Genomic DNA, 144179 nt, shown 5'->3' on the forward strand with positions numbered 1-144179 from the left:
GTCAATTGTTTTAAATCTTCAGAAAACTTGGAAAAATTACAGGTGTGTTTGTCTCGAGTTTTAAAAACTTCAATTCTATCATAATCTAACACATGAAGGGGCGGTCCTTTATCACAAAAACTAAAACAAAAAACATTGACATTTAGTTTGTTATGACAAAATGATTTTTAAAGTTTTACTTAGACTGAGAATTATCGCCGTAATACAAACCATTTGTGAAATTTTAAACCAGACAACAGTTCACAAATATATATTTCATTAAAATAGCTAAAGTTTAGCACCGCTGATATAATAAATTTATCAAAAGAAGATATTCAAACTTTATGTAAACTATCATTCAGAATTTATTAATTCAAGCTGAAGTAAAAATTATCTAAAAATAGTATAAGATATTTTATAGTATTATTAAAATTGTGCATACTTTTTTTAAAACTACAAACAACCTCAGTTGATTGTTCAAGATATGAGTTAAATTAAATGCTTCATCAAATTTTAGTATTTTAAGTGAAGTCTCGCTTAAATTTACAAAGTTTTCGTTGAGATATTTCATGAGATTATTGATTTCTTTCTGTTGGTCCTCAATTAAACTTTTAAAGTTTCCCATTAATTTGTTGAGATTTGGTAAAAAATCCGATGTATCTGAGTCTTATAATTTTAAAAATTACTTATATGACTTTTGTTAAAAATATAATGTTACAAATATCAACTGCATTAAAACCTTTTGTTTGGTATTAAAGGCAGGCAAAATCGTTAATATTCAAATATAAAGTTTTAATAGTTCTTTAAAAATTTAGTAAAGCATTTAAACTTTGTGCTTATCGAGTTAAAAGAATTTTTATATACAGTGGTTTAGTTCATTCAAACAACGCTTAATTAATAGATCTACCTGGATTAACTGTATATTGATTGGTTATTTTAGACTCTACATTTTCAACTACATTTTTAATATTCGCTGTGTAGTTTTTAATAAACTTTTCAAGTTCAATTGCATTGTCCAACTCTGGTAAAACAAAGACTCAAAGTTATGAAACATAAACGGTAAGTTCCGTAAATATTGATAAAGTGAAAAAAATTTAGTGTTAGACAATAAACTAACAGCTCAAACTTTTCAATTGGTAAGCACAAGTATTGATCATTAGAAAAAAAACTTTGAATTGAAATAAAACTTGAGCTTATATTAATTTATTTTTTAATGTTAGGAAAATAGCTATTACACAAACAAATGACTTTGAATTGAAGCTTAATGTAACTTTATCAAAAAATTTTTATTCTTTGTTTATAGTTTAAAAATCTCTAAATTAAGAAAGAATACAATTGTTTTTTTTAGTTTTATTTTAGTTAATATTAGTTTATTAAAAATTTTCTCACGATATATAATTTTTTTTAATATTTTTGGGTAAGAAATAAACTAACGTGCATTAAACAATAAATCTTTTTTGATTCTTTTCGGCCGCTCAGTCATTACTGCACTTTGAGCTTTACTTTCTGAAAAAAAAAAAACAAATAACGGTTTTCTAGAACTAGTATTTTATTTTTGGCTACAAGTTATAAGTTACTTGTATAAGTTTGTAGCTGTTTTTCTTAAGTTAAATTACATTTAGTCTATTTAAATATAATATTTTAAGCAAAAAGTATAAAATAATGAAGCTAACAAAAGTTTGTTTAATAAACCTGAATAAGTTAAAGTTATATAATAAAAAATCAAAAAACGGTTACTTTTGCTCATTCTCAAATTATCACTTTTGTTCTTTCTTTCCATACCTTTAGTTTAATACAAACCTGAAACAAATAATTGTAACTTTGTTGTAAACTTTCACTAAATAGTATAGAAAGGCTAACTCATACAACAACTTAAACTTTCTAGTAAAGAATTTTTATTATAGTCTACTATTAGTTTTCAAAACTACAATTATACTAGTTTTTAACCTAAATTTAAACTTCTGAACAAGTGATTTGTCTAAATAATTATACATATATGGTATACTTACAAATAGTGAAAATATTATAAGTGATGTGAACCTGATAGTGTTGTATCAATGTTAATTATTCAAAATGATAGTTTACACTTGAACACTTTTAAAAGTTCGTATAGTATACAGTGAATGATACAACTATCCATTTTGAAATAAAAAACTAAATTATTATTCAATGTTAACTATTTAAAACTACTATTACAAAAAACTTGATTACATTAAAGTAGATTATTATTAATTTTACAGCATGATGTTCGACACTTACATACAGCTTCTGTTATTTGTAAACTTTCAGTTAAATATATAGTTTCTAAATTTTAGATGGAAATTGATCATGTCACTTTAATTGTTAATATTTCATAAAAGTGCGTTGAAGTCCTTATTGTTTGAAATACAATATAAACTAAAAACTTACGTCGTTAAATGAATCAAAACATTATAAATGCTACTTTGGCTAAAGTCAAAAAGTTTTGTCAATATAACATTTCACTATAGAATTTAACAAAAATAGTTTAAATAACCTTTGGAGAATCTAAAAATCCGTTATAAAGTGTTAGAGTTAATAATAGAGTCAGTTTTTAGTAGTTTTATAAATTTTTAACTGTACTAATGCTATGGTCAAAAAAGTATTTATACATTTAACATGTTATTAAATACTATTTATCAGTTCACATGTAGAGTTAGAGATTTAAAATATTAAAAGTAAAAAATTATGAATTTTTCAAACTGTTTAAGGTGACTTAAAATTAATTTAATTCCATCTTAAAAACTGTTTATCCAAAACTAATTATATTTTGCTATTTAAACAAAAGAAAAAAAACTAAAGCTAAATTATTTATTTACAATTTTCATTTAACAGATTAACACAATAATAAAACGATATTTTTCGAATGTGAAGCATATATTGTACAAAAACTAAACATTAAAAGCTATTTAATATTTCATTAGCTGCAGCAATTTATAATAAAAAAAAGGACTTTAAGAGATAAAAATTATAAAATTTTAGAAATTTTTTAGAGCTTTTTTTTCGTAAGGTTAAATAACTAAAAATTATTTGATTCTGTTAAAGTTTATCATGTTTTATACGTATATACTAACGAAGAGACAGGAAGTATGTGAGCACATAGGTATCAAAGATCTAGAGGGCTATAAACAATAGCAGATTGACAATAGGAAGTATGCAGAAATCCTGAATTGTTACAACCAAAAAAGTCGTCCAGATGGACTGTCAACAAGTATCATTTATTTTTGTTGATAGGGAAATAAATAAGCTCGTATACTATAATATTTGACTTTTTTTGATGATTTTCCGGTAAAATAGTAATTAAAATATTTTTGTCAATTAGATTCGATTAGTGGTTTATTCTTGTCGCGCATGATAAATTTTGACTTTAATTTGCTATAATTATAAACGAAAATTATTTTGGCTTTTGTTAAGTTTAGTACCATTTAAAAGTATACTGAAATTGAATTGTATTTTTTAACACACTTAAGAAAATATGAATTCTATGTTTTACTTATTGTTAACCTACTAATGAAATAAGAAACTAAAAAATAATTTAAATAACTTACATAAACACCAAAACTGCTTCAAAAGTAAACTAGCTAAAAAAACGTGAATATTAACAAACACATACAATTTGCATTTAAATTTTCTCGTTTTCGTCGTTTAAAAGCTGGTTGATCTTAAAATTCGACTGTTTGTATTTCAAATGCTTATTATATTTATAGGGTCTCGAAGATCTACATTTCCCTTTTCGTATCTTTTAAGACTTTCTCGTAATACTTATTAACGAAAGCTTAGTCTTTTAACTTTTAAATAGGATAAAACATTTGTCAAATATGGTTGTAAAGTTTTAAATTCAGAACCTTTTTAATAAGTTATTCTTCATTTTATATTTTTTCAATATTTATTTTGATAAGTTTTAATAAAGTTATTATCACATGTTAGGGTAATTTTATGTAATTTAAGTCATTATCATGAAAAGTTTGTATAAAACATAAGATTTAAAAATGCAAAACTTTTATAATAAATCAACATATTTACATTTTACATATTACATTTGGTGTTCTTTGTTATAAACTTAGAAAACCTATTTAATATAACAATAAGTAGCCATACTTTAGTAAGCATAGTTAAAATGTTTTCGCTGTTACCAAGTTTTAATAACAAGTATTCATTCTACACTATTTTATTATTGACAATAATACTGTTTAAAGAACACTATTATTGTTTTAATAAGTTTTGCGAACTAAATTTACCATGCTTAAATGCAGAAAGTATGACATGAGAAATTTTCTCAACATACTTTTTAATATCCAGTATTAAGAGTTAGAATCATAAAAAGGCATTAAAGAAATTTGTTTCAATAGAAATGCTGACACTTATACTTGAAAAACTAAAACAAAACAGCATAACAAAAATTAATAATTGCTGAAATAAAAAAATAAAGCTAATACTCTAAAAGATGTTTTAAGACTACCTAACCATTTTGATATGCTATAGACCAGAGGTCGGCAAACTGCGGCCCGCAAAGAGTTAATCTGCGGCCCGCGAGCAAGTTATTTTTTCGAATGGCATGCGGCCAACGGATGAAAATTTTGCGGCCCGCGAGCATGGAATTGTGGCTCGCTAAGCAAAAATATATTTTATTTTAAATAAATTTGATAAATTTATTTTTGAGTTCCTGTATTAAATTTTAAAACAATTAAAAGACTTTAACAAAAAACATCGGCGAAAGTCAGTAGAGCAGAAGCCTGGACCTTCGTTTGCCGTGAGACAAGCTCATGTTTAACAAAAGGGTTGATCACGCTAATTCGATCATCAGATCACAAGTCTCGGTAGACTGAGACCGGTTACAGTCTACCGAGACTTGTGGTATGATGATCGAATTGGCTTGATCAACCCTTTTGTTAAAAGACTTTACTGATTTGGCTTTAAAATGTAAAAAAAGACCGGTCAGCATTCTACCAGTTTTTTTTTTCTCAATTTAATAATAACTTTCTTCTTACAAAAGCAAATTATCTTTTGAAAAGAAAGTGTAAAAATTTCATTGAATTAGTAAAAGTGTTTTATAATACATAGTTGGTGAACACTAAATGCAAATGTTTTCCGTTTTGTAGAAAAGTAATGCACAGTAAGTAACTAAAATATCATTTCTTTTAGTTTAGTTATTTCAACACATTTTTGTTACCTAAATTTCTATTACAGATGTTTTAATTCTAATTGTTACATTTTAGATTACATAAAAACATTTAAAATAACATATTAATAATAAAATAATAATAATAATAATAATAATAATAATAATAATAATAATAATAATAATAATAATAATAATAATAATAATAATAATAATAATAATAATAATAATAATAATAATAATAATAATAATAATAATAATAATAATAATAATAATAATAATAATAATAATAATAATAATAATAATAATAATAATAATAATAATAATAATAATAATAATAATAATAATAATAATAATAATAATAATAATTATTATTATAACAATAATAATAATAATAATAATAATAATAATAATAATAATAATAATAATAATAATAATAATAATAATAATAATAATAATAATAATAATAATAATAATAATAATAATAATAATAGTAATAATAATAATAGTAATAATAATAATAATAATAATAATAATAATAATAATAATAATAATAATAATAATAATAATAATAATAATAATAATAATAATAATAATAATAATAATAATAATAATAATAATAATAATAATAATAATAATAATAATAATAATAATAATAATAATAATAATAATAATAATAATAATAATAATAATAATAATAATAATAATAATAATAATAATAATAATAATAATAATAATAATAATAATAATAATAATAATAATAATAATAATAATAATAATAATAATAATAATAATAATAATAATAATAATAATAATAATAATAATAATAATAATAATAATAATAATAATAATAATAATAATAATAATAATAATAATAATAATAATAATAATAATAATAATAATAATAATAATAATAATAATAAAAATAATAATAATAATAATAATAATAATAATAATAATAATAATAATAATAATAATAATAATAATAATAATAATAATAACAACAATAATAATAATGATAAAAATAATAATAATAATAATAATAATAATAATAATAATAATAATAATAATAATAATAATAATAATAATAATAATAATAATAATAATAATAATAATAATAATAATAATAATAATAATAATAATAATAATAATAATAATAATTATAATAATAATGATAATAATAATGATAATGATAATGATAATTATAACGATAATGATAATGTTAATAATAATAATAATAATAATAATAATAATAATAATAATAATAATAATAATAATAATAATAATAATAATAATAATAATAATAATAATAATAATAATAATAATTACAATAATGATAATATTTATAATAACAAAAATAAAAACAATAATAATAATAATAATAATAATAATAAGATAAAGAAGAAATACGGTTAATTCTATTTTTCTTCGAATTAAAAATTAATTCCTATGCCCACAAATGAACAAAGATATTCATATTTTAAACCTCTTTTTATTTGATACTTAACGAGATATAAATTAGTTTATGCATATTTTTTTTAAAATTATTGTTTCTACATGTAATATCTAAGTATGTACAGACACATTTAGAACATGTATATGACATAAATTAAAAAAAAATTTGCTAGGTATACTTTTTGATTTTTCAAACTATTTTTTTGCCAAATGAAGTTAATTATTATGCGTTGCATACTAATTCAAACAGTTGCTGATTTTTGAAATTACCTATTTTTTATAATCTAGATTGAGAAATGGTATTTTATTAATTCTTACATTTTTAATCAAAATAGTTCAAATTCGATCAAATAAACAAATAAAAATTGCCACACAATCAGACTATGACTATTTGAAGACTTCAAATCTCAGGCCAATTTAGTCACTTTTCAGTTTTTGGCTTGAATTGTTTTTTGTATGCTAAAATATCAGACTAGTTTTGGTCACTCGGACTGACTTTTTTGTTTTAAAGAATGGAAAATTAAATTTATGATGTATATTTTGTTCAATGCACAGTGTTGGTTCAAATTTGAATGTGTTTTAAATGTTAAGTCTTTCAGCTGATATAATTTGAAATATTATTTATACTAGTTGTATACAAATAAGTGTGAACAATTAGTTTTGCCAAAAAATCCCGGAAAAACTTGGAATTTGAGAATTATCGAAAAGACCTGGAAATTTAAACAATTTTTACATGTAAAGTAATGAAATTTTGATTCGACACAAAAATCTACAATACAAATATTTTTTTATTAAAAACCTCATTTTTAGTATCTCAACAGTATCTTTTAAATTTTTCTATATTATTTAAAACAGTTATTCTTTACCTTTAACTTAACTATATACTAAAAATAAAAGTAAAAAGTTGTACTTTTCAAGACTTTATATTAGTTTATTGCACCTTTGCTTTAAAATGTCTTATTTTATTGTGCTTTGTATTGGAACTTAACCTAGAAATTCTTCTAAAATGTTAAAATTAGTAAAACCACCTGTATCAAAAATTCTAAAATTAGCAAAATCTGTTGTATAAGTTCTCGTATTTTAACAGATTGATTTAAGTCCTAATTTGGTTTATACAGTTTTATAATCTTCAGAAATTTCCTAAACACGGCTTCTTTTTGATACTGAAGAGATAAACAAAAATATTTAACTAACGCAAACACAAATTTTTTAAATAAGTTTTAAATTCTCAACGGTATCTTTTTTTAATTAATTACTTTACCTACTTTATAAATTGTCAAAACAGTTTTTTCTGATCAGTCTTCTTAAGCGATTTTTTTTTGTTTCTCGTAATAACTCCAAACTAACGTATTATAATTCAAATAGCTTGTTTTTTAACTCACATTTGCTCTTTTTAAATGCAATACTTTCATTGCGGATAAATAATTGCTATAAAATTAAATAAAAAATATCTTTTTCTAATTCATTAATAGTTAATAATTTTTTATACATTTCTTAAAAATGTTTAAAAAACTTTATTGTCTATTCAAGCTAAATCACAATAGTTTATTTAGTTACATAATTAATTCAGTGTTTATAAACTTTGGTATTTCTTTATTTTGTAAACTTTATTTTAAACAGGGTTGCCTAACAAACAGGCTAGTTTAAATTTTAATTAAATAAAGAATAGGTTATCGCTGTTTTTAAATTTTTTATGAAACTCAGGTTTATCTGAAACCTTATTTCAAACATTTTGAATAAATCTTCGAATTCTCAGAATAGTTTTTATGACTGTACTGTAGTTTATTAATTTTAATTCTTTGTCTATTTAACTATTGTCCTTTTTTATAATAATGATATTTTATATTTTTTTAAGCTTGATTAAAAGAAAGTTTTTAGCTATTTTAACTTTTAGTAAACTTTTAATATAATTTAGACATTTTTACTTTTAAAAAGGTAACCGTGTAAAAGACTAATTAAATACTAATAAGTTATTTTATTAAAGTGTTCCAGCATTAACTATGCTTAAAAATTTGATTTAGCTTATCCACAGTATAAAAAGGTATTAATTCAATTTATCTAACTAATTATTGATTTTTCTAAAAAGTGCAAATTATTTAAGACGCAAAAACTGTTTTTTTAAAGTTAACATTTTTTAAAATATGAAAAAGTGGTTCATAATAAAAATTTTTAAAAGTGACCAATAAATATTTTTCAACCTTAGTTTTTTAAGAGAGTTAGGTTGTAAGTAAAATAATAAAAGAATTTTATTAAGTTTAAGTTATTAAATATTTTAAAAGTACATATTTTATTAAGACTTAAGAAAATTAAACAATTTGAATTTTATTACAATGTATATTGTGTATATAGATTATGTTTTTATAGGCATTATATGGGTAGCTAAAATTATTTAAAGTAACTAAGTGAATAAAAGTAAAACTATCTTTGGTGTGACGAAAACTTAAGCCAAAAAATTATTTAAAAATCACTAAAACTTAAACTATGGCCCGCGAAGATTTTGAAAACTTGAAATTTGGCCCACGAGCACCAGCTGCCAGCCGACCCCTGCTATAGACATTGTTTTACCTATTATTTTATGAGAATAATAGATAAATCAATAAAAAAGAGAAATCTTAGATATAACATGGAAAACCAATTGAGTTTTGAAAAAAATTAAGTTTTTAAGTTTGTAATACATTGCTTATCAGTTGCAACAAGTTTGGCTATAATTTTTACGACATAATTACCAAATTTATATGAAAAAATTGCCTCACAGCCACTTTAGCATGATGTTTTAAGTTAAAAACATGAAAATAATTTTTTTGTTTAGTATTCTGGACTTTTTGCTTCTTGAACTCTACCAACCCTGTTTCATGAGTTTAAGCTAACGAGAAATAAGTTTTAATTTTTTGTATTGTAGCAAAATAATTTTTCTGTTTAAAAAAAAAAATTACCATTTAAATTACTTATATCTAAACCAGACTTGTCAAATGAATTGTTTACAATTCATTTTTTACAGTATATGAATATCTCTCGTAGGGGAATACCCTATTTTTAAAAATATATTGAATGAAATTCACTTGGATATTAAATCAAACAATAATTAAAATAAAAAGGAGATAATGAATCAAAACAACCATGTAAGTTTTTTATTATTGAGGATTTTGAAGATAAATAAAAAATGGTTAAGTTATCTTTACTAAAGAATTGAACAAAACATTTAAATTTTAGAAAGTACTTAAAAAAATGGTGTGTTGTAGTTTAAGTCTAATGTAAAGTTATGGTATAATTTTGCAAATTAAATTATGTTCAGAACTTGTTTTGCTATTTTGTCTTTTAATTAAAAATTTGATTGTATTTTGCTTGAAATCATATATATTTTTTATAATTAGTATTGAAATGTAAAATGTTGTTATAGTAACTCAAATTCTACTTCTATACTCAACTCAAAAATTATGATTATTTTCAAATATGCTTATAACTACAAGTATTTTTTAAATATTTTGTTATTTTTTAGTTAGTTAAACTATGTAATTGTCATTTTGGTTTTAAAGTTTAAAAAAAGGATAAGGGTTTTAGTCTATTTATAATAAACATAGTATGATAAATTTAGTTTATTAGGTAAGTTGTTAAGTCATATCTTTTCATAGTATTTTGAAATTACCACATACCTAAGGTGATAAAAAAAAATTGTAGTTAGATTATTATGTAAAATATGTAAAAAAATAAAAAAGAGTGAAGGATGGTTGAGTTAAACATATTTTATTGATGCTGGTAAAAGTAGTTGTTTACTGAAAATAGATCTATTTTAATTAAAGAGACTTTGGCTGTTAAAGTCAATAAGTACTGTAAAATCATGTAGAAAGGGCACCCTAAAATGTCAAATAAAGTTATCACTAAAAACCTATCTTCAATCAATTTTTATAGCTTATGACCTAAATTTTTTTTAAACTGAACCTTGTACGAATAAAAATAAGTCTAAATATTTTTTTTTCATATAATTAAAAATAATTGTTTTATTGAAATTTCAAATATATGTATTTTTAATTCTTTAACATTTGTTTTATCAGGCAAAGATTGCTTAAAAATTAAGGAAAAGTATAGGTCTAAGTGAAACACTATATTTATAGTCTTCTTCTTTTATAAGCAACCTATTATACTCAAATTCATCAACCAAATCTCAAAATTGTTTTTATTTTGTAAAAAAAGTTAAAACTAAATCAATTTTACAAACTTAAAATTATACAAACTTAGATCAAAGTTGTTAATAAAAACCTGACCCCTTCACACTCCCCTATGGCTCAAATAGTTCATTGAATGTTCTAATAGTTTTAAAAAAAATTTATTTATATCATATTTTTTTGGAATGTAAATTTATAATTGCAAACTATAAAAACTATGCAAACTTTTGATAAAAAAAAACTATATTTTTAGCTTATTTTCTATGGTTATAAGATGACAATACTTACCACAGTTTATATTTGGCTTAGTTCATGTACTAAATATTAAATGTGATATAAGCAAAATTTGTTTTGAAATAATATAATTTAGACTTGTTAATGATGTTGACTCAAATGATGTTGACTAGCAAGTTTAGGCAGAATTTAAAAACTTATTTTGTGCTTTGGACTTAATTGTTTTTAAAAAAGTTGTAATGGTTATACTTTGTATATATAACATATTAAAATAGTAATTTGGTCTTTTATAGATATCTTTAGTTGAAATTATTTAGTTAATTATAAATCTAAAAAGCTAGTGTTTAAAAACTGTATGAAATATTTTGAACCTGTGTTTGAGTTTGAAAGTTTTTTTTTTTTGTTAAATTAGTGTATTTAAATTTAATTTTTATATATTTTAGCAATATTTAAAATAATGTAAAAAAGTATAACTTTTTTAATGTTGTTATGTTAATAATTTGTAGAAGTTATATTGTCAAAATATTAATACCTAACTATCTACATGATATGTTTCATTCAAATTTTTTTGCTGTTCTACATTTTTAATTTTAATTTGACTTGTAATAATCAGTGAATCTGTAAAACAGATTTTAATAAGTTGTAAATGCTTTGAGAACTTATCTACTGCAATATGTTTAAAAAATTTCAAGTCATTTTAGTGCACCACTGCTTGATCAGCAGCTTGATCTTGTAGATTTTTAGAATAAAACCAACAATACAAAACGTTGAATACTTTCAATTTAAGAAACTTGTTTATAAAACTAGAATTGTATAGTCTATATATAAAAACTGGAGAGTTATTTTTCCTATTAACAACCCAGTTGAAGTGTGTTGATTCGTTGACACACAGAAACATATGTTGGTAGAATAAAGGAAGATTACTGTATAATTTGTTTTTACTTATATTCCAGTGAAGTTACTTTACTAGGATCTTTTGTTAGCAAACAATTAAAACTATATTTTGAACAGTTATAGTCTAAATATAAATTTAAACAAACATTTTAAACATGTATTTTTACACATTTAAACTACAGTTGCCAATATACTTTCTATTTTCAAACAATATGAATTAAAACTGTTATACAAATTTAAATGAAATATTCCAAAATTTAACATTAGTATTTTCAGATCAACTTGCAAAGCAATGGAATTTTGTTTCTGAAACTATCCTTACAATTAAATTATGATGAAAGAGGATGGAAAGACTAGCCTCTCAAAGACTGAAAGCATAATGTTTAAGAAAAATTGTCAGTGGCAGACTTCAAGCTTTTTCAACCAACAAAACAAAAGCTGTTATAAGTGCAAATCAATATTAATAAATTTAACACATTATTATGTAGATCAGTGTTGCTACAATACACTTAAACAAGCTATATACTTAGTATATTAATAATATTTATTAAATTTTCATCTGTTTTTTTTTTGTCAAAGCTGTTTTAAGTGTAAACGTTTTAGATACTGTTTAAGAATGATTTTTAGTTTTACCTTAACAAAGTTAAGAATTAACACTTCAAATTAAAAATATTAACAAAAAGTAAGTATGTTTTAGATTTTTTTTAATCAATATCATACAGAACAATTTTTTAATCAAAAGTCATAGATTAATTATGTTAAAATTTTTGTTTTTACTATATGTTGTTTCTTTGAAAAGTTTTCAATGCTTTTGTTTTATTTATTAAAAACTTAATTTTTTGTAAGTTTAAATGTGAATATTACAGTTTTATTTTATTTAAAACATTTTTACTTTGTACAGTGTTTATTAAGCTACAATAAAAAAGATAAAAAAAAATACATGGTTTTAAGTTCATAGATATGAATGTATTTTAATTGTAAACATTAACCCTATATATGTTAGTTTGTAAAATTATAGTTTTAATTTGTTTAAAAAAATTTCTATTACATATAACATAAAATAGTTACATTATAATGTCACTTATTTATTCTTGTTTAAAACAAACTGTTTTGTAGAAATATATCAATATAAGCACCTTTTAAATTTGTCTTACATAATAATAATAAATTTTAGTTTGAGGTTGGTCAAAAAATATTAACAATTGCGCTTAGTAGAAGCAAATTAATTTAGAAATTTTAAATAAAATCAAATAAGTTATTATTCAATTTAAGCAAGCATATTAAAATGAAAATACTAACTTTACTGACAAAATATATATTTTTCAATCCATAAAAATATAGCATTTCCAATGTTTCAATTATTGTTAAGTACATTTTATTATTGAAATCAACGAATTTTAATCTAATAAAAGCAATCACAAATAACATTAGAGAAATGTTTAATACACAAAAAGTTATTTAAACATTTTAAAGTCATAAAAAAAGGAAAAATATAGTTGAGAAATGCATTAAAGTGCATTATAAACTTTTTCTTTAGCTTATTCTCTCACTTTTTAAACTTTTTTTTCTTTTGTTTACTACAGCGCGTGCTTAGCGACACTCTCGTTTAAACAGCTTCAATTAAGTTAAAAACAAATTATGACAAGTCTGATCTAAACTATATTTACCATAATAGTAGAGATGTGTAGGTGATAAACAATAGTCAAGTTATAAAAAAAAACTAAACGTTAAACAGCTCGACATGTCTTTTAGAAAACAATGTTCTATCATAAACACACCTAGATTAAACTACAAGATGAATGTTTCAATATAAGTAATATTAATTCTTAGCAAACAAGATAGAAGTGCTTTACAAGACTATCTAATTATAGTTCCCTTTTAAAAGATAGTTTTAAAAGAAAATAAAGAAATTATGTAACTATTTGAGAAACTTAGATTTTCTCAAGTCTATAGTTTAACTTATTTAAGTTTTTGAATTATCATGTTTTGTTTATAGACTTTATTTACGATAATTTATGCAGTAAAAAAGTTTATATCAAATAGATGAAATTTTATAATCAAAATTCATTTTATGGTTACTCTTAAAATGTATTATTTGTGTACTTTTTAAAACTTGTATTCTTATTATCGACACAAATACCAAACTAAATATAAACTTCTTTTAACTTTTAGAGTACTTTAGAGAAACATTAACTCTTTTTTAAAATGTTATGTTTAGAATGTTTAAGTGCTCGTGAAAAAGTTTTATTTTACATTCAGAAAGAATTTAGTAAAACATCAGACTTTTATTAATAACATTTATATGTATTTTACCTTTAAAGGTTAGCAGACGAAAATTTTAGCATATAAAAAACACTTGTTAGCTTTATGTTTAAATAGTTGTAAAATATGTAAGTTTTAGAAGTTTAAAGAGTTATGATATTTGTATTTTGTTTTTGTTTTAAAGAAGTAAATAACAGTACTTATAATTTTTTATTAAGATAAAAGTTTGTTGAAGTTTGTTTAGACTTTTCTTTAAGTTGGCATTTAATTTTTGATAGTTTTTTTATAGCCGAATAACAGTTTTTTATTTGGCTATGAAAACTATCTAGATTTAACAGTTCAGTATGCTTCTTGACGTAAGGGAAGTGTTTTGAGTTTTTTTGTTTCTTAATCGACCCAGATAAAATAGTGGATTAAAAGTAGAAAAAAGGAATTTAATATGGTTTTGTTTTTAAATATTACACTAAAATTCAGACCAATATGTTATTTTTTAGATGTCAGATAAAGTTTAGTTCATATTTTTGAAATAAGTACGTCAAAAATAAAGAAGTTTTATAAGATTTTTATAAGAAAATTTTATATACTATAAAAAAAATATAGTTATTAAAGGTTTAAATATGGAAAATGAAACTTTTAATTAAAAACTTGCCAATTATTTTATTATTATAATATTCAATCCATGAACAAATTACTTATTGATTTTACAACAATAGAAAGACTGTAGTTATATTTTTTTTAGTCAAATTGTAAAATAGCTGTTTACGTCTGCTATAAGTTTGTTTTTCAAAATAAAATTTGTTTATGATTTTAAGTTGATTTTTTAGCTAAGTGATTTGAACTGGAACTGTTTGAATAAGTAACTTATTTACAAACCGTTGAAAGTGTATTATTAAGAAACTTAATTTAAAACTTTGTTAGTTCTTTGTTTTTAATTCTTTGTTATAAAATATTTCGTTATTTATTTTAGCTTTTAATGCAGATAAATTGTTTACATTGTCTATAAAAACAGGACTTACTTTCATATTTAAATCACATTGATAAAAATTAAGGACTGGATAACTTATGGTTCTTTGCGGACTTTGCGTTCTGTTTTACTCGTACTTTCAAATTGCTTAAAGTTTAAACAATTATATCTACAAAAAAAATTTAGACAGATACGTAGTAGACAGTTATAAAATAGTTATTAAAAGCTTCTACTTACTACACAAAAAACTCCCACTGAAAAAACTCCCACTGAAACGTCCCTGTTAAAGTTTAGTCTAGTTACTTTTCTTTTTAAGTTCAATTTATTTTTAAATTTTTAGTTTAGATTTTGTTTTGTTAGAATATTAAAAGATAAAAAGTTGCATAGTTGTAGAACATTCAATTGTTTATTTGTTTATTAAGATTTTAAACAGTATAACTATATCTTTTTAATTGTCAAATGCTTTTTTTCTTGTTTTTTTGTACATGTTATTTCTCAGCCAACAAATGACGTATATTAAAGCATCAAGTTTTTGTACAAGTTTTGTCTGAAAACTTTTCAGGACACTAAAATTTGCAAAAGTTTCTACGTATTAAGTTAGAAAAAAAAATCTTATATACAACACAACTAAATATCTATTTTATCTGTAATGTATTTTGAAAAATAAAATACATATTAAACTTGTGTTATTTTTGTAGATAAGTTATTTAAATAGCTTAATTTGATGGTATTTCTCAAGTATTTTTAAAACTAAAGATAGCATCTAAGCTTTAAGGTTTTAGTTGGGCGTATTTTGCTGAACTTTTCTTAAAGTTGAAAAAAAATAAAAGACAATTTTTACATTTACTTTAAAATGTAAAATATTTTTTACAAACTTTTATTGTAGTTTATCTTTTAATTAAATGTGTTTTGCAATTAAAACAAAACTAGTCAAAAAACAATTTATTACATAAGTTCACAAAAATAATGTACTATTTATAACTTATTAGGTTCCTGAAAATAGAATTATATAAAAAGGTATCTGTTATTTAACGCAGTCTGTAGGTTTAAACATAAATGGTTATAAGTAAAACACAAGATGATAAGAGAAAAATTATATAAAATAAAATTAAAAATTTTAGAGTCATTTTTGTAAAATGTAAGCGTATTAGCACTAAATCTAAAACAATGTAAACTATTATACTTTTGTAAAACACTAAAACAATTTTAGAAAAATAATTACTTAGAAAACTACTTTCTGTGAACATTTTAAACAGCACAGTAGGCTCGCAACTAAACTTAGCAAGAGCGTACGTTTTTAACTTTTCTTAGAAACTAATAGCTAAAAACCAAGTTAACAGCGCATTAAAAGCTTTAAACCATTTAAAGTCACATCAGAAGTTATGCCAGTTAGCGCAAGCGGTTTAAAGGGTTTTCGCAAAAAGCAAATTTAGATGTCTTAAAAGTAGAAAAACAATTTTCGCAAAAAAAAAGCTTTAAAGTACAATCTGCTTTCATATATTTAGTCTTAAAGTAACAATTAAGTTATTTTATGCTTTTTAACATAAATTCTTCAATTTCTAATGAGTTTAATAAGCTGCTTTATATTTTTTAGTTTAAAAGAAGTTATTAAGTTACTGTTTACTTTTAAACACAAAAATCTTCCATCATTAAATTATTTGAAACTAATCAATGTCCCTTCTTATAAAAATATTTTTATTTTTTTTCCACTCGATCAGAGTCCCACTTTTTACTCTAAACCTATCGCTTGGAAAATAAATTAAATCAAGTTTTTATTATCAGAATTATTTTGTTACATTATAGATTAGCGATAACCCTTTTTAAAGTTGTTTTTTTATTACCAAAAAATACTAAAAAGCTTGAAGTATACATACTACTGATTATTAAACAAGAAGCTTTTCTTAAATAATTTTAAAGTAATGTTTGAATACACATTAAACTGCTTTCTATTAATAAGCATTGACTTTTTTGCTTTAGAAAAATTCTTGTAGAACAAAAGTTTCATTTAAAAGGCAAAACGAATATTGTAAATATTTATTTAGTTTAAATCAAGTAAATTTTAATAACAATTGCTGTTAGCTTAATATTGCTAGAAATAAATAATAAACTTAAATTATGAAAACTGAATAATTTTTTTTTAGTTTTTCAATTATAAATTAAAACTGTTTCTTTTGCAATGTCATTTTTAATTAATAAGTTATCTCATCAGTATTCTGATAATAATCAAAAAATAAAATTTGTAACATAATTAACTTTTTTTAAATATGTTCAAGCTTTGTATAAGATTTGTGCTTTAACGTTTTTTCCGTTTGTTTTTACAAAAGTTTGTTACTAGTCTGTTACGACGCGTCGAACTGTCAACGTTCTTTCAGCATGAAAGCAGCAAGTTTTGTAATATTTACGAAAATAAGTTATTTTTAATCACCTATTGCCAATTTCGCTAATAAGTATTCAAGTAAACAAAAATGCTCACTTGCTGCTATTAAAATTTTTAAATAATTTTTTTAATTTTTTACTATAGCTAGTAACTATCATGGCCTAAACACTTTTTTTTTTCGAAAAAAAAACGAAAATAGTTATCTGTGTGTACTATGATGCTGACGACGCCCATCTTATAATGATAATAAGTTAAAAAAAAATTATTAAAATTAACTTAAAATTTGAAGATATATTTTAACTAACTTTACATAACTAATAAAAGCAGTTATGATTTTGAAACTAAGTTATTATTCCAAGCTTATTTCGAAAAATTGATGGAATTAATAGCTTTCTTAGAATCTGAATTCATTATCATAAATTTTCTTTAAGTAAATGCCTAAACAGTAAAAATATTGAAAACATTTCGTCAATCAACTTTAAAAACAAAACAAAATCAGAATCTAACCACTGTGACATCAAACTATCCGTGTAACAGTGATTTGACTCTTGCCATCTTATACTACAAACCTCGGTTATATACGCGTCGGTTCTTTTAAAGTAAGAGTTCGTTGGCAAATTTTAGTGACGTAAAAAAAGTGAGGTTTATCTATTACAGAGGCTTAGCTGTCAATGGCATTTACTGTTAGGAAAATTTTTGTTTAAATTTAGGTGTAAAAATTATTAACTTTGTTATTATATTGTGCTTATTTTAAATTAATTCATAGTTTTATTTAAAAACAATCTCAATTGGTTGTTGCATAAAAATTTATTTTTAATTCAAAATTAGGTTAATAGGGTAAGTTCCAGTCGGCGTTTTTTAGTTACTAATGTCACAGAGTTTTTTTTAGAACTAGTAAAACTTAAAACTTTAAAACTTAAAGTGCTGAAACTAATTTTTTATTTCTTCTCTGAATCTTTTTGATATTCTAGTTAAACTGTACGTCGTTTTTTAAATGCAAATCTTATAAAACTCATTAGCAGCTGTCTTCGGCGGCGGACAGTCAATTTTTTTTACTCTTTTTAAACTTTTACGCTTACCATAAAAAGTTTATATCGAATTTTTGTAAAGTTAATTTGTTGATTTGTAAATTTACGATAGAAAAACAAAACACTATAGTATTTCAGATCTTATAATCAGAGTTTATAAGGACTAAAACTCTTGTTTAAAAAAGAGTTAGTTCTAAGTTTAATAAATTAATAACAGCTCGATTTTTTCGTAACTGTCGACTATTATTAAAGTTATAATTATCTGAAATCTATTGGTTTATTAAAAAACGCACTTTTTAGATGTATAAAAGATACTATAAAGCGAACTACTGATAAAACTATCACTATATTTAACAAAAAAAAAAGACTAAACATTTAATTCTATTCAAAACTAAAAACAAAATTAGTTAGTTATCGTATTTTAGCGTTATTAACAACTTGATTTATTTTTTGCAAAAATACAAAACAAGCCATTGAAGCTTAAATTGTATTTGAACTTTATATACCGTTGTTTTAGCAATTTAAATCTTTATTTAATAAAAAAGTAACACCTTTTAATCAAAATAACAGCTTTGTTTTAATTTTTTCATGACATAAAAATTTAATGACAATTCGATGTACTTTTTTAATTCGTCAATTAAGTTTTAATATAGAAATGAATAAATAAAAAAAATCTATTCAATCTGTTTAACCTAATGACTTAAGCTTCCAATTTGCTATTGCTTACTTAAAAATTCTGAACATTTTAGATATTGCTATCTATCAACTTTGGTTAAATTAAGTTATAAAACAAAAAATATTTGTTGTAAAGCTTATGTTTTAGCTTAAAAGTTTAAAAAATAAAAATGCTGTAAAAGTTATCTAATGAAAACAAGTATTTGAGTTTTATTTATTCAACAAGTTTTTGTTCTAGAAGAATTGTGTAAATAATAGCTAACTGATAATAGCATAAAATACTTTTTTCTGTTGTTCAAAACTTATTGAAAAATTTTTGTATAAAACAATTTATGAAGATTGTTTTAAAAGCTAGTTAAAAAATTTTAAGTATATATTTAAGCTGAAAAATAATTTTATTAAATTATAAATATTTTCTTTGAAGCTTAGGATTCGGCTTTTTTACAAGATTATAAAGTGAATTGTTATAATCGAGAAAAACAAAAACTAGCCTTTTATTTTCTAAGTCAAAAGTTCAAGTTTAACACTAAAAAAAATTTATAAAACAATATATTTAGCTATTTGAAATCAACGTTTTTATTTACTCTTTGATAAAAAAAAAGTTATTACTAATAAAGAAAACATAATTTTTTTATTTTTAAATGCTAAACTTAGTTATAAGCTTTAAAAGTATAAGTTAAACATCAATCATTTTTTATAATTAGTTTAATTAGTGTTTTACATTTTAAGGTGGTCAAAAAAATAATATTTTTTGTTAACTTTTAGTTGTTAGAAATTTTATGATTACTCGTAGAATTTTATCGCATTTAAAAATTCTAAAAAAATATAGAATTACGTACACTTAGACTTACATTAATAAGTAACTAGCATTTCACATTATCGATTTTGATACTTTTACTACAATGGCCAGTTACCATCAAATTTTAAACAAACTTGTTCAAAAATGGACATGTATGTTTTAGTCAAAAAGCTTCATTTTTGCATATTGTTTAATTACTTTAAGTTATGTTTTTAATATTACTTTTAAAAAAATTAAGAGTTTTTATGTAAGTTGTCGCAAATAAAATAAAGACTGTCGATACTTTAGATTAGTTGTTTAAGTAAGTCTAACATTTTAAAAAGTAATCTGTTTATATTGTAAAGCATTGTGTAACAACAAAGTGCTTCTTTTTAAAGCCTTTTAAGTTATACTTTTTTGTTTAATTTGAGTAAGAAAAAATTTTTGTACTTGTTAACAAAAGCTTTTAATTACGACAATGATTGATATCGGCCTAAATATTTTGTTGCATTTGTAAAACTAAAGTTTAATAAGCACTTGACATAACAAATGTTTTAAATCTACTAAATTTGATTTTAACTGTTTTGATAAAGCTTAAAATAGCATGAAAAATTGTTAACGTTCTTAAAAAGTTTTTTGTAATCCATCAGTACATCAAGCTTTTTTGTTAATCTTGTACAGAATGTCGTAAAGATTCAGAGAACTAATTAAGTATATGTTAAGAAAATTTAATAGTACTTAAAAAATTCTATTGAATAACTTATGTTAATCGTTCTCTATTAAAAGTCTTGCTAGTAAATGTCAATTTATACAACGGCTGTTTGTTTAAAATATAATTACTAATTTATTTTTACTGTTTTCGGTCAGCTTACGCTAATAAAGTTATATATCTTTATCAAGCATAATTATTTCAATTATTCAATAATTGATTGTAATTGAAAATATGATACTGATACAATACATATAAAAATAATTAAAATTTAAAAAAAGTGAAAGTCTTTCAAAAAAGCCAGAAAAACCAACATACTTCTTACATAATATTTATTAAAATAATTGTTTACACTTATGTTTATTACTCAAGCGTAAATATATATATATATGTTTATTGTCTTATTTTATTATATAAAAAGCAATAATGTTAAAAGACCGTTTCGTATATGAGATTTATTATCTCATATACTCATCACTAAAGCTAAAGTTTATTAACAATGTTTAACAGAAATTTAAAATTTTAAAAGTTTATAAATATTATGACGTAGTAATAATGAAGGTTTTTTGAGCAGTAAGTTAAATTAAAAAAAATCGTTGATTTTGTTAGTTTTAGACTTATTTTTTCAACTTTGGAAAGGTTGTATTAGATAACGTTTCGATTTGTATTAGAAAGTTGTTTTAAACATTCGTGTCCCCTTCTTAACGTTACTTTGATTTAATATTAAATCATAACAATATTAAGTCGGGAACACGAATGGTTAAGTTTTAATATTAATTTTGTAAAGCTGTTTTATATAATTATCGAACATCCTTAACAAAAACTTAAAATAACTACGACATTGGTTGACTTAATTTTAAGTACTTGTTATAGTTGATGTAAAATTTTAATTCGTAAAACACTTAACAATATTGTTCAAATTACTATATCAAGGTTTTTACTTTTTGAAAGAGTTAAAATAGCAAGTCAAAATTTCAAAGTACTTATACAAATCTTCCTTGATTTACTACTTTTTGTCAAACTTTTATGTCTATCACCTTAAAGAATGTTGTACCGTGTTACTTTTGTTTACGTTAAACATTTTTTTTGTAAACGTACGAAAACCGTACCATATAAAGAGCTAGAAAAACTTATAAAATTATAAAAATATTACAACAATGATGGTAGGCATAAGAATTATTCTTACTTAAATTATAGTTTTGCTATAATTTAAACATGTCGCTCTATTTTTTGTGTCTATTTATAATAGAATTAAAGTTTTGCTATTTTTCACTCCTTTGTATAAGTGTTTTATATGAAATAATAAAAATAGCAGAACTATTATAATCTACATTTCTGCAAAATATAACCTAAGTATTTTTTTTACATTTGTAAACTAAGATGCAATTTATTATTCTTTGTCTTTGCTTTCACAGAATTTTTTTCTATAGGTAGTTATTTTTTTCTAACTTATATAATATTTATCATAAGATGTAACGTTAAAAGGCGTTAAGTCCTGGAGGTCCTGATAAGCTAAGCTTATCGTAAATATACCACAGATGTTTTGTGTAAAAACTTTATTCCGACTAACGGCGTTTCACTGCTCTCAAATAAATATAAGAACAGATCTACAAAGTATATAAAATATTAATACACATTAAAAAAAAGCATGTATAGTTATATATAATGTTTATGTGAGTAGTATCTATAAGTGAACTTTATGGTTTAAAAACAAAGTTTAGAAAAAAGTATAAAAATATAAAATTTTCTACAGTAATTACAAATTTAATATAGCTGGATTTTTCAAATATCTTTAACGTTCATAACATTTCTTAGACAACAAATGTTGTAGTTTAAATCAGAATAATTTGGTATAAATTTTGTTTGAAAACATTACATGCCACTGAAATTTTCAAAAAGTTGTACTTATAAAATATAAAGTAAAACTTTTATATAAAACACATTTAATTGCAAACCTTACTTCTAATACTTAAATGTATTCTAAAATATACATTAAATTTGCGTTTTTTATGTAGATTAGTTTTTTAAAAGCTTAAGTTAAAAGTTTTTCTTAAACTTTTTCAAGTTTAAAATTGCTCCTTAGCCTCTAGACTTTTTTTACCGTACTTTGCCGAGCTTTTCTTGAATATCAAAATAAACTTGTTATTTTTGCATTTACTTAGAAAGGTATATAATCCCTCTCAAACTTTTTATTAAAGTTTACTTCTACTACGTTTTTGTTTCGATTCAGTTTAAAAGAGTTCTAATCTAATTTTATTCATTATTTTAACTCAGATAAAACATTTTATTCAATCGATAAAACTATGTTTAAAACAAAAATCTATACAATTCTTAGAAGTTGTGTAAAACAATTTATTTATAAATAATTTAAAAATTAAAAAAATAGTTAAGTATCATATTTAAGTTTGATTCGAATAACACTTTTATAGCTTCAGTTTTATTTAATAGTAATTTATAGTTTTTCTAGTTTTAATATGCTAAATGACTTTGATAATAAATCATAACATTTACCAGTTTTGAAAAAATATAATATAGTTCAATCTAACTTGTTTTATTTTAAATACTAAATAGTTGATTCTTTAGACCTTTTAAGAAAATTCAAGCTAGATTTATTTTTATTTTTAGGTGCTTTTATTATGACATAAATAGGAAACATTATATAAAAATTAAGAACTGTAGAATTTTTTATTGTAAAAAAACACTATGAGTTTATTAATTAAGAACTCCACAGTACTTTCATATTCAACTTAAGCAACTTTAAAGTATTATTCATAATGACATTAAAATATTTTTTAAACATGTAAAAAAGTTGATAAAACTTTTATATAAATAAAACCGTCTTTAAACTTTTATTACATTTTAGGCATTTAAAAACCTAAACAAAAATAAATTAAAAATATTACATAAATCTATAAACATAATACATTACATAAAACTTATAATCTTTCTATTCGATTTCCGACACAAAAGTAGTTTTAAAAGGGATCTGTTATGTAACGTAGTTAGTAGGTTTTAACATGGTTATGATAAGTACAACACTCCAAAGCAATTAAAACCTATCCTACTTCCAGGTCACTATTTAGAAAAATAATTTCGTCTGTGGTGGTTTCAAAATGTTCAAACTACTTAACAACCGTTAAATCAATTTAAATTATAATTTACCAAACATTTAACCTTTATATCTTTCTCTAATTAAAGTTTAAATTTGAAAAAGTGTAAGACCTGTTAGTGTTGCAATCTCACAATTTTTTTCTGCTTAATGTAACTAATTATCTTTTGAAAACTTTATTTTTCAAAAAATTATAAACTGAGCATAAGTTTGTACAACCGCTAGATTTATTATAGCTTTTTTTATAGCACCCTTACCTTAAAAACACTTAATGCTTATCAGCGAATAGGGTTAAATAAAAATTCTATTATGTTATTTAGTTGGTTAAAAAAGGCCATTTTTGACAGTTTTTTAGGCTCCCAAAGGTTTTTTAACAAGTCAGTTACAATAAAATTAAGTCATTTGGTTGTCTTTTTGATTTGAAAAGCCTTTTTATGAATGATGTTTTTTTAAACTATGTTTTTCTTGAAATGACTTTGTTTTTATATGTAAATAATTTAAAATAAATATTCACTTTGTTTTGTAAAACTTGTACTGTTCTAAAAGATTTTTCAAGTTTTATTTTTATGATTCTTTCCCATTACAATATTCTGAGAAGGCCAATGTGTACATAAAGCATATATACAGCCTTGTATAATAAAAAGCAGTTATATAAAACATTTGTAATTCATCTTCAAATAATATTTTGAAAAATCAACAAAATTATATTTCAACTTTGTTTTTGTTTAACTCTAGTTATTTTATTATATTTAAAAGAATATTTTTTAGTTCCAAAGCTAATATTTTATTTAAAATTTTAATCAGGACTGCACTAATTCAGATTTACTCAGGTTTATTTCTTATTTTTGTAAACCTCATACTTACTTAGGTTAAACCAACTCAGGGTTGTTAGTTAAAATTCACTTTAGATTTTAGTTATGGAGTTGATTTAGTTTTTAACAGTTTGTAACTAGCCCATGTTTTATGGTATACCTATTAATTTTGGCAACCAGGACTTAGATTAACTTAGGCTAGTTGAAGTTTTTAATGTGGATCAAGTTAAGCAAGCAATAAACTATGAACTTCAGAGATTTTTTACTTAGAGAACCCAGCGAAGTTGTCACTTAACCTGGAAACTTAGAAAAACTTAGAATTTGACAATTTAGGCAAAAAACCTGGAAAATCCTGGAATTTGAGAAAAAAAAAAAAAAAACTGAATTGTTATACAATGGAATTTTGAACAAAAAAACCTGGAATTTTAAACAATTTTAGTAGTAAAATTTTGATTTGACAGAAAAAATCTATTAACTCGGGGTTGTTAGAAATTTTGACTAGAAAAGTTCACTTTGGTTTTTAATTTTGGAGTTGATTTAGTTATTAATAAGTATTCTTTTGTAATAAATAAATAAAAAAATATTTTTTTTTCATCATCAAAAACTTATTTTATTAAAAACACATTTAAAGTAACTTTACAGTATTTAATGACTTTTTACTATTTTAAACAGTTTTTTACATATTAACCTAATTTAAAACAAAAAATGGACCCACAAATGTGTACAAAAAAAAACTTTAAAATCCTGGAAGAGATTTAGAAAATATTAAAACAGTTTTTAAAAAACACGTTGCATCCCTGACTCAAAATAGTATTTTTCTATATATTAATAGTTAAAATATCTTTAAAATTTTATAGTTGAATAATGTTGTAATATTTCTATTTTTAGCTAACATAGCAGTACCCAGATTTGTCATACAAATAAGTTATCTCAAGTTATACTCAGATTTTTCAAGTATTTTAACACATTATTATTTTTTGAATTTAGTTTTAGTTTTAATCAAGTATTTCTTTCTTAAATAAATTTGTTTAAATAACTGTATCAAATTTAAAAGAAGATCAGGCTACATTATACTTAAAAAAAATTGTAAAGACATTTATGACATTTTCCTTAGTATTAGGCTAGATCTGTTAAATTTGAAAAATTTTTAATTAAAAAGGATGCTTTTTTTTTACAGTCTTTTTGTTAACATCTGTTTTGAACCCCTGGTTAAAAGTAAGTTGTAACAATGTTTCAAGCTTTTTTTATAAAACAGTAGATCACTAATATAATATATTCATATGTTATATACACATACTCTTTATGGTATTAAACAATTAATAATGAATAACCCACGGACACATTTAGTTGTATAGAAAAACTAATTTTTTGTATATGTTTGGTATTTTAAATAAATATAATATTTATAAATAACTTGTTCAAGGTGGAAGTTTTACAAAGTTTTATTTACAAAAGTATACAAAAAAATATAGTGAATGGTAAAAATACCGGGTACAAAGGAAATTTTATAACACTTTATTAGAAAAAAACTTAAGTCATTACAGGGTTGTCATTTAAGGATAACTCAGGATGTTATAAAACTTTTGAAATATCAGATGACTCAAGACAGCTCAGCAGGGTTGCCACAAAATCTGAAATTCTAGAAACACCTTGAATTTGGTAATTTAGGGTAAAATACCTTGAGTCTAAGAAATTTTGAAAAAAAATCTGGAAAATTTTAGAACATTGAACAAAAATAATTAAAAACCTGGAGTTTTAAAATCTTTTCCATATTAAATTACGTAGTAAAGCTTTGATTTGACTAAAAAGATATATCACGTGGATAATTTTTTTGTCATTAACAAATTTCTTTATTAAAAAAACACAATTAAGTAGCTAACAATATCTTTTCTATATTGCCTTTTGATAAGTTTTTAACCTTAATATTTACTTTAAACTTAGAATAGACCCAAAATCACGTACTTTCAAAAACCTAAAAGTAAGTAAGAAAACTTTAAAGAATTTCTCTGAATAGTAGTAACCCTGGCTCAGAATAACTCGGGAAAATTATAATTTTTTTCTAAAAAAGTAGGGATAGTCCAAAGGTTCTGTAATTATCTTAAAACAGACTATTTTCTAGATTTTAAATGAGATTTAGTAGTTAAATTAAAATAAATATTAATTTTTAACAATTTTTTTTAAAAACTAGATTTTATTTTAGCTTTGAAAAAAACACTCGAAAAACTTAGGATGATTCAAGACAGTTTAAGGTCACTCAGGAAAGCTTTTGATCACTGACAGTTTTTTTGAATCAAAGAGTTGCCACCCTGTCATTAATTATTTTTTTTTTGTTTTACTCAAGTTGTACTCTCTAAAAAATGTTCTTTCTAGTCAAAAAATTTTAGTTCTGTAAACTTCTATTGTTAGATAAAATAATTTCCTCGCTTCTAGTTCTGAATCAATACTTCTTATATACAAAATAAATATTGATACATGGCAACGTTCATATGAAGAACCTATTCTAAGCAACTTTCTATCTTTATAAAAAACAGAAAATTTGACCTAGTATCTTTTTCTTTTTAAAAAAGTAGCATCGACTAGCTTTGTTTCCAATTAAGAAAAAATAGTTTTTTGTTTGTAACACTAGTTTTGTATATTCCCTAAATAAAAACATGGGCATAATTTAAGTTAAGGTTGTACAAAGTTAAAGTTATAATTTAAAATTTAGAGATTTTACTCATGTTTTTTTAATAATATCTGAATTAAAGTTTTTCTATATTAACAAAAATAGCTCTACCAATTAGTTTAGTGTAGTTTATTGTTTGCAGGTACTCTTATACATATTTTTAATGATTATTGGTATAAGCTTAGCATCCTACTAGTATTTTAAATTGTGAGTTAGAAGTGGTGTCAATAGTGGTCGCAGTAGTTTAAAGTGCACTTAATTAAGTGAAATCGTGTAGATGGTATCACGTAGCTTTAATCATACGTAGATTTAGTACAAATAAACATACTTTTTTATATATTTAACATGTAAACTAACTGTTTCGACTTTGCTTAATTAAAATATTTTTAAATATATTTAGCTTATTAATATTTATATAGAAAAGTCAAGTTTTCTAATATTTATTTTTTTATTTAAAACAGTGAAAATTTAATAACTATTTTTAGCTTTTAATCAACAACTAATGTAGAGTTTTAAAAACTTGCTATAATATAACTTTAGAAGTTGATACTTTGATCTAGAATTTCCAAAATTGCTTTCATTGTGTTTATACATTTTATGTACTCGTCTATGTGGTTACAAATTAGTTATCATTAGTGTTTAATATTGCGATCAAAGAATGCATATGTAAATAAATCTAGTTCTTGTTTGTACCACTTTTGGTTTTATATTGTTAAAGTGATCTTTTAGATTATTAGGATGGTAGTTATTAAAAAATGTTTCTTTTGTTTTCTATCATTTCTAAACTATGAGGATAAACACTTTTCTAACATTTGCTTGTGTTTTATTAACCTTTTTTTTAAGAAAAGGGTTTAATGAACTATGTTTTAAGACTTATATGTAAAAGTAGGACGTATGTTTAACTATTTTTACCAAAAAAGTGTATCTAATATTTTAAATTTTAGTTATAATTATCTAGCCATATCATGCCATTTATTATAAAAGTTAAATAAATCATTTAAAACTAACATTACAATCTAAAATATCATTATGATAAAATAAAATATTTTTAAAAATTTACGTTCTCACGAAGAAAATTGTATTTTTATATACCTACTTAAAATTTTCATTAGTTAATTGCTTAAATCCAGACAAAAGTGATTACCATACGTAAAATGCGTACCTTACAATTTTTGAATCAAAAAAAATAAGAACAAATGTTGTCTAATATCTATTTGATTTAAGTATTACACAACTTATTCTAGTTTTTACTTATAAACTACAAAAAATCAAACAAAGTATAATTTTATATATTTTTGAAATAACTATTTTTTTTCAGCGCATTTGTAATACAATTATTTCAAATAAGTTGCTATGTAAAAAATGTAAAAAGTGCATAGGAAAAATCGTGATAATTGATATTTATATTAAAATTGTGTGTCAGTTTGTTGAACAATGCGAAAATAAATATTTATTTTTCATTTTTAATATCTACTAGAAATTACGAAAAAATTTTTTATTGATAATATAAGAAAATCCTGTACTTTTTTCTCGTAGTTTAATGTTTAAAACAAGACATGTTTTTAGTTTGAGACATTCAACTGTTGACTGAAATTGTTCCTATCTCATTAAACATACTCATCAAATAACTTAAATATACATTTACAGATTTATAAAGTATAAAAATGTCAAACGCAATATTTGTAAGAAGAAAAGAAAAAGTGAAAAAGTGTCTTCTTTTTGACGACACTGTTATATATACTACTGTTTACGAGATCCAGCTGCTAGTCAACGACTTGCTTATATACGACACTGAGGAGTCGACATACGGATATGGAAGCGAGGCTGAAGCGGTACAGTACTTGATTTACAGCGTTAAAAACATCTGCGACAATGTGCCGAACCTAAAAGAAAATCTCTTGAAAATGTTTGAAAGACTTCGTGAGAATAAAGTAGATGAAAACGAGTTTTACACAGACGGCACAGTAGATGTGCAGCTGCTGACTCCGGAGCAGATTGAGCTGCTGACCCACGTTTCGTGCCGTTTCATTCACTACACCCAAAAAGAGTTCAAGAGGCCGGCTACCAGGTACTGGATATCGTGGGAGGGGTTCGATCAGCGCGACCTGAAGTACAGGGTGCAAGGCTTGGACAAAAGCAGCGAAGCGTACAAGTTTTTCACGGGTCACAACTGCTCGATTTGCCTGAGAGACTACAAAACTATTTTGAACGACGGGCACCATCTTGTTGTGGCGACTTGCGGCCACGTCTACTGCTGCTCCTGCTTGGACGTAATGATAAAGTCGGAAAATAACCAAAAGTGCGCGGAGTGTAGAAAGATGCTTTGGCCTCAGGACTTTAGTGAACTGTTGTTGAATATTGATTACAAGCCGAACCTTGATATCCACGGAAAAGTGTTTTTCTCATAGTGATTAGATCCCATACTAAAGTGAACAAAAAACAAAATGTATGAACTATAGGAAATTTTACATCGTAAAATTTGTTTACTAGACTTTGTGATTTTGATATAAATATATTTATCTGCTTTAAAGTTTTAAGAGAAAACTTTTTACTTTTGTCTTTCTTACAATTCTAACTTTGTGCTTTTTATACAAAACTGTTGTTGAACGATTCTTTTGGTAAAAGTTTAGAGATAAAAAAGTTTTTATTTGAATTAAATAAACGTTGACAAATGCTTTGCCTTTAATTATTTGCTTTTAATAGTACAGTATATTATAGCCTTTTTTGCAGATAATAATTAATACAAGTCTCAAAATAACATATTAGCAGTTACATTTTGGATTTGAAATACTCCCGTTGAAAACCATCGGTGAATGATTTAAAAAATTTCTGAAGCGTTGCTAAAAAACTGTTTTCGTAGGGTACCAGTGTTTAATATTAGATTGTTTTTACAGTAAACATCCTGACAATTAAAACACTTACAATTAAACCATAATTGAAACTAAGGACTGCTAAAGCTGGCAATAAAGGCAACATCTCAGTTGTGATTTTTATTGCATTCTTATATAAACAATAACAGAAATTAACTTGATTTTTTTTTCAAATAATTTTAGTTGTGCGTTTAACTAGAAATTTACTAGTAAACGCACTTATGTAATAAAAGGTAATATAAACTACAAAATCTCGAATGACGTTTATTTGGAGATAATTCATTGTTGAAAAGTCACGAGTACTATGACATCTATAGTGTTCTAAAGTCACCGGTACTGTGACATAACTAGTGTTACAAACTTACCAGTATTATTACGTCACTATTGTTGTAAGTCACCAGTAACATGAAGTTGTTGTTACCCAGACTAGGAGCCTCACTGATTTATTTCGAAACTGCCTCGGTCTCAGGCTCGACAATAACATCATATTCTAGGTTAGCAGTAGTCTCGGAACAACTCATTTCGGTTCGCGAACGTGTGCGTGGCGTTTTCAAGATTAATGCCTTTTTTTAGGGGTTTTAAGGACATAACTATATAATTTATATAACTAAATACAATAAAACTAAGTAATGTTGTTTTATTATGTACAAAAAAACGCAATGACAACTCATAATAAGTCTTAACACTTAAAGTTAATAATTAGAAGGGAAACGTGCTCTGGATTCCCTCCTTGACGTGTCACTGGTCTCCGGTCGCTAAGTTTCTGGCACTGGACGTTGGGCCGTCTCGTGTATAGAATCTTGATGAACGTTTGCCTGGTCTTCTTTCGGTTCATTTCCGTAATCGGAGCGTGGCAATAAAATACAATATTAAATAGGCACGATGATATAAATATGTATAAATATTACAATACAAGTACAATATTAAGTAGATATGATAATATAAATATGTATAAATATTACGACGGAATTTAATAAATGTACGAAAACAACTTGTTCGTAGAACTGTAGCTAAGGTTGACGCCACAGTCTATGTGGGCTTACTCGATAAGATGAATGTTCAAGTTTGATCCTTGAACGCTGTGGACTCAATCGTGGAATTCAGTATAGAGTTATTAAAAGAAAGAGTACGTGCAGTACTTAGATTCTCGATGCCACAGAATGCGTTGGCTTCTTCGATTAGGTGGTTGTTTAAATCTTCTTGCTTGAAGATTGGCGGTAAATATATTCTATCAAAGGTGGCGGCGGCTGTTATTTCTTTTGTTTAGCAGAATGTCGCTTCTTGCTTGTTTCGAGGTAGAATGCCCGCTTCACGCTCTGATCGGGCGTATTTATAGCTTATCGATTCTTTTTCTAGAATTCCTGATGGACTTTGGACTGTAGATCACTTGATCTCTCATTTGATTCTCCCATTTTCCTTTAACCAACACCCACAAACAAGCTATTTCCAGTTCAATCAAGAAATCAAAACAAAAATTATTTTAACTAGCACTTATTTTGATTGTGAAAAATAGTGTTTTTGGGAATTAGTTTTACTATATTTATTTGTTGTTTTTTTAAAGGAAAATATAATATCAAGGGAAAAACCTTAATTTCTTTAAATTATCAAAATTTGGACACAAAGCAAAATAAAATTTTGCATAAGTGTCCAACAAAGTCACTAGTATTATGACTAAGCTACTGTTATAAAGTCAAAGGTATTACACATCAAGCATTATAAAAGTGTAAGCTTTTATATGTTGTTTTAAGTTAGTTTTGCACTTTCAAAACGTTTTAAATGGGATATTTATGTTCCTTATGAAAAAAAATAATACTAATTGAGAACAGCCCTCTAAGCTAAAGTAATTTAGTTTTTAAAGTTGTAATCTATAAATTCATAAATTAGTTATTAAAATTTTATAGTTTTTTTGTTGTTTTTTACTTATAACTGAATTTTAAAATTGGTTTAAATACACTATCTACGTTATAATTGTGCCAAGTAATTAACTAAAGTGATAAAACAGTATATAGAAGTAATTAAAACGATATATACATAAACTAAAGTTTTATCTATAATGTTTTCCTTTACATAAAGTTAAATACCTAACTGTGTTATTTTAAGTATTTTTTCTACGATTAAAAGAAGAGCCATTCATCAACAGCTATAAATTTTAATTCGTTATTAAATAAAGTAAACCATTATTATTTAATCTGGACTGCTCGTTTGATCTTATAGACTTTTTTTATGAAAAAATAACGTAGTAGGTTGTAAGTAAGAGTATAAGCTTTGAAGTAAGAGTAAAAATTTTATTTACTATTATTGTGATCTAGGAAATACTATTGTGATCTGAAAACCAAATTGAAAGCGTGTTTCAAAGTAGTAACTAGTATTCATTAGGCTTTAAGCAAACCAGTTGTAGAATAAATAACTAAATAAAATTGTTATTATAAAAAATAAAAAGACTACTTTTATACATACAAACCAGGCTAAATAACAAGTACTATAAAAAATAGAACAAAATAAAAAAAACTTACAGAAAATAATGTCTGCTACTAAAGTCTAATCTAATGTGAAGGATGACTGCTTGCAAGTCTTTCTATATCTAATTCTAAGTCAGTCAAATAAAGCCTTGAGTCAACTTCTTCACAAACATATAGATTATATTTATTGCTCAAGATGTTGATAATTGAACTTAAAGCTTTCTCAACAACACAGCTAGAAGGAAAAGCTATAAACAACAGTTTAACTTCCTCCCAACAATCCAGTCATACACATAGTTCTTTTGAAAATCGTTTCATATCGTTCTTTCGAAAAATTTAGTATAAGTTCAAGGTCAGTTTGTAAGTCTGAGAAAGTTTCCTGTAAGTCAACGTTTACTTCAAAAAGATCTACTTCTAAGGGATCCATAGTCCTGTTCGGGACGTTTGATTGAAAAAAGTCAGTAAACCGTTTATGAATTTCACATTTAAGCAGTTCCAGATGAGATGAAAACATTTTTACTAGACTTTTTTTATATTTGAAGTTTTAAGTTTTTTAAACTTGCGAACTGTGAAACTGATTATATTTGAATTTATTTCCATACAGTTCAAGTTGGTTTGTGAAACTGGTTTTCTTACATTTGACTTTTACAAGATTTAAGTTTTTATTTTGTAAAGTTTTGTTCATATTGTCGATCTTAGCATATAAGTCTGACATGTAAGCAATGTCTATTTTTCTTTTAACAAGGTTGTCTGCCAATACTTTATCCTTTTCAGAAAAAAAATCAATAACTGAATTAAAAACAGCCAAAAAAATTCTGAACTGTTTCCTTTTGATAACCATTTCACTTCTGTATACATTATCAACTAATCAAAACCTCATCATTGTCATTGCTTTAAATAGACGACTTTGTAAAGCATGCCTTTTCATTTTTTTACATCTTTTATCATAAAGTTTAATGAATCAATTAAAGGGACGCTCAAATTTTTTGCAACTAAATGTTGGTGATGTAAATCGCAATGAATAGTAAATTTATCATGGTTTAACTTTTTGTAGTATGTGATTAATTCACGATACTTTCCTATCATAGACAGAGCACCATCTGTTGCAATTTCTATAAGATGTTTTAAAGGTATTTTATTTATTTCAAAATAAACTACAACTTTTTAAACACAAACCTTCCTGTGATATGCGTTTCAGTTAGCTGGGAAACGCTAGTTTTTCGTATGTTGTATCATCAACTATTAAACGCACGCAAACAAGAAAAGACATTTATCTTCCGGCAAAATGGACTCGTCAACCTGCATTGAAAAAAAATTATTGCACTGCATTTGAACTAAATTTTGTTTAACACATTCTGACATTTCATCTATACGTCTTTTAACAGTGTTTTTGCTTAAAAGTATAGAACGTAAAACATTTTTAGTGTTTTTATAATAAATGACTTTTTCCAGAACTGTTTTTAGAACAGGAATAAACGTTTTTTCCCCAAATGTGTGAGGAATTATAAAAGATAGATAATAAGAAGCTAATCGTCCATCTTCAATACTTTTTTGTAGATTTCATGAACATGTTTGTGATATTACAATATTTTGATTTCTCATCTCCACGTTTTCTGAAAAATCTACATTCTTATCTAAATGTTCGGCATGAAATCTATACTTTACCCAAACAAAATGAACTTTGTTTTGTTAAAGTTTTACCTCAGGGTCAAATATTCAATGGCAAGCTCAAATTAGTAAAATAAAAAATTAGAAAGTAAAATTTTTATGACTGCCCAAACTATAAAATCGCCCCCCCCCCCCCATTCGCCCCCTTACTAGTTATCGCCCCCCCCTCCCTTTTCGCCCCTTCACTAAAATTCGCCCCCAACTTACTTAAATCGCCCACTTTGGGAAACCCTGCTTTAAGAAGTCATAGCTTCTAATTTTAAGTTTTGGTTTTAGGTTATAGATTGTTTTAAAATAATATTTTAAATATTTTAATCATTTGGCTTTTATACAACCCTTAAATACCATACTTTTTTGTTGACTTATTGTTTGATTCTTTTTTGCATTTTAGTAAGTTGCTATTGTAAAATGGGAATAAAAATATTTTAAAATTTTACTGTTTGTCAAAATATTTGGTTTTTTTTTTAAAGGTAGTATTTAATATTGAAAAAAATTATTTGTAATTTGTATCTTGCTTTTTATCGATTTTCTATGCCTAAAATTATAAACATTCTTAAAAAATACTATATTTGAAATATATCAAAGTACACATAAACTGAAAGATTTTTGTTGTAGTTAGATTGTGAACCGGTAAGAGTCAGTTATAAAAGAAGCTGTACTTTTGGATGGAGCTTCATTTCAATTTAAAAGAGTGTTACTTTATGATGAAGTCTCACTTTTGCAGTTAGCGGTACTTTAGCACGGCTTGATTTAGCACAATAATTTTTCATGCTTGTACAACATTTTTACAAATATTTTCAAAAATATAAAAACAAACTATAGAAAATTTTAAAATAAAAGTAAACAAACTCTTAATACATTATAACATTGAGCTTAATGAACATTTTTGTGAATGAATTGTGCTACAACTAATTTTTTAAACATACCGAAACCTTTTATTAAAAAGATAGAAGTAGAAAAAATAATTAATTTTTTTACTCTAAAAGTTTATGGAAAGTTTATTGATATTTTTACTTTTTTAACATTTAACTGGTTAACAGTTATACACGTCCTTGTCAAAAGCTTTTTAAAATATAAAAAAACTTAAAACTTAATTTAGTCGGATAAATCATTAGAGTTGTTTTATTGTTTGAAAATACTATTTACTTTATTTCTTTGTTTATTATGACTCAATATAATATAAAACTTTAAGTTTCTTGTTACAACTTAAAAGTGCTGCTGTTTCAAAATATGTTTTTTGTTAAACAACTTCGAAACAAACATTTTTAAATACAAATCCGTTGAAAAGCATGTACTTTAGTATCAAGTGTTAATAATTGTAGTAGAAAAGCACTGGTTGCAGCCGCACCAGCCAACCCCATCGCCTTAACCAGCCAACTCCATCACCTTAACCAGCCAACCCCATCACCTTAACCAGCCAATCGCATCGCCTTAGCCAGCCAACCCCATCGCCTTAACCAGCAAACCCCATCGCTTTAACCAGCCAACCCCATCGCCTTAACCAGCTAACCCCATCGCCTTAATCAGCCAACCCCATCGCCTTAACCAGCCAACCCCATCGCCTTAACAAGCCAACCCCATCGCCTTAACCAGCCAACCCCATCGCTTTAACCAGCCAACCCCATCGCCTTAACCAGCTAACCCCATCGCCTTAATCAGCCAACCCCATCGCCTTAACCAGCCAACCCCATCGCCTTAACAAGCCAACCCCATCACCTTAACCAGCCAACCCTATCGCTTTGACCTAACAAGCCCATCGCCCATTTTCTTCCGCAAACTCTGCTTCTCTTTTCTTCATTTTTTCGTCCATCGACGCACAGAACTTACGAATGTCCATGCTAATGCCCGGAGAAGCTGGCGTGCATTAATCCGACCAGTCTCTGCAGTCTGACTGATGGATTCCAACAACAATTTCAAGTTCGTCTTTAAAAAGAACCGCCGGCGAGCCGGATCGCCCTTTGCGGCCACCGAGCATCTCCCTTCGGGGCATCCGTAGCGCACGTGGTGGTTTTTATCAAATACAAAAGAACGCATCAACCCTTCGTTCGTATTCAAGCTCAGCTTTCCTTTGCGAGCAAGATCCGGTTCAACTTCTTTTCTGTATTTTCTTTCACATCCACGACCCCCCATCCAACAATTGTGAATTCGGTGTTAACTGCAATTTCGAGATGCGATTCTACAAAAACTGCTTGCTCCACTTGACTCTTTGTAAAATCGAAAGTATTTTTCCCAAGAAAGATAAGAGCAATGTCGTAAGGACATTCAGTAGCGTCCTCTCGGTATTTTTGATGATCACAGCTGACATGATAATCGTTTTTGATTGAGTATGATCTCAAAAGGGTTTTATTTTTTTATGATTATTTCGTCAGGCGGGTAACTTAATTCATCAGCAACATCGCTATCAAAATTATGGGCAACAGTCAGTACCTATTTATTGTTGACAATAACGCCGCTTCCATAAAACGGCGAAGGTGAAAATTTGTTCCGGGGAACATGAAATTGACTGAGATGTAAAATAAATAGTTAATTTCTCGATCTTCAGCCATTTCAGCTTCGACCACTTGAGATGTTGCAGTTGAAGCAAGTACGCACAAGATAAATACGACTTATAAGTTTTCAAACCTCATTCTCATAATTTTACACAAAACATTAAACTGTGTGTAGTTTCTGTAACTATTTCAATCAAATTTTGCAATAAGTTTTATGCTAATCATGAGGTAGTGCTTTAAAAACTTTTTCCTGATTATTTAAAAAAAAATTGACCAAGCAAACATACAAAATGTGTTTTGTTGTTATTTGTTCCACCGAGGTCTAAAGCTTTGATTTAAATTCTCAAATTTTTCAGGTTGTCTTTTTTACTGTGGATACTTGTCAGAAAGAGCGATTTTGCAGCACAAATTTCTTAAACTTAAATATTGTTATATTTTTCCAAAACATTTGAATGAAACCTTAAAATTATCTATAAATTGTGGGTAAGGTAATAGGGCAAGACAGTAAGCACTCTATAATAAGGTCATGGGAGGTGAGAGTAGTTTTAAAACCGTTGATGATATTGTGTCCTATACTTAAATTATTATTAAAAAGATAAAAACGAATCTCATAAGTATGCGAGAAAACTGTGTTTAGAATAATTTATATTTATTTTTATTTAGTGTCGGAAGTAGTGATCTACCGAGTCCAAAAATTTTGGATTTGGCCGAATCCGAATCCGAGTCTTGTTTTTAAACTAGGATTTGGTCAAGTCCGAATCCTAATCTTATTTTAAAATAATGATTCGATCGAGTCCGAATCCGAATCTCAATTTTGAAATTTGGATTCGGCCGAATTCGAATCCGAGTCCGAGTCTATATGTTTTAATAATTTTGTATAAACTTTAATTGCTTTGACTTGATGCCCCAGAGTTTTTAAGACTTATAATTATCTCGGCTAGTTTGCCTGATAGCTTCAATTTTTTTTTTATTGGAGGTTTGGGTGCAGTACAACTTCAATCTTTGTCTAAAGATTCACTTTGAGACTTTTTGTAACTATCGTTGTGTTGAGTTTTCAAATGCTCGTGCATTGAATGGGTAGTATAGGACTTAGACTTGCTACTCCCCCCTTTATCTTAGTTCCGCAGATATTGCTGACTGCAATGGAGTTCTCTTCCTAACTCATAGTAAAATATTGCCGGACTATTAGCGACATTATTAACACTTTAAAACAAAAATAACTATAGAATAATTAAGTGATAGTATTATAAAATTGAAATGCACTAGATCTTAATTCTAAGTAGAAATTTAATTTCTGTGTTGTGTAAACTAAACTGTAATAAAGCAGTTAATATAGCTCGTAATAGCTTTGTTCTTAAATTATGTTTTTATTTAAATAAAACATTTTATAGGTACAAAAATACTGTATTATAAACTTCTATGCAAAAATAATACTATAAAATACATACCAACATATTTTCAAATAATTATTAAGCTTATGCTATAAAAGAGGTAAAGCTTAATTTATACTGACCCAGTGAGTCAAACTTATTTCCTGAAATTAACAATTTAAATGCATTGTATTTTAGCATTTCTATGTATTTACGTTCTTTACAGAATAAAAATAGAAATAGTTAAATATAAACATAAGAATTTAAAGCTAAAACTTTGCAAAAATCTGTTTAAATATAATTTACTTTTTTATTATTTTAACGATTAAATCTATTTATCTTGGCATGTTTGACATTTACTATAATCATTTGAATATAAACAAAACATTTTTTAAATCCTACTAACAGAATCTCCAAAATAGAAAAAATTAACAAAACAAGCTTTATAAAATTGTGAGAATATATAAAAAATATATTTATCACCACCAACAACATTTACATTATTCAGGTTTGTCACTCATGAAGTCAAAAAATCTGCCCTGAATGATTTTAAACTGTCCTGAATCACCTCGAGATTTTTCAAATCCTTTGAAAAAAATTAGCATCTTTTCGACATCAATAAAAATCAATTTTTTAACAAAATTGGTTATAAAACAAAGTACTGTAACTAATTTAACTAAATCTTATTCGATGAATATGAATACTAGCCTATAATCTTTAAAGCCTTAAAACTACCCTGATGTATTTATTAAAAATTAAAACTACTCTGTGTTTCCCAGAGCCTCCAAGAGATTTTCTAAACTTTTAGAATACCTTATAATTCCCTGAGAACCCTAAGTGTTTGGCAACCCTTGATTGCTTTAATTAATTAAAGAGAACAAACAAATTAATTAAAAATATATAGGTTTCGTAAACTATACTTCTGCACTAAAAACAGTAAAAAGTTAGCTATATCATTTATTTAAAGCTGTTGTCTTTAAATATGTATAACAAATAAAGGTCTCCACTTATTGCTAAGATAGGGTTGCTAAATGTTTTTGGCAAATTTTCTCCAGGTTTTCAAAAACTCCTCCAGGTTTTCGAAAGTACTTACTTTTCGGTCTATTTTAAGTTTAAAGTATATTTTGAGGTTAAAAACTGTGTTAAATTGTTTGCAAACATTCAAAAGATACTGTAAAGCTCTATTAAAACTGTTTTTTATAAAAAAGTTGTGATGATGCTAAATATATCTATATGGTAGATTTCATTGTGTCAAATTGAAATTTTAAATCTTAACAGCTAAAAGTTGTTAAACTTCCAGGTTTCTTAGTGATTGTTGTTCAAAATTCCAGGTTTTTTTTTTGTTTTCACAAATTCAAGATCTCCAGGTTTTTTTTGACTAAATTAACAAATTCCAAGGTTTCAGATTTCTTAGCAATCCTGTAAAGAGAATGATATAACTTTAATTATTTTGAGATTTTGTTTTCATAACAATCTTTTACTCCGAAAAATTGAACATCAAAAAAAAAAAAATTATTTGTGAGTTATGGATGTTTTACAACATCCAAAGTCTCAGTTGGGTCTGGTTGACTGTCTGTGGGAAGATTGTCATTTTGACCTTATTGTCCGCATGTTTTCTGCACACGGGATGACTTCATAGCACGTTAATGCTTAGGACCCTCTGCGGGCAGTTTTGTATTTGTATTAATTAAATTAGACTTAATAAAAATAAAATGCTTTTATACTTGTTATAATGTATCAGTGAATTTTATCTATCTATACTAATAACTATTCTAGACTAATTTATATAAATTAGGCAAAATAGTTTGGGTGATGTATTTATTATACAAAACAACAACGCCAGGATTTTTTAAAACTCCTTACATAAAAAATATAAGCTGCTTTCAAAACTTTTATAAATCACTAGGCAAATGTTTTTTTAATGAAACGCTGCATCATTGATTTCAAGCCTTATTTCTTATAACTGCAATATTCTCTTAATATTTAGAGTTCAACAAAGAATAATGAAGTAGTTGCAGCTGTTCATTGCAAATTAATTAAGATTTTATTGTTAACAGATTTTTTTACTTTTAGAACATTGTTTTTAAAATAAATTTTAAAATGTTTGAAGTTACAACTGTATATCATGAATTAAAGTATCAATTGAATAAATAATAAAACTTTAACAAAACAATTATAGATAAAAGTATTCAAGCATCTGCCTTAATGTTGCATATTTAAAATGCTTTTTTTCCCTTGTTTAAGTAATGCAGCAGTTCATCACAACGAGCAAACATAGAAAAACTAAACATATAATAAAAAAATAAGAGCGGTTATCCAAAAACCTGAGGTTAAACGCCTTAACTATTTACTTAGTTTTTTTTTGAGAATCTAACAAAAATATTATACCATAGTTTTTATACTGTGCGTAAAACTCTAAATCAAAAGTGATAATGCTTTTATTAGTGAGAAAGCCCTTTTTTATCCCCCTAAGCGTGAAATAATTAATTAGTTTTACATTTTATTTAACTTTTGACCAGCAGTTAAGTAAAATTCAAAAAGCTTAAAGTGGTCTATCGAGTCGAAGTTTTCGAATTTTATTTAGAAATTAGGATTCGGCCGAATCCGAATTATGAATTTTTTTTTTTTTAATTTAAGAAAAATCTTATTTTGAAATTTATGATTGGGCAAATCCGAATCCGAGTTATATTTTGAAATTAGGATTCGGCTATATCCGAAACCGAGTCCAACAAGGCCGTATTCGTCCGAATCGAAGTCCGAACGTTGGATTTGGTAGATCACTAGTCGGAAGTCATTGGTAAAGTTATTTTTACTATAAAAAAAGTAAAAACTTTGAAGCATAAACATTACTAATCATTACATAAGAAGTTTTAATAAACTATGTTTACAGTAAAAATAATATTTTAGTACACGTAAAACTAAATAACTGTTTTTTACTAGTAAACTTGACTTTCTAGGCATAAAAAATGCTTGTAGAATAAAAACTTAATTTAAAAACCAAATAGGGTATTGTAAATATTTTTTCGTTTAAAACAAGTAAATTTAAATAATATATGCTGTTAGCTTAATATTGCTAGAAACAAATGATAAAATTAAAATATGTATAATATGTAAATTTACCTTAATTTTATAATAATACAATAAATTTACCTATTTCTTTTGTAACATCATTGTTAATTAATAAGTAATCTCATCAGAACACTGATAAAAAATCAACAAACAACATCTTTAGCATATTTAATTTTTTAGATTTGTTCAAATTTTGTATAAGATGTGTGCTAAAACCTTATTTCCATCTTATTTTACAAAAATTTGTTACAAAGGAGTTGCACTGTCAAGGTTCTTTTAAATGAAAGAAGCAATTTTTGTAAAATTTACAAAGTTAAGTTATTTTTAATCATTTATTTACAAGCTCGCTAATAAGTTTTTGAGTTAACGAAAATGTTCATTTTTATTTAATTATGACAAAACTTTATGTAGAGAACTTTTTCAGGATTTATTATGTTCGATTATTATAATGGCCTTAACACTTTTTATTGCAACACAAGATCGTAAAACATTATCCGTAAACAAAAGCTGACGACGCCTATCTATAAAGATAGTACCTGTAAAGATAGTAATTTAATAAACATTCAAATTTATAGTCAGGAGATGCAGTTTTGCTTACTTTACATAAAAAATAGTTTTCAATTTAAAACTTAATTGTTGTTCTAACCTTATTTGTAGAACTTATTCAACTAATTGCATTTTTATAATATGAACTCGTTATCATATAATTGTAAACTTAAGCAACTAAAAAACGGGTAGCTGTCATATTTGCACGAGCGAGCAAAATTGCACGATGGGACGAAATTCCACGAAAATACTGTTGCACGAAGACACTTTTTCACGAGCGGACAATTTTTCACGGAGAAATTTTTGCACGAGTAAGATTTAATTTTTGTTTATTTCTAAATATTTTTATTAAATACATTATTATTGTTTTTTTATTTAGTTTTTTTTTTACTATCACTGTTATTCCTAAGCCTTACCCTCGGTCGTTAAGCATTTTTTTGTTTTATTATTATTACTTTTTTTTTTTCACTATCACTGTTACTTTTAACCCTTACCCTCGGTCAGTAACTTTCTTTTTTTTGTTATTTTTTAGTTTTTGTTTTTAATTTTTTCTGTATTTTTACTTTCGTGCAAAAATTTAATTTGTGCAAAATTAAACTTTGTTTCAAAATCGTCAAAAATGCAAAATTTTGTTTACTCGTGCAAATTTGGCCTCGTGTAATATTGTGCACTCGTGCAATTTAGTAACCTCGTGGAATTTTGTCTTCGTGCAATTTAGACCTGTTTTCACTAAAATAGTATGAAGAGAACAAAGTTTGTTAATTTACTTTAACATTAATGATAACGGAAGTGTTAAGTCACTGATTTTAATTCTGACGTTATTTTTACTAATATCTAAAACTACAAAGAACACTATATATTTATATTAAAGCTTAATTTTTCTAAGACATTAAACAAAATTAAAGTTCTAGTCAAACCTATTACTGCATTTAAAGACTTGTTGTAGTTTAATTTAAGTATTAAAAAATACCGTAAATTTTTGAATACTTTAAACTTCACACAATTAATAGTAGTATGGTGTCGTCAAGTCTTTATACGTGATATATCAGAATTTTTTTTTTAATTTTGGCTTTAGTGTTTACATTCTTTACAAACATCTAAAAATGAATAAAAAAAATTTATATTTTTACGAAAAAGTACTTGAATTTTTTATCTTCTGCATATCTTCATACTTCCGCAACGATTAAATCATTTCGTAATATACCAGACTAATACTGATTTCGTTATACACAACATTACTTTTCCTTATTTAGTAGTAAAGTTTGAATTATCATATGACATATAAATAACTTTGGTTTAGCCGAGTATTCAGAAGGTTTTGAGGCTGTAGGCATGATAACTTGTTACACTATATTATTTATAATTTTTACGAAAAAAATATCTTTGTTGAAATAAAATTAAAACAGAAACTAAAGTTAAGTGTCCTTTTATAGCTCACCAAGTTTGTTTATATTATGATATATATGAGGGTTAGTTTCAATGCTTTACAACTTTTAGATTTTTCTTGATTTATCGAAGAAAACTTGTACATTAATAGTAATAGTAGCAGAAGTGTGTTATTTTGATGAAAATATGGAAATGTTAGTTTGTCTGCTTTAGTTAATTTTGAACTAAAGTAATAATTGTTTTATTATGATTTACAATACTAGTGGTATTGTGGAACTATTGATAAATAAAACATATATTTATAAAAATGATTAATCAAATAATATAATTTCATAAGTAGAGAGTTTTTTTAGTCGGCAAAATATTTTTTTAAGACGTTCTTAGTTAAAAAAAAGTTTTAAATTTGTATCTAACTTCTTTATGTTTTTCTAATAACTTCAATTGAAGTTAGATTTGTTGAATACATAAAAAAATTATTCAGCTCATTGTTTTACTTTACTGACTTAAAAAAAAACTTATAGGTTTCACATGTGAACTTAAATATAAAAAGTGCAATATATTATTTTAAAAAGTTTTAAAAAACAAAAATTAATACTAAATTTTATAAAATAATTCAGTTAAAAAAATTAGGGTAGATTATTTTTAAATGTATTTTTAAAACTATAATTCGAATTACTGATAAAGTTTTTAAATTTTTAACACATAAAACTACTCAAATACTAATAATTATACTAAGTATTAAAAAAAGAAACTAATTTTTACTACTTCAGCATCATGAACAGAATATTTTATTTTTTGCTATGATTCAAAATGAACTTTTAATTCTTGTTTATAATTTATTGCTGTTTTAGACAGTTAAAGTCTACTTTTTTTCAAACAAATAATAAAACAATAAAATTTTTGTTCTAAAATAAACTTTGATTTTAAAATGATATGAACGTTGGGTACAGTTTTTTTTATAGTTTATTTTTTTGTTTTGATTCGAAAATGATTTTAAACTCTCTACTGTCAATTTAACCTAATGACTTGAATTACCAAATTGCTTTGGCTTATTATAAGAACTCAAGTATTGCTGCCTATTGACTTTTATTCAGTTAATTAAAAAAAAAAAAACAGAAAATTTGTTGTAGTGCTTACGTCTTAGATAAAAAGTTCAATAGCTTAATTGCAGTATAAGTTACACATTGCTTATAAATAAGTAATTGAGTTATACCTTTGTTAATAATTTATTTCTTATAAAAAATTTTATAAATAACAGAAAGTAGTGATTGCGTAAAATACGCCTTGTTACTTTGTTAGTTTTACAAAACATTTTTAGCAAGGTTAATTAAAAAGCTGTTGAAAAATAAACATTTTTTTTTATTTTAGTCTAATAAGTAGTTTTTTAAACAATAAACGATTTTCATGAAGTCTAGGTTTTGTCTTTTAATACAAAGTATGTTTTTAATCGAGTAAAGAAAGACTGGACCTTTATTTTCTATACTCCTTCAAAGTTTTTATTTAAAAGCTTATGATAAAAAACATTTATGAAGTGATTTGTTATTTTTTAGTAACTCAAAATGTATTTAATTTTAATACATTGTTTAAAATTTATTTTTCATATTAAAGAAGTCATTGAATAAAGAACTTTTTTGAATATTAAACTTAGGACATAGATTAAAATTTGAGTAATATAAAGCTGAACTATACACCAATTAAAAAAAAAACTTACTTAATTTTATTTTAAATTTTGACAAGGTTATTATATTACGCCTTTTGAGTAAGTTAAACTAAAAATATAACAAACTAATTAACTAATTAACCTAAAACAATAACTTATTGAAACTTATCAGGTTAAAAATTATTAAATAAATACAAAAGTACGTACAACTACGTACTTTTAGTCAAATAGCTTAAATTATACACAAAAATTACTTTAGGTCATAATTTCATGTAGAAGTAAAGAATTTTCAGTAAGTTGCAGCCGAAAAATATAAACTTTTTTTTTAAGTAAGTTTAACAATTTTTTAAACATAGTATTCATATTACAAAAATATTTAAACACTGAAGTACTTGTTTTTCAAGCAGTTTAAATTATACTACTTTATTTAATTTCGATAAGTATCAATAGCTGATAAAGGTTTAAATTTTTTCGCCGTTGCAAAACTAAAATATATTAACCACTCGACTAAATAATTTACTCTAATACGCTGCTTCTAGTATTTTTTATGAAGGTAAAATAGCATGAGAAACTGTTATCATGCTTAAGAAAGTTTTTTTCTTAACAATTTATGTTCAACACTTCTTTATTAATCTCGTAAAGAGTGTCATAAAATACTAGACAACTAATTAAGTATATGATGATAAAATTTTATGATAATTATAAAAATTCTGTGCATTAAATAATGTTAATCTATTTTTAATAAAACTCTTATTAAAAATAGTCATATTATACAACTACTGTTTACGTTAAGTAATACACGTTTTTTTTTTTACTTGTTGTAAATGTTCAAAAACCGTAGCTTCAAACAAAGCTTGACTGTGGTTTTTAGATATAAGTTTGGTATCATAATAATGGTAAGCATAAATATGATTTTATTATTTAAAATATTAAAGCAGTTGCGTGTTCTATTGGGTCTACAAATAATAAAGTAAAAGCTTTGCTGTTTTACACAACTTTGTATAAATATTTTGTATGAATTTTAAAAATAGCTGAGCTTTTATGTTCTACCTGTTTGCAAATAGAAACTAAGTATTGTTGTTTAGACTTGAAAATAAGATACACTCTGTTTACTCTTTGTTATAGCTTTCAATAAGATGTTTTTATGTGTAATTAGTTTTATAATGTGCCCGAAAATAAAAAAAAAAGTTTAAGCGTTAAAATACTTAACTTATTTAGTAGTAAATCGAATTTTTTTCACTTAAAATACACCTGCTTAAAGCTCACATAAAAAATAGAGTCATAGAGAACTAGTTTTAGAAGTTAAGTTTAGTCATATTAAGTTTAAGTAATTGAAAATTTATTTCAACTGACTCATAAAAAACTTGTTCAATATACAAGTATGAATACAATTTACCAATACTTAGCAAAAGAATAATTATTGCAGAAGCAGCACTTTTTCACCGATGTTACTTAACTAGTAGTACAACAAATTTACTAAACAAATCGTTTTCGGACTGAAAGTTTTTTGTAAAAACAACTAAAACCTGTTTAAAGTGGTTTATTAGTTTATTTTATTCTTGCTAACAGTTATTTAAATACAAAATATACTTGACCAAATATTAAATTTGTGTAAACTTATATTAGAAACCTATTAGAAGATATTAATATTTAAAAAAATAATAATGTGTATTAAATTGAAGCAAATTAATGATTATCAAGTATTAAAGTGAATATTCATACTTTTTGCTAATATGTTTAGGAATTAACTTTTGCTTATATGTTATAAAATAACTGTTTTGAATAAATTAGTTGTCAAATTTTATTTTATGGATACTCTTAAGGGGTATTATTTGTGTATTTTAAAAAATTAGTGTACACGATTAACATACTTTTCTTATTTCATTTTTATTTTTTTGAGTACTGGAAAGTTACATAAATCTTTTACTAAATAATACCTTTAACAATGTTTAAGCGCTCGTGAAAAAAATTTATTTTACGTTCAGAAAGAATTTTGTAAAACATCAGACTTATCTTAAATATTTATATGTATTTTACCTTTGAAGGTTAGCAGACAAAAATGTTAGCAAGTATAAAGCTCTTGAGAGCTTTATGTTTAAATAGGCGTAAAATATGTTAGTTTTAGAAGTTTAATGAATTTTGATATTTGTATTTTTTATTTTGTTTTTGTTAAAATGAATTTAGTAACATTGATTATTATTTTTTATTTAAGTTTGTTTATACATACTTGTTTCTAATTTGGCATTTAATTTTTGATAGTTTTTTTAGCCAAATAACAGTATTTTTTTTGGCTATAAAAACTATCTAGATTTAAATGTTCAATATGCTTCTTGACTTAAAGGGCGTGTTTTGATTAATTTTCGGTTTCTTAAGCGACCCTTATAAAAAAGGGGGTTTAAAGTAGAAAAAAGTGGTTGAATATGGTATATTTTAAAAATATTACACTAACACTCAGATCAACATGTCAATTTTTAAGATGTTAAGTAAAGTTTAGTTTATATTTCTGAAAGAACTACGTCAAAAATGAAGTAGTTTTAAACGATTTTTGTTGAAAAAATTTATAGTTATGATAGTTTCACACATGGAGAATGAAACTTTTCATTCAAAATTAGCACATCAGTTTATTATTATACTTTACTTTAGAAACTTTTGACTAAATGACTAATTTTTTTTACTTCTACAATTATAGAAAGACCGTAATTTTACAAATTTTTATTCAAATCAAATTATAAAATAACTACTTTTGCCATCAGTTTGTTTTTTAAAATATTTATTGTTTATGATTTCAATTTAATTTTTTAGTTCATACTAGAACTGTTTGAATAAGACACTTATTTACAAACCTTTAAAAGTGTATTATTAAGAATTTTAATTTTTTATTTTGGATACTTCTATGTTTTGAGTTCTTTGTTATTAGTCATTTAGTTATTCATTTCATTTTACAATGCAGACAAAAAGTTTGTATTGTCTATAACAGTAGGACTTAATTTCATATTTAAATTACATTACTAAAAATTAAGGACTTGATAACTTATTTAGACTTTGCATTCTGTTTTACTAGTATTTTCAAAATGCTTAAAGTTTAACAATTTATATCTACCTAAAATATTTTAGACAGATACGTAGTAGGCAGTTATAAAAATTTCTAACAACATTACTAAAAGCCTTTGATTCAAAAAACCCCCATTAAAATGTCTGGAAACGTCCCCGTTAGAGTTAAGTCTGAAGATTTCTATTTAAGTTCAATGTATTTATAAATTTTTAGGTTTGATTTAGTATTGTTAAAAAACTGAAAGATAAAATACTGCTTGTTATAGAACATTCAAACGTCTTTTTATGTGCTTGTTAAGGTTTAAACAGTAAAACTATATTTTTTTAACTGTTAACTGCCTTTTTTATTTTTTGCACATATTATTTCTCAGCCTCCAAATGACGTAGCTAAAAGTTCAAAAATCTTACAGAAAACTAAAACTTGCAAAAGTTTGTATATACAAAGTTTGAAAAACAATTTTTATAGCAATACAACTAAATATCTACCTTACCCGTAATGTATTTTAAAAAGTAAAAACATATAAAATTTGTGTTATTTTGTAGATGAATTATTTAAATAGCTTTATTTTGATACTTTTCAAGTATTTTTCAAACTAAAGATTGCATCTTAGCTTCAATACTTTTCTTTGGCTGAGTTTGCCAAACTTGTCTTAAAATTGAAAAATAAAAAACAATTTTGCATTTACTTCAAAGTGAAAAATATCTTTTACAAACTTTTATTGTAGGTTACTGCTACTAAATTTTTATTCAATTTTGTATAGTCTAAGCTTTTTTGAAATTTTTATAAATTAACAATAACATTTTTTTTCAATAGATAAAATATGTTTAAAAAATATTAAAATTATACCAAAGGTAACTTAAATGTAAACTATATCCTTTTTTCAAAAACATGTCCATAGTAAAAAAAAATTACATCTTTGGTTTTGATCAGAAAAACACATTTTTATAGTTTTAGTTTAATTTATCACCGCTTTATAGTATTTAAATTCAATAAACTACACGACTTTCATAAATAACATAATTTTAACAAGGTTTTAAAGCAAAAAGTACTGTAATCTAACTTGTGTAATTTGGTTTACTTAACATCTTTAAGCATTGTTATTAAATTTAAACAAATTGATTTTTTTATTTTTAGTTGCTTTTTTGTAAATAATTCTGTAAATAACAGAAATAAGTTATAAGTTAAAATACGTTTGGTTAGGTTGTTAGTTTTACAAAAATGTTATCATCAAAAATGATCAAAAACCCTATAAAATATTTCTTTTACTTAAAGCTAATTAATATTCTTTTTAAACGACAAACAATTATTATGAAGTTTAGGTTTCGTCTTTTGTTACACCATTATAAAATAAATTTATAATTGAGTAAAAAAAGATTAGACATTTTTTTCTATACTCCTTTTAAAACTTTTGATTTAATAGCTAACGCTAAAATACAATTATAAGGTGATATAATAGTTTTTTTTGACCCATATTTAATAATTTTAAACTTATTGTATTAAACTCATTTATCATAATAATTAAGTCAATAGTAAAAAAAAACTAAATGTTCAACTTAAACTTAATTTGAAATTATAGAAAGAAACAATAAACTATGTTTTTCATTACTGTTTTAATTTTATTTTACACTTTGATATAGTTATAAATTTACACCTTTTGAGTAAATTTGGGCACCTAAAACTACAACTTATTGAATTATATCATGTTTAAAAGTTCAATACAAATATAAAGTTATGTACACTTAAACTTTCATTTATAAGTGACTAGCTGTTCACAATTATACAATTTTGTTATTTTCTTACTATGGTCAATAATAATAAAATTCAAAACAAAATCGTTTAAAAAAAGTATATGTCTTAGTCAAGTAGCTTAATTTTTACAGATTCTTAATTAATTTAACTTTTACTATTCTTTATAGAAATAAATACTTGCTAGTAGTTTAAGCACGAAAAGGAATTTTTTGTTACTCTAACTTAATATTTTAAGTAACTGAAACAACTTGTTGAATATAATATTTATATTGAAAAAACACCATAGTGCTTACATTATTAAGCTGTTTAAGTTATATTAGTTTCTTCGAATTATAAAACAAAATATTTTTGTGCTGGTAAACAAAAGCTTTGTATTACGACAATGATAGAAATAGGTTTAATTTTGTTTTTGATTTCGTGAAACGCTGCTTATAGTATTTTTGATGAAGCTAAATATAGGATGAGCAAATGTTAAGGTGCTTGAAGAAAGTTTTTTTGTAAAGCGTCTGTTTATCAATCTTCATTGTTTTTCTCGTAAAGAACTAGAAAAGTAATTAAGTACATGTTTAAAAAAAATAATGTTCCGTGTAGAAACTTTATTGATTAAATGATGTTAATCATCCTCCATTGAAATTCTTGTTAACAAATGTCAGTTTATACATTTGCTGTTTACTTTAAATATTAAAGATTTTTATACTGTTATTAATTAGCTGAAGTATCTGTATCAAGCATCACATTTCAGTTATTCAATAATGAATGTAATTGAAATAAATATACTGATATAATACATAAAGAAGATGCATAAACTTAAAAAATAAAGTAAAAAATTTCCAAAAAGAAACAACATACTTATTCACAAACAAATAAACTTATAATATTTCATTGAAGTTATAGTTTAAACTTATGATTGTTACTTATATTTACTACGTTTAGACTTTTTATAATGTAATTAGATAAAGGCTTGTATACAAAATATATTTTACACTTTAATTTAGTTAACAAAAAGTAAAATAACTTCGTAAAACTGTTTTATGGATTTTTGAAAATTTTCTTAATGAAAATTTAAAATAATTAAAAAACTGGTTGATTTATGTTTAAAAAGTTTGTTTAGTTGATGTGATATTTTAGTTCGTAAAACAATTCGCAAGCGGTTCGAAGGATTTTTTCATTAAGAAAACTTTGATGTCTTAAAAGTAGAAAAACAACTTTCGCAAAGAAAACTTTATAAATTATAAGCTGCTTTACATTTTTTGTCAAAATGAATTGCTATTAAGTTATTTTTTGTAATTAGATACAAACATCTTTTATCTTTAATTTTGTTTAAAATTAGTTAATATCTTTACTTATACGTTTATTTTATTTTCAACGTTATCGTCGTCCCACTTTTTACTTTTAAGTTATCGCCTAAGGAATACCTCAAATCCAATTTTTATTGTCAGAATTATTTTTTAGAGTTATATATTATTGAAAATCATTTTAAAGTTGTTTTTTCTACTACCGAAAAAACTTAAAAAATTTAAATTATAAAAACTACTGTTTATTAAACAAGAAACTTCTTTCTATTAGTAAACATTGATTTTTTATGCATTAGAAATATTCTTGTAGAATAAAAGTTAAATTTAAAAGGCAAATAGAACATTGTAAATCTTTATTTCGTTTTAAACCAGTAAATTTGAATAATCTGTGCAGTTAGCTTGAAGTTGCAAGAAATAGTTAAAAAATTAAAATACTATGTAAATTTATCTTGATTTTCTAATAACACATTAAAATAACCTATTTCTTTTGCAATACCATTGTTAATAGTTAAATTATTTCATCAGTGTACTGATAATAATACAAAAAATAACGTTTGTGGCATATTTATTTATTTTTTTTAATGTTAAAGTTTTGTATAATATGTTTGCATAAACCTTATTATATTTATTTTTTACAAAAATTTGTTACATAGGCATCGAACTGTCAACTTATTTTTAGCATGAAAGCAGCAACGCTTGTGAAACTTTCAAAATTAAACTATTTTCAATCAATTATTTGTAATTTCGCTACTAAGTATTTAAGTAAACAATAATGATCACTTACTTTTAATTTTATAATAACTTTATTTAAAATAATTTTTATATTTTTAATATAGCTAGTTATTATATTTGCCCAAATACTTTTTTTTTTCAAAAAATGAAACCGAAAAAAGTTATCCGTGTTTACTGTGAAGCTGACGACGCCCATCTTATAATGATAGTAAGTGTAAAGATATTTATTGAAAGTGACTTGAAATTATTAGATACATTTTACTTACTTTACAACTTACATAATTAAAAAATTCGTTATGAATTTAAAACTAAGTTGTCATTCAAGGCTTATTTCTAAAATTGATAGAATTAATTGCACTCTTCTGAATTCATTATCATAAAATATAAGTAAACTTAACAGCTTAAACAGTATGAAAAATAAAAACAGTTTGTCAATCAACTTTAAAAACAAAATTAAAGCAGAATCCAACCACTGTGACATCAAACTAGTCTTGTAACAGTGATTTGACTCTTGCCATCTTATACTACAAACCTCGGTTATATACGCGTCGGTTCTTTTAGAATAAGAGTTCGTTGGCAAATTTTAGTGACGTAACTAAAAGTGAGGTTTATCTATTACAGAGGCTTAGCTTTCAATGGCATTTACTAGTCGGAGTGTTTTTGTTCAAGTTCATGTGTAACAAATATTAACTTTGTGATTAAATTATGATTATTTAAAACAAAATACAAGTTTTAATTAAAAAAATTTCTTTGTTGCAAACAAAACATTTTCTAATTCAAAGTCGAAACTTTTATTACTTTTAATTTTGAAAAAGTATTTTAATTTAAAATTTAGTCAATAGGGTAAGTTCCAGTCGACGTTTTTCAATTGCTAATGTTAAAAATGTTATAAGTTTCATTAGCTTCGATAAGTCTTCGGCGGCGGACAATTCTTTTTCACTCATTTTTTAATCATTTACGATAACTATAAAAAATTTATATCGAATTTTTGTAAAGTTGTTTTGTTATAGAGCAGTGTAGATATTGTATAGTAAATTTTTGTTAGAAAAACAAAACACTATAGTCTTTCAGATTTGATGATCAGAGCTAATAAGGACGAAAACTGTTTGTGTTTTGGATGCTGTTATTGTTGGTCGTGCAAGTGAAATGCATTTCTTATTTTTCATGGCACGAAAATTTTTAACGACCTTGATTTTCTATACTTCTTTAAAGCAAATATTACAATTTGAATCTAAAATATATTTTTAAAACATTACATTATTTATTTATTTTTATTATTATTTATTTTAGAACAATACGTTCTTTAAATACTCTATAATAAAAACAATGCTCTATTTTATTAATATTTAGGTAAACATTTTTTTTAATCCTTATCTAAGTTATATGGTTAAAAATTATAAGTTAAACATAAATTATGTTTCATACCTAGTTTAATTTGTGGTTTACATTTTGAGATGGTCAAAAATATTTTATTTTTGAGTAATTTTTAGCTGCTAACACAATTACTTGTGGTTTTCTATCGCATTTGCAAAGTCTAAAACAAATATAAAATTACGTACATTTAGATTCAAATTTATAAAGAACTAGCTATTCCCATTTATCGATGTTGTTACTTTTACTATAATGGTCAGTTACTATAAAATTTTAAACATACTTGTTCAAAAGCGGACATGTATGTTTTAGTCAAATAGCTTTTTTTACCTTTATAAAAAATAAGAGCTTTTATGTAAGTTGCCGCAAAAAAAATAAAGACTGTCGATACTTTAGATTAGTTGTTTAAGTAAGTCTAACATTTTAATAAATAATCTGTTCATATTGTGAAGCATAGTGTAACAATAAAGTGCTTCTTTTTAATGCCTTTTAAGTTATACTTTTTTGTTTAGTATGAGTAATATAACATTTTTGTACTTGTTAACAAAAGCTTTGAATTACGACAATGATTGATATCGGTCTGAATATTTTGTTGCATTTGTGAAACTGAAGTTTATTAAGCACTTGACATAACAAATATTTTATATCTACTACGTTAATTTTAAAATTTTTGACAAAGCTAAAAATAGCATAAGAAAATGTTAACGTGCTTAAAGAAGTTTTTTGTAAACCATCTGTACATCAAGCTTTTTTGTTAGTTTTGTACAGAATGTCGTAAATAACCAGACAACTAATTACGTACATGTTAAGTTAATTCAATAGTCCTTATAGAAATTCTTTTGAACAAATTGTGTTAATCGTTTTTTATTAAAAGTCTTGCAAATGAAGGTAATTTTTTACAAAGGCTGTTTGTTTAAAATATAATTTATTTTAACTGTTTTTGGTCAGCTTACGCTAGTTAAGTTATATATCTATATCAAGCATAGTTATTTCAAGTATTCAATGAATGGTTGTAATTGAAAATATGATACTGATACAATACGTAGAAAAAAAAAACTTTCAAGTAAAACATTTTCAAAGAAGCAAGAAAAACCAACATAGTTTCTACACAATATTTATTAAAGTAATAGTTTAAACTTATGGTTATTACTCAAGCGCATATATATATATATATATATGATTTGTTTATTTTATCTTATAAAAAGCAATAATGTTAAACGACATACAATCTCATATACTCATCAGTAAAGCTAAAGTTTATTAACAGTGTTTAACAGAAATTAAAAATTTGAAAATTTTATAAATGTTATGACGTAGGAATAATGAAGGTTTTTTGTGCAGTAATTTTAATTTAAAAAAAATACGCTGATCTTGTTAGTTTAAAAGTTTATTTTTTTGAAAAGTTTAGAAAGGTTGTATTATAAAATACGTTTTAAACCATTCGTGTCCCCTTCTTAACTTTACTTTAATTTAATATTAAATCATAATAATATTAAGCCGTGAACAAGAATGATTAAATTTTAATATTAATTTTGTAAAGCTACTTTATATAATTATCGAACATCCTTAACAAAAACTTAAAATAAGTACGACATTGGTTGACTTAATTTTGAATACTTGGTTTAGTTGATGTAAAATTTTAATTTGTAAAACACATAACAATACTGTTTAAATTACTCTATCAGTTTATTTTTTACTTTTTGAAAGAGTTAAATTAAAAGGTGAAAATTTTAAAGTACATAGAAATTTTCTCGATTTATTACTTTTTGTCAAACTTCAATGTCCATCACCTCAAAGAACGTCGAACCATGTTACTTTTGTTTACATTAAACATTATTAACATTTTATTTTGTAAACGTACGAAAACCGTACCATATAAAAGTAAAATAGTAAAAGCTTGAAAAACTTATAACATTATAAAAATGATGGTAGACATTGAGATTTATTTTTACTTGAAATATAGTTTTGCCACAATTTAAACGTGTTGCTCTATTTTTTGGGTCTATTTATATTAAAATTAAAACTTTGCTATTTTTCAGTCTTTTATATAAGTGTTTTATATGAAGTAGTAAAAAAAAGCAGAACTTTTATAATCTACATTTCTGCAGAATATAACCTAAGTATTTTGTTAGATTTGAAAACTAAGATACTCTTTATTATTATTATTTGTCTTTGCTATCACAAAAACTTCTTTTTTATAAATATCTTTTTTTTTCTAAGGTATATTATAATTATCATATTATTTTATTATAAATATAACGTTAAATAATGTTCAAGTGGTAGTGTATGATTACTTTACTACTGTTCAGAAATAATTTCGAACGTCAGAGTTATTTTAACGAAATTTAATTGGTTTTACCATTAAAGATAAACAGATTACCTATTATTAGCACATAAAAAGCATTTCTTTGCCTTTATGTTTAAATAAGAGTACACTTGTAAGTTTTAAAATATAACTAAATCTAAATTGACTACTAATTTTTGCTAATTCTTATAGCCAAGTAACGGTACTTTATTTGACTACAAAAAATAGTTAGATTTAATACTTTTGAATTTAAGAAATTCAAGGTAAAGAACAATTTGAAGTATGATTTTGATAAGTATTTATGTTTAATATATCTTAATCCTACTGCATCTTTACTAATAAAAAACAAAACTAAACTCTATTATGCTGCTAATCAACAATGTATATATCAGATTTAGCAGTTTTCAAAGTATAAACTAAAAAAGTTTTATTTCATTTAAGTTAAGTGTTACTTTTATAATTGAGTTACGTTTAAAATAATTTTATTATAAGTTAAAAGCATTTACAGGTATTAGTTTTTGTATTTTTTTATTGAATAAATCTAAAATTAAAACATTGCACAAATATAAAACATTCAAACGTTTGTTCATGTGCTTTTAAAGTTTAAAAAAGTAAAACTAAGTTTTATTGATAGTGAACCTGAACTTTCTAATATTTTTAACATTTAAATCAGAATAATTTTGTGTAAATTTTATTTGAAAACTTTAGATGCCACTGAAATTTTCAAAAAGTTGTACTTATAAAGTATAAAGTAAAACTTATGTATAAAACACAATTAATTGACTACTTAACTTTGAACAGTCATATGTATTCTAAAAAGTAAAACATACATTAGATTAGCGTTTTATATGTAGATTAGTTTTTTGTAAAACTAAAGTTTTAAGTTTTTCTCGAGTTTTTTCAAGTTTAAGATTGCATCTTAGCCTCAAGACTTTTTTTGCCGTATTTTGCCGAGCTTGTCTTGAATATCAAAAAAACTTGTTATTTTTGCATTTATTTAGAAAGGTATAAAATCCTTCTCAAACTACCTACTAAAATTTACTTCTGCTACATTTTTGTATTCATTTAGTTTAAAAGAATTCTAAGCTAATTCTATTTGTTTTAATAACTCAGATAAAACTATGTTCAAAAAAAAAATTTATACAATACTTAGAAGTAAACTAAACCATTTATTTATAAATCATTTCAAAAGTAAAAAAAATTTAGTTTAGTATCATATCTAAGTTTGATTACAAAAAACCATTTTTATAGCTTTAGTTATAATTAATAATAATTTTTATTTTTCTAGTTGTAGTATGCTAAACGACGTTGATAATAAATCATACCATTTACCAGTTTTGAAAAAAAAACTGTATAGTATAATCTTACTTGTTTTATTTCAATTACTAAAAAGTTGATTCTTAGGCCTTTTTTTTAAATTCAAGTTAGATTTATTTTTTAGAAACTTTCATTATGACATAAACAGGAAATATTAAATAATAATTAAGAACTGTAGAAAATTTTAATGTGTAAAAACACTATAAGTTTAATAATTAAGAATTGCACAGTATTTTTATCTTTAACTTAAGCAACGTTAGAGCATTATTCATAATCACTTTAAAATAATTTTTAAATATTTTAAAAAGTTGATAAAACTTTTATATAAATTAAACCGCCTTTAAACTTTTGTCATATTTTAGGTATTTAAAAACATAAACAAGAAATAGGTTATATGTATTACATAAATTTTTAAACATACTACACTACATAAAACTTATAATCTTCCTTTTCGATTTCCGACACAAAAGTACTTTTAAAAGGGATCTGTTATGTAACGTAGTTAGTAGGTTTAAACATAGTTATAATAAGTACAACACTTCTAGGCAAAAAAAAACCTATCCAACTTTCAGGTCAACATTAAGAAAATGATTTTTGTCTGTTTAGTTTAAAAATATGCATGCTACTTAACAACCGTTAAATCAATTTAAATTATAATTTACCCAACATATAACATTATACCTTTTTCTAATTAAAGTTTAAACTTGAAAAAGTGTAAGGAAGTTAGTGTTGCAATATCTAGAATCTATTTCTGCTTAATGTAACTAATTTTCTTTTGTACACTTTATTTTTCAAAAAATAACAAACTGAGCATAAGTTTGTACAACCGCTAGATTTATTATAGCTTTTTTGATAGCATCCTTACCTAAAAACACTTAACTGCTTATTAGCCAAAAGGGTAAAGTAAAGATTCTATTATGTTATTTAGTTGGTTTAAAAAGGCCATTTTGGATAGCTTTTTAGGCTCCCAAAGGTTTTTAACAGGTCAGTCATAGTAAAATTAAGTCATGTAGTTGTCTTTTTGATTTGAAAAGCCTTATCACTGAATGATTTTTATTTTCAGACTAAGTGTTTCTTGAGGTGAATTTGTTTTTATATGTAAATAACTTAAAATAACTATTCACTATGTTTTGTTAAACTTGTACTGTACTAAATGTTTTTCCGAATTTAATTTTTATGGTTCTTTTCCATTACAATATTCTGAGATGGTCAATATGTACAATTATAAAGCATATATACAGCCTTTTATGTATGTAAAAGAATATTTTAGAGTTCTTAAGCTAATATTTTATCTCAAATTTCAATCAGGGCTGCACACAATAAAACTTATTCATGCTTATTTCCTATTTTTGTAAACATAACACTTACTTAGATTAAACCAACTCATGGTTGTTGGATACTTAACTAAAAACTCACTTTAGATTTTAGTTTTGGAATTGTTTTAGTTTTCATCAGTTTGTAATTAACCCATGTTTTATATTATACCTTACCTACTTATGTTGGGCAACCATGACGTAGATACCTTAGGCTAGTCAAAGTTTTAATGTTGATCAGGTTAACCACGAACAAACTATAAATTTCAGAAATTTTTTTTATGTTTTTCTTTGGAGAACCCACAAGGTTGTCAATTAACCTAGAAACTTGGAAAAACTTGGAGTCTGTTAACTGAGACAAAAAAATCTGGAAAAACCTGGAATTTGAGAAATTAAAAAAGAAAAACTGGTAGAACTGGAATTTTGAACAAAAAACCTGGAATTTTTAACAATTTTAGTAGTAAAATTTTGAATTGACACAAAGGGTTGTTAAAAATTCTGACTAGAAAATTTCACTTTAGAATTTAACTTTGGAGTAGATTTAGTTATAAATAAATATTCTTTTGCTATAAAGAAGTTAAAAAAGATATTTTTAAATCATCAAAAAGTTATTTTATTAAAAAACACATCTAAAGTAACTTTACAGTATCTTTTCAATGTTTTTATACTATTTAACACAGTAGCTTACATTAAACTTAATTTAAAAATAAAAATAGACCCAAAAATGGGTACTTTAAAAAACCTGGAAGATATTTAAAAAACATTAAAACAATTTTGAAAAAAACGCGTGGCAACCCTGACCCAGGATAATATTTTTCTATATATAAATAGTTAAAATATCTTAAAAATTTTTTAGTTGAATAATATTGTAATATTTCTATATCAGTTAAGATAGCAGTACCCAGATTTGTCATACAATAAGTTAATTCAAGTTATATTTAGATTTTTCAGAATTTTAACATTTAATATTTTGTTTTGAATTTACTTTTAGTTTTAATCAAATGTTTCTTTCTAAAATAAATTTGTTTAAATAACTGTCTCAAAATTTAAAAAGTTTATCTATACTTAAATCTGTACAAACTACCTGCAAACTAATCATCCTTTTTATTTCTTATTTAAAATAGAGATGCTACCTATTTAGGCAACTAAAGGTAGTTAATCTTTTTTAAAAAAGGTCATATTAAAACAGACCAGGCTAGTTTATACTTAATGAAAATATTTAATATAGTCTTGACATTTTCCATAGTATCAGGTTAGATCTATTAAATTTGAAAAATGTTTATAAAAAAGGATGCTTTATTATTCACAGTCTTTTGTTAACATTTGTTTTAAAACCCTGGTTAAAAGTATAAATAAAGCTGTTGTAACACTGTTTTGAAGCTTTTTTTAAAAGACCGTAGATCACTAATATAGTATATTCATATGTTGTATACACATACTGTTTATGGTACTAAAAAGTTAATAATGAATAACCTACTGACTCATTTTAGTCGTATGAAAAACTAAATTTTTGTAAATGTTTGTGATTTTAAATAAACATAATATTTATAAATCACTTGTTCAAGGTGGAAGATACAAAGTTTTATATACAAAAATATATAGAAAAATTGTAGTGAGTGGTAAAAATACCAGGTACAATTGAAATTTTATAAGATTTTATTAGAAATAAACTTAAGTCATTACAGGGCTGTTTTTTTAGGATAGCTCAGGATATTATAAAACTTTTGAAATATTAGATGACTCAAGACAGCTCAGCAGAATTGCTTCAAAACCTGAAATTCTAGAAACACCTGGATTTGGTAATTTAGGCTCAAAAACCTGGAGTCTAATAAATTTTGAAAAAATAAACTGGAAAAACTTAGAACATTGAACAAAAATAATTAAAAAACCAGGAGTTATAAACATCTTTTCTATATTAAATTAGGTAGTAAAAATTTGATTTGACCTAAAAGATATATCATTTGGATAAAAATTTTTTGTCATCAACAAATTTTTTTATTAAAAAAACACAATTAAGTAACTGAAAATATCTTTTCTATATTGCACTTTGCAAAGTTTTTAATCTTAATCTTTACTTTAAACTTCAAATAGACCAAAAAACACGTGCTTTCAAAAACCTAAAAGTAATTTAGAAAACCAGGAAGAAATTTTTCTAAAACAGTGGTAACCCTGGCTCAGAATATTTCAGAAAAATTATGATTTTTTTTTATAAAACAAGAAGGGATAGTTTAAAATTTCTGTAATTATCTTAAAACAGACTATTTTCTAGACTTTAAATGAGATTTAGTCTATTAAATTTAAATAAATAGTAATTTTTAACAATTTTTTTGAAAAACTTGATTTTTTATAGCTTTGAAAAAATAATAATACTTGAAAAACTTAAGACAATTCAAGACAGTTTAAGGTCACTCAGGAAAGCTTTTGGTCACTCACAGTTTTTTTTGAATCAAAGAGTATCCACCCTGTCATTATTTAAACTTATTTTGATTCACTTAAATTGTGCTCTTTAATTAAAGTGTTCTTTCTAGTCAAAAGAATTTTAGTTCTGTTAACTTCTATTGTTAGAGAAAATAATTTCCTCGCTTTTAGTTTTGCTATAATACATCTTATATTAACCTTAAATAAGTTAGTCTTGATACTTATGACCAGTATTTAGAAAGACTCAAAAGAATTAAAACGCTTTTGTGAGTAGTATCTGGTGATTTTATTTTAGCTTATTATCGAATACACTTTGGTTAACTAAGTCTTACTTTAAATTCTTTGAAAAACTTCAGCTGATTCAGATGAGCTTAGGTTAGTTTTTTCTTCTGGTTATTTAAGATGCTTTGACTTTTTTTCTAGGTACTTTTACAAAACTTATGCTATATGTGATCATTCCTAAATATCAGGCTAAGTTTAAAAAATGATGTTTTCTACAATAAACTCAAGCGAGTTAATATATTTTAAACTTTTTTTGCTTAAAAGAGTGACAACCCTGTGTTTGCTACAAGCTCTATTTTATATTCTTAATTAAATGGTCAGCTTTTATTTCTTTTAAAAGGTTAAAACATCTAAAACTTTAATGTAAAATCACTTACTATCAACTTTTTATAAACTTTTCAGCATTTGTTTTTTTTTAATTTTCACTTTAAAATATTACCCTATAATCACGTATCAATAATATGTGCAAATACATTTAGACGCCATGTTCAAAGGATGTTAAAAATTAAATATTAAAAATTTATGGATAAAAAAGTTAGCTTCTCTCTTCTGTCACTAATTATTTTCAACTTGTACATTTTACTAATCATTTATCATGGAATATGTATTGCACAAACTAACAGTGCAAAAAGGATAAACTATTTCAGAATTTTAGCTATGAATCAGAGTTTTTTTTATTAATTATACTATATTAAGATTTGATAAAGGTTAATTTTATTATTTATACATAACTTACTTATATTTCTATAAAAATAAGTTTAAAGATATGTATTTCATAATAGTTTGTAAAATTTAAAAGTCACATGTTTAACATGTTTTCTTTACATTATGAGGCATTTAAGCTTTATTATCAGTTTTTTTAACCCTGTTTTGTTAGTAAACTGAGGCTAGTTTTTCGTCATTCAGTCTTAATATCCGCCTGAAAAATTGGTTAACCAAGTGTTTACAAATGAAAACACAGAATGTGTAAACTTAGTCTTTTTATTTTATAACCACTCGGAATTGAATAGTTGAAAAAAAATTGTATATCAAGTTTATAAAAAGTTAAAAGAAGTTTATACTTGTAAAATCAAACAAGTTTGGAAATTTGCTTCTGAAAAGAACTTATTTTACAAAAAAAAAGCCTACGAAAACATTTCTAACACTTATATGTTAATATATGGTACCTGGTCATATATTGTACTAGGTATGCCAAATTTTCAGTACACATAGGATAACTTAGGACAGTTTATAAGTTTTGAAAATATCAGTGTGACTCAGGATAGCTCAATACACCACTGGCTAGTTTGAACTTTGAAAAATAAAACTCAGGATGTCTTTAGTCAGTTTCGTTATTTTATTAAAAACTCAAAATAGTTTTAGAAATTTAGAAACCCTTAGGCCTGCTTTATCTATTTTTAGATGAGGGTTTAGTTTCATTATTTTAACATTTTTTGTACAATTTTGTTGAAGAAACTAGATTGCATTGATTTTGAAAATATTTAAACAGTTTTTAAGGGTTCAAAAAAAATCAGGGTTGTGTCATTTCTACTCAAAAAGTTCAACTGTGTTATATTTTAAACTGTGTGTACGAAGTATTTTGTATTGTGTAATAAAACTTTATTAAGTGTCTGACTAATCTCACAAGTAATTTAATTGAAATAAAGTTTTTTTTTCTTATTAGTTTACAATAGAAAGCATACTGAAAGGTCAGACCTTAAAGAAAAAAAGCTTAGTAAGCAAATTCTTATAAAGAATTTTTTCTACCCTATCCCTAATTAATTTTTTTGAAAAAAAAAGTTTAAATATTTTAAATTTGTATAACAACTCAAGTTATAGCAAGTGTCACGAGGCTTTAATGATCTTTTAAAGTTTAAACATGACTTAAATTTAAAAATCAAACTTTAAAGGAATAGCTATAATTATGTTCATTGATTTCTTTCTCTCGATACTCAAATTTTATTGTATCAATAAGAAAAATTTTTGTACCAAAAGTTTATTTTATTTTCATTGAAAAAAATTGTATTTGCCTTTTTCAACTAAACATGATGAAAACACAATATTTAACTTTTGATAAAATCTAGTCATTGAAAATTAAACATTTTAAAAAGTTTGTATACTCCTTTTTGTCATTGTTAAAAATATTTCTTATATAAACATTCTGGCTCATTATTTTTAATATATTTGTTGTTTTCTGTTTTATTTTTTTTGCAAAATGGTAAGATCTTTTAAAATTAAGCCTTTAAGTATTTGTTAGAATAAATTGTTTTATTTTATTAAAACTTTGAATTGTTTTTACAGTGTTTCTATTTTTTTTACAAAAATTTATATGAAACACAAAACAATTTTATATAAAATAACATTTTAAAACACTGAACTAATCAGAGCGTTCTTTTATTTTGCACATTGACGAATGTATTTTAATGATGTACATTACTGATTATAATAACGTTTTAATGGATTAGATAAATTAATAGAGTTTGTTTTTAAACTTTGGTGATTAAACCAAAAAATTCTCATCATTCAACTTCTATTGTTTTATTTAATTTGTTTTTTCTGTCCAAATATATTTTAAAACACAACAAGTTACTTAAATATACCAACAGATATTCTGTTTTTATAATTTCACTAGAAGATCTCATCTACGCCAATATTTGTTAAATAATTTTAAGTAATATATCTTAACACAACAAAAATTACTGTAAGCAAATAAAGCTTTTCTCTTAGCTTTGGTCGTATGTTTGTCAAAAGAAACTTTTAGCAAAATTGTCAAAAACATATGTCAGAATAGTTGTGGTGGTCAATGATTTTAACAGTGGTTCAGATTATATTAAATTTAGTATAGGGAGGGTCAGAATATTTCAAATTCATAATACTAGTCATTTTTTGAACTCATGGCAAAAAAAATATAAATTATTTTAAAGATTTCAATTATTTATTGAACGAAAAAATAAAGTGCAAAAAAAGTTTGGTCTAAGGACAAGATTTACGAAAAACCTTTTGGTAGTTGAGTATACACCAAGGTTACAGTTTAATGTCTTGTGTAGAAAACTATATTTAACACTAAATTTAGTCTACATTTCAAACATCCCCAAAATTTTGCTTATTTTTGTGTTTTGGTTATTTTTTAAATTATAGAAAATTCAGTATAAGTTTTTAAAATCTAGTTTGGGCCAGATTGGCCAGAAGAAAGCAGCAACTTTACTTGTCGTAAACTAGGTTCAAATAAATTTTGAAATAACGGGTGACCGGTTATTTTCATTACGCAGGCAGTGCGTTGTCTATCGTTGATAGCTTATTTTGCCATTTTAAAAAGGTGATGTCTAGCTCAACTTTATGTTATTACCTTTCTGTTGAGACATAATAAATTAAGTCTCTTTAATTAATTTATTTATTAAAACTAGTTAGTAATAACCTAATATACATTTAAACAGAAATAATTCTAAGTTATCATGTATCTGCAATACTACATTGATGAGAAGGGCAACCGCGTTTACACCATGAAGAAAGAAACACCTGACGGTCAACCCACAACCTCAGCCCACCCTGCAAGGTTCTCCCCAGACGACAAGAACAGCAGGGAACGAGTTCTTCTAAAGAAAAGGTTTGGAGTTCTATTGACTGATACAGCCCTACCACAGATGTAAAGAAAGACCTAAACGTGCTAAAGAACTGTTTTTGGGCAAATAATTTTCTTGTTCTTTACTTAAATGGTTATGAAATAAAATATATGAATAGGATAATGCCAATTTTGTTTAAATATATTTAAAGTATTAAATGGATGTGATATTTTTACAATTACGAATTAAAGTTTTCTTTTAAAAAAGTTTTAATGTGTTTATTACAAATACTTGAGCATATTAATAACAGCTTATTGTTTCTTAGTCTGATATACTACTAATTATATTCAACAGTATTTGATGTAACATAAATTTAGGTAATACTTAGCTGATTAGTTTTGCTTGAAGGTTTGTATATAAGCTTTTGTAAAATTTTGAATTTTACTGAATTACATTTACATTCATCAAAACTCTTAAGTAAAATTTAAGTTAGGCATCTAAATGCAAGTAAATATTGTTAGTTGTTAGTCATGTTTTAGCATTACTACAAAGTTTAATTAGTAGAATTTAATTAATATGACTTAAAATTTTGACGCTTTCTCTGGTATGAATTCTGAAATTAAACCTATAATCTAGGTCCCCAAGCTGTAGCAGGCAAAAAATAGATTTTAGCTTGTAAAATATTTTTTTAATATTCAATGTTTTTGAATTAAAACTTTCACCGACAAAAGTTTAAATCAACCTGTTTTATAGACATATTTACTTATTGTTAGTGTAAAATATTACCAAACTCACTGACGAAAACCGCATTAACGTTTGACTAAATTTTTTTTTGAGAGTTAGTTGCTAAACGTCTTTAGATAAATTACCATAAAAATAAATAAAATTAATATTTTCTTTAGTTAAAATGACATTTAAACTTTTTAGATTATATTAATAAATTTAATTTTAATAAAGAAAACCCAGTTAACTTTAAGTATATGAGCCTTAAAGGATTGGATGTCAAGTAAACATTAAATACATATTGTTCATTGAATTTTAGAACTATGTAAAATAGGGTTTTTGTGTCAATTAACTGACTGATTTTTTATGGTGTCATAAAGTTATCACTATCATTATATAGCTTTTCTGATATTAAATAATATCTTTAAATTTTGTTATATTGAATCTTAGCGTTCGGTGTTTGTTTTAGATATTGTCATGAAGATGTAAGTCATTACTATTTTATGATTTTCTATAATATAATTTAAACAAAAAATTAAAGAGGGCAATATCTTTCTTAACTGGGTGGTTACAATAGATCAGGTTACAATAATAATAGTAAAAATCAGAAGAAAACTGTGAAGTTCAAGGCATTCAGCAATTGTTTTAATAATTTAAAAACTTTTACAAATAATACTGGGTAAAATTAAACCAGGCTTTTCCAAAATAGACAAGAGAAAATATATAGCTATGAAAAATTAGTGATTTTATATATCTAATATTGCGGTATTGAAAATTATTAACCTATACGAAAAGTTCCTTAACTCAATGCTTAATGAAAAGTTTTTATAAAATAATTGAATGTTGAAATACTTTTTATACACTATTTCTTGGATACCTGACTACAAATATCTATACTAGCACCGATTTGTACCAAAATTGACATATCTTAATTTTTTTTATATAAAAGTTGTTTGTGCTTCAGTTTTTAGTCTTGACGAACAACTGGATTTAGAGAAGGCAACGTAAAGCCTAAAATCTTAAAGCTTAGATACCTGATTACAAAAAGTCATATTAACATTAACTTTTACCATTGTTGACATCTCAATTTTTATACATATAACGGTTGTTTGTGCCTTGGTGTCCATTCTTGACAAACGTTTTGCTTTATAACAAAGTAAAGCCGACTCGAGCCAACCAAGTAGCAACTTTGTCGGGCAAAAAACATTTAAGCTTGAAAATGGTTTTTAACAGTGCAAATAAAGTTTGTTTTTTTGTAACAATTATTTCTCATTGTGTTCTTTACTTTGGTCAAAGCTAAAATTAAGATTGCTGTTTGTCTTTGCTTTTGAGAGATTTTCCGACGTCATTTGTAACATGCCTCCCATAAAAAAAAATATTCTTTAAATTTTTCCAGCATTCAACTTATTTGAAAAGAATTGTAAAATTCAAAAAGCCTTCATTGCAACTTCACTGCTTTAAAAACATTACTCAACAGCAAATATCCAGCTATTAGCAACTATGTTCTTTTTCATTAACTAATCTTATTCTCAACCATTAAAATTTCAGTTTATCAAATTTCGTACACTTTAGTATAATAAAAGTATATAGCTGTCTCGCAAATAAAAAAGCTAAAATATTCTGTGTAATTTTATTACCTCGGACATTTAGAATATTTTTATTCAACTTGATCTTTTCTAACTTTGTACGATTATTTAGCAATACAAATCAAGCGTGGTTTATTTAAACTAAGTCTTCAAATTAATAAACTTAAACTTTTATGCTTGCACATTCAGTGCGAGAATTTATAAAGTGTATATAATCACAATATTCCCGATTTGTCTTTAAAGAACTACATGTCTACTTTAAGTGCAAAAAATTACTTAACTTAAAACCTGTAGTTGTTTAATTTGACCAATATTTTTATTGAATGATAAAAAAGCGCTTTAAAGGTTAGATCTTAGCAATTGATGTACTAAAACCCTTTCGGTCATTGATTTGTACACTAAGGAGACAGTTTAATGTCTTGTCCAGGACAAGTGTATTACTTTGGAGCAAAACTAACATTAAAAATAAAGTTATTATTTAACTTTCTTTTAACTCTAATTTACTAATTTATATACTAATACTTTCACTTCCATATAATATGATGCTGTATTATTTAACTATTTAATATATCTTTAATTTATGTTTACCGTATATAATTTATGAAGAACAATTTTTTTTTGATTGCTTTATCACGGTTTGTCTCTAACTGTGCTCTACATAACTTATTACTAATATTTTTATGTTTATTGTTAAATATGTCTTTAAAAGGTCGCACAAAATCGGTCAGTTATAAACTTTTTTTTTATTTTTAAAACTTTAATTCAAAATTTAGAGGACGACACCCATTTAAAAGTACCGATGTTGATCACTGCTATCACAGCTAATACTTTTAAAGCTGCTGCTGTAATTTTTCATAACTATGTACAGAAGTATATTCGATTTCATGCGTAGTAAAACATTTAAGTAGAAGACTTATTTATATAAAAAAGTTCAATTTTTAGCAATTTGATTTTATTTTTTGCAACATCAAAATTGATCAAACATTGTTTTGCTTTGTTTTAAATTGTAATAGTGCAGAAAGTAGCTCATTTAAGTTCCCCATCTCTAAGAAAAAAATTCTTGCTCATTTTCAACTTTTTTCTATCGACGTATCGGAACACCATCTCGTCGGTCCTTACTCCTACGGTTTTTAAACCAGGTCTAAAATATAAACAAGTTAATAATATTCAGATAACTGCTTTTATTTCAGACTCATGTATGTTTGATTACAGTTGTTATTTAAGCACACGTTTAACAGAAGCAGTAAATTGTTAGTCTGACTTTATACTAGTAGTTATACTAACAATTTACTACTTCTGTTAAACATGTGATTTAATTTGATTTTTACACTCATTGACTTATTTAATTTTTCGACTAGTCTGATATTATAGTAATCATTATACTAAGTCGAAAAATTAATGAAGTCAGTAAGTGTAAAAATCAAATTTATTTAAAAAATTGGTAGGATTAAAGCTTAATCATTACGTATGACATTTTCAAATCTAATGATAAAATTCCAAAATTGTAACGTAAATAAATTACTAGATCAACTGTTTAAATTTTTTAAGTTATGATATGCTATCAGGTATCATTTTTTTACAATGCTGTTAAACTTCCTTAATTCTAAATAACGAAATCATATTTTAAAAGCAATTTTAAGAAAGTTTAATAAATAGTAATTTAAGAATATTATGTTCAAAACTTTATTAGAAAGCAAATTTAAGCAGACTTTCAGTAACTTATTTTAATTTAAGTATTTTAATTTCAAATGAAACTCACCTTGAGCTCTTTAAACGACAACCTCGTGTTATAGCTCAAACTTTCAACCTGATCGGACAAAGGGTACTTGCAATGGAAGTAGAATTGCTCAAGGTAAGACCTTTGCTGGTCCGTGAGCGTTATGCGCTGCCTGAAAGTATAATCAGTTTTGTCTTATGATCTAACATTGCTGTAATGCCTAACTTGGCTTAAATTAGTTAAGGTATGTAAATACGTATTTATTTCTACCTCATTAAAACTTAAAAACAAACTAACTTCCGTTTTTTACTTGTACTCGCCTCCTCTTTTACTGAATTTTGTTCTGCAGCCTGTAAAGTATTTGCAAAATAAAAAACAAAATTCTTTAATATGTTAAACCGTTTGGAATATTTTTTAATTGAACAGATTAATTTGATATGTCTAAACGTTTATAAATTTTATACAAAAAACAAAACTTACACGAAAAAAAGTACATAACTATTTTAACTTACTCTGTTTGCAGCTGCAGCTCTTCTTCTCTCCTGCGCTTCCGCCTCCCTCCGCCTTTGTTCTGTAAATAAAATCATTTTAAGTAAAGAGGATAAACCACTAAAAAACAATTTTGTAAACAAAACGACTAAAAAACTTGATTATATACAACAAAATTGTTGTTACCTTGCGCATACGCCTCACGAGCGTAATTGCTGGCGTATCGAAAGGACGAGGCAGGGTCTTGATACTGGTTGTAGTCACGTTGCTGGTGCCTGGTCTGGTGCAGCTGGTTACCGCCGTGACCAACCGGCTGCTGTTGGGCGTTCTGCTGATTACCCGTTAAATGGTGGTACTGTGGCTGCTGTGGACCTTCATGACCAACATAACGACCTCCTCTGGTAGCCTGGTCGTGTTGAGGCGGTACTTGTGGTTGACCGCGATTGTTGTAAGCGTATGGAAGATTTGGCTGCATCAAACTATTTCCTTGTCCAAACTGACCAGGCAAGCTAGGGTAGGGAAGGCTCGGGTTTATACCGTTCTGGTAGCCTAGCTGAGCATTATATGGTCTGTTGTCTCTCGAAATTGCACTTTGAGGTAGAATATTTTGGTGAACAGGTCTTCCATTACCAGATTGGAATTGGCTCCTGTTGTCAGCTGCGGCTTGTTGAACAGCTGGATCACCAGGAGCTACGGGTGCTACTACATGAGAACCGTTCTGCTGTGGGTACCCTTGCATTTTTTGCTGTTTAGGAGGCTGCGTTTGATGGTAGTTAGGCTGAAATTCGTTGCAAATTGTTTTTTATAAAAGAACTTTGAAAGAAAAGTATAATTTTCGTTTTTTAACCTATTTTTTTTGTTTATTTAAAAGTTTAATTAGCAGTAAAAGAACATGCATACTATATTGCTAAAACTAAAAAAATGCATCTGTTTTTGTATTTTTTATAATAAGTAAAATATAACTACTTCCATATCTCTTCAGTAGGAAAACTGTTTATGATTAAAAGTCTGCTCAACTACTAAGTTAAAAAAGTTTTTGTAATCATCAAAAATATTAGAGTCTTACCTGGTTGCCATTAACATTTGGGGCCGTTGCCTTACTAGCCACTTCACTGCTTTTTGTTATACCGGTTACACCTACATTGGCTTTTTGATGTTGTGCAGGTTGCATCGGTTGGTAGTTTAGCTAGAAATTATTCTAAATTTTATATTTATTTGATTTTTAGCTGTTAGCTTACTTTTTATTTTTTTCAAATTATTAACAATAGTGAATGCACAAACTAACTTTATGTGTGTTGTTTTTTAAAGACCTTTAATTTATGTAAATGTTTTATAAATAAAAAATACTTTACTAGTATCTACTGTTTTTTTTTGCAATCTTTTGCCAACTAAAATCATCTTAATTAACTTTATTTGAAATAGTTTTGTAAACGTCCAAATCACTAAATTCTTACCTGATTGTAAGGATTAGGCTTGTTTGGATCGAAAGCAGGATTGCTAGCCAACACACCATTGTCACTTGCAGCACCAGTTCTAGCAACAGCAGCTTTGGACTCTCGTACTTGTTTTCCTGTATCCATGTCCAAAAAAACTCGGGGTTCAGACACGGCGCTGGAACGTTTACGACTCTGGTCGTTTTGCGCCTCGTTGTCAACTGGCACAGGACCTTGAGCGTTTGACTGCATGGACGCCATTGGGTCGCAAGGTTTGTACGCGGGCACGGCAGTGAGAGCCTGGTGACATGAATACTGCTGTTGATTTCTACCTTGGTCTTGGCTTGCTACGAACTCTTGCGCGGTCGGTGCTGTGGTGATGACGTCGATTGTGCTGGTTCGAGCCTTGTAATTATAACTTCCGGTATAGACTAAACCAGAATTCTGGCGATAAACCGCTTTATGAGCGCTCTGCTGATCTTGGCTTGCACGCTTGAAATCCATTTTAATTTTAAAGCGAGTTGAAAATACTGTTATTTCGTTTTCGTTAAATAAATAAATGCTAACAAACAAACTTTGAAATGTTTAAGTATCTTTGACAGTTTTAAATTAACCTTAGTTGTTATATTTAGTAGATAAAAACTGTTTACGAAAAAACACCAGTATGAACAACCAGCACAGGCACATAAAGCTCATACAAATTTTGTTGCTTGCAAAAAACCATAAACTTTGAGAAAATTTTAAACTTTGAAAAATGTGCTACTTTATATTTCTTATAGGTTACAACGAAATACTCAAACATTAATCTGCTAACTTCGTTAATAAATTTCAAAAATACTTATTTTATATATAATTTAATTATAAACGTAGAAACTTTCAAAAATTTTAAAATGTTTTCTTTAAGTAAATTATAGTTATTTAATTTTAGCGGACTATATAGTTATGAATAAAATTATACTAAATTTAGCAAAAGTAAAAGTAGCTGTAATGAGTCTCGAACTAACATGTTAAAAAGCACTGTATTGTTCACTCGAGCGTGAAATTACTTACTACAAACAAACCAAAATTTATACGCTTCATTGCTTAATAACCATAGTAACTCTTAGCATTTTATCATGTCCTCGAACTATGCGTTGAAATGCATAGCATGACATGAACTTATAAAAATTTACAATTTTTTAATTTCGTAATAGCAAACTTTTTTAAAGCATAAATTCATGGACTGCGACGTATCTCATTACGAATATTTAAATTTAATAATGAAATAAACATTAAGGTCACGATCAAAGTTTATGCTATTCTTTAAGTAAAACCTATCAAATAAGCTCTTATCAAAATATGAGTAACAATTAGTGCTAGCTTAGATTTTTTTCTTATAAAACTATAAACAATAACCTTTATTTTTCAATAGTTTTTATTTTCTAAAAGGTCTGTAAACGACGTCTTTTAGCAATCCCGGTCAAAAATGTGTTTAATCTGTAGTTCGCTGACTTAATGCTTTCTTAATTCTATATATTAGTATATAAAACTAAAACTTCACAAACAAAAAATTATTTAGAAAGCTGAAAAAAACATAATACCTTAAAGTTTTAACAAGTTAAAAACAAACTGTCAATTTTAGCTTAATGGAAAAAGATACTCTCATAAGCTCTAGCAATCATACCAACTGTAAACTTTTTTTTAATTATAATTTATATAGTAGTACGGAGACTACAGAACAAACAACCTTATTATAAGAAATTATAAAAATTAACTACACACTAACTTATTTTATTTTTTATCTTTGTATGATAGTAAAAATTATAAAAAAAGATTAAAACATAAAGTTTCAGCTTTATATAATCTCATTTCTCATCACAAGCTTTTGGTTGTTGGTGTTTGTTTTATTCTGAACATTGTTAAAACTATAAACTTAATTACACAGATAAAGTTTTGTTCTGTGCTTAAGCTACACAATATAAACATTAGTAACAAATGTTTGAAACAAAAATGCAAAATATAGTAAACACATTTGTGGCTATGCATTTACAAATGAACACTAAAGTTTTGTGTCTTTTTATTTTTTAAGTTATACATTATGAACTAAAAATTATGTTTTTTTTTCATCATGAAAAAAGTACTACTAAAATTAACAAAATGCAGTCGTTATAAAACCGATAAATTAAACATAAAACTATAGTAATTTAAAAGTATAAACTTTTTGTAGTCTTTAAGTGTCTTATTATCTAGAAAAAAATTAAACAGCTTTATTTGAAACTTATTTACACATGTTTATCGTTAAGCCATAATTTTATCAAAATAAAGAAATTTCTTTATCTTTTTAAATAAGAATATTTTTAATTTGTTTTTTATTTGTTTACATACTCAATTAGCTTATACATTCATACTAGCCATACATAGCTGCTAGTACATAATATTTACTGACATAATAAGTAAAAAAAGTTACGTTAAAAAGGTGTATTTACTAAGCAGTCACTACTCATTTAAATAAAATATTTAGATAGAATTGTTTTAGATGTATATCTCTTTCTAATAAGTATAAGTTTGCTCTAGTTTGCTGTTAAACTTAACTTAAATATGATAAACTATTAATATAAAACATTAAAAAATTAATTGAAGACCCAAAACTGAATTATTTTAAATAAACAAGTAATGTTTTGGCATGAAAAAGCAATATTTTATAAAAAAATTTGCGGTTTACTAAGAATTTGAATATCGAACTACATTTACGCTTTTAAAATATTTACTGTTGTAACGCTAATAGTTGTAGCGTACCAAACAAGCAAACACGATAATTACTTTCTACTCTGAAAAAAGTAAATTAGGATAAATGACATTTTTAGCTTAATAATACAATTTTCTTGTAATCATTTTAAACTAATTTTTTGAATAACTATCTTGAAATTATTGACGTCATAAATCCCGTATTCTTTTTCTGAAACTTCAAAAAATAAGTAAAAAAACTTATTGCATTAATGCTATGAATGTTTTAATCAACAAAAACATTGGCGAAAGCAGACGCCTGGAGTTTCGTATGCCATGTGACGAGCTCAAGTTTAACATAAAAGTTGATGATCGAATTATTGCATTGATACTATCAATGTTTGATTAGTATATTAAACACAAAGTTGAGCTGTAAGCTAAAGCAAGTCAAGTTATTTTTCATAAACCAAGATAAAATGGAAAGTATATTTAAAGGTCAGTCTGATTTGCATATTTGCTGATTCAGCATTTTTTTTTATCCTTATCTCTAACCCACCTTACCCAAAATATTAAATATAATAAAAAACTTTAAGTTTTAATAATTAAAACTAAAAACACTATGAGAAAAAGTTTTTTTTCTGTTGACCCAGCAAATGTTCAATTCATACTGACCTTTAAAAACATAGCCAAAAACAGACAGTAATCAAATTTTAACAAATTTTTATTTTAGAAAAAAAAAAACGGTTAAACTATTGAAACAAGTTTGAAATTTTTCGCAATACTTTTTTGGTTACATGACAATTCAAATTCGGACAACTCAAACACTTAAAAAAATATTCAAAAGACTATATTTCAGTAACCAATATAAGTTAGAAAAAAGTAAAATAATACATATGTAGATCTCATTAATATCTACAAGCCACTTTTTCTTTTTCACAAAATTTTAAATATTTTTTATTTTTTTTTAAATACTAAAAGTCATTATGTTTTTAACTTTATTTAAGCCATATCTCAAAAGTATATAGTGTTTTTCAAGAAAAAAATGGCTTGTAGAAATTAATATGACCTACAGATGTATGTATTTTTTATATTAGATAAGTATACATTACTTTTTTATTTGTGGCCCTTTCAATTTTTTTTAGAATTTGAATCGTCCAAATTTGAATAGTCGTGCACTTGCTTTTTTTATACAACAAAATATTGTCGATAACGTTTAAACACAAGAATATATAGACTTAACTACGTTGTTTGAATATTGATTTTATATATAAGAAGCGCACACTTAAAATAACGAATCTGCTAAAACTTAAATTTGACATATTTTATAAAAGTTATTTTATATTTAAGTGTAACTTATTTTATATATTAGTTATATAAACCTAATTTTTAATTTATACCTTGCTTATGAAACTAAGTTTTAAAAAACATTTTGTGTAGAATAAAATTGTACGTATGAAAAAAAAACTTTGTACACACTTTTTTAGCAACGCAGTTGTTAACAATATGTATAATTTCTAGGAAATATTAATACACACAGAACTAGTTGTTTACAAAAACGAAATTATCTTACTAAAGTCATACTTATTGTAAATAAATCTTCAAAAAACTCCTTTTTTATCAATAGTTGTAATAAAAAACTAATTAAATATATAATATTCCATCATACAACCCATAAGTAAACATTAAACCTATCTAAACTTTATTATAAACTAGTTCTGATTTATATACGAGACTAAGTAAGTTTATTTTTTTGTATGCAACTTAATGTTAGTTTTAGCTTTATTTTAGCATACGTTAAACAAACTGACCAAAGAAAAGTTTTACTATGCCAACAAATACATAAATATCAGTTTAAGAGTATTATTAATTGTTGAAAAGTAATCAAATTTACTCTTTAAAAATTTTATAAATTTAAACGAAAACTTAACTTTAACTTGATTTAACCTGTTTGTTTTTATTTAGGTTTTTAATTTAAAGTTTTTTTTTATCTTATGGTTGTTTTAAACGATTTAAAAGAAACTATTAAACTTTTCTTTTAATTTTATCATTTCAAGTTTACAAACTATGTATTTGTATTGCTTAATACTAACCAAAACAAACTTCCCAATATTTTGAAAATCTTCCTGATTCTTACGTCAGAGCTTTAGCTAGTTTTTCTCTGAAGATAATTTCTAAGTAAAAACCGTTTCTTTTAAATATAATCACTAATCTTATGAAAATCACAAAATCATTAAGTAATTTTTATAAGCATGAATTAAAACTTTTGCTAGTTTATCTCTTAGATTAAAAAACTAAAAGCGATTTAAAGTTACTTTTAAAAATGATTTTCAAGTATTAAAAGTAGCACAATGACGAAAATTAAAAATGAATTACACCTAATACAGTATTTTGAAACTTTTTACGTGTGCAAGTAATAACAAAATTGTTTTTAAATCAGAGGTAGTTTTTAAAACATTTTAAAGGCTTTTAGTCCACATTAATTTAAGATAAGTCGTAAAGCCTTAAGCTAAAGACAAAAGTGCTTATCTGATACACTGGTGCATTTAAAAACTAGTTTCGTATAATCAGCTATTTCGTGTGTTGTAATCATATGCACGAATATTTTAGCTATATTGTAAAAAGTATATTGTAAAATGCTAAATTTGTACAGTACTAAGCACTTTGATAGCAATTTAAGAGAACCAAAAGTCTAAAAAATTGAGCAAAAAAAAAAGAGAGAAAAATAAAATTATATTGAAGTTAAAACAAAAAAAAAATTGTTTGATTAAGATCAAATAAAATTTTCTAACTCGTTGAAAACAAAATTAAACAAACAATACCTAAAACTTATAAAGTTAAACATCAACCCTAAAACAAATTCACAAAAAAAAACAATGTAAACTTTTAACAAACTACTTACTGAACTACTTACTGTAACAAAGACTTTTATGCGAATCAAAAGTGAACTTTGTATTACCATGAATTTCCAAAGAACATTATCCAATTAAATGCTTAGTAAAACAAAAAACAAATTTTACTCACAATTTAAACCTTAAGAGCCGAAACAAAAACAAAAAGCTGAGTTATAAAAGCTAAATTAAGTTAAGGCTACGCTTAATTTTAGATTGATGTTTTTAATTTAAAAGATACCGTTTAGTTTTGATAGGACTAAAATTAAAAAACTCTTATATTTTTAAGTTTTTTATTAAATAAAGATGTGCAAATTAAATATTTTGGTTACAATTAGGCTTCTGTGTTTTTTTTTTTAATCTTCACAGACCCAGCAACTTTACTCATTAATCTTTTAAATTTTGATTAACTCCTTTTTTACTACATTAAAAACAACAAAGTTTTGGTTTAATATTTAAAATTTAAATTTAAAACTTTTTGTAGTACTTCTTAAAAAGTATTTTAAGTTTTTTAAAAACTTATTTTATGTTAGTAAAATCAAGTTTTTAACTTTTATTTTAAAACTTGATGAACTAAATGTACTTATAGTAGTGAAAAATAGTTTTATTAAATAATTTTCTCTAAATTTAAAGTTACATGAAAATCAGATGATTTAACCTTATTAAAACTTATATCACATAAGCAGTTTAAATCATATAAGTTTAAACAAAATTCGTTTAAAAGATTTATGTTATAACGCTTTTTAAGGCGCATAATACTGTTCATCTAAAGTTGCTTCTAACTTTTATAAAATGGTTAAAACAAAAGTATGACAACTACATAAAGTAACCAACTTCATACACTTAAACTTAAAGAATAAATGTGCTATATCAAATTTTCTTTTTATTTAAAGATTTATTTTGGTTGATGTTTCCTTATTAATTATGGTTTCATTATTTTTTCTTTTAAATACCGTTTTATAAATAACTAATAAAACTTTACTAAAACAAATAAAAAGTTTTACCACAACAGTTTAGTTGTTTTAAAATTTTTAAAAACAAAGATACATTGAAATAACCAACTAATTGTTTAAAGCGAATATTAAACCGAAGTGTATTTTTGCTTATTAAGCAAGTATGTAGTATAGTTTAATCCTGCTTGTAAAATAGTTTTAAAATAATCTATTCTGTGTAAAATATCAATATTTAAGATATGCATTTTAACAAACGATACTTAGTTTGAAATGATTTTAATCTTTTATTTTTAGTTTTTTTTAACTAAAGAATAATAAAAACATAAAAAGTTCAGAAGTCAAAGTTTTTAATATAAGCTTTTATACTAAAAACGTTTATTTTAAAGATATTCTGATTTAAAAACTTTTTTGATTTACTACTCTGATATCTATATTCCTTGAAAACGTAGTTTTTAATAAATTTTCTAAAAAATAGCGAAACTTGTTGATTTTTAGTTTGTAAAACAAATAAAAGCTCGTAACTTCTACTAATGTTAAAGCGTTAAAATAATATGTTCTTACAAGTTTAACAAGTTAATACTACAAAAAATAAGATCTATATTTTTCTACAAACACAAAACTAGTAAATTTGAAAATTAATAATTTAATGACTACCACGAATGTTACAATTTTTTAGTATTTATTTAGTGTAAAGTAACTATGGAACTTAAAAACTTTGCTATCAATAGTTAAACCAATATCAGCTGCTGAATTTATGCATTACATTATTATGCAAACGAGAAAGTTACAAATGTTTAAACTTAAAGTAAGTGCAATTCAAAAAAATTTACAACTATAAACGAAAATACAAGCGAAGGTTATTTTAAAACAGCATAGTCAAAGTTAAAACAAAAATCTAGTAACTATTTGTATGTTGTAATGAAACTGCTTGTGAAACTTTACCATTGTAAAACTTTAGTTGTAAAATTTTTTATTATTTTTGTAATGTAAAGTATTTATAATGTAATCAATTTTTGTTTTTCAAGTTAAGAAACCAGTTTACTGAAACAAAAGATAAATCAGTTTATTTCTACAAAAATTTCTAGTTTCTTACATGTTTATTTAAAGTTGCATCAAAGAAATTGTTTTAATAAAGTTTAGTATAGTTTAGATTTAGAGCGCGTAAAACTAAGATAAAAGGAAATTAAAAAACAGTTAAGTTTTATGTTTTAATTTTTCTTTAGATAAGTCAACAAAAGATAAAGCACAAGTTTAGCTTGTGTTTTTAGAAACATATCAATAACCGTTTGTTATAAATGTTAAAAAAAAATTATTTTATATTTTAAAATCAATTTTGCCAAAATTTTATGCGAAGTATAGCTAAAGAAGTAACTATGTCATAGGTGAAAGAAAAACAAATTTATCAAAAAATGAAAAAAAAAAGTTATCAATGCATAGAGACAAAAATTGTTATACGGAAAAAAAATCAGACTAGTTAAAAATACTCAGTTAAGATCCAACTAGCTAAATAAGAAATAAAAGTTGATACAAGTTCGAACTTAGTTTAGATAGCAAAATAAACTTGAAGCAATTTTTGTCTATTTTATGCTTAAAAATATAATTAGATACAAAATTTTTATAATACGCTTGTTGTGTTTTCTATTTACATAAAAGAATAGAATTTGCTAGATAACTTTTAGTATGTTTTTAAAGTTGTTAATTTTAATTACGTGGATACAGAAGAAAATTTTTTTTTATAAAATATCTTTAAAGTTGCACATAATACAGTTGTTTTTTTCACTAAACTTTTTCCAACACTACACTAAAGCTTTTAGCAAAAAGTTAAAAATATTAAACTTTACCTTTTAATGATAAACTATATGTAAAAGAAAAAACCAAGAACAACTTAATTAAAGTACCAACTACTGAACAAAACAGTCATAAATTAAGAAGCTCCAGGTTTACCAAATTTAAAATTATCAATTTTATTATAATTAATTTAATCTATTTTTGGTCCTTAAGATACTTTTGTAAAACTTATTAGATTTCGCCCTTTGTTAATTGTTTAAAATACTGTTGTACAGTTTTTTAGCCAATTTTAAACTTTTTTTTAGATGCAAGACCTTAAAAACCAAGCTTTCATAAAACTAAAGGTTCTTGTTGTGTTATTTTTACACTAAATTTTTTAAGACTAAACGCTTAATGACTTACACGAATGAAAAAAAATAGCAGCATAGATTCACAAAAAGTCAAACTATGACATTTAGATTTGGGTGTAAACTTTTTTTGGAGTTTGAAAAACTACGGAAAACAGAACTATTGGTTACAAAACAGATTTAATCACTTTTTGATTAAAAGTTTACGCATTAAGATATAAGACTGTTTTCTAAAATTTGTAATGATTTAATTGATTAGAAGACAAACTCAAAATTTATTATAATCTTCATATTACACTAGATATGAGAAAATTCATTTAATTAAGTAATTTGTGATATCTAACTATTTTATTTTCGTTAAGCATTAATAAAATAATTAGTCAAGAGATTTTTTTAATACATATTGTTTTTTGTAAACGTTTAATATTTATAAAAAAAATCAATTAGATTTAAAAACGTTTTTTACTTAATGATAAGTTTATTTAATTATTTTAAATAGACTGTAACTGCTTAAATATAGGTCAACCAAAACATCATGAACTAGCATATTAACGTGTTTTATCAAATGTATACCATACTCTAAAGTAAAATTTGTATACACTGCATCATTTATATCTCACTAAATGTCCTAAAACGTTATATTTTTACCCATAGTCAATAGTTGGGATATAATAACACAAAAAAAATATTTTTTTTTCATAACAAAAGCTTTAATTTTTTTCATCTTTACTGTTTAAGATTTGATTAATATTTTTCATCATATGAAATAAAACAACTTTACTAAAATATGAAAACATACATTTTTTTTTGACTTGTAATACCTTCAAGTCTCTAGTGTTATTGTAGTAACTTGAATTCGATGTTTTAAAAATGTTTATACACTTATTAAGCTTATCTATGAATTTTAATACAAAATATATTTTCTACAAACTATACATGTTAGAACAGTATTTTAAGCATAGGACTGGTTGATGGAATATAATTTTCTCTTATTTTCGGTCAAATAACATATGTAATACAAAAAACTATTAAGTTAAATTTATTCTGTAGCTTTACTTCTTGCTATAATAAATATTTTTTTTAGTTTACTGGACTATTTTTAACTACAAAAATAAACTTTTAAAATATAGACAGTCATAAAAGCATTGCCAGTGTAGCATATTTTAAAAATGTAAAAAAAAGAACTGTGTTATAGCAATTTTAAATTGCTTACTCAAAAGTTTATTCTAAAGCTTTAATTTTTTACTTTTGTAGTAAGTTCAGTAAAATAGTAAAAATAGTTATGGTAGTTTATAAGTCGTACACATCGACATTCTTAAAAAAGCTTCACTATTTATTTTTTTAAAATAATCATTTACTTTTTTAAACTAATGTTTTATATTTACCTAACATAGTTTTTACACTTATTTAAACACGTTCGATGTATTAAAAACGCACGTTTAGTTGCAAATTAGTTAAAAAATTTTAAGTTTTGTAACTTGAACTTTTTTTGTATGTAAAAACTTATTTTTGCAATGTTTAGGCTTTGTAAATGGTTATTTAATTAAAATAACAATAAATAAAATGTATTATGAATAAATTATTTTTTAAGTTTTTAAGCTTTATTTGTAAATAATAAACTTTTTATCATTTAAGTTACAAAGACTGTATTCTTACCTTATATTTGTATTGAAGCGTTTTCCAATGATATTGTTTCTTTAGTTTTTTTTCAACTGATTTAAAGCCATTATTACTTTCTTTCACTATATAACAACCTACTCCATAAGTATGTTTTCATTATCAGTTTCCATTTCTATAGCTCAATAAGCTATAAAATGAAAAAACAGAAATATTTTTGTTTTATATATTTTTACCACAACTTAATTGCCAACTATAAACTCAAAAAAATGGTGATCCTGTTTTCTTTTATTTTCATAAGAAGATTATTTTTATTTTGTAAAGTAAAGTACTGAATCCATTAATAAATTCTTATTATATATCTATTTTTACTTTTAAACTTTTTTTTTTGACGAAATGTATGAAAAATATGTTCGTTGAACTCTTTTTTAATATCTGAAAGTAAGAAATTTAACAAACATGTTTTATTATTTTAATTGTTTTGCTTGTTGTTGCAGTAGTTGAACAAAAAAAACATTCCAAAGCTTTATAAGTTTTGATTTAACAACAGCTTATTATAAACGGAAAACATTTTTTTTCATATAAGTTTTAATGAGTTCGACGAGGTATAAGTTTAAAAAATTAAGGCTACAAAGTATCCCTTTACCATCCAGAAGTCAATTGAATCTTTTAGCGACAAAAAAAGTATCATAAAATTTCTTGTAATTTAAATTGTAAAACAAGAAAAATATCAATTTTTGAAAAACATTTTTTTTTGTTAGACTATATCTAAAACGGTTTATTTTGCATAAGAAAATTCTAAAATTTCATTTTAAAATAAAAATCTACAGCTTTGAATAAAAACATATCTTTTGTAAAGTCTAAAAAGATTCGTTAAAAAAAAATAAAAAAAATAAAAAGTTACATTCTTAAGAAGGTCAAATTAGCATGAAAAATGTTTATTAAAGACTAATTCAAAAATTTAACTTGCAAGAAGTATTGTTAAAATGCTCATCAAGTTTATTTTAAAAAGACTTTAAAATAAAGATAAATGTTACTTAAAGTTAAATTAATGCTGTTCTAATTTCTGTGTTAAATAACATAGTTTCAAATTGTTTTTATGAACCAAAAAATATATATATAAATTAACTTTAGTTTAACAAAACGTATCCATTTATCTAGAATTAATAACGATATATAAACTCCGTAAGCAATTCAAACTTTATATGTTAACATTATATGAAGAACTTAATATAACTTACAATAACAAATTTATATAAACTATTTATTATTTTTAATAACGTGATATTTGTTTATATTGAACATATTTAAAACACTGAAATTCAAAAAAAAAACATGCTACATCAATTAAAAAGTATTAGAACATTGTTTGTTACGACCATAAACACTATTTTTTATTTAGTAGTCAAGTCAAAAACGAGAAACACAAAATAATAATAAAGTTTATTTAGTTTTTATAATAAACTTCCATCAGTATAAAACCCATTTAATTGGTTAGAACAACTTAGAGAAAGTTGTGACAAATTTAAGGTTACTCGATTTAGAAAAGTTATAAAAAATAATTCTTTTGTAAACCAACTTAACTGCTTTATTTAAAATCTTTAATAACAGTCTTACAATAGCAAGCAGTTTATAATTCTATTATTTCAAGCAATCAAGTTACAATCAAGCAATCAAGTTACATAACTAAAAGTTTATAAGAAATAAGTCAAGTAGCTTAAATGAAATCATCCTACTTAACTAAATATTATAGTATATCAATTAATACTAGGTTTCGTACAGCTTACTTAATAATAAATATCTTAAAAATTGTTGATCAAATTAAGCTTTTTGTACCTTAAACTTTTATTGTTTTAAGCTTTAAAAAAACATTTTGTAACAATTTAAAAATTAATGGATTGTGTCCTTTAAAATTAAAGTCGATACACAACCCAAAACAAACAGAGTACATTATTCGGTCCTTTTGAAGCTGTATGTATAAGTAAAACTTTCAAGTGATAACTTATGTAAAAAAATCTTAAGTTCTAAGTTAAACTTAAGTATGTAACAGTTTAAACTAACAAAAGGTCGTCTCGTTTGTTTAAAAATTTTCATTTGTGTTAATGCGTCATGTTTTTCTGCTCAAGTTGGCTTTAATTTTACTTCAAAAGTTAACTACATAAATGCTTATAATTGTATCTCGGTTAATTTTCTTGAACTGATAAAGTCTTAAGTATTTTTTCCTGTTAAAATCGATTTTTTTGTTTTACGACTTAAGAACACTATTTAACATTTTTTTTAATCGAAATTAAAAAAAAACTTAAATAAAAAGATGTATTATTTTAATTCTGTATCAATGTGCAAAATAGTTATTTTTAAACAAAATTAACAACAAAGTAAATTAAAATCATTTTTTGAGAAATTTTAAGCAAAAGTGTGTGAACAATACTTATAATAAGCTTTATATTTTTAAGGTAAAAGTTGTATTATATAAACCTTAATCAACTTTATATATGCAAGGCTGTTATAAGCTTCACACTACTCTTTAAAAAGATAATTGTATCAAATTTTCAAAGCCGTTAATTATAATTTAAGCTTATTTATATCTAATCACAGAGAATAACATAGTAACATAAACTAATTAACAAAGTATATTTATATATATATACATATATACTTTTAAATAAACTTTCATCATTAAATATTTAGAATTTTAAATGTTACTGTTTGGATGACTGTTTAAGTGTTGTAAATGTTAGCTCATTTTAGTATACTATAATGCTTTAAAAAGTAAATTGTTAACAATAAACTTTTTATACTTATTTATTTGAGTTAACCTCATAAAGAAAAATCAATACATTTTCATGATAAACTAGTAAAATTATGATGCTTTAACAGCTACAAGCTTAAAGAGAATAATTGTTAAAATTTCTGCTACTTTGTTCATTTCTTGTGCTTGTAATTTTCGAGTTATGATTAAAATATGTTTCATTTTTAGTTTAAAGTTTTATAAAGAATGATATTTATTTAATGTTTAAGAATAAATATAATTTCAGCTATTTAAAGTCAAAATGGCAAAGGTTTGTGTAGAACTGAGCGATTTGGTTATTCTTGGTGGGTTTGCATCTTTTGGCTTGTTGGTTTTGGATCATTCAAACAATGACGGAAAAGTTTTGGCTCAAATCAAGCATTTCTACAATGAAGTGAAGCAGAATGTGTTCAATGGTGATGAGCAGTGTAAAGGTGTAGCAAATGAAGCGACGTCCGCAGCGGAGAGATTGAACGACGGCCAGGAAAATACGCGCAGTGCTGATGAGCAAAAGCAGGGTGATGCAGTAGCAAAAGGTGGTGTAAAGAACCAAGCAGTAAATGATCCTGAGCAGTAGATTTATGTTTGTGTGTAAGAATGATTTGAGTTTTTTGTATTGCAACTGAGTTGTGTTGCATAAGTGGCTTTCGTTTAGTCTTTATAATATGTTTGTATGTTTAATATGATCATTTAATAAATCAAAAAACTATGGTTGATTATTTATATCCGTAAATACTTAAAAAATCTTACTAATTTTTAACCGTAAAAAGTATAAATACGAAATACTTTTTTGTTGTTCAATTAAAAAAAATAGTGAGACTGATTTAAGACATTGATTATACTGATTAAAAATAGCAAAAATATTAGTTTAACTGCTATAGATGTTTCTGCTATCAATTTTTTCCTAAAAAGGTATCAAGATGGTTAGTATTATTAAATTATTCAAATAACATGACGATTTATTGCATACTGTAAAAATTTTATGGACAAAAAAGTTTTCAATTTAGTTACGACTTTTGTGTGATTATCTTATTAGTACTCAAGCTATTTTGTTAGATATTGAATTTAATTGTTGATTTAACAGCAGCTTGTAATATCAAGAGAATTTTTTGAGATGCTCGATATGGTAAAAAATAAATAAATCAATGCTACAAAGTATCCTTTTAGTACCCAGAAGTCAATTGAAACTTTTAATGACAATATTTGAACCATAAAATCTTTTTATAAGCAAAAAATATATTCAACCGTTATTACAAAATTTTATAGTAAGTTTTTACTTAAAACCGTTTATTTTGCATACCAAAACTTAAAACTTGTATTTGTTTAATAAAAATAAGCATTTAAAAAATTCATATTATCTATAATTTTTTTTAACATCTTTAAATAACAATTTAACTAACTTTAAAAAAATTAAAAGCTACATTCTTAAGAATATTACTTTAGCATGAAATATGTTTATAAAAGACTAATTTAAGAATTTTACTCTCAAAAAGTAATGGTTAAGTACTCATCAAGTTTTTCCAAAAAGACTTTCTAAGTACTGTTTTAAAATAGACAGTTTTAAACTTTTTCACAAGTTTAAGGAGTATACGTATATAGAAACGTATATAGAAATATTCACTTTAGTTAAATAAAACATATTCATTTGTATAAAATTTAAAACGGTATATAAACTCAGTGAGCGATATATTAAACTTCATACTTTTTCATAATAAAACAAAAGCAAATAAACTACCTTTTTTAACAACGTGTTTATTTGTTTATATTTTATATCGTAATTGTTTGAAAAAAAATAAAACTATGTCATATCAATAATAAATTGTTAAGATTTTGTTTACTATGACCATAAACGTTAAATTATTCCTTTTCCATAAATGAAAAAAAAAAGTTTTTACAATAAATTTCCATGAGTAAAAAACTTATTTGATTGGTTGGAACAAAAAAGAGAAATTTTGAAAAAATTACGTTCATTCGGTTCAAAAATAACAAACAACCGTTTTTTTTTGTAAACTACCAAGAAAAAACTTAAAAAACTACTTAGTTTAAGATCTTTGATAACAGTTTTACCACAGAAAGCATTTAATAATTAAAACATAAATCAAATCACATAATTAAAAAATTTAAAAGAAATAAGTCAGGTAGCTTAATTGAAATCTTTCTTCTTATAGATATATTAATATATTATTTAATACTACGTTTTGTACAGCTTACTTAATACTAGAAAATCATAAAAAACATTGACCGAATTAAGCTGAAAGTAACTAAACATTTTATTGTTAGAGACTAAATCACAAATATGATGTACTTTAAAAGTAAACATAGTGTTCTTCATATTTTAAATTGATAAACAACCCTAAAAGTATTACTATTACTAAAAGTATGAATAAGTATTACTATTTCGAAATAAGTAAAAAACAATCTCAACTAACAAGTGTTGTTTTCTTTGTTTAAGATTTTCTACTTTTATTACTGCAAATTTTTCTCGGCTTAAGTTGGCTTTTAATTTTGCAGCGAACATTTGACACATAAATGCTTATAACATTATTTTTGTCAATACTCTTATGTACTATTTCACTCTGTTAAAATCATGCTTTTTTTTTTCGTTTAAAGAATATTATTAAACAGTTTAAAAAACAGAGAAAACTAAAAACAAAAAAGTATAAAAAGTTTATTGCCTTAAAAAATGCAAAATAATTTATTATCATAAAAGTTATAAAAAAATTTAAAAATCTTTTTTTTCTAAGAAAATTTTAAATCAAAAGTAAGTGTTACTTATCTTATAAGTAGTTTAAAATTTAATTTTATAAATCTACTTATAAACTTAACAAAAATAACATTTAGCATTAGAGCTATTAAATCAGTATAAAATAAATAACAAAGTACTGTTTCTTTTCTTAAAAAAAAACTCTTTTTATACTAAAAGCATAAACTGTTTAGTAAGTAAAAATGAGTACTAACATTTACTTTAAAAATATTTTTCTTGTAATAAAGAAAATTGATTCTAGGTTTTTATTAAATGTAAGTCACGCTTTAATTAAATACGTTTTAGATTGTTTTTGAACTACTAACTTAAAAATGTATATTATAAATACTGTTTAGCTTAATTACGTTTTAAAACTTGAATTCCATTTTTAAATAGTAAATAGTAAACATAAATTAGTTTAATGTACAACTTTGATATTTAGTTTCTTTAACTAAATGTTGAATTAGTTTACCCTTGATCAATTTTTAATGTGTAAAGCTAATATTAACTTAACATAATTTTAAAAAAAGGGAGTTTTATCAAGTTACTTATATCTTAATTAAAATGTAATCATCATTACATAGAATTACTTAATTTTATAAACTAATTAACAGAGTATTTATATACATATCTAGCTAAGCTTTAAATAGTTGTGTGGTATATTAAATAACTCAGTTTAACATAACTGCTCAAAATCCTGTCAACTAAACAAACTAATAGGCTTATTAATTTGAAGCAAACCTTGTTTTAAAAATATTAGAAAAATTATAAGCTAAACAAATAGAATTAGTGTGCCTTAAATACTAATAAATATTAGCGAATAATTTTTGTAATTTACACTATTTTGTTTATTTGATACACTAGTGAATAAAAAAGTGTGGTGAAATTTTATTTATAAGTTCTTAGCTTATTAAAGATTGATACATACTTACAAATTAATATTGAGTATAATTTCAGCTATTAAAAATTAAAATGGCAAAGGTTTGTGTAGAACTAAGCGATTTGGTTATTCTTGGTGGATTTGCATCTTTTGGCTTGTTGGTTTTGGATCATTCAAACAATGACGGAAAAGTTTTGGCTCAAATCAAGAATTTCTACAATGAAGTGAAGCAGAGTGTGTTCAATGCTGATGAGCAGAACAAAGGTGTAGCAAATGAAGCGACGTACAAAGCAGATGGATCAAATGAAGGCCAGGAAAATACGCGCAGTGCTGATGAGCAAAAGCAGGGTGATGCAGTAGCAAAAAGTGGTGTAAAGAACCAAGCAGTAAATGAACCTGAGCAGTAGATTTATGTTTGTGTGTGAGAATGATTTGAGTTTTTTGTTTAGAACTGTGTTTTTGCATATGCCATTTTTTGTTCAGTGGTTTAAATTTCTTAGTTTATTTATCATGATAGTTCAATAAACCCAACAAAAACAATTGTTTTATATATATATAGTAAAAAATGTAAGTAATACAAAGTACGATACAAAGAAATGGTATGGAATAACTACTATTCAATAGTGAACTTGAAAATTAATATTATTTCTACTATTTTTCTTCATGTAATTATTTGAAACATGTATTACTTGAATTTTAGATTATACTCGAGGAACTTACATCTTATTCTCAGTTCAAATAGTAAAATAGTTTGGTTCGCACAACTGTAAAACTACAATTGAACATGCTAAATAAGCGTTTAAAAACACTAACTTAGTACACTCTTCTATACATAACCTTTAAATGTATCTTTAGTTTATTATAGATCATTAACTGCCTAACGTAGATATGTTTGTGGTGTAAATGTAAAAAAATATTATTCATAACAATATATTTAAGTAATTATAAAATTAATTATGTTTAAATATAATAAAACAAACAATCTGACGTCAGGAACTTTTCTTCACCACATTCATTTGAAAGAAAATCTAAAAAAAAATCATATGTAGAGTTGTATAAGTAAAATGATGCTTACGTATGCTGTACGTATGCTTTACATAACAAGCTTTTGCTAAATGAAAAGTAACAATTTATAATTAAACAAAGACATAATATAGGTTAGCATTTTGTAGATATCATTTATATTTTAAGAATAATTCAAATTAAGGATATGTGCTCAATGATGACTAAAAACAAGTTGCACTATTGTACATAGTTGTATGTTCAGTTTGAACACAAATAAAACTAGTATTATATCTGCTTTAACTAAAAAATAATATTAAAAAGGAGGTAATCTGTCTATAACTGTTTTGATTTCCTTACTAAATTAAAGAAAAATAAAACCATACGATAAAAAAAATAAAAAGTCTCCTTAGAAAGTTTTTGAGAATAAAATGCTTGAATGCATAAGTGCTTAAGAAATGATGTAAATTATTTAATTTTCAAGTACTTAAAGGAAATGAACAACAAAGTTTTTCTATAATTTTAATATGAAGTAGAACTTTATTAAAATTAAAAAAATTAGTAAGCGAACCTTCTTAATAACTGTTTTAAAATAAAAAATAATAATCTTCTTGTTATCATAATTATATTTAAAAAAATTAAAAATAGTAAAATAATGACATATACTTTTATAAATCTACATACAAAACAACTGCAAAACAACACTATTAAACATAATACAAAAATTACAAAACAAAATAGTGTATTTTAATGTTAAAAAGTCTAAATTATAAAAATAGATAAATTAAAGTGTATGTACACAAAACAAACTTGATTTGCAGGAAAACTTCCTAAAAAGTTATTAAATAAATAATATTTAAAAGAATAAAAGCGATCTAATTATATTTGTATCTTATCAAAGTTTTTGATGCACTTTTAACTTTTTCTAATTGACTTATACATTTAAAAAAAAAATATTGCTGTCTATAAAAGCTTCAGACCGACATAAATTTTCATAGAAAGGTGTTTTATTTAAGTATAAAAGTACTTATAAAAGAAGCACATTTTATGTTTATAACTTTAAGTTTCTTATATTTGTTTATTCTTATTTACTTTTAAATGTATACTAAATAGTAGTTTATATGTACTATTTTAGAACTATTATATGGAACTTAACTACAGCTAGTTAACCTAAATCTTTAAGAAGTAAAACTGCAATGGAACACGCTAAAAGGTGCTCTAAAAAATTTACATACCAATTACACTGTTTTTATAATCCTTGAAATGTTTATGTTAAGAATTAATTAAAATAATTTACTGCTTAAAATAAGAAGTGAAAGTAGAGTAAAAAATATAACCATTAAAATTTAGTGAACATCGTAGTATTAAGAGTTTAATGTGTTAGGTAAAAAACTAGCAAAAACTTATCTTAAAATTTTATTATAAACCTTAAAGCTTTCAATAAATTCTTAAGCAAGCAATACAGTTTATAAAGTAAAACTGTTAAAATTGAAATATGGTATTAGAAATGGTTTTAAATATTTTTTTTGGGGTACAAAATTTATACAAAAAATAGCAACAAATACTTGGCATTTTTATTGAAGTAGACAACTTGTCAATACACCCTTGTCAACTACTATTTTGTACAACTAAGAAAAGAATATAACTTAAAGTTTATGAAAGCTTTAAAATAGATACATCATAATATGTTTAAATCAAAAATGTTAAATAAATACTGTTTAGTCATAAATTTGTAAAATTAAGTAAGCAAAACTATTTTTTAAGCCTAAGTAAGTAAAAAGAAATTTTAGATGGTAAAGGGTTAGTTAAAAAAATATATACTTATATAATTCAAAGTTATATGAATCAATTTATTAACTGAACAGTATTTCTTTCATATTTATAGTTTAAACTAATTATGAAGTAAATATTATCAAGCTTTCATAAATATTAACATTATATTCTTTAGCTTAGTTGTAGACAATTGTATTTGAAATATTTGTATCCAAAAGTTTTCTAATTGAATAAAAATGCGAATTATTTGTTGTTTTTTTGTAGAAATACGTTTATTTATTAGATTGTGTAAAGTAAAGCGTTAGTATTTGTTTTTATTTGAACTTGTTTTTTAAGCTTAATTTTAATAATACCTAATAAAAATTTCTAAAAAAAATATGTTCTTTAACAAAATTTAGTTTGCATCAATATTTATAGTTTTTTTTTCAAATTTGACCAACTTCGTAATCTTCATTGAAATTAGAAGTACAAAAGACGCATTTTTAAAACAATTAAATTTTTAGTAGTTTATCAAATACAAGATGTCAAACTTGTAAAATATAAAAGTTTCGATTTAACAATTAAATTAACTTAGAGGTCGAAAAAAATTCAATTAGCATGCAAAAAAAAATATTTTTATTAGAAAAAGCCTTATTGCTATGTACGCATTGTTTAAAATAGACTTTTTACCAATAAGATTGTTATATCTTTTTAATTCTTTAAAAATTCAAGAGTACTTTAAACCAACCATTCACCACCATGTTGCAAAAAGTGAGTTGCCAAAAACAAAGGGTTTAGCTCCTCAACAGCATTCCAGAAACATTCTGCACTTTGTGATCGTAATAATTAGCTTTAATGCAAACTACTAGGAGTGATGTCAATAATGCTTTGACATCACTCAGCAATTCACATTGGAGGCCACACTTTGGCTGAAGTTTTTAAAAACGGTATCATCTTTTTAGGTCCAGTGTATAAACATTTTTTACGAATAGTCCTAAATGTTTTAATTTAAATATAAAACAAAAAAACTAAATTGTTATCTAGTATAAATAACTAACTAACATTATATTTAAAAAATAAATCTTAAACGATTAAAAACAGTTAAACATACGTTCTGGTAAAACGATTAATTTTAGTACTTAAGTACAGTTTACGTAAAATAAAAAGTACTTATTAACGTATTATTTCTGTTTTCTAAACATAAAATTGTTTTGTACCAATAACTATAAATTCTATTAAAAACCAATTAGAATTTCTTATTTTGTTAATTTTATAGCTTAGTTTTTTGTCATTGTATAAAAATTATTATAAATAAATGCTTTGTTCATAATGTTATCACATAAAGAAATTGTTACTATTATCTATATACTTGGTCGTAATGTTTTAGAGCAAGCTCACACTTGACAATGTGCATAAGAAATTTTTGTTCAAAATCAAATAAAGTTAGGAATCCGATTTACTGTCAGAGTAGCCGGCATGATAAACAAACACTTTACCCGAAAGCTCTTTCTAGACAGTCAGATCAACGTAGAACATCATCGAGTTGAAGTTGTAAGGATCGAACTCTTCCTTACACAGTGGACAAAGTGCAGGCTTCTTTTTATTCAAAATTTCGTCCAAGCACGCGCAGCAAAGGACATGACAGCAGTTTGTGACCACCAGATGACGATCATCGTCCAAAATCTCTTCGAAAGCGTTTAAACAAATGCAGCAGCTGTTTTCGTTAAACATACATTAAATATTTAAACAACCAAATTTAAAGTTCAGTTTTAAGTAAAAGACAAACAAAAAAAATATAAAAAATAAATACCTAATATATGAACTTATAGATTAAAACATTAAAAAACTAAATTACTATAGTTTAGAGGGATGTTTTCAACTTTTAATACTTTCTTTTTCTTAAGGAACATAAATATTCCATTTAGAACGTTTTGAAAGGGCAAAATTAACTAAAAACAACGTATAAAAGCTTGCACTTAATTATTCTTGTTTTGTAATACTAATGACTTCCTGTTATGGTTAACTTTATAACGTTATAGATCTCATAATACTGGTGACTACATGTTACTGGTGACTTTACAACAATAGTGACGTAATAATACTGGTAACTTTGTAACACTAGTGATGTCACAGTACTGGTGACTTTTTAACATTATAGATGTCATAGTACTAGTGACTTTTTAACAATGAGTTGTCTTAAAATAAACTTCATTCGAGACTTTTGTAGTTTATATTACATTTTATTGCATAAGTGCGTTTACAAGTAAATTTCAGGTTAAATGCGCAACTAACTAAAGTTATTTTTAAAAAATTCAAGTTAATTTTTGTTATTGTTTTTATAAGAATGCAATAAAACTCACAACTAAGATGTTGCCTTTACTGCCAGCTTTACCAGTCCTCAATTGCACAAGTTAGATTTAATTGTAAGTGTTTTAATCGTCAGGATGTTTACTTTTAATACAATCTACAACCAACCACTGGTACCCTACGAAAACAGTTTCTCAGCAACTCTTCAGAAATTTTTGTAAGCTTTCACCGATGATTTTCAATGGAAGTTTTCCTAATCCAAAATGTAACTGCTGATATGTTATTTTAAGACTTGTATCAATTATTATCTGCAAAAAAGCTATAAGTTACTGTACAATTAAAACCAAATAATGAAAACCAAAGCATTCGTTAACGTTTAACTAATTCAAACAAAAACTGTTTTATCTTTAAATCTTTACCAAAAGAATCGTTCAACAAGAGTTTTGTATAAAAAGAACAAAGTTAAAATTGTAACAAAGACAAGAGTGAAACGTTTTCTCTATAAAGTTTTTAAGCAGACAGAAATAATTATATCTAATTTACTTAGTCAAGTAAACAAAGTTTACGATGTAAAATTTCCTATAGTTCATACAATTTGTTTTTTGTTCACTTTAGTATGGGATCTAATCACTATGAGAAAAACACTTTTCCGTGGATATCAAGGTTCGGCTTGTAATCAATATTCAACAACAATTCACTAAAGTCCTGAGGCCAAAGCATCTGTCTACACTCCGAGCACTTTTGGTTATTTTCCGACTTTATCATTACGTCCAAACAGGAGCAGCAGTAGACATGGCCGCAAGTCGCTACAACAAGATGGTGCCCGTCGTCCAAAATAGTTTTATAGTCTCTCAGGCAAACCGAGCAATTGTGGCCCGTGAAAAACTTGTACGCTTCGCTACTTTTGTCCAAACTTTGCACCCTGTACTTCAGGTCGCGCTGATCAAACCCCTCCCACGACGTCCAGAACCTAGTAGCCGGCCTCTTGAACTCTTTTTGGAGGTGGTGAATAAAACGGCACGAAACGTGGGTCAGCAGATTCACCTGTTCCGGAGTCAGCAGCTGCACGTCGACTGTCCCGTTGTTGTAAAACTTGTTTTTATCTACTTTATTCTCACGAAGTCTTTCAAACATTTTCACAAGATTTTCCTTGAGGTTTGGCACATTGTCGCAGATGTTTCTAACGCTGCCAATCAAATGCTCTACCGCTTCGGCCTCGCTTCCAAAGTTGTATATTTGCTCCAAAGTTTTGTAAATAAGCAAGTCGTTGACTAGCAGCTGGAGCTCCAAATCAATAGTATAAGTAGAAGTGCCGTCACATAATCGCAACTTTGTGCTTTTTTTTCTTCTAACGCATATTATTGCGTTTGACATTTTTTTACTTAATAAATCTGTGAATGTATATAAAAGTTATTTGTTAAAAAGTTTTAATGAGACAAGAACAACTTCAGTCAACAGTTGAATGACTCAAACTAAAAACATGTGTTGTTTTTAATATAAATATACGAGAAAAAATGTACAGTTTTGTTTTAATGTTATCAATAAAAAATAAAAATATTTTTGTAATTTATAGTAGAAATTTAAAAAAAAAATCCAACAAACAAGAACACAACCTTAATATAAATGTCAAATATAAAACAAATAATCACGTTTATGCTATGCACTTTTTACATATTTTGAAAGCAACCTACTTGAAATTATCATTTTACAAATACTATGAAAAAGTTCACTTATTTCAAAAACATATATAATCATACCTCGTTTGTTTTGTTAAAGTTTATAAAACAACTAGAACAAATTGTCTAATATTTAAATCAAGTAGATATTACACACCATTTATTGTAAATTTTTTTAATTAAAGTTCTGTAAGGTACGCATTTTACGTAAAGTAAGCACTTTTGTCTGGAATTAAGGTGCGCACACCGTTGATGACCCAACAGCAATTAACTAATGAAAAGTTTAAGTAGTTGATAAAAATACTAATTTCTTCGTGAGAAGATAAAATTATAAAAATATTTTATTTTATCATACTGATTTTTCTAGAATTTAACGTTAGTTTGAAACGATTTGTTTTATTTTTGTACAATAAATGGCATATGGCTAGATAATTATGACTAAAATTTAAAACATCAGATGAATTTTTTTTGGTAACAATAGTTATTAACATGTCCTACTTTTACTTATAAGTCTTAAAACATAGTTCATTAAACCCCTTCTTTAAAAATAAAAAGTTAACAAAACACAAGCAAATGTTAGAAAAGTGTTTATCCTCATAGTTAAGAAATGATAAAATACAAAAGAAACATGTTTCAAATAATAATATCTTTATAATGAAGAAGATCACTTTGACAATGTAAAACCAAAAGTATATAAACAAGAACAAGATTTATTTACAATTTATAACTAATAATAGAATATTTGCTTTTATTTGATCGTTATATTAAAAACTAAAAATAACTAATTTTTATCAACATAAATAAGTACATAAAATATATAAACACAACGAAAGCAATAAAAAATGTGGAAACTCTAGATTAAAGTATTAGCTTCTTAAGTTATATTATAGCAAGATTCTAAAACTCCACATTAGTTGTTAATTAAAAGCTAGAAGTTATTGAGGCTCCTTAAATCATCTCAATAACGAAAACAATTTTTAATTTCTTCACAGTTTTGAATAAAATATGAAAATTTGAAAACTTGAAATTTTTAAATAAATATTAATATGCAAATAAATTAAAAATAATCTGATTAAACAAAGTTAAAGCAGTTAATTTACATGTTAAATATATATAAAAGTATGTCTATTTGTTCTAAATCTACGTATGATTAAAGCTACGTGATATCATGTACATAATTTCACTTAATTTAATGCAATGACTATTGAGATTACTTTAAACTCACAATTTAAAATACTGGTAGGATAGAACATCCTAAGCTTATATTAATTATCATTGAAATTAATATAAGAGAACCTGCTAACAATCAACTACACTAAACTATTTGGTTAGAGCTGTTTTTGTTAAATTTGAAATAACTTTAATGTAGATAATATTAGAAAACATGAGTTCAATCTCTAAATATTAAAATTTAACTTTAACTTTGTACTACCTTAATTTAAAATAAATTATGTCGATGCTTTTATTTAGGGCATATACAAAGCTAGTGTTACAAACAAAAAACTATTTTTTCCTAACTGGAAACAAAGCTAGTCGAAGCTACTTTTTGAAAAAATAAAGATACTAGGTCAGATTTTCTGTTTTTTATAGAGATAGAAAGTTAGTTTAAATAGGTTCTTAATATAAACATTGCCATGATTCAATTTTTTTTTTGTAAGTATCTTAGTTTGCTAATTATTTGTTTTATGCTCGTATAGGAGGCTTAATTGAATTTTTTAATTTTGTTTACGTTTTTTATACAGAAATGCACTGTTTAAACAGTTGTAATCAATAAAAGCTCAAATTACGTTGACTAATTTAAAAAAAAATTCAGGAAATAATTTTAATTCTTTTTTTCATTTATAATGTTAGTAATTTTGTTGTTATACAGCAACACATTGATTGCTAACTTTATAAAAAATATACAAAAATTTAAAAATTTTACAAAATGCAAACATATGTGTTTACGGTAAAAGTAAGCTGCAACAGTCAAACTTATTTTAAATTTGGTAACTAGAATATACATATACATATGATTGGAACTTGATTGTATATTCCTACATTTCATTTTAAGTTCATGACCTGTGTAATTAATATTTTAAAAACATTTTATAACCTTTATGTAAGTAGTAGGAAACTTTTAACAACAAGTAGTAACATACAACCTGTACGCTACACGCTTCACACAAGTTTATTGTTAATCCATGTCTTTAAAATTTGAAATTAAACAACCATTGTTCTATTTCAACTAGTTTCCGTTATCCATTTTAATTATACAAACTAATCTGAAAAAAAAACATTAATAAAAAACTCAAATATCATACTATTTAAGAAATTATTAAAATATTTTTCATGTGACAATATTAGTTATTATTTAGTTTAGCTTTCTTAAAAGTGAAAATATTTGCTTTTATAAAAGAAAAGTGGCATTATTTTAACTACTTTTATACTTTAATCTAGGTTTATAAAACACGTCACAGATTAAAACTTCACTTAAGCTAATGTATATTTTTAACATAGTTTTATGTTAAAAAATAAGTATAAAACACTTAAAAAAGGCACAAACACATACGAAAACTTTTGAATACGTATAATGAGTGCATATAGTCAATAAATTTCATATATTGAAAATTAAATGCTTTGTTCATAATGTTATCACATAAAGAAATTGTTACCATATATACTAGTTCATAACGTTTTAAATCAAGCTTACACTTGAAAATGTGCATAAGAAATTTCTGTTCATAATCAAATGAAGTCAAGAATCCGGTTAACTGACAGAGTAGCCGGCATGACGAACAAACACTTTACCCGAAAGCTCTTTGTTGACAGTCAGATCAACGTAGAGAATCATCGAGTCGAAGTTGTAAGAATCGAATTCTTCCTTACACAGTGGACACAGCGGAGGCTTCCTTTTCTTCAAAATTTCGTCCAAGCACGCGCAGCAAAGGACATGACAGCAGTTTGTGACAACCAGATGACGATCATCGTCGAAAATTTCTTCGAAAGTGTTCAAACAAATGCAGCAGCTGTTTTCGTTAAACAACTTGAACTCCTTGCTGTCTTTAGCCAAATCTTGGATCCTGTGCTGCAAGTCGAATTGAGGCCCCATCTCTCCGTGTTGGCTCTGGTCACCGGAACATCACAGTTCTTTTCGTTGTGGAAACGGCACGAAACGTGAGTCAACTGATCCGCGTGCTCCGAGGTAAACGTCAGATCTAAAAAGATAGAAAAAGTTTAGATTAAACAATTTGATATGAATCACATAACTTAGTAATTATCATATTCTTAAAATTATCAATTTTTTTAAAACATAAGCATTATACATAGTAAAAAGAAGTTTATACATTATGTAAAGAAAAACATTATACGTACAATTTTAGTTTATGTATATATCGTTTCAATTACTTCTATATACTGTTTTATCATAGTTTTTTTACTAAAATTGATTACTTGGCACATTTAAAACATACATTAAATATTTAAACGAAATTTGAAATTCAGTTTTAAGTAAAAGACATACAAAAAAAAAATTTATACCTAATATATGAATTTATAGATTACAACTTTAAAAAACTAAATTACTGTAGAGTGATGTTTTCAACTTGTAATAATTTCTTTTTCTTAAGGAACATAAATATCCCATTTAAAACGTTTTGAAATGGCAAAATTAACTTAAAACAACGTATAAAAGCTTGCACTTAACTATTCTTGTTTTGTAATACTAATTACTTTATGTTACTGATGACTTAATAACGTTATAGATCTCATAATACTGGTGACTACATGTTACTGGTGACTTTAAAACAATAGTGACGTAATAATACTGGTTACTTTGTAACACTAGTGATGTCACAGTGCTGGTGACTTTATAACACTATAGATGTCGTAGTACTAGTGACTTTTTAACAATGAGTTGTCTTAAAATAAACGTCATTCGAGACTTTTGTAGTTTATATTACCTTTTATTGCATAAGTGCGTTTATAAGTAAATTTCCGGTTATACGCGCAACTAACTAAATTTTTTAAAAAAATTTTAAGTTAATTTTTGTTATTGTTTTTATAAGAATGCAATAAAACTCACAACTAAGATGTTGCCTTTACTGCCAGCTTTACTAGTCCTCAATTTCATAATTTAGATGTTTACTTTTAATACAATCTACAACTAACCACTGGTACCCTACGAAAACAGTTTCTCAGCAACTCTTCAGAAATTTTGTAAGCCACTGATGATTCTCAACGGGAGTTTTCCTAATCAAAAATGTAACTGCTGATATGTTATTTGAAGACTAGTAATAATTATTACCTGCAAAAAAGCTATAAGTTACTGTACAATTAAAAACCAAATGATGAAAACCAAAGCATTTGTTAATGTTTAACTAATTCAAACAAAAACTGTTTTATCTTTAAATCTTTACCAAAAGAATCGTTCAACAACAGTTTTGTATAAAAAGAACAAAGTTAAAATTGTAACAAAGACAAGAGTGAAACGTTTTCTCTATAAAATTTTTAAGCAGACATAAATATTTATATCTAATTTACTTAGTCAAGTAAACAAAGTTTACGATGTAAAATTTCTTATAGTTCATACAATCTATTTGTTTTTCACTTTAGTATGGGACCAAATCACTATGAGAAAAAAACTTCTCCATGGACATCAAGGTTCGGCTTGTAATCAATATTCAGCAACAGTTCTCTAAAGTCCACAGGCCAAAGCATCTGTCTACACTCCGCGCACTTTTGGTTATTTTCCGACTTTATCATTACGTCTAAGCAGGAACAGCAGTAGACGTGGCCGCAAGTCGCCACAACAAGATGGTGCCCGTTGTTCAAAATTCGTTGATAATCTCTCAGGCAAACCGAGCAATTGTGACCCGTGAAAAATTTGTACGCTTCGCTGCTTTTATCCAAGCTTTGCACCCTGTAATTCAGGTCGTGCTGATCAAACCCATACTCCGATGTCCAGTACCTGGTAGCCGGCCTCTTGAACTCTTTTTGGGGGTTGTGAATGAAAAGGCACGAAACGTGGGTCAGCAGCTGCATCTGTTCCGGAGTCAGTAGCTGCACGTCAACTGTTCCGTCTTTGTGAAACTTATTTTTATCTACTTTATTCTTACTGAGTCTACCAAACATTTTCAAGAGATTTTCCTTCAGGTTTGGCACATTGTCGCAGAAGTTTCTAACGCTGCCAATCAAATGCTGTACCGCTTCGGCCTCGCTTCCATATTCGTATGTGTGCTCCAAAGTTTCGTAAATAAGCAAGTCGTTGACTAGCAGCTGGAAATCCAAAACAGTAGTATATACAGAAGTGCCGTCAGAAAATTGCAACTTTTTGTTTGCTTTTCTTCTAACGCGTATTAATGCGTTTGACATTTTTTTACTTTATAAATCTGTGAATTTATATAAAATGTTATTTGGTGAATAGGTTTTTTGAGAAAGGAACAACATCAGTCAACAGTTAGTTGTCTTAAAAACATATTTTGTTTTTAACATAAAACTAGAGAGAAAAAAAGTACAGTTTTGTTTTAATGTAATCAATAAAATAAAATTTGTAATTCATAGTAGAAATTAAAAAGGGAAAAAAGTATTTATATTTTCTTTGTTCAACAAACCAAAACACAACTGTAATATGAATATCAAATATAGAAATAATATTCTCGTTTTTGCTATGCACGTTTTACATTTTAAACATAATTTTTCTGATAGCAACCTACTTGAGATAATTATATTACAAATAAGCTTAAAAAGTTCACTTATATCAAAAATATATACAATCATAACTTTTTTGTTTTGTTAAAGTTTGTTAGAAAATAACTAGAAAAAGTAGTGCAATATTTAATCAAGTAGATTCACAATATTTTAGTAGATTTTATAGGAATCAAGTAGATATTAGACAACATATATTGTTATTTTTTTTAATTCAAAATCAATAAGCTACGCATTTTACGTAAGGTAAGCAGTTTTGTCTGGATTTAAGTTGCGCACCTAATTGATGACCCAATAGCAATTAACTAATGAAAACTTCAAGTAGGTTTATAAAAATACAATTTTCTTCGTGAGAACGTAAATTTTTTTAAACGTTTTATTTTATCATACTGATTTTTCTAGAATTTAACGTTAGTTTTAAACGATTTATTTTATTTTTGTATAAGAAATGAAATATTATGATATGGATAATTATGACTAAAATTAAAAATAGTAAGTTTTATACTAAAAACATAGTTTATTAAACCCTTTCTTTAAAAAAAGGTTAACAAAAAATGTCAAGCACAAGCAAATGTTCGAAAAGTGGTTTTTCATAGTTAAAAATGATAAAATATAAAAGAACTATTTTAAAAATAACATTGTCTAAATAATCTATAAGATCACTTTAACAATATAAAACCAAAAGTTATACAAAAAAGAACTAGACTTATTAACATTTGCTTACTTTGATCGCAATACTAAACACTAATGATAATTAATTTGTATCAACATAGATAAGTACATAAAATGTATAAACACAACGAAAGCAATATGAAATTAATAAAAGTGGAAATTTTAGATTAAAGTATCAACTTTAAGTTATATTATGGCAAATTTTTAAAACTCCAGATTAGTTATAAATTAAAAACTAGAAGTTAATAAGGCACCTCAGGTCTTCTTAATAAAAAAAAATTATTATTAACTTTTCACAGTTTTGAATAAAAAAATAAAAATTAGAAAACTTGACTTTTCTATATAACTATTAATATGCTAAATAAATTCAAAAGTATTTTAATTAAACAAAGTTTAAAACAGTTATTTTACATGTTAGATATATATGAAAGTATGTCTATTTGTTCTAAATCTACATATGATTAAAGCTACTTGATATCATGTACAAAATTTCGTTTTATTAAGTGCGAGGACTATTGAGGTTATTATAAGCTCATTATTTAAAATACTGGTAGAGTAGAACATGTAAACTAATATCAATTATCATTGAAATTATGTATACGAGTACCTGTAAATAAGTATTTTTGTTAATTTAGAAAGATGATTAATGTACATTTAATTAAGAGACATGATTTAAACTTTTGAAACTTAAATTTTAACTTTAACTTTGTACCACCTTAACTTAAAATAAATTATGTCGATGCTTTTTTTTAGGGCATATACAAAGCTAGTGTTACAAACAAAAAAAACTATTTTTCTTAATTGGAAACAAAGCTAGTCGATGCTACTTTTTGAAAAAAAAAATCTGTTTTTTATAAAGATAGAAAGTTGGTTTAGGTAGGTTCTTAATATAAACGTTGCCATGATTTAATTTTTATTTTTTAAGTATCATAGTTTGCTAATTATTTGTTTTGTACTCGTACAGGAGGCTTAGTTTAAATTTTTAATTATGTATACACTTTTGGTACAGTAATGCACTGTTTAAACAGTTTCAACCAATAAAAGCTAAAATTACGTTGACTAATTTATAAAAAAAAAAAATTTTTTAGTTGATTTTTTTTCATTCATAAGTTTGCAATATGTTCTTATAAAGCAACACATTTATTGCTAACTTTATAAAAAACATACAAATTTCTACAAATTGTATAAAATTAAAACAAATGTGTTTACGGTAAAGGTAAGCTGCAGCAGTCAAACTTGTTTTAAATTTGGTAACTAGAATATACAAACACATATGATTGGAACTTGATTGTATATTCCTTAATTGTGTAAGTAATATTTTTATAATATTTTATAACGTTTATGTAAGTAGTAGGAAACTTTTAACAACAAGTAGTAACATACAACCTGTACGCTACATGCTTCACACAAGTTTATCGTTAATCCATGTCTTTTAAAATTAGAAATGAAACAACCATTGTTCTATTTCAACTATATTTCTTTATCCATTTTAATTATACAAACTAATCTGAAAAAAAAAAAAAAAACATAAATAAAATTTTCAAACACCATACTATATAAGAATTTATTAGAATAATTTCATGTGACAATATTAGTTATTATATAGTTAAGCTTTCTTAAAAGTAAAAACATTTGCTTTTATAAAAGAAAAGTGGCGTTATTCTAATCACTTTTATACTTTAATATAGGTTTATAAAACACGTCACAGATTAAAACTTCACTTAAGCTAATGTATATTTTTAACATAGTTTTATGTAAAAAAATAAGTACAAAACACTTAAAAAAGGCACAAACACATACGAAAAAATTTGAACACGTTTAATGAGTGCATATAGTCAATAAAATTCATACATTGAAAATTTATGATTTTTTAAAACTACAACACGTAAATCTTATTAATAATTATCTTAAATGGAGGTAATAAAAAATTCTAAGATTGATTAGAAACGTACAAAGTTATCTATTAATAAAACTTTCAATATAATTAAAATTGCTGAATGAGTATTGACTACTTTAACTAGTTTTAAAAACAAAGTAAAACGTTGTACGAATATATAAAATAAAAAACAAACATCGTTTATCAACCCGTGAGTAAATTGTAAATAAGAATTTTAAATAATCAAATTATTGTATTAAACATGACGAGCTAAAAAAATCTTTTTGTATCAGTGTTTAAAATCCCTGTCTATTTCAGTAAAAATGTACATAAATAGTATTCAAAAACTAAGTAAACTAAATTGACTTCAAAAAGTTTATGAAATTATGTTATAATTTAAAAAATACAACAAATTTCAAGCTTTGACAGTATTTAACATAAATATGGTGCAATAAAACAAAACTATAACTATGTTACAACTTTCACACCAAGTAGATTTCTAAAATTAGTATAAATCTTTAGTTTAAAAAAAATAGTATATTGATAATTTTATAAGATTTAATCAAGTTATTTTGCAGATATAAGTTATTAAAAATAAATTTAAAATTATTAAACGTTTAAGCTTTTGAATTAACTGTTTTATTTTAATATATAAAGATATACAAACTATTAGATATTTAAAAGTACAAAAAGAAAACTACTAAGCTTAATAACAAAATATATATTTAAAACAAGTAGTATTTTTTAAATACAGAAATTATTGAAAACATAACTAGAGTTGTTTCAAAATAAATAGATGAAATGGATGTTTCTAAAAGTTGAAATGAAAATAGAAAAACAAATAAAAACACGAATTGTTTTTGATATATAGAAAATAGTACTAAATGAGAATTAATTTTTATTAAAAAAAAATTAATTAAAGCTAGAACAAAAATAGTTAGTTTTTGCTGTGAAAGGCATAATTTAAAAGCTTACAAGGTATAAGCTTTCTCAAATATATTAAAGAAGTTTCTATAATATTTTCTGCTTAGAGTCCGTCTGAAAAGTATTTGAAGTTAAAAATTATTTAAACAAAACAATAATGAAAATTTATCTGATTTTACTCTGGTTTAATCAATACAGTTAGGTTACATTATTTCACGCTAAAATTTATAATACTGTGCTGTGTATATCTTGAGAAACATTAATAGTTTTTATATTTGTATTGTTAAATTAATAAATTGGTTTGAACAACAATGAACCGGCTGATGTAACTTAAAAATCGAATATAAATATTTTTTATTGCTCATTATTTTATAACTCCAGATCAGAGGTCGGAAAACTGCTGCCTGTGGGCCACATGCTGCTAATAAAAGATAATAGTGTGGTTCGCGACCGAGACTTTTTTAAATGGCATGCAGCCCGTGACAAGTTGATAGATCTTAAACTAGATATCCCAGAAGTGTAAAAACAGAAATTAAAACTGCGGTTCGCAACAATTTTAATTTTCGAATTTTAGCCGGCGACCACAAAATGCCTGCCGATCATTGCTCTACAAACAAACAAAAAAGTCTATATTGGCTGTAAGAAAAGTAAAACTTTTATTCTTCATTTTATTATTAATAAAAAAAGATTGACAAAACGTAAACTTTTTAAATATTTTATAAAACTTTTAATTTTGAATTTTGGTGATTTTTATCAAACTGTAACTAAGCTACGTTTAATTTAAGGTTATAAAATTAGCCGAACAACAAAAGTAAAATAGGTTGTGATGGTTTTGAGAATAAAAAAAGATTGTAATGTTTTTCAAAAATTTTTGAAGTTGTAGGAATGTTTTTACATTAAAGTTTAAAACATGTTTAATGATTCTTTGTATTAATTGTTAGAAAAACTTGAAAATGATCAATTTTTTGATTAAATTTAGTTTATATTTTAAAAAATTGAAAATCATTGAAAATCTTCATTAAACTTTGTACCTATCTTCTAACTGATTAATAATGATTTGCTCATTTATCGAACAGATTAAAATTAGGACCACCATCTGAGTATAAATTCTAATAGACAACGTAATAAGAAATTGTTCATATTAAAAAAAAAATTATGATAGTACTCTTTTAAAATTACTTGAATGTTTACGTGTAACATTTTACGCATTTATCTTAATTTTTTTGTTTTTAAGACTATGTCGGATCGGATGCAGTTAAAAACACATTTGAATACTATTAAAATAAAAAAATTAAATAACTTATCTAGATCAAAACGTTATCCAATTTTTTTCTTTATCAGTTAACGCATCGTCGATATCCTTTAATGACCTTGATTTTTAAAAATGGTAAAATTAAAAAGTAATTGCTAAATATGCATCATAAGTAAACTTTTGCAAGTCGTTTAAGGTAAGCAAACGAAAAGGAAAAAAAAAATATGTATTTAACTTAAACTAAAAACAATTGGTATACCTCAAAGTTTTGTAACAATAATATCTTTCTCAAAAAAATAATAATGCGACCGAACGATATCTAACTGGTAACTTGTTTCCTCTTGGCTTAAAAATATTTAATTTTAACTTCGTTTGTTATAACTTTAAATATTATGGTCAAGTATCGGTACAGCGATTTGTACAAAAAAATTTTGTACCTACGCTTAAACTTCAGTAAAATGCTAATCCAGTATTAAAACTATAATGTAACGATTCAACAAAAATCCAAATAATATTTTATCTAAAAATTAATTCAAAGTAACTTTTTAGTTAAGTTGAATTTGGAGGATGTTGTTTAAAAAAAAAAACAAAGTTCAAAAGTTTAATTATTTTAAAGATTACAATTAGCCTAGTATTTACTAAAATTTCTTGATACCAAACTTCTGTTTTGAAAACAACGGATATAGATTTTTTTTTTAAAGTTTTAATTGCAATAAAGTATCTGCCTTTTCTAAATTGTTATTTTTTCAATATATAATATGAACGAAATAACTATTTTATGTTTTTTTATATGTAAAAATCAATTGTTATTAAAAGTTAAAAAAGAAAAATTAAAATCTTGCAATTTAGTGCCAAACTAACTAATAATGGTAACCTGCGCAACACATCTTTTTTTGCACACACAAGCACCTCCTTCTAAATGCCCTGTGTAAGTTATGAACACTGAACATTATACAATGAAACATTATATGATTTTACTTACATTATTTAAAATGAAAGTCAAAAAAAAAGTTTTTAGGTGTAATAAGCTTTGAGTAATGAAAATAAAAATGTTAATGTTATTATTTTTATTTTCTTTTATGTTAAAAAAAACACCAGTCTTAAACTATACCCCTTGCAACGATAAACGTTTTCTGGGGATGGGTGAGTGTGTTACATCATATGTAATTTTACCTGCCCCATTAATATTTAACTATAACTATCCAAAAATAAAATAGATATAAACTATCTTTTAAACAAATAAAAAATCCCTTGGAGACACGCCATTTGGAGAATACTCACAAGGCTAAAATAAATACTCTTGAGTTCACAATGAAAAGCAAAAAGATCTAAGTTCTGTTTAATGATAGTTTTTGAACATATTATAGGTACTATGAAAAAATTTGAACAACCAATAGATTAGGGTTTGCTGAAATGAGCTATTTTAGAAAGTTTGGGGGCCATAAGTTGCAAAGGGTCTGTGACTAGGCCAAAATTTTAAACTTATAAAGACATTCTCAAATTCTCATTGAAGAACAAAAAAGTTTTAGTTGTTTTAAAGGGTAGTTTTACAACTCAGGTCAGATGTTATGGAAAAATATCTTGTGTTTGAAAAATAATGTTGTAGAGGGGGCACTGGTTTTTAATTTTTCACAAAGGGGGGTTATGAAAAAAAAGTTTGTGAAACCCTTATCTAGATTTTTGCATAATGTTTTTATGATATTTCTTTGGGTCTGTATTATTATTTATAAAATGATTAATGGTATCAACTTAAAACTCAAACAATAAAAAAGCAGTTAACAAATAAAATTAGATTGACTCTAGCTGTTTTATGGTCATTTAGGCTCAATTTTTGCCTTAAAGAATGGAAACCCTCAATAAAAATGATACAGTTATAAGGAAAACAAAATTTTTTCATTAAATAAGTTAAAATTTAAAAAATTTTAAACAACCTGAAAGATAAATTGAAAACTATTATGTGTTAAAATTGAAAGTTTTAATGTACTCCTAATAAAAGGAGCAGACTAAAAGAAAGTTGTTGATCAGGATTTCACCCTACAGATTTCAGTTTTTTTTGTATTTTACAAATATTGGGATAATTAGAGTTTTGTATTGAAAACTAGGTTAGTTTATATATTCAAACCTTACTGAAGGTGGATTTTATTAGAAGTATAAGTTTTGAGATGTTCACTTTCAAGGCATGAAGGAGTAGGAGAATAAAAAAACTGTAACATTAGGTACAGTACATTTTTAGGTCATATTGTAGTATTCATTCAAGTTCATACGATTTGGATAAGTTTTTGCTTCATTAAAAAGAATCTAAAAAAAAAACAAAAAAAAAGTATGCTTGCAGCCTAAAAACATAATTTCAACCTTTAGAATCACATGCTAGTTGTTTTTTTTTTTTGCTTAAAAAGTAATCAAATCACTTATTCATGTCCTAGACTTATAATTTATGTCCTAAATAAAAGCTTATACTTACTAACGTTTATTTAAAGATATATTAACTGCTTTTGTTGTATTATGACGTCATAATCACCCTAATTGTGCAAAGCTTGTCTGTAAAATGTAGGGATCAAGTACAGCACATTTTTTTGATAACATTGTAAAATTCAAATTAGTAAAAATGATTCGGATGTGTTTTTGCTTAGTTAAAAAGATTCAAAAAAAAATTATAATTTTGCAAAAAAAAAATAGTCCCTCCCCAAAAATCACATACATTTTGATTTTTGGGCAGCATTTTTTTTTTGCAAATTTATAGTTTTTTTAAGATTCTTTTCAACTAAGCAAAAACACATCTAAATCATTTTAGTTTTTTGAAATTAGTTTTTTGGGCTGCAGGTACACTTTGTTTTTGATTTTTTTTTTCAGAGACTTCTTAATGAAGTAAAAACACATCCAAATCATATTGACTCATAAGTCCAGTAAAAATCACCCAAGTATTCCTTACCCCTACAATTAGGTCTTATGTAAAAGCTTTAAGGTCTCTCAATTCCTTTACAAGTTAAGAAATTAATTGTTTGAATAATTTATGAAACAATTTTTCTATTATCAACAGATTTACAAGTTACTTGTTACATTTTGTATTTTTACTCATTTTATTTAAGTTTCATAGGTTTTTTATAGAAAATGATATATAAAAGACAAAAAATATTATTTCACCAAAAGGATATATCCTGCTAGAACTTTTGAGCAATTTTTTCATAAATTTGTGCAGGGTTGCCACAAACTCATGATAAATTAAGACAACTATAGATAAGTTGAGGTTGTTTTTTAAAGTCCAGCTAATTCAGAATAGTTTTTTTTCGAACTCTGGATATCTATGATATTAAAAAAAAAAAGATAATTTATTTTTTAATTTTGAGTGCCATTTAGTTTCCACATTTAGTTTTTTTTATAACCAACTTTGTAAAAAAAAATATTTTTGTCAATCTAGAAAAGTAAAAAAAAAGATTACAGATTTGAAAAAACTCAAGACAGTTTAAGGTCATTCTACATTCTTTGATCACTCAATATTTTTTGATTTAAGGCAACCCTGTTTTTCATTCTAACCTTCAGACTAGAATTACTTGAAGGTTAGTATGTGCTGAAAAATTTGAGGAGTCAGCAAAAAACGCTTTTTTCCTGATCTTAAGATTTTAATTATCATATTTTATTTTTATAATTAAATTTTAAGATGTTTGGATCAGATGAGTTAAGGGTAATGGTTTAGATATAAAAATTTAAAAAAATCTTTGTTTTTTCAAAAATAAAAGTTTTACTATAAATTATTTTTGACTTTGACTGATCATATCTCAAAAAATTATTTCAATTTTCTAAAACAATAAAAAGTATCTTGAAGCTTTAAAAGTACTCTATAAAATAAGATCAACTTGTATACATCATGGCTAACTCCCCTATGACCATAAATTTATCTAATATTAAATTTATAACATATTTATAAATTAAAAAATTGTTCCAGAAATTAAAAATAGCATTAATGGTTTATGGTTATTAAAGCTAAAAAAATATCTATCAGTAAAAATAAAATTTTTAGTCAATATTACAAGTTATTACTAATATTCTACTAGTCTAGGTTATTTATTTACAATACAACATTTTTTTCAGTTAAACAATTCATTTGTTTTATTTTAAACTCTATGTGTCTAACAAGGTATAATTATTTATTGTATCAAAATAATAATACATTGGTTGTATTTAAAACTAAAGAAAATCATAGGGGAGGAGCCAAGGTACTTTTTTACTTAGTTTATTTTATTTTAAAGATCTTTAACTTGGCTAGCATTTACTTTTTACTGTTTTTAAAATCAGATAGTTTTAAGATATAAGGGTATACTAAGTTGGAGAGCACAAAAGGCTCCTACGGAAGGACCAAAGTGAAAGGAAAAATAAAAGACTATCATTTCATTGAAATTGATCTTCTCCCTTTTACATTCTGAAATTATTTACAGTTTGATCTTACTCAAAGAATAACTACATATTTTCATTGTAGAGATTTTTTTTGGTGAAGATATTTAATTAAAAATTGATTATTTTTGTCATAAAATTCTTTAATATACTTTTTGAAAATAAATAAATAGGATATTTTCTGTCAGTGAAAGTTTGAAAGAAATATTTTTTGAAAACTTAAGGTTAGTTGGTGGAAAAATAAAGAATAAGATAGATTTTTAGTAGATTTTTTAAAAATCTTACAAAACCAGCAACAACAAATTTTCCTTCATCAGAACTTTGAAGATCTCTCAAAAGTAAATAAATGTTATTCTTAAGCTTTACAACATTTCAACCAGTGTTTTATCCATTTTAGCATAATTTTTCATTTTAATTTTTTTTTCTACAGAATCACAGTTAGAAAATTGTTCAATGGAATAATGGGTAACTGTAATTTTTGTATTGAATATATTTTTCAGAATGTATAAACTTTTAAACATCATTATTTTTTTATTATTACTTTTAGATATTTAAGCTTTATACACACTGATTTGTAGTTTTTTGACTATTCAATTTCCCATAAAACTATCTTGATTATGGTCAGTTTAGTTAAATTAGCCTTTTGTTGATTATGATCACTAAGGCTGACTTATTTGTGTCAAAGACTGTTGGTTAAATTTATCTCAACTTTCATGAATAACTACTTAAATAGTTAAATTTTTTAGACCTTTTAATAGAGTTTTCATAGTAAGTTATAAATTTATTTTAGAAAGATCCCTGAAAATCCTAAAAGAGTTGTATATATTTTTTCAAACTTTATAAGCTAATGAAAAATCTCAAGCTAATCTATGTATATTTTGTGTTTAAAAACAATAATGGTTGCCACATATCAAGTTAAAAAAATTTTTACTTTCCTGACTTTTCTACTGTAAATTTTCAACTAAAGCTTTTTAAAAAGGTTTATGGATATTTTTTATAATGTCATCTAACTTCCATTTGGTAGGGTCAGCACCTAGCTCAAAAGCTCTGTGAGAAATGTGCAGCTATCACTAATCACTGCAGCTATCAATGTTTATAAGCTCACTAAGGTCCTCTTCTTTCTTCTGATCCCTTAACCTTCTATATAAAACATGTTTCAATTGGAACCTTCCATACTAGCCTGGAATAGTTTGGATTAATCTAGCAGTGATTCTTAACCTGGGGTAAATTTACTCCTTAGGATAAATTCCCTTGCTTTACGGGGTGTTTTGTTTATAATAAGTTGTGTAAACTAATGTTTATTAATAAATTGTGTTTTTAATTTGAAAGTTATCATTTAACTATATATTTAATAATCAAATAAACTCTTTAAATTTTACATTTTTTTAAAATAAGCTTAAAGCTCAAAAAATCTTGTTTTTCCCTCAAAATTAATCAGAATTTTATATATTTGGAGTAAAGTTGATAATAACCTTTTAAAAAGGGGTTAAGTATAAATAAAGGTTAAGAACAACTCAACTAGGGGCTCCAAAGCTGAAAGAAAAGTTTATTTGTGGTAGTCCGTCCTTAGCAGTGATGTGTCCCAAAAGTTATGAAGTTAAGTACTGTGAAACCACTCTATTATTACATATACACAATATTGCAGTATCAATTTTGGCTTTTTTTAATTATTTAATAGTAGCTTTCATCAAAAGATACATTGTATCACCTAGTATTGTTAATTGTTTTCAGCAAGATGTTTTTGAATTGCGGTCCAAAGCCAAAATTTATCAAACATAACAATTTGGTTTGGGCCATGTGGCCTGACTGTGCTCTTGCAATGTCATGGTACATATTTTTGATAAAATATGTTACTTTATCACACAAATTGGCTAAGTAACTGTGCTTGACCGCATGTAAAGCCTAAAAAAATTAGGGGTAAGGAAGTACAGCACATTTTATGGATCATATTGTAAAATTCATATGAGTCCATATGATTTAGATAAGTTTTTCTTCATTAAGAATTATTTAAAAAAATATTTTGCACCCCAAATGCCACCCAAAAAACTAATTTCAACCCCAAAAATTACTAAAACAGTAATAAAATCACTATTAATAATACATGTCTTTGACTTACAATTTATATCTTAAATTAAAGTTTATACTTATTGACATAGATTCAACAACATATTAACTGCTTTTGATTTTTTATGACGTCATAGCCACCCTAAATATGCTAATTTTGTCTGTAAAATTGTGCTTTTTGGAAAATGAAAAAGCTTAGTTGGTTCGTGGTTTTGATAAAAAATTTGATTGTAAAACAAAATTTTTAGGTATACTTACTTACCTTTTAAATTTAGGTGATGTGGTATGTATATAAGTGGGATGTTTGATGCTTTATTCATTTAGCTTTAAGTGTTTGGAAATCCTTAAATAATTATTCAACTAGCATTAAAACAAATTAACAAAATATTAAAAAACTTTGATTTAGTGTAGACAAGATAATGTTGTACAGCATTAAACATTAAGTAAATGATTGCAAAATTAAGAGTTTTACAAAGATATAAAGAACATTGCAAAATAAAACTAACATTGTACTTTATCATTTAGTATTAACACTTAAGGGCATAGGGGGTAAACATCCTTTTTTGGTTTTTGATATTATTTTATATAGTTTTTACTAAGCTACAAGATGCTTTTTACAGATTTAAAAAATTTAAAATATTTTTTGAGATATAGCCGGTCAAAGTCGGAGGCAACAATAGGATCCTTATGGAGGGGGCAAACTAAAACGACAAATAACTAGAAATCACTAAAATTCTATCTCCTCCTACGTTTTTTGAGATAACTACCTCAAACTTTCAGAAAATGTTGCTTGCAGTATTTAAAAAATTCTGTCAGAACAGAATTAAAAAAAATTAAAATTTTTTTATTTTTTTCAAAACTTCTTCCAACAAAATTTTCTAAACATATCAAGGAACATTTCCTGAAAGCTTGAGGTAGTTATCTCAAAAAACGTAGGAGAAGATAAATAGTATTAATTTATAGTAAATATATATTATAAAATTATATATTTATATATATACTATTATTACTATAATTATAGTATAATTATAGTAATAATAGAATATATTAATAGTAAATATCAGGGTTGCCACACACTCAGGGAACTCAGGGAATCTCAGGGAATTTTCAAACTGTAGAAAATCTCAGGGAAATTCAGGGAATCTCAGGGAAACTCAGGTAATTTTGGAATTTTTCTTTTAACTCAGGGAAACTCAGGGAAGTTTTGATTTTTTCTCTAAGCTTCAGGGAAGTTTTTGAAAATCTCAGAGAAATTTTTTTCTAGATCTAGAATGAGGTTTAGTTAATCCAGTTTCAATATTTTGTTCAAAAGTAGTAATTTTTATTATTTAAGTGGTTATTTAGAATTTTTTAGCCTTTCGGCTAGTTCTTCAATATTCTTAGTATTAGCATTGTAGTTTTTTTAAGTTTTAATTTTATATTTACTTAAGTAAAATCAAACAGTTTAGAGAAATGAAAGTTGTTGTTAACTATTCATTGAAAAGTTCTAATAAACTTTTTATTTTTAGTTACTTATGTAGTTTAAAAAACACTATGTTGTATTATTAGTTCTTATTTTTTAAATAATAAAGTTATTTGTTATTTGTTTACAACTACTTGTTTTCAGTAAAAAAAACTAAAATGAATACAGATTAGTGTTGTATTACTTTTGTTAAAAAAATAGAGGTTAAATTTTTGTTTATAAATAATAAAATAATATAAATAATAATAATAATAAATAAATGAAGAGTCCTTGAGGCTGTTTTTGTGCTTCACAATGGCCAAGCAAGTGTTGAACGGGGCTTTAGCTTAAATAAGGAAGTAATACCAACTAATATGGGAGAGCAGACAATAAGGTCCCGAAGAATGATCAAAGATCATCTATATGCAAACAGTCTAGAACCAAGCACAGTTGAACTAAGTTCTGAATTATTAAAATTTGTAAAATCTTCTAGGGCCCAATATTTGGCATTTCTTGAGCAATAGCGCTTTGCTAAAAATGTTCCAAATAAAGGTGATGCTTTGAACAAGATAGGAGAACAAAAAAGTAAACTTACAAAGCAACTCAAATGTTTGAATGAAGACTATGACAAATATACTGCAGATGCCAACAAACAGTCTGATTTAGAAGCAATGAAAGAATTATTAGCAAGAGGAATAGCTGCTAAGGACAACGCAAATAAACTTGAAAATAAAATTAAAACTATTGATTTAGAAATTGCATACTTAAAAAAACAGTATTAAGATTTTTTTATTAGGTAATGTAAAATTGTTTTAAAATCAAAATTATGTTTTCAGTTATTTAAAATAGATTGTGTATGAACACCTTAAGACATAAAAAAAATTTAATTTTAGATTATTTTGTATCAGTTGTTAGGTATTAAGTTGTACTTTGATATGAAGTATTTCTTTAGCTATTTTTTTAAACTTTCTTTTTGCAGGTTTTTTTACAATAATGTTAAGCTTTTAAGTTTTATTTACTGCATTCAGAACAGTTGCTAGGAAAGACATACAAGTCATAATGAAGTTATTATGTATGCATTTAAGGGAGTTCTTCATGTGAAATTATTATTATAGTAAGTTAATTAACAAGTTTACACAAAGTTGTGCAAAAACTTAGTTTTTAATTTTTAATTGGTTTAAACCTTTTAAGATTGAGTTTTTGAAAACAGTTTTTTTCATAAATTTAATGCAGAAGCATACACATACAACCTTCATTTTATTATTAAAGAAGAAAAATGAGAATGAGGTATTAATAATTTGTGTTAGAAGAGAAAATTTTTTTTTTAAGATTTGAAAAATACTCAGGGAAACTCAGGGAAATTTAAGGTTACTCAGGGAAATTTTTGGTCACTCAGGGAAGATTTTTTTGCTCAAAGAGTGGCAACCCTGAAATATAAAAAAAACTAATAAACATTACTATAAAAAAAATATATTTGAATAAAATTAATCAAAAAAAAAAAAACCAACAGAGGTTAAGACTTAGGTGTAATAGTGATACTAAAAAATGATAACTGATGAAAAAAAAAAAAGTTACTGACAGAGGGTAAGAGTTAAATGTGATAGTAAAAAGATAAAAACTAAAACATATTAAAATTTTTTTAAAAATTAAAAGAAAAAAAAATCAACCTGTGCAAAATTGTCTGCTTGTGCAAAAGTGTCTTCATGCAATTTTTTCTTAGAGCAATTTTATCCCATTTTGCAATTTTGTATGCTTTTGCAAGTTTGACAGCTAGCCCAAAAAACAGTTATAAGTGACCCAAAACTGCCTCGAATGACCTTAAACTACCTGAGTCATCTTGAGTTTAACTTCTACTCCTTAATCATCAGTTATTTCACTCTGGTGCAAACTACTTGTACATCATGTTCAATTTTCTTCTTAATAATTAAAAGGAAGTGTGTATATGTATGCTTCTGCATTTTAGGTGTTTACTAAACTTATGAGAAATACTGGTTTTAAGATTCAACATTAAGAGTTTAAAGCAGTTGAGGTTTGAAAAACATAATTTGTAGATAATTTTAAGTGTCCATGTCATTAAACTTTATATATAACAAAAAATAATTTGAGTTCCGTTTTTGATATTTTAACTGATTAATTTTAATCTTACTACATAAAGTACTCACTTGTTTAATTAGTTATTAACTTAAGTATTATTTAAATTTTAGTTATACAGTTTAATAAAGTCAAATCATTTTAAATATTTATTTCAGATTTAAAACAAAGTAAAGTTTTAGATCTAAGAATAGTAAGAATTGCCACTAAGTTTAGAAAATTGAATAAGGATTTCAAAATCAATATGATTAAAATTATGGCCATAGGGAGAGGGGGTACAACACCTTTTTTACAAAAATTAACTTTGGCTTTTATATGAAACTACTAACTACAAGCCACTTTTTATAGAATTCATAACATCATTTAACTTTTAAGATATTCTATTTTTTGTAAAAAGTTTCAGATATAAACATATTAGACCCCAAAATTTTTGGGAGTCAATTTTCTTGGAAATTTTAAAATTTACTAAAAATCTATCTTCTCCTTCGTTTCTGAAGCAATCTTCAAATTTTCAGGAATTGTTCCTTATATTAAAAGAAAAAAATGCTACGTATGAATTTTAATAATTAATAAAATTAAAATTTAATCGAAAAAAAAAAGATTTTTTATCAAAAAAAAAAAATTTTACAAAAAAGTTTTAAAGTCTGCTTGTGAAATTAAATTAACGTTTTTTTGTTTTTAAATAAAGATTAGACTGCGAAAGTTTGAAGAAGATTGGTTGAAAAATGTAGGAGGAGATAGATTTTTTTACTGTTTTGGTTTTCCCTTCCCATAGGGAACCCTATTATGCTGCCCAACTTCAACTGGTCATATCTCACAAAATAATTCAATTTTTTTAAAACGAATAAAAACATATTGAATCTTAGAAAAAACTCTATAAAATAAGATCAATTTGTGAAAACATGGCCTACCCCCCTATGGCCTTATTGAACAAAATTAGCTACACATATAACAAAATATTGAAACTAGATCAACTTAATATTGTTTTATATCTAGAAGTAAATCATTCCTGAGATTTTAAAGAAATGTTAAATATATCCTGAGATTTTTATAAAAAATTAAAACTGTCTTGAGTCATCATGGGATTTTCTAGAGCAGGGGTTTGAAAATTGGCCCTCAAAGTCAAAATATCATTTTCGCCAAAAATATTAATTTTAAAAACAATAACAACTAAACATTTCGTAATAAAAACTTACTGTTAGGCTCTTAATTTAATGATCCCTGTTCTAGAGTTTCAAAATCCTGACTTATCCTAAGTACTGAGCATGGGGCACCCCAATAGTTTAACACAATTTAAAAAAAGTTTGTGTAGCGCCAGCCAGATTTTATGTACTTATTAGCACTTTTGTAAGTTTCCATTGACTTTCAGTCACTTCTTTAATATATATTATATTAGTTTCCTCTACTAGTAAATCAAGTTAAACACCTCAAAACCAAAATAAACTCACTTTCTAACACCCAGTAAATACACACATGAAATAATAAAAAATTTAATTCATTCCTAAATTTTCAGTTACACCCTGAAAAATAAAATAATTACTAAAGCAAAATTAGGAAAAAAATAATATTAGCAAAATTCAGTTTTTAGAGATGATAAACTTTTATTTCAGAAGTATGATTAAATCAAGTTTCCTGTCTTTTCCTGACTTTTTGAAAGCCTCCGTTTGTTCCTGTCTTCCTGACATTTGTGTTTTTTATAATTTTCCTGACTTTTTCTAACTGTGTGGCAACCCTAAACAATGTTTTATTTCAAAATAGAAACTTTTTCATTCCAAATGTTTTCAAGTTTTCAAATTTTACTATTAATATTATGCTTTAACTAAAAGTTTTTACAAGTTAATATTTTTTTGTAGAGCTTTTACTAAGCTTCAAGTTGCTTTTTACCGTTTAAAAAAAACGTTAGATTTTGAGATTTAACAGGATAAATTCAGGCTGCATAATAGGTTCCCTATAGGAAGTGAAAACTAAAACAGTGAAAAAAGACATTTTTATTAAAAACAGATCTCCTCCTACATTTTTAAGCAATTTTCTTCAAATAATCACAGTCTAATCTTTATACAACAACTAAAAAACTTTACTTTTGAATTCAAAATATTTTAAGTAGAAATACTTTTAAAAAACACTTTTTTTTAATTTTTGTCATTATTTTTAATTTTTAAAACTATTAAAGTTTATAAGTAACGGTTCTTGGTTACAATGTAAGTAATATTTTCTGAAAATTTAAAGACCATTGCTCGAAAAATGAAGGAAGAGATAGATTTTTAGTGATTTTTAATTTTCTGAAAAAATTGGCATCAAAAAATTTGCAGTACATATGTTTTTATGATGAACTTTTTACAAAAAATGAAACATCTTAAAATTGAATTAATAAGTTTGAATATAATAAAAACTGGCTTGAAATTTGTATTTTAAGCTGTTATATAAATACCTAAGTCAATTTTGTAAAAAAAGTATTGGACTTCCCCTAAGGCCTTATTTTTGTTTTATACACCTATAAATATATCTCTTCTGTGAAGGTAATATAACACTAAAACTATTTAGAGAATCAGTTATCCGTAAAAGATTAAAATTTGGTGAACATATTTAGGTAACTTTTTGAACTCTGAATCTACCAGAAAAATATATTTTAGGCTAGACTTAATACATTTGTAAGCAACATACTTTAAATACTTATTACAAGCAATTTGTAATGAATATTCTTCTATAAAGCACTACTTTTAATTGAAAATCAAATAAAAAACATATTTCTTAGTGTTTTTTTTATATAGACTAACAATGTTTGTTTTATACAAGATGTTCTAAAGCAAAAATACATAGCAAACATGAGATTTCAGTTTCTGAGGGCCAGTACAGTATACTATAAGAATCTACCCGTTTTCTAAAACATTTTCTTTGTTTATTAATTTATTGTATATACTTTTTGAATATTTTTATTTATTTTTCACTATCACTGCTACCCCTAACCCTTACCCCCAATTGGTAATCGATTCTACAATTTAACTGGGCGGATTTTAAACATGTCCTGCCAATACCCCAAACTAATTTAAATTTTAAACTTTAACTTTTATCTTTAACTGCTAGTATAAAAGTCAATCATCTGTAACTAGTGTGTACATGCAAATATGACCACCAATTTAAGTAGGTACGAGTTGTATACATAGTGTATATAAATCAGTTTTTTATTATTCATGCAATCATTAAAATGTATTCTAATTTTCAAATACACAATGTATAAAACACACAGTTTTCAAGATTTTTTAATTAAACTTTTTATCAATTTAATAAAATAATGTAGCAATTTATATTTGTTTTACCTTAAAGTTTTTATTTTTCAGAAAGATTAAATCAAAACTTGAAGTTTTTATTATTTTAAAGGTGTTAAGACCAAGTCTTTTCCTAAGTTTTTCAAATATATATTTCTTATGTTTGTACACCCTGTATTGATTGTTATGTCTTAATTACAAGAAGTAGTTTAATCGGCAAAACCACCTCAGGTATATGTTGAAACTTAATTTCCTTACAAAGAATAATGCAATTTCTTAAGTGTACTTTGGTGTCTGTAATATTATATTTAATATGCAATTAACTTATTTTTTAAACTCAGCATAATTCCTTTTGTATTTTGTTTTATTTGGTGTTGTAAGGTTCCCGCTTTATAAAGCTTTTACAACTTTTTTTTGAATTTGCATTGAGTATTTAAAAACTTGATTATATACTTTCTTCTTTTTTTTTTATTTCTGACTCTATGAATACTTTTATTAGATTTAATTTTGAGATTATTCCTATGAAGTCAATATTCTTAACATTTCTACAGGTTTATGCTAAAGTAAGTTATTTTAATAATGCTTTTCATGAATTTTTCATTTACTAGATATATCAATTTTTCTTTATCCGGCCTTCATCTGTTAAATTCCAAACTAGAAGCTTCATTCCCAGGTCCTTAGAGTAGATAAGAAAATGTTGAATGCTTCAAATCATAAGATGACAGCATTCAGGTAACATTTTTTAACCAACAGAAAAGTCAAGATGATTAATTTTTCAACTTGAACCATTGTTCGTATAGTTTTTTTTTAGATAACTTTTATACATAACTATATAGATTTAAGGGTATAGGGGGTTTATTTTGTTTATTTATATTTAAGAAAAATTAACATTGGCTATTATTTTAAGTAAAGACTATAAAAAAATTTTCTTATACAAAATGTTACAATAATGTTTGGAGATGTTAACAGTTTTGTATGATTAAAACTACTCTTTTTGACCTTTTTTGGTCTGCTTCAACATTTATGGCCCTCAAGCACTTAATGGTTCACAGCTAGTGCCTCTCAACTTTTTTGTAAATTAAACCTATTGCAAAACATTTATGTCAGTTTATACAGAAATTATTTGATTTTTTTATGGTACATAACACTCTTTTCTGGTATTTTGACTCAACAATTCTTACACTTCATCTTACAAGGAGCTCATCATTTTAATCTTTAAGTAGGTAGTAAAAATTTCAATCACATTTTAAAACCATGGTTTATTCGTTTTGCCACAAAATCAGACATTAACTCATGCTAGTTTAGAGGTTTTTGAAAACATTGCACTAATTTAAGCTTGTTTTAAATTTTTTCTCATCCACAGGCTAGTTTTGATAAACTGTTAATCATTTTGTAATTATTTTTGAGGTATTAAAAATACATTTGCCAAATACCTCAAAAACACCCTGTGTAAGATTTTAGACAATTTGAAGAAATTTTCACCTTGATGGAATTCAATTTTTTTTTAGATTTTAGCTGGAAGTTATTTTACATAAGGCAGTTCTCACGAAAACACATTGTGCACAATTTAAGATAACAACAAAAAAAGGTTTTATTGCAGTACTTCTTGATGAACAGGATATTAATGAAAACTTACAAAAGGTGATAAAAATTACATAAAATTAATCCAGGAAATTAAAAAAAAAGTTAGAAAATATTTTTCAGCTTTATCTTCTGTTATCTGTTGGGTGCTTTTTACTGTTTTAACTAAGTCAAATAAGGTACAAACGCCAACTAAAAGAGTTAGAAAAAATATCTCTTCTATATCTTTAACCAAATGTTTTGAGTTTTTTAAGTCTTGACTTTATTTTATCTTTAGTAAGCTTCTTCTAGATATTTACATAAACAAATAAACAATATTTTTCATTTTAGATATGAGTACCAGACTTGATTGATACAGAGTGGATGGTGCCGGGTAGCAACAAAACAACTTACAAAGAAATTTCACATGTACAAATATATTTTACTGATCGTTTTTATTGAGTAAGATAACGATAGAAATTTGCTTCTTATGTCTATATTTTTTAGTCTTGTCTTTGTTATAGATTTATTTTTACCTAGATATTACCATTTGTTTTTTTTTGAATTAAGTTGCGAATTCTTTTTTGTAATAAGTTAATATATGTTTGTAACTTTGATGTTCTTGATGCCTCGTAAATATATATGTTGTGCACTTTAGTGTTTATTAAATGACTTTTTTTCTTTAAAACAGCCTTTTTATTGTGCAACACTTTTTTTCATAAATAAACAAGCCTACTATCCTCTTTTTTTAAAATTTTGTCCTGAGTTTTTCTTGTTCGTCTAGGTTGCCTCATTAAAACTACAGAGTGGTTATTAAGCTATTTTCGCTAAAGGTAGGTAATAAATGTTGATAAGCATAAACAAAAGACCTCTTATGAAATTTTTTTAAAGCTAAAAAAAGTGGAAATATTATTACATTTTTGAAATAAAATACTAACTAATGACAGGATTTATAAGCTTCAAGCTAAATTTGTTGTTTGATGGGGTCATCAGTAGAAATGATTAAATTTTCTGAGTATTAATAAAGAAGTTTCTGGAATAAAATAGTAGTGTCAAAATAGTTTGTTTTTTTAGGGATTTTATAACCATAGAATGCCTACTTATCTTTGAACTTAAAGGAAATAACAATTTACAAGTTTATTATTTCTAATTTAAATTATTAATTAGATGTTTGTGGTTTATATTACAAATTCAAAAATTGCAAACAAAGAAAAACGTATAGGAAATTAACTAAGTATGGACTAACCTGGCATATGTGAAAAAATTTTGGTGGCGACCATCAGAAACTCTGAAAAGCTCCATTGTTGAATGCGTCACCATCCAGTCCCACATTACAGACTTCAACAAGCTGTTGCAAGTTTTGATGATTCTCGACACACCTGTTAAATAACATGAGTATTATTACTAAATTTCTTCCTTGCAGCTTTTTTATAAATGTTTGAAAAAAGTTTTACATTAAATATACGGTAGAAAGCGTGAAAAAAATCGCTAATACTTTAACGAATCCTTCCCATGCGTTTTGAGTCAAGACCAGGTGTATAGTTTAAAAAGCTTGTCTCTATTTTAATTTATTTCGCTTTGAGCTTAAAAAGTCTACTTATAACACCTTTTAAAGATTAATAAAAAATCGATTGTGTTTTTATTTTACATTGTTTGTTCTCAAGTTCGAATATTTAATTGACTCTTCCTAAAACCGACTTAACAAGATGCGCTTATAAAAATATTAGTCCAGGTATTTATTTTCTTTTTTAAACTCAATAACTTTCATCAAAGCAGTTATAAAATACTACACAACTGACATATATGTTTTTGGAGAAACTGCTATAAATATAACTTTACAAGAAAAAATCAAGAGAAGCCAAAGATAAGTATGATTAATACTATATTTAATAGGAACAGCTAAATTTAAAAACTTTGATAACAAAAATGCTGACATCTAAAGTTTCTTTAACTTTTTTTTTTCTTTTTGTTTTAATCAACTAAAGTCAACACAAAATCTTCCTTAAACTTGAAATTTTTATTATATATTTCAAAAAAAGTTGAAAGGGAAATAAAGGTGACTTGTCTGTTTTTATATTTATCTATTCACAAGGAATTCACAATTTTAACACAATGTTTATAACTGAACTTCTTTACATCAAAAAACAGATAAAAATAGTAACAAACTCATTTTATTTATCTGTGCTATAATATGTTATGCACTAGGCGCTTTTAAATCATTTTAGCTATATCTTTAATAAGCACATATCGGTAATTTAAGATTTGTACGGCGATATTTAAATAAGATGTGTACTAGTTTTTTATAACTTATGAGATTTATTTTGTCAGACAGCGGTGAAAACAGCAACAAAACCCTTCCATCAATACTGTTGGCAGAAAATATTGATATTTAAATATTCTAATGGTTAGCGACGGATTGATATCAATAACTAGAAAAATTGAAGATAAAGCTTAGTAGAATAACTTTAAGGTTATCAATTTCATAAAAACTAATAAAACATCTCAGTTACAAATGATTTAAGCAAATAGCTGCTTTTATTTTAAACTACAGTAGAAAATCGAATTTAAAATTCATTACAAAAAAGTACGTGATTGATCCGGTATCAATTGTATTAAACTGTAGAGAAACAACAACAATATTTTTTAGTCTATTGTAAATGCTACAGACAAAACTGTAACTATGAAAAAACAAACAGATTATTTAAAAACTTTTATGGTCAGATGTGGTAAGAAAATGAGATACACTTAACTTAAAATAGTATTGTAATAAAACGATATATCTGACCCTTAATGAAAATTAAAAAAGATTTAGATACTACAACTGAAATAATAAACTTCAAAATGTGTTGCATTTTGTTTTACATCAGAAAGAAAACGAGAATATATTTAAGTACAAGTTTTGCAAATATTTAGCAAGTAGAAAACGAAACAACTTTTCATAGTTAAACAAAATATTTTTTGTTTAAAAAGTTCGACAATATCGAACCATTTTCCTCAAGTTCTCACGACCGAACATTCACTGAATAATAATTTGTTTTTAAAAGATACCATAACTTAAGTAACTATAGAGTTGTTGAACTTACTGCTAGACATATTATAACACATAAAATTTTCAGAAAATAAGGTTTTAGAGTTGAAATTAAAACTACACGCAAGTATCCTCATCCTACATTTAAGCTTAAAATTAAAATATTTAGTTTTTAACATTTTGATGCTTTAAATATTAAGCAAAAATGCTTAGAAATAAAAAACTAAAAGTCAATCATTAAGATAAGCAACTAAAAAAGCGAAAGATAAGTTTTGTATAACTTTTAAGGATACAATTTTAAAGATATTTTTACTAGTCAGATACGCACGATTTATATGAATATTAGTCTTATATTTAAAATCAAACCTGTAAATAAAGGTTTAGACAAAATTATTTTCAACAAAAAATAGTAAATTAAGTTTTAACTTACAGTAAGGTAAATTCAAACGACTTGCTACTTGGTGTTCCGATATTCTTCACAAACTTGTTGTTTAGTTGATAACCTACTTTTTATATGGTACAAAATATACAGTTTAATATAGGTTTGATAGCAAAATAAGTAGATGCTTTTACACTTTAAAATGATACAAAAATTATTAATATTTAGACAAATTTTAGTACAATCTTTTAATAAAACTATCAAAAACATACATGTTATCAAAAATTTCTAGAGATAGGTATAGTTTGGAAATAATTTATACTGTTTTGGCTAAAAGTGAAGCATTTATAAAGAGATTTTTTGAAAAAATTCGAAGAACTTTTAAAGTTATCTTTAAAAACAAAAACATCCAGATTCATTTTCTTGGAGCTATCTTTCTAAATTACCGAGAGACATAATGGTACGAGGGCACAAAATTGCACGAAGACAATTTTGCACGAGTTACAATTTTTCAAGGGGGTCATTTTTGCACGAGAGTAAAAATAAAGGTTTCAAAAAAATAAGATAATTAAAAGATAAAGTAAAAGTCACTAACAGAGGTAAAAGAGTTAGAAGTAAAAGTGGTAGTAAAAATAAACATAAGAAAATAACAGAATAAAAGTTATTAAAAAAAAAAAATTCAAAATATTTTAATAAAAATGAAAAAAAAATGCTGCCAATCGAAGGTAAGGGTTAGGGGTAAAATTAATAAAAAAATACTAAAGAAAAAGTAACTAATTATTAAAGAAAGTTAATAAAACAGGTAGAGTTAAAAAAAATTCAACTCGTGCAAAAATGTCTCTGTGCAAAATTTTCTGCTCGTGCAAAAGTATCTTCGTGCAACTTTATCCCCTCGTGTAAAAGAGTCTTCGTCCAAAAGTATCTTCGTGCAATTTTGTTCGCTTGTGCAAATTTGACAGCTAACCTTATTTTAGTTATGATACTTGATATAAATTTCTTAAATACAAAAAGTAAGTAGGTAAAATACTATATAACAAGAAACATTTATTTATTGTTAATTGGAACTGTCAATGAATAAGGTTTATTTGGAAATGAAATATTTTTATAAAAAATGTTTTTTTATTTATTTTTCTAGAAGTTTCATAAAAACTGTTTTATGAAAAAACTCATGCGCGTAGTGTTTACAAAACGAGTTTAAAAATTTTATTTTAAAATAATAAATTTTAAAAAGTCTTAATTACAGCGAGTATGCTTAAAAACTGACTACAAAATTAAAGGATATTTAAAACTGGACATTGTCCAGTGGGTAACAAACACATAATTGCATGCGAATAAGGAAAGTATTAAACTGTTTGTTAATCGTGTAATCAAGGTATATCAAAACTTATTTTTAGCACTAGAAAACGGCTTATAAAATATTAAAAAAAAATATAAATTAAACTCAAGCACCTGAAAATAGATTGTTATTACAAAAGCTTATTACATATACTGAATTTCTCATTTTGAACAATGAAATATAAGAAGTTTAGCATTTGTTGCATAGTTATACAATGACAAAAAAAAAATTGTTTCTAAAATATTTTGTTTGTCTTAAAAAGAATTATCTTTGTTTATGGACATGATGGTATATATAAGACATAAAAAAATCATACCATAATCTTATTCAAAAACAGTGGTTTTCTTGTTTTTAAATGTGCTGTAATATTAACCCAGGAATTTTTTTATAATGTGTGTATTTTGTACATAGCTGAAACAGCAGAAATAATTATCTATGACTTATGTATGGAAACCAACATCAACTTCACAAAAAAAAGCAATTTCAACAATTTATTAGGACTACTTAAAAATAAAATATGTATACTAAATAGATATTTGAATATTTACAAAGACATTTATTTTGGAACCACTAAATTAATAATATAATAAAATAGTTAAATAATTGTCAAATTTTTTAGTTTTCAGTTTTATAAATAAAGTAAGCTTTTGTATAATAAACGAAAAATTTTAATACTAACATTATAAGAGTAACGACTTGATCGATTTATGATCACATTATCTATTTAAACCAAAAAGGTTTTTTTATTAGTTTTAATTTAAATACAAAACTTTTTTGTGTCAATAAACGTAAAATCAAACATAGTATGATCTACTAAAGAATTTTGAGTTACAAAAAAAGAAATAAGATTCTTAGACTCGGTCACCAGTGTTCAAAACTGAATTGAGTTCAAACTTAATACTACTACAACTACTTACTACAACTTATTTGATACAAAATGTACATGTTAATTTAAGAGTTGTATTTAAATGTCAAATAGTTTTGATAATTAAGTAATAAAATTTTTAATGTTGTTGTGAAAGTTTAATTAAAAACTTTTAAATTTGATAAACTAAAATCTCAAAAACTTTTTCAAAAAAGCATTAGAAAGAGATATGACATAAGAAAATTATTCTTAACGCTTAAATCAAGTAAAACTTAAATTATTTTACAACTAACAGATAAACAAACTACATAAAAAATCATCAGATTAAAAAAATTTATGACAAATTTTAAACTTGAAATCGATTTTGACAAAACCATTCTGTTACTATTATTTTAGTAAAATTCAACTAGGATACTTATTAATAGTACTTGATAAGTAAACTAGTGATTTTCAAAATTTCTTTTAATAAATAAGGATCACGAAAATAAATGAAGACAATAAATAATTAGTCTGATAGAAAAATGTACCGGTTTTAGTTTTGTCACTAACATAACTCTATTAAACTAATCAGTAAAAAAAGAAAATTTCGGTTTAAACTATAAATTAGGCTTAAATTTAGTATTGTAAATGTAAATTACTTAAAAGTTTACTAGAAAACGACTAAAATACTGCTTGAGTCATGTGCATTGTTCATATAACGTATCAGTACAGTAGATCTATCATACCAAAGTTCATGAAGATATTTATTTTAATCTTTTTTTTGTTAAATAAGGTTTTAACATCTTTAACTTTAAATTTTGAACTTCATAATAACAAACAAAATCAAAAAATGAACAACATCATGATCTGATTTGAATAGCCATAAAGCTTTTATTCCGTGCATTAATAAACAAGCATTATTTTCATTAAAAAATCTTAATTTTGAATTGAAGTTAAAAATTTTCTTGCAAAAATAAACTTAAAAACATATTTTTCTGTTAACAATAATCTAAAACAACTCACAACTTAAACTACCTTGGTCTTAATTTCATGGATTTTTCCCACACCTGGGGATTCCGTTTGCTGTGGGTTCTCCTCTTTGATGCTCCAGTGTTGTGTCTCCACTTGTATCTCCTGCAATTAAAAAAAAATAAAAAAAACAATTAAATAAAAATTCTAGAATACTCTAAGTTTAAAAATGTAAACATTTAACAAACCGAGTAAACAATTAGTTAACAACGAGAAGATTGAACTTTCAAATAATAAAATCAACAATTTTAACAGCTTATTTATCATTATTTTTTCTACCGAAATGTTTTTTTTCAGTTTTAACTCAAGTACCAAAATATTCTGTGTAAGTAAACGTATAAGAAAATATAGTACGAATTACTAAACAATTCCGAATTACAATTTAAAAAAGATAAGACTCGTAGACTCGGTGAACTTAACTTGTTCTGAATTGAATTTAAATTTTTATGGAAAACTTGGTATAGGTTACACGTTACAACTTATTTTGATTAAAAATTTAACAGTTAACTTGAAAGCCTCAAAACTATTTTATAAGTTTTGTTCATACTGCTTACATACTTTTCATAATATTTTTTTTTAAATTAAATACTGATGTATAAAATCTTAAATAAAAAAAAGTTTTTAAAAAATTGACATGCATAAATTAAGAGCTTCTGTAAAAAAATTATTAGAAGTAGATGTGACATTTTTCTAGAATTTTACAAGAACAAAACTAAGCTAATTTATAAAGCATTTCAGTACTTTAAATTCAAAATTACACTTACTAATGTGTTAAATTACAATGAAGACAAAATAAAACAAGTTAAATATTCTTATGATACAGTAAAAATTCAAAAACAGTTTTGAAAAAAACCAACCAGTTTATCTTATTTTATATAAAGAATAAATATTATAACTTATTTAAAATATTTATGAGATAACCTATGGTTTATAAAAAATGTTTACAACTTGTTTTTGAAAAAGAAATGAATCAAAACAACAAATAGTATGATCGTGTCACTGGTCTATTTTTACTTTATGAAACTCAGATTGAAGGTAATAGTGAAATAGTTAAAGAATAATAATAACTAATAGGCTAAAATTTAGCATAATGTTTATAAATTACTTCAGTCATTTCAATAAAATAAGACCAAAATATTTTTTTAGCTCATAATTTTATTCTTTAATAAATCTGGTACACTATAACTTAATTTATATTATAACTTTAGCATTTTGAATTTCTTAATAGTTATATAAACAGATTAAAGCTAAAACTAGATTATAATATAATTTGAAAACCCCGACATTTTTTTAATGTATATGTAATACAAATTAATTAATTTAAATACATTGGAAAAAACTATTAAAACTTTTATATAACAAAAAAAAAAAGCCGCTAACAGCAAATTAAATTGGTCATTGTCTTAATTTTATTTTAATCAATAAAAATATCACTTTTGATGAATATTTTCTAGTTATGTGTAGTGTCTCTATTGTATCTTCTGCACAAAAGTCAGTTAAAACACAACAGAACATTTATTTTTAAATACTTTACAAAATAACAGATAACTCAAACATAAGCACACACTATAATTTTTACAAATATTGATTAGGATATCATTTAGTAATATAAAAATTTACATGATTCTAGCGTAAAAAAACATTTTTGCAAATCTGTTTTCAAAAATTAACACACTGTACAAAAGTAGCAGTTCCAAATTTGCAGATGCTAGATTTCAAATCGTGACTTAAATAAAAAATTAAAGACCAAATAAAAAGTCAGACATACTGCAAAATAAGAAAATTGGTTTGAATTTAGCTATACTTAAAACATAACAAGTTATGTAGATGGTGCGAAAAAAGTTATACTGGTATTATCATACAATAATTTAGGACAAATAAACTATGAAATATTCCTAACAAATAAAAGCTGTCTTAAAAATTAAAAATTAAAAAAATGCTTAAACGTATGCACTTTTTTCTTAAAGTATGTTAAATTATGTTATACTTTTGTTTTATTTTTATAATTGATAACATGAAAAATTCAAATTAATGCTTTATTTAAAGAAGTTGGTTTAAATGTTAACTGTAAAACAAAGCTATTAGAAAAAAGAAATATTTGATCCTTATTTTACGTAAATTATTAGGTGAATTATTTTTAGTATGTTCATGACAACCTTTAGTAGTATAAAAATAAAAGTAGAGTTTTATATAAACCTCTACCTTAATCTAAATATCTTTATGCTTAAAACAACCATGATATGTATACAAAAAATAAAAAATATTCAATAATTATTTTATGACATGCAACAAAAGTAAAGTAAATGGTTAAATATTCAAAAACTATTTGTTAGATCTTTAAGTAGCGTTTTATTGTAAGAAAAAGATTTAAGGATTTTAAATATAATAAAGCAATTTAGGTGTTCACTTTCATTTTTTTTAAGTGAAAATAGAACAAGTTTAATTCACAATAACTATTAAATTCTTCAAATTAATTTTAAATAACGAGCGTACATTTAAAGAAAGTGAATTCAATATACCTTGGTTAGATTGCTGTAAGAGATATTTATAACACCTTACCGCTGTATAAACAGTAAATATTTAATTCACTTAAAACTATTTTTACCAAAATAGGTGTAAACTTTTTTTTCAAATCAGTGCCGTCATTGAAAATGTCAAAAGTTTGAAAAAAGTTCATTTAGTTTGACCAAAACACTACAACTACGAGCTTTTAGTGGAATTTCAAAAATTTTAACAGAAACCAAGTTAATAAAGTAAAACATTTATGTTTAATATAATATAACTATATTTTAGTAAAAGGTAATACTTAAAATAAACTTTAACATGAAAATTATTTATGTTAAGAGTATTTTAACGAATTTCTGAGTTTTTTTTTGCTCTAAGCTTTAAACAGAGTATAAAAGTAAGTATAAAAAAGTAAATAAGACTATAAAAACAATCAGTACATTTTTGTTAAAACCAACGCATTAAAAAATGATACCTTAGTAAAAAACTATTTATTTTTTTTACTTATTGCGTAAAGCTTTATAATGAAAATTGTTTTTGTTTTATGATTAAAAAAGCTCAAGATTTGGTCAAAGGACTTTGTGTACAAAAAAAACTTCTAGGTAATCTAAACTCACTAATGGTAAAAAAAGCAAGACAAACATCAAAGAGAAATCCAAATTAATTCCTTTAATGAAACAAGTTTAAACTAAATTTAAGAATACTAACCAAAACAAAACATCAGAAAAGGAAGATCAGCTTGACTCCTGCACCAGTCTATGGGGATTTTTCTCGTCTGAGGGAATCTCCCATTTGTTGCTGTCTAGCTGGAACCTTCTCTTCACTGCTACCTATAGTCCCAACAATTCACATTTGAGGCTAGATGTTTGTGAAGTTGTATTAAGTGCGACATCATTGTTGTTGAAAGCATTTATTATTACTTTTAACAAATAGTTCTACACTATTTACTTTTAGTATTAACCAAAGAACTATCTAGTTAGTCAGTAAATATAATAAACTAGCATTGTATTACAATAACGAAGAAGATTAAACGATTTTAACACGCATTAAAATTATTATTAGTAAAACGATTAATTAAAGTACATCAATAGAGTTAACGTAAATCATAAAAGTACTGGTTAACCTACTATTTACTTTTTAGCTAAACATTAAATGGTTTTGTACTAACAACCAGAAGCTTATCAATAAATCATTTTAGGTTTGCTGTATGAAAAATGTTTAGGAAAAGTTTTGGTACCTTTTTAAAAATACTAATAATCAATACTTTATTATGTTTATCATACGTAAACAATTTACTATAGTTGACTTTGTTCTGGTACATAACATTAAAATAGCAAGCTTACACTTGACAATGTGAATAAGAATATCTTGTTCTAAAGAAATAAGTTCAGGAATCCTATTCACGGTCAGAGTAGCCAGTATGATCTATAAAAATTTCACCCGTACATTCTTCGTTAACCTTCAAATCAATATCGAACCAAATCAAATCAAAAGCATAAGGATCAAACTCAGCATTGCACAGCGGACACAGTGCAGGATTTTCTTTCGTTGTTCTCTTCAGAATGCTGTCAAGGCATGAACAACAATATACATGACTGCAGCATGTTCTAACCAGATGAAGATCGTTGTCCAAAACTTCTTTAAATGTATCCAAACAGACGGAGCAGGTGTTCTCATTGAACAACTTGAACTCCCTGCTACCTTCAGCCAAGTCTTGGATCCTGTGCTTCAAATCAAGTTGCGGAAGTGCCCATCTCTCCAAATTAGCTCTTGTCACCCGTAAACCATAGTTCTTTTCGTTGTGGAAACGGCAAGAAACGTGAGTCAACTGGTCAGCCTGCTCCGAGGTAAACGTCACAACTTCCGTCATGTCATCCTTATCTGCTTCCTGTCCACCATCCCAGCCCGTCTTGATCAACTCTTTGTACGCTTCTTCGATTTGCTCTTTCAAGTTTGGAATGATCGGAAACAAGCTCTCAAGTTTACTGATCAGCCTCTTTATTGCGGCAGTCTCCGTTTTGTATCTTCTTTTGTTGGCTTGGCTGTAATAAATGTATTGACCGTTAATAGAGATTCTTACATCAGCTGTCCAACCTCTATCAAACCATTTATCAAAAAATCGGTTTACATCGATCGAATTAGACATTAAATTTTACTTAAAAGATCTGTAAAAAATAATACTTTTAAGCTTTGTTAGTTTCTATTAAGAAAATCATCAAAAAGTATATTTACGTGATTGTTGCAATTCCACAGAGAACTGTAGTAATACTAAGGAGCAGCAATCTTTTAGAAAACAAGACTTATTTTAAGTAATTCCAAAACACATCTATAGATATTTAGTTTAGTTAAGATAAATCAAAAATTTCTTAGTTAAACATGAAATAAGTCTTATTTTTAGTAGTGTTCTACCGCATCAGATTTGACCAAATCCTAATCTAAAATCAGGTCCAGAACCAGCCGTAGTTTTTTTCAATTTCAAAGCGAAAAAGTAATAACGTATAAAATATCTCGGAATATAACACAATAAGAGTGTATAAAGTCAGTATTTTTTTTAAACAAAAACATTCTGAAAATCGATAAGTGAAAAAAAACCCTATCTCTAGATAAATACGAAAAAAAAAACATTATTAACAAGCTATTAATATTCTATTTTTTTATTGATTTTACTTATTTAAACGTTATTTAAAATTAAAAAATGGTTAAGCATGATAATAAATAAAATTAAATTAAAACGTAAAAAAAATCAAAGAAAAAATATTTTTGTTAGTATTTATCCTAAGCTAAAACAAAATTCTTTTAATAATACTAGATTGCGGTAGTAGTTTGTTCACTAAAAGTTTACTTTACTAATGTACTTTATTAAAAAAACTATTCAAACATTAAGCATTTAAGCAAAATTTAAAAATTCAAAAAGCTTTTTAAAAGAATTTACAAGTATAGAAAAAAAACTAAAGTTTAGGTATAAATATAATTATAATTTTAAGCTAATTTTCAAATGTGACTTTACATGTGTTTAAGACTTAAAAGATAAAAAACAATGACTTATTTAATTCTTAAAAAACATTTTTATCAATATGTACTGCAAAATGGTTTTACGATGTTGTTGCAAAAAAAAAGTTTAATAAGAATGAAGGAACTTATATATAAAATATCAGATAATGCAGACAATTAATTTGCCTTTAGCACATTTTAAATTTTTTTGAGTAGGCTAAAAGTTTCATTAACCTTTATAAATAAAATTAATGTTTAAATGTCTTGTATATATTTATATATATATGTATAAATTTTACTAGGTTCAGAAAATATTTTTAAAATTTGTTGTATAGGTTTGTGATCAAAAACAATGAAAGTAAAAAGTATTTATATAATTTTTAATGAATAAATGAACACTCAAATTTTTTTCTTTCCAATAAATTCTCTTCAGGTAAATTACAATTGAAACAGTACAATAAAACACAACAAGTATATTTATAAAAATTCTACAAATTTATTAACTAATGGATTAAGTGAACGTAAATGTAATTAACAAAAAATAATCAACAAATATTTTAAAAATCAACACATAATGGTCTTAACTAAATAAGGCTAAAGTGTAGTCAAATTCTTTCTTTTTACATAATATTGGTTTATTTAAATGTATCAAAATAACTTCAAGTCTAATTATATCTAATGTATTTGAACATTGCATTACACTGAAATTAGATAATGCAAACTTTTTCAATTGTAATTTTCCTGAAGAGAACTTGACGAAATATATTGGAAAGAAAAAAATTTGAATGTTCGTTTATTCATTACAAATTATAAAATTAAGTCTGATATTTATATAATTCTAATTCTAAAATAAACAATAAAATAAAACAGTAATTAAATTTGAGTAAAATTCATAAAAACAATCTAAAAAATAGAACTGTTTATTATATTAAAAACAACTATTTGTAAAAAGGTAGAAAATAAGTGATTAGTTGATAATAGAATTTATTTTTATTGTTAAAACCTTGAAAGAACTGCTAAAAAGTAATTACGCTGTTACAATTTAAATATAAGTTTCAAGTAAATAATTTTTATCGATAATTGAAATATACAATGAATTCAGATTCATTTTTTGCCCACAGTCCAACCTAAAAAAAAAACAATTAAGTAAACGTTATTTAAAAAAAAAACCCTTAATATAATTTTCTAATTGAATACGTAAAAATACTTTACAAGTTTCAAAATTATAGTAGTTTAAATTTTTGTTATATTGACTACTCTAATTTAGGTACGTACAGTACATTACATATACTTAATGATTATAAAAATAATTCAACTTTTTTTGTTAAGTTGAATACTAAAGATTGTATTGAATTCTATTTCAATTGAATTGAACTAAAATCTAGCAAATCTTGTTTAAATTTAAACCAAAATTAAAATTTAAAAGACGTTTTAATTGGTAGCAACTGTTAAGCCTTAGTGTTATAAAACAAATTAATTTTTTTTTTAAATATTAATACAGACAAAGTAAACCAGAAATATGGTCAGTTACTTTAAACTGATAGATAAAAAAAGTTTTATAATCATTATATAACTTGTTTAATAACTACTAATTGTATACTTTATAATAAATCTTATTTGTTGCAAATAAGTTTTAATATGTATTTTAAAAACCAACTTACACAAATAAAAAACATATAATGACCTTTTTGATAGGTAACTAGAAAATGAGTTAAACATTTTTAATGCAAAATACTTTTACAAATTATAGCCTACAAGAAAGTTTTCTATAAGTTAATTTTTGAATGATTATTTTTATTTATTTATTATGAGAATTTCTTCAGCAACAAAATGTAACCTAACGACGTATAACTGCGAGTTTATTTACTAAAAAGGTTTTAAGTGAACAAGGCTAAAAAAGATTTAAACTTTGTCTAAATGTTTATTTTGAATTTTAAATCATGTGTAAGCAATTGCGAGTTGAATATTTAAGTCTTGCAAGTATGTTTACAATTGCAGTAAAGTACAAAATAAAATTTGAATACTAATAGTACCATAAGGTTTAATTTTAAACCTAATTTTATAACAGGCTGTATGTAGGCTGTTGTTAGGTATACTTACTTTTCTTAAATATTTTGATGATTTTGTATATATATATAAACGTGATATTTGACGTCATAGACCATTTAACTCTTAGTATTTAAAACCCCTTAAATAATGATTCAATTAGCATTACAACAAATTAACAAAACATTAAAAAATTATTATTTATTGTAGGCAAGATAATGTTGTTTAATATTGAACATTAAGTCAACGATTGCAAAATAAATACTTTTATAAATAAATACATTGCAAAATAAAACGTACATTGTACTGTATTATGTAGTATTAACACTTAAGATTGTTGCAATAGAAATGAAAGTGTTAAACATTTTAGTATGCAATAACTGTCACATGATTTACAAAATCTAATTGACTATTTATTTTAAAAAATTAAGTAAATAATACTCTTAAAGATTTAACAAACTATAATTTAACTTTCTGTTAAGGACATCTGTTTTAGTAAAAAATTTATTTTGATATGGTTTCCTTATTAAAGAGATTTTTCATTAGAAACATTTTATTCCCCTTCAATTTTATAATCAAAAACTCTATAACCAAGTTTAGCAAATCATTTAGGTTAGTGTTTACTTTTAAAGTTATTTCAATCTTACACTCTCATAAAGTTGTCCCTCTTGTACGTCAAATCATCATTTTTATATTTACAAGTAGCAAGATACGATGTATCTGATGATCCTTCACTAATTAATGTGGCATAATAATGCCCTACCAAAATATCTTCATATTTTCCTTTCTGTATATTAGAGCCAATGCCCCGTCCATTATTGCTGCATCATCGATTCTTGGTAATGAACAAATAAATTGAGAGCACTCATCATCTTCTGCAACAATACTACATAAGTTTGGGAATCTTTTCTCTCGGGAATTATCATTTACTCTGAAAAGTCCTGGATTACCCATCCTGATCAAAATGAAACTATTGTTCATACTGAGTTAATTTACTTTAAAAAATCACACAAATCTAAAGTGTTATACAATCTAGAACTTTTCAAAGTAAATTGTAATCCCCAAAAGGAAATACTTCTAAACTTATGTGTTCTTGTTGCAGAAGATGATAAGTGCTCATAGTCTCTTTTTTCATTACCAACAAACGCTGAGCATTTATTGTAAGAGCTTTTTCCCTAAATATACAGAAAGAAATAATGAAGATATTTTGGAAATTCATTATTATGCCACATTAATTAGTGAAGGATCAACAAACACATGGTATCTTGCTACTCATGAAGATAAAAATGATGATTTGACTTACAAGATGAACCACTTCTTGATATCGAAAAAGTTTGAAGTGGAAACACCCATCTAAACGTGATTTTCTAAATTTACATATAAATTATATTCTTGATTGTAAAATTGAAGGGGAATAGAATGTTTCTAATGAAAAATCTTTTTCACTGATAAGCCATATTTAAATAGATTATTTAGTAAAACAGATGTCCTCAACAGAAAGTTAAAAGATATTTTTTTAAATCTTTAAGAGTATTATTTACTTAATTATTTAAAATAGATAGTCAATTAGATTTTGTCAATCATGTGACAGTTTTTGCATACTAAAATGTTTAACACTTTCATTTCTTTTGCAACAATGTTAAGTGTTAATACTAAATGATACAGTACAATGTACGTTTTATTTTGCAATGTTATTTATTTATATATTAAAATATTTATTATGCAATCATTAACTTAATGTTCAATATTAAACAACATTATCTTGCCTATGATAAATAATAACTTTCCAATATGTTGTTAATTTGTTGTAATGCTGACTGAATAATTTTTTAAGTGTTTTTTATACACTTAAAGCTAAACGAACTATGATATCAAATATCCCACTAGTATACATACACACCAGTTAAATTTTTAAAGGTAAGTAAGTTTTCCTAAAAAGTTTTGTTTTACAAACAATTTATTCATAAAAACAATAATAAGTTATGCTTTTTAATTTTACAAAAAGCACATTTTTAAATACAAAATTTGCATATTTAAGGTGATTATACACAATAATATATCAAAAGCAATTAAATTTTTTTAAATATATGTCAATAAGTATAAGATTTAAGATACAAGTTATAAGTTTACGACATGTTCAAGTGAATTTTTACAGTTAAAGTAATAAAATCAATAAAAAAAATTTTGGGTAAAATTAGTATTTTGGACGGCATACCTTTTTTTTTGCAATTGTTTTAAAGATTCTTCTAAATGAAGCTACAACACACCTTAAGGATATGGACTCATATAAGTTTACAATATTCAGGGTTGCCACAAGGTCAAAAAAAGTCAGGAAAAAAATGGGAGTTTTTGAAAAAAAGTTTAGGAAATTGACAAAATTAAAAAAATTCAGATTATGTCAGTTTTAGTTTACAAAATTCCTTGTTTTCCAAAGCCTTCAAATGGTAAAAATTAGTTAAAAATCCTTTAAAGTCCGACTAAAATTGCAAAATTTTCATAGAAATTACAATTTTTTTAATTTCCAATGCCTTCATTCGGTATAAATTAATAAAAAATCCTTTATAAGACTGCAAAAAATTTCTATCTACATAGTGAGCAATTACCCTAGTTAAACAAAAAGTTTATGTAAAAATTTAAGAATTAATGACTTGTAGCAATAACCCTTCCATAGTAAATTTGTGATATATGCACAAAAGTATTTAGTTTAGCTTTAGAATCAAAGTTATTTTTGTTTAAGTGAATAACTGAGGCATCAAAATTAGAGGTAAAAATAAATGAGTGCAAAAATAAAAGAAGTTATGCCCACAAGTTGTGGCTAGATAAATATTAAAAATTTTCTTCGACAAGTGTAGGAGCAGCAGATGTAAACAATTTAAACAAAATGAGGCAAGTGGTTTTAAGTGCAAAGAAAATGAAATATGATGCAGACCAGATAAAAGAAACCATATGATCAATAGATTTGGAGGTTGAGATGCTAGTAACTAAAATGGAGAAATAAAAATTAGTACATACAAATAAAACAATGTTTGATTAAGTTCTTTATTCTTTTAAGGGTTTAGTTGTGAAAACGGTTATTTAAGGTTTTAATTCTAAAAGTTCTTTAAATGTCATTTCGTTTATTTAGATATATTTATGTGTTAGGAAATGGTAAATAGTTTTGTTTTTTATCAGACAAGCTGTAATAATAAAGTATAAATACAATTATTTTCTGATAAAGATGTTTACTGCATCAATCATACACAGATGGTTCAAGTAATGTAATTGAAGTTTGACGATTGAATTCAGCAAAAAAACTGTTGTTTGAATCTGTATTAAAATTAGATTGAAAGCTTTATATAGTTTTAGAGTTACATGATGTAATGTAGAATAAGTTTAAATTAAAGGTTTGACCTAGAAAAGTCAAGAAAATTTAGTAAAAAGTCAGAAAAAGTCGGGAAAATTTTTATCAGCTTAATCTGTGGCAACCATAAATATTATCAAAAAATGTGCTTTACTCCCTACACCTAATTTAATAAACAAATTTTAATGGTTCCAACATTTTTTGTTAACAAATTAAAATACCTGGTTTTATGTCACTAGCAATAAAAAAATTTTGAAGTAAATTTTTATATTACTTAGAAAAATTATGATAAAAGTTTGCTTCCCCTGTCTATTTATTTTAAATTCTGAAGGGGAATAAAAGGACTTTTTTGATTTTTGCACTCAAATCGTTGACTTCTTGTACGGTTATACTTCTTTTATCAAAATGGCCACCAGTTTTTTTTTGGGTTATAAGGCTCGCCAATCCTGTAACGGTTATTATTTTCATTTTTTCATTCAGTATACATTTAATTTTCAGGCATTTTAAAAAACTTTCACAAAACACTTTAATTTTCAATGAAAAATCATGAAAATTTAAATGTTATTTTTTTAAGCAAAACTATGAAGATACTATTATATTTTTATTAGAACTATGTCAGGGTTCATACGCTTCGGGTTGAATTATTTTTCTTGATATTGTTACCAAAATAAAAGCAATTATTTGGTTGTTAATTTTTAACATATTAAAAATTCAAAAAAAATCAGAAAATTTTCGCTAATCTAATTAAAATTCATTTGAAACAGACTTAAAGTGGTATCTTTCAATTTTTGTTGTTGCTGTATTAAAATTTAGGTTTATTTTAGTTCAGAAAGCAGTTATACCTAAGTCTACTTTGCTAATCAGTGAGCTTAATGAAAGCAAAATATTAAATATGTCTGTTGCAGTAACATGACAAGTCAAGTTTCCTCAGCTTAAACTTTTATGATATTTACAAGCGCCCAAGTTGTTACATACTTAAATGATTTATAATTAAGTAATTTTAAATTGTAGAAAAAAAACAAAGTAAAATATTCTACAATTAAGAAACTACGATACAACGACTAAACTTATAGGCTAGGTCATTTCATAATGTAAGAAAAACTAGACAATTACCAACAAAATACAGGGAATATGTAAGTTTGAATCGGGGTCTGTTAGTTTAACATTGCAAAATTTTGTGTACAAACCCTGTTATGTGTGTATTTTGTTTAATTATAAACTTACTGTTGTTAGGTAAATATAGAACAATAATCTAGGTTAAGCTCAAGTTGACCATTCGTAAACAAGCTTTAACTAGACATTCTTATTGGTGTTAATAAAAGATTTTTTTTTATCTTCTTCCAATCAGCCTAATACCTAGAAATTATATTGCTAAAGTCAATTAAAGGCGGATTTTCAATTTGGGTGGAAATAATTTAATATTTATGTATCAGTTGTATTATGAGTAAGCGTTCAGAGCTTAGTTTGTATACATCGACAAGCATCGACATAAGTAAGTAACAAGTCTAACAGAAGTAAGTAACAAGTAGAAATGGTCATTAAATAGTTTAATTGCAATGCATTATGATTTAACAAAAAACATAAACAATTAAATTTAGCTTTTAGTAAAATTAATGCCTATTAAATTATTTCGGACTAACCTGGCATATGTGACAAAATTTTGTTGCTGAAAGCGATAGTGACCATCAGAAACTCCAAAGGTTTCCTTGTTGAATGCATCACCACCTAGTCCTTAATTAGAGATTTCAAGGCTTCCAACCAGCAGTCACAAGTTTTGATGGTTCTCGACACACCTGTAAAATAATATGATACTGTAACTAGATTTGTTCTTTATATTTCTTATTTTAAATAGTTAAATATAGTTTTACATAAAATATACGGTAGAAAACATGAAGAAGTCGCTATCACTTTAACGAGTCCTTCCCATACGTTTTGAGTCAAGACCAGGCGCATGGTTTAAAAAGCTTGTCTCTATTTTTAATTTATTTTGCATTTAGCTTACAAAGTCTACTTGATTAACTGTAGATTTAACTAAATCTTCCAAAAGCCGACCCAATAAGATTCATTAATAAAAAAGAAGTTCAATTATGTTATAACTTTTTATTAAACTCTACTATAACTAAATATCTATAATCCAGGGTTTCCCAAACTTTTTTGCTAATGGCCCCCTTTAAAGAGTTTGAAAAAGAAATGGCCCCCTTCAACATATAGATTACTCATAAACTACAATATAATACACGTAAGACCTTTTTTTTTTTTTTTTTTTTCTGCTCTTCATCTGAAACTCGAGAATATCTAGTGTAAGTTTCTAGATTGACATAAAATACCGTAAAACCTTTTTTTTTTTTGCTCTCCATCTGCAACTCGAGAATATCTAGTGTAAGTTTCAAGTTATGGCCTCATGGCCCCCCTGAGGCTCCTTTACTGCTCATGCCCCCCCTTTGGCCCCTTTGCTACTCATGGCCCCCTGAGTATCTGTCATGGCCAACTTTGGGAAACCCTGCTATAATCGAAGCAGTTACAAAATATAACTCAACTGATCTGTTTTTTATTATAACAAATACTATACACATCACTTAACAATAAAAAAGCCAAGAAAAGCCAAAGATAAATATAATTAATAGTATAATTTACGCTTGAGTCTACTTATTTTTGTACAAAGAGTAATTTTACAAAAATTAAGTTTCCGTTTATAAAATATAAAAGAAGATATTAAAAGCTAAATTTTAAAAACTAAGTAACAAAATACGCTGACATCTGAATTTATGCAAGTTATTTATGGTTTGTTTAGCCAACGTCAAAATAAAGATTCCTTTAAATATATATGACTAAAAAACTTAAAACAACATTAATAGAAAATAAAAAGCGTGACTTTGCCTGGTTTTATATTTATCCATTCATAAGGGATTTACATTATAAAATATTCTTATAACTAGTAATATTTTTACAATAAGCAACAGACAAGAAACATTAGTAAACCATAATGATTTATCCGTACATATGCTATAGAGTAGGCGCTTACAAAAGCATCTAGATGTATCTGCAATAAGCATATACATGTAACTTGAGATGTTGTATGGCGATATAAATATAAGATGTGAAGTGATTTTTGATAACTTATCAGATTTATTTTGTGAGACAGCGGTGACATCAGCAACAAAACTCTTCTATCAATACTGTTGGCAGAAAAAACTGATCTTTAAATTTACTTATGTTTAGCTACGGATTGATATCAATTATTAGAACAAATCATGTTCAACATTGCAGTAGAATAACGTTTAGCTGATCAATAACATGAAAAATAACAAAACATCTCAGTTACAATATTTTTTAACAAAAAGCTGATTTTATTTCAAACTACAGTAAAGAATCGAATTTAAAATACAGTACAAAAAAATACCTGACCGAACTGTTTTGAACTGTAGAGAAACAACAAAAAGAACATTTTTTAGTCTATTGTAAATGCTACCAACAAAACTATAAGTATGAAAAAACAAACAGATCAATTAAAAACTTTGATGGTCAGATAATGCAATAAAATAAATACATTTAACTTAAAATAGTATAATAATACAATAATATATTTGAACCTAAATGAGAATTAGAAGTTTTCTAGATACTACAATCGAAGAATATACTTCAAAATATTTTGCATTTTGTCATACATCAGAAAGAAAACGAGAAAGCTTTCAACTAAAAGTTTTGAAATAATTTAGCAGGTAGAAGAAGAGACAACTTTTTTATAAATAAACTAAATATTTTTTCTTGTTTAAAAAGTTGGACAATATCGAACTATTTTTCTAAAGTTCTCAAAATCGCCCTTTCTATAAATAATAACAAAAAATTTAACCATACCATAATTCAAGTACAGTAACCTCTCGGATCTTTACGCACTCGTGACGTTACGCACTCTCGTTTAGTTACGCATTTCAAAATTCTATAAAATTCAGAAAATAAAAATTTTAATTTTTTTTTTATATTGCACAAATTAGGTTTAATGTATATTTTTAAATTAAAATATGTTTTTGAATGCTAACACCCCTCTCTATATTTTAGACTTTGTAAATTTATGTTCCTTGACTAATTGATAAACATTTAGTTATACCTCAGTATATCTGAAATATTGTTAACAATAAGAGATTTAATCAAAATTCTGAAATAAACATGACTGTGTTTAATAATGAAAGTATAATGAAATAATGAGAGTTTAAAACACAAAGAAATAATACAGCAGTCTTGCCCTATATATTAATAAACACCATTTTATAATTGTAAAGAAATGCTTAATTATAAATTGAATTTGTTAAGTAGAGTTGAATATAAATGTCACATATAAATAAAGATAAAGATAATTTCTACTTATTATTAAAATAGTAAAATTATTTTTACTCGAATTATTATTTAATAGAAATTCGAAACTTTTTTTTTTATATATGTATAGTTTTATCTGTTGTTTTCATATTTATAAATAAAGTAAACAAACAGTTATAGGTGGGAAAGTGCCCAGTCTGCTTTTAACTAGAAGCAATATTAAAAAACAGCCATTATAGTGAGTATATTTGGTACCTCTCGTTTCTTTACGATCTCTCATATCTTTACGCACTTTTTCTGTGGACACAATGTGCGTAAATAAGCAAGAGGTTACTGTAACTATAGAGTTCTTAAACTCACTGCCGGACATATAAAACCTCATAAAATTTCAGAAGATCAGATTTAAAATTAAAAGTAAAACTACACGCGAGTATAATGGTCCTAATTTCAACCTTGAAAACAAAATGAGTAGTTTTTAACATATTGATGCTTTAAATGTTTAGCAAAAATGTTTCAAAAAAAAAAAAAACAATCTTTAAGATAAGCAACCAAAAGAGCATAAGAAAAGTGTTGTACAACTTTGAAAGGATACAATTTTTAAACAACCACGTCAAATTAGACAAATAAAATATATGTTATCCATAAAAATTAAAGAACAAATAACATTAAACTGAAAAGCATCAGTTGTATTTCCATCTAAATACAATGAAAATTTGAAAAGGAGCAAAATTGTAATCGTAAATGGTACAAAATTTCTGAATTATGACGTCATAAAAATCCAGGGTTGTTATTCTAAAAATACTTAAAACTCAAGAATGGTGTGGTATAGTTACTTTCGAATACTGATTAATTTTTATAATTTATATACGTCACAAATCGAATTGCTTCTTGAAAACCTTAAATACAGTAAGTTCATAAGAATGTGCAATAGAATATAAAGTAGAAAACTATTATGAGACGAAGAGTTGTACGTCTGTGTTATAACTTGAAAAAAAGATAAGTTTAAAAAGTTGTCACTAAAAACGGTACTAAAAACATATTGAGAAATTAAAAATAATACCTAGAACTTGTTACAATTTACCCGTTTTAAATACTAATTAAAACATGTACATCCCCTAACTTTTACAAGCTGTCTGATAAAATAGATTATATTAGTATTATTGATCGTTAGATAACAACGAAAGAATATAAAACAGATTTTTTTTAAAGATAATTCTATATTTCAATATTCAAAACTTGTTGTTAATGTTGGTTAAAAAGTCAGTTTACTTAAAAAAGTATTTTTTAAATGAACTAGTTTTGTAAAATATAAAAACTTAGTGTTAAAACTATAAAAGACTAAATCTAAATGTCTATGCTCATAACTTCGTTTATACTTTTTTTGAAAGAAGTATACAGTTTCAAACGTTTAATATTCAAGTTATTACTTTATTACTGCATGTAGAAAAAAGGACTAGATTATTTTGTTTCAAAAAAACTTTGTAAATTAAAAAAATTTTAAACAGCATAGTTTTACTAATTATTTTTAAACATTTAATATATATTTAATAACATATTTGTTCTAATGCTAAGTTTAAATTTTTGCCTTTCAACATAAATTATTGTTTAAAACTATTATACTTTAATGTAAAAACTTTTACATAAAAAATTAATTATAAATTTATAGTTTATGAATAACTTGTTTTAGAGTATCTAGAAAACTTCACCGTAAAATAAATTTGACAGAAAGTAGTCACACTTCTTTAGTAATTTATTTTTGTTCTGTGCCAAAAACAACTTCACCTTTTTGTGATGGAGTTCCTTGTCTTGAATCAAAAATCACGGAACAATCCAAATAAACAGTACAAAAGTGAGAATAAACAAAAACTAATATGCGCTTTTACAAAATGAAGCTAAGCTGATTGTTACTTTTGTAGCTTTAATTGACTGAAAATCTTTCATCAAAAACTAACGAAATGATAGTCAACTCATATTAAAAAAGTTAGAACAATTTCAATACAAATCGTTTAACACGAAAAAAGTCAAGATGAGCCAAAGATAAATAACTTAAATAGTATAGTTGCCCACTCAGGTCTACTTTACTTTGTATAGACAGAAAGTTCAAAAGCATTTTTGTAAAAAAATATCATTAATAGAAAAATAGTTAACTTTAAAAAATTTAATTGACAAAATACAGTGTCATTTGACCTTTTTACAAGTTTTTTATTTATGTTATGATGCACTAAAGTCAAAATAAATACTACTTTAACACAAAAACATTAAAAAAAAATATTGATAGGAAATTGAAAGAATGTCTATGCCTTTTGTATAGCTATTTTTTCATAAGGGATTTATTTTTTAAAAATAAGGCTTATAACTAGTACATTTCTTACAACAAATAACATATAAGAAACAATAGTAAACACATTTGATTTATCTGTACTAGAATATCCTATAGAGTAGGGGTGGGCAACGTTTTTCAATCAATGGGCCGGATTCGGAAATATTTAGTTTTTCTAGGCCGTAGCATTTCAAATTAGTGATTTACCGTATCCAGTATCCGGATCCAGCCGACTAATGACTTTTTAGATGCGAATTCGATTAGAAACTTATTTTAAGTCGAGATACGGATCCGGTCGGATTCTAATATAAATAAAAGTTTTGGATCCAGCCGGAATATTATTTTATGGATACAATTGATCATTATTTTAAATCCTTCAAATTCAAAAAACTTTTTCAAGTCTGCCAACTTAAGATGCAGATTAAGACATGTCAGATGTTTAAATAATGTCTATAAATAGAATTGACAAAGGTACGTATGTAAAATATCGTACTTAAAAAAACACTTTGCTTGGGGTAATTTTACAAAAATATACTCCAACTAAGTTAGAACAACAACAAAATTTCAACGGTAAATCACTAGGATAAAATGGTGTATTTATTAGTACACATTAATTTATAAAGTAGTTTTTTAGCTTTTTTTTAAAGTCAAATTTTTACAGTTTTGTTTTGTAAAAATATGATACAAAGTTTTATAAAAAAATTGTAATATTGACCCTTTGCAGGCCTGTAAATTTGCTCGCGGGCCGATCATTTTCATTTGCGGGCTGGATCCCATTAAAGTAAAAAAAAAAACGGTCGGGGACCGGTCATTTTCACCCCGCGGGCAGGATCCGGCCCGCGGGCCGTCCGTTGCCAATCCCTACTATAGAGCGTATAATGACATCTCAAATGTATCTGCTTCAAGCGTATATCTGCACCAAGCAGGTAATCAAAGATTTTTACGGCGATATATAAATAATATTGCATTTTTGATAATTTAAGAGATTCAGTTTGCCTGACAGCGGTGACTTCAACAAAAAAATATAGCAGTAGAATAAAGTTTTGTTTATCGATAACATGGAAACTAAAAAACATATCAATAACAAATCATTTTAAAAAAATCTGCTTTTATTACAACCACAGTTCGAAATAGAATACAGAAATAGTAGTTATGCGAATCGATACATTTCTATTGAAGAATCAACAGCATAATTTAAGGAGTAAAAATACAATTGTTAGAAACGAAATAGATAGTTTAAAGCTTAGATAGTTAGATGATGTAAGAAACAGATGTAGTAATAATTTAAATTAAAAAAATTTAGAAAAACATTTTAA

The 144179-nt window shown here is 25.0% G+C and overlaps 1 protein-coding gene across 1 annotated transcript; it reads left to right on the plus strand.

The window, feature by feature from the left end:
* Positions 1-64020: 64020 nt before the first annotated feature.
* On the plus strand, positions 64021-64215 carry LOC145835353 (H/ACA ribonucleoprotein complex subunit 3-like). The gene has a single exon (XM_082942913.1). The coding sequence runs from the start codon at positions 64021-64023 to the stop codon at positions 64213-64215; it is 195 nt and encodes a 64-aa protein (XP_082799039.1).
* The last annotated feature ends 79964 nt before the right edge of the window (positions 64216-144179 follow it).

This window comes from Thalia democratica, chromosome 1 (assembly GCF_965202585.1).
Source record: "Thalia democratica chromosome 1, ktThaDemo2.hap1.1, whole genome shotgun sequence".
NCBI classification, from domain to species: domain Eukaryota; kingdom Metazoa; phylum Chordata; class Thaliacea; order Salpida; family Salpidae; genus Thalia; species Thalia democratica.

Coding starts and splice junctions, on each gene's coding strand:
- LOC145835353 (XM_082942913.1), top strand. CDS start 64,021: ATGTATCTGCAATACTACATTGATGAGAAGGGCAACCGCGTTTACACC.